The sequence below is a fragment of the Cricetulus griseus genome, assembly GCF_003668045.3.
Source record: "Cricetulus griseus strain 17A/GY chromosome 1 unlocalized genomic scaffold, alternate assembly CriGri-PICRH-1.0 chr1_1, whole genome shotgun sequence".
In the NCBI taxonomy this organism is placed as follows: Eukaryota; Metazoa; Chordata; class Mammalia; order Rodentia; family Cricetidae; genus Cricetulus; species Cricetulus griseus.
Window position 1 is genome coordinate 207,511,032 of NW_023276807.1, and position 122,929 is coordinate 207,633,960.

The following is a 122,929-nucleotide window of genomic DNA, read 5'->3' on the forward strand; positions in this document are numbered from 1 at the left end:
CTACCTACTCCCCACCCCATCCACCCTCCACTCCCCAGGCAGTGTAGGGCCCTCAACCAGGGCTCCACAAAGTCCACCACATCATCCTGGGCTGGGCCTAGGCCCTTCCCCATGTGTCCAGGGCAGGGGCACATCCTTTCACGTGGGATGGGCTCTCAAAGTCCCTTCTTACACCAGGGAAAAATACTAATCCACTACCAGTGGCCTCCTAGAGTGCAGAGGCCTCCTCATTGACATCCATGTTCAGAGGTCTGGATCAGTCCTGTACAGGCCTCCCAGCTGGGGTCGATGTGCTCCCCCTTGTTCAGGCCAGCTGTTTCTATGGGTTTCTCCAACCTGGTACCGACCCCTTTGATCTTCATTCCTCCCTCTCTTCAACTAAGTTCCAGAGTTCAGTTCAGTGTGTATCTGTGGATGTCTGTCTCTGCTTCCATCAGCCACTGGATGAGGGCTCTAGGATGGTATAGAAAGTAGTCATCAGTCTCATTATAGGGGAAGGGAGTTTAGGTTATCCTCTCCACCATTGCCTAGATTGTCAGTTGGTGTCATCCTTGTAGATCTCTGGAAGTCTCACTCGTGCCAGATCTCTCCTTGGACCTATAATGGCTCCCACTAATATGGTATCTCTCATCCTGCTCTCCTCTATTCTTACCCCAACTCAATATTTCTGCTCCTCCATTTCCCCCTCTCATCTCCTCTTCTCCTCCTGTCATTCTGGCAGCTCCCTGTCCCCTACCCTCATGCTCTCAATTAGCTAATGAGATCCTGCCCCTTCCCATTCTCTGGGGTCCATGCATTTTTCTCTTAGAGTCCTTCTTGTTTCCTAGTTTCTTTGGTGAAGAGGATTGTAGGCTGGTAATCCTTTGCTCTACATCTAAAACTCATATATGAGTGATTACATACCATGTTTGTCTTTTTGTGACTGGGTTACCTCACTCAGGATTGTTTCTTCTAGTTCCATCCATTTGCCTGCGAATTTCAAGATTCCATTGATTTTTTTCTGAGTAGTACTCCATTGTGTAAATGTACCACATTTTCTCAATCCATTCTTCAGTAGAGGGGCATTTAGGTTGCTTCCAGATTCTGGCTATTACAAACAATGCTGCTATGAACATGGTTGAACTTTTCCTTGTTCTTTTAAGATAGGGTTTTGTTAGGTATCCCAGGCTATCCTTGAGTGAAGGATGCTCCCGGGTCCCTCAAGATGTCTCTTTGTTTTTCACAGGCAATGCTCCTGTGCCAGTGTCATCAAAGACATGTGGGTTAAACCCAACGGAGTACTCAGCAGACAGTCTTCAGAAGGGACTCCTGAGTTTTAAAGGACTTCCCCAACTGTCCCCGAGACAGCTTGAAGATACTTCTCAAGAAAGGACATCCTGCCCTTGCTTCCATGGGTTTGCAGAGAGGATGAACCTCCACCCCACCCACTTAGGGTTTCCTTTCTGAAGCTGCTGGTGCTTAGAAACTAGGGACTCAGTGCCAGGCTGGCGGTGTCCTGCTTGAGATGATGTGGTGGTTTGTTCTCCAACTCTTCCTGGTGGTGGGAGGTAAGCACCAACTTAATAAGAACATGGCCCGGAGTTTTTGTAATAATCTTCCTTCAGCTAAATGATTGCAGCTTTTATAATGAAGAAAGAAGTCTTTGCTGATAGTTTCTTTTTGAGACAGGGTTTCTCTGTGTATCCTTGGCTGTCCTGGAGCTTGCTCTGTAGCTGGCCTTGAACTCTCAGAGATCCACCTGCCTCTGCCTTTTGAATGCAGGGATTAAAGGGGTAGGCCACCACCTGGCTTGCTGCTTTCTCTCTCTCTCTCTCTCTCTCTCTCTCTCTCTCTCTCTCTCTCTCTCTCTCTCTGGTACCCACTGGTCTTCTAATAAGCATTATTACAGTTCCATTGCTGCTGCTTTTCTGACACTCACTGTTTATCTTAATAACTTCCTGTCACTGAAAGTTTTCCCGGACCATTATGGAAATATTTTTTAAATTAAAATTGTTTTAGAATTCCAAGCATGAATAATCTATTTGCAGCATTTTCAACTCCCTTTCCCTTTCTATCCTCCCCCCACCCCGTGTCTCATAGGTGCTGCAGGACAAGGCACAGAGCAGCCTGCCAAGCTGATGTCTGTGGAGGGGACCTCTATTCAGGTCAACTGCACTTATAGCACGTCAGGATTCTACGGGCTATCTTGGTACAAGCAACACGATGGCCAAGCACCTGTATTTCTTTCTTATGATGTTTTGGACAGTTTGAAAGACAGTGAGCATTTTTCCATATTCCTGAGCCGCTGGGATGGGCACAGTTACCTTCTTCTGACAGAGCACAGAGCTTCTTCAGAGCTCCAGGTCAAAGACTCTGCCTCTTACCTCTGTGCAGTGAGGACACAGTGACTGTGATGTCTCTGCAGCTGCACAAAAATTCAAAGAGGGCCACAGCAGGGGTGGGGTTATGCTTCCTTAGTGTGTGCTGGCTGTGAATTCAAACTGGGCCCCTTGGAAACAGCCTGGATATGACTCTGCCACTTCCTAGCTGGGTGGTCTTAAGCCATTTTAATTTAAAATACTTTTTATACTTGTTAATTGATTTTTTAAAAAATTGTTAGTTGGGTTTTCTCATGTATTAAATGGGCCAGTCGAAGTGCTTGCCTCACAGGGCTGCTGGGAGCCTAGTCTCTACATTTGCATAGAGTGGGGCTGGCTCTTAGCAAGCTCTATGGAAGCTTATCATTTTACTTGCCTTCTGAGTTCTCACTTAGGGTCACTCGGCAGAAGTGCTGGGACTTGACCCAGGATTTCTCTATCCTTTGTGGGAAGTTAAATGCTGAAAATGCTTAAATCTTCTGCATCTACAGTTGCCAGATAGCATTTGCTCATGAGGCAGGTTTTTTTTTTTTTTTTTTTTTTTTTTTTTTTTTTCTATCTAGAGAAGCCCTGAGCTTTGGAAATCCAAATGCGAGTGTTTCAGAATAAGATGAGTAATTATATAGGGCTATTTCATTATGTATATTTCTTTTTCTTTTTTGGGTTTTTGAATTGTGGAAAATAGAGAGAAGCAAAGGCAACATGAGGAAACATGGTGAGAATGAAAAGCCATCAGGGATCCCTGGAATCAGGAATAGTAGCATTTACAGTTAATTTAAAGATTTGCCTTTCCTGATTTGAATTCCTTATGACACCTTTAAATCCTTTAATGAAATTTGTTGACAGCCTCCTTTCAGTTAGATTCAAAGAAACATGATTATTGTAGTCCGAGCTTGAACTAAAGCAGACCAAATCATGCAAGCTCAGATCGTAGGTTATGCTGGATGAGAAAAGTGAGGTATGCCTCAAGTTAGCACCAGGTGTAGTCAGTCATGTGACACTCACAGATGTTAACTAAGATGCAACCAAGTCTCTGGAAGAAGTAGGAATGCTTTTTCTTTTAAGTTGTATAAAGTGGTGGTTTTCAGGCCTGGCCTGGAGAGACTCCATTTTATAAGCAGCTTTTGACTCCATTGTGAAGGTGGAGGATGAACATGTCCCTGGGCAGAACAGCAAACACTACCATCATTTCAACACAACTCATGCAGAACAGACTGAAAAATGGCTCATACCTAGGAGTAGGAAGGGCACTGGCCTATGAATTTATTTGGTGAATTGTGGCTGTCAGGGCATATGAATAGATTAAGACTGTATCAGGATCAAGAACTTTCAGACATATCACTCCATGGGAAGGGTGTAACTCGTTCACCTGGACCCCACAAAGTGATGGATGTCTAGCACTGTGATGGCGATGGCCCCTCACTAGTATATAATCTGATACCTTGTGTGCTCACCAACAACCACAGGTAGAGAACTTTCTATTGTTCTTGGGCCTTCAACTTGGCTTTGTTCCCCATTTGACATGTCTGTCTATCCACCTGCTTGTCTGTGTAGATCTGAATCCATTGTTTCCTGTTTCGACCCAGTTGTCCCTTCTCATGTCTACTGCTGACTGGGTATTCACTCAGATCCGACTCTCCTGGGGCCTGATTGCTATACCAACAGCTTCCTTACAGCAGGCCTGGGGTCATTAATTGCTTCCATAAAACTGTACTTGCCTTTCAGTCCATTTCTGAAACCTATTGAATTCTTCTGTAGCCTCTTGGACTTGTATTCATCCTATAAACCACATATATGAACATATAGATATATTTACTATGTTCTGTGTGACATGAGAGTTAAAATTAGTGATTAAGATTAGAATAAAAGAACCTGCATTTTACTTGGCTAGATTACTATTGTAAGCAGGACCATCTGGCTAATCACTTCCACTGATATTCAATAAATTCTGACGTTGTATAGCTACACAAACACATTTGCCTGGCATAGGACACTTACAACTACAACAACAACAAACAATGAACAACAATGCTACCTCCACCAAATAAAATATTAGTAGAAAGAAAGCAGACAGTAAACTGAAATAGTAGGTGTTGGTCTGATTAATTTTTGCCTTCAGTAGGAGGATGTGATTCCTTCCACCATAGGATCATGGTTTGAATCAATTTCCAGAGGTGGCAGAGGGGTGCTACACAGATCAAATTAAGCCTGTGTGACCTTTCATTTGGAGTTTACTAGCCTGGGACGTCCTGACCCCTAGCCAGATATAAATCATGCCCTAGTATATAGGGGAATTAATACTTCCACAGGCAATACTTATTGTGGTACAGACTCTGAAGGAGTGTGGCAGACGTGCTCACCAGACAGTGCCGGCTTCCTCTATAGCTATGAGGGACGGGCAGTTGCTTTCTCAGGCTGGCAAATTCCTGTTCATGCTTTCCCTGAGATGCATCTAGGTGAAGTTCATTCAGGGAGTCAGTTGATGCAGTCTGTGGGCTGGGGTGATGAAGGCTGCACTGCCGCCCCACTCCACTGCAGCATAGCTGTGGCCCATCTGGGGTTTAATCCTTAGCCTTTATGCAGAATGTTTTATAAAGTTTTAGTTATTTATAAAGTTGAAGTTATCTAAAGACTTGAGTAGGCTTGAGACTAGGAAAGCAAGGGAGGTAGGGAGGAGGAGAAGAGGGACAATAGTCTTTATAAATGAGCTTCAGAAGTGTCATACCACCATTGCTGTTGTATTTTATAGGTCACAGAGCCTGACACACTGTATCGGGAGATTGCACAGGGTTGTTTGAGGTCATTGTAATCATCTTGTTGATTGACTACCATTTACCAGATGTGTGTGTGTGTGTGTGTGTGTGTGCGCGCGCGCGCACACACACACACACACACAGTCTTGTCTCAGACTCATAGGCCTAAGTGATCTTTTTGCCCTCTCAGCTCAGGCAGTTGGCACTACATCGAGCCCCTGAGCCTGGCTTCTGTTAGAAATGGGTCCCAAGAAAATGACCACATAGTCCAAAGTATTTCAGCAAGGCAAAAAGTCTTACATGTGCCGAGCGGTGTCTAGCCATGTGAAATCAAATGGGCAAGCACACCAAATGGGGGTTGCACTGGGTTTTTATTCTGAATGCAAAGGTGTCTTGTGCTTCATTTTGAGAGTCAGATGTTGGCTTCATGTTCTTACCAGGCTTGCCAATTCAGAACAGCACAGCTGACTGGCAAAGGGGGCAACTTTTAAAAGCAGGATGCAACCTGGAGCACATCTCTGATCTGGGAAGAATGCTGATTCAGGGGAGGGTTTTTTTTTCTAGGGCGTTTCTTTACAATTTTTTTTAAAGATGGAACTTCCTTTGTGTCATTTAACTCTTTAATGGAAAAAACCCAGCACATTTCATTAACACTTCCCACATGACTTACCAACTCATGCCAAGAATTTGTTGGCATTTGTTATCAGGCATATTGATTTTCTAGTGTTCAGGTTCACTGGCAGAGAGGTAAATGAAACTCTACTTGCCAAAATCCCTGTGAGACAAGGGCTGCAGGTGCTGAGCACTGGGGACAGCCAGACCTGTTTTACAGAAAAACTCTTGTTTCTAAAAACCAAAAACCAACCAACCAACCAACCAACCAACCAACCAACCAACCAACCAACACCTCCCCTCCCCCACTCCAAAAATGGAATCATGAAATTAATTTTTAGGTAAAGGATGTAGCTGACAACAGTCATTTTGTGTAAGGTAACTCAGGCCCACAAAGACAAACATCACAAATGTTCTTTCATTTGTGGATGATTTCTCTGAAGCTTTACATATGTGTGTTTCATTTGGAAAACCCACCGAAGCCAGGAAATTAGTAAGAGGCCATGGAGGGGGGCTTTTAAGAGAGGGAATATAGAATACAGTGTTATAAAGGGGGAAAGGGAATAATGGTATAGGAAGGATTAAATGGGGTGGGTAATGGAAGCGCAGGGGAGAGGAGGCAATATGGAGAGGAGTAACTAACACTAAAGACCTTCTGAAAAAGTCTTATGAAAAAGTAACCTCACAGAAGCATCCTAAAATGCCTATATAGAGAATTTGAATGGGGTTATCCAATATAAGGGCAACAGTGATCCTACTAGATAACTCAGGATAGCAAATATAAAGCCCAGTGCCAGGAATTGGTTATATCTAATGGAATTGCTGGATGGTGAGGTCACACAGAGCCCCAAAGAGTATAGACTAATGCCGTTGCTCTACATTACTCTCTGGAACTTGATGGCAAATCCTTATTGCAAAAAATACCACATACTTGAGTAATAATAGGACATGGCAAGTTGACACTGACTTGGAAGGCTCATATTGGCTGGCTTTCATTGGAAGATGCTATTCACACTATTGGGGGAGAAAAAGAACCACTAGTCTTGTGCAGCTGTGAACCTTGGTGAGCTATAATAGTGACCAGCCTGGCAAGATATACCCATCTACTTTCTGACTGGATCTAAGGTCCACTCTAAAAGATGGAATGTATATTTAGAACAGTTACTGGAGCTAAGAACCTGTGACTAGACAGATCATAGGGCTTAGGCAAGAGCCTACTTCAGTCAAGTTACTCTGCTAATGGTATATCGTATTAAACCAACTCCTAACAACTGGCAGTTATACCCATAGGCTTAGGCACCTTTTGGCCTTCATCACAGAAGCTTCTTTTTGCAGTAGATAACTATTAATGCAGAGATGCACAACTGGTCAAGCTGTGGAGAATAAGTAACTGTAGGATGTTCAGCCCTATTTGGGACATTGATGTCACACATCTTCCTTTTAAGGTTCAGGGATAATCGCAGAAGAGAAGCAGAAAGGTTTTCAGAGCCCAAAGTGGTGCATACAAGGAATCAGTGTTTTGCAGACACAGTAGGGAAGCTTCACGTATGAACTTACAGTGGTTATGACCACATGCATAACCTTGTACAAACTCATGCTGGTCCAAATCACAACATAAAGAAGAGAGCCAGGCATGAAATCACACTCCTAGATAATGAGTTAGATGCCAGAGAGGGAGTGTTAGTTTACTTTACAGGCGTGGCCCCTCAGAGGTCCAACACACATCACTGGATGGCCATATACTCCAAAATATATAGACAGTAATTATCACACTCAATGAGTTAAAAAAAAGAACCCAAAGTTGGGTGTTTATCAAATGGAGAGTGGATTGAGAGGAGATGTGGAAGTAGGGTGAATGTGGTCAAATGTATGAAAATTCTCAAAGAATTAATGAAAACAACTAAAAGTAGATCAGAGAAAAAAAAAACAAAAAAAAAAACCTGCCCAAGCTTTTAGTTGGATGATTCATATCATTCACAGGTTACTAACCTTACTGTTATAAATTGCAATGCAATGTTTTTTTTCTATATAATGGAGTCATAAAGTCAAACCTAAGTTTTGAACAGTTTCAACATCTCAAAAAGGAACACTTGCTGTCTAGCAGTCTACTTCATTTCTCTATCCTTCAGTCCCTGGAAACCGGTTATTCATCTACTTTCAACGTTTACAGATTTGCTTATTCTGGAGTATTTGTAGACATGGAATTCTACAAAATGTCTTCCAGTTAGAGGGCACTATTCCACTTGCACATGGCCTTCACATCCCTGGTGTGCAGTGCAGTGTTTCCATGTCCACACAAGCTGGTGTCATGGAAACGGCAAAAGCTTTGGAACTCTTCCTTACTTAGAGGCAAGTGGGTTTATTGTCCATTTATTAAATTGCTGAATGAGTGAGACTAATAACAGGAAATGTATTGAGTCCTGAAACTTTTAATAATGCCCCTGGGTATTCACTGATGGCAAGTTCAACTAGAGCCATTCAACAATCACTTCAAGATTGTGTGTTTAATGGATAAAAACCCCGAGTTTGCAAGCCTGAGATATACCCAGTGCAGGATTTTGTGCTCTGTGATTTCGTATCCTAGGTGTCTAAAGTGTAGAACAGAATCATTAGTGGAAGAATGGAATAGATGGTTTCTGTTGTGAGCTTGGAGGAATTTATTTTAAACAGGTAAGATGGGTAGATCTGCTTTTTAAAATGTATCTATTTTTATTTTATGTCCATTGGTGTTTCCCCATGGGTGTTGGGTCCCCTGGAACTGAAATTACAGACAGTTTTGAGCTACTATGTGGGTGCTAGTAATTGAACCAGGGTCCTCTGGAAGAGCAGTCAGTGCTCTTAACCACTGAGCCATCTCTTCGACCCAAGATGGGTAGATCTTATGTGTAAAGATGCATTAATTACTTACTGCTTTGTGTCTTACAGAGAATTTAACAGAGTCACTGGATTGATTGATTACACGTCTTTCTATCATTTTCCTATCTCATCTTTATAAAGAGTTTGTTGTTGTTTATTTAAAAGGGATGTTGATCAGAGCTGAAAGGAGATCATCTTCCAGGGACTGTTCTCTCTAGAGGTGAACAGAGTGGCAGTCTTCCTATTCTTCACTACATTACCGTCTTTAAGGCCATTACAAGCATTGCAAGAAAGTTCTCCAGAGAGGCAGAAACAGACAGACAGACAGACAGTCACACACTCATAGGGCGTGGGGGGGGGGCGCACAGAGACACAGAGAGACAGAGAATAAACTGGAGGTGGGATCTTTCCTTCTGCTGGGAAACTCAGTCTTGTAGGGCTTTCTAGTGAGTGGCTAAGGCCTGTCCACATTGTTAAGGATCATCTGCTTTTTCCAATATCTACCGATTTCAGTTTTAATCATGTATTATATTACCATCACAGCAGTTGCTACGACACTAGCCAGACATCTGGGTTCCACATCATAGCCAAATTGATGCATAATGCTAACTGTCACAGTAATGAAAGTGTTAATTTTACCTACTTTCTTCATGAGAATAAAGTGAGGTGACTTGCCCAAGTGTATTCTTTAAAAATATCAATTCACAAAAAGGTCTTCACTTGATGTTTATGAAGTCATGTGGGCAACAAAAGAACCTAAGATTAACTAGACTTGATTTGACATAGATCCATAACAGCTCACATTTTCCTAGAACACAAATTTAAACCTAATGTTAGTATCAGGTTATATCTCCTCAAGTATGCCATATATTTATGTTACGTGGGATAAATAAATTTCTTGTATTCAAAATGTACAGAATGAATGTCTTCCCTTTGAGTGACAAATCTGAGAAGGTATTAATATAAGTTCTAGTGGTGGTTATGCTTAGTGTCTGCTTGAAGTGATACCAGAAAAGTGAGGCTTAATTCTTCTTTTCTTGGCCAGAAAGGAGGAAAAACTGATTTGAAAGGATGTCAGAATTTTCAGAGAAAGGAAAATCTTTAGAAATAGCCCAAAGGAGCAATATTACAATGATATAATTATTCACACAGAAGACCAGTTGCCTAAATCAGATGAAAAAGGTGAATGAGAGAAAATATTACCACTGTAAGAATCAGACAGATCATCTCTGGACAGCTGGAGAACATTGAAAGGTGTCAGCACTCTCCATTGACACTCCTTCCTATCCTTTACTGGGTCTGCACCTGGCTACACTATGACACGGCACTGAACAAGATTCTTTTCCAGGTATTTATCTGATGAATTGTATTTGTGGTTTAGAAGCTTAACAGGAGTACTATTAACTTAGATTGATTTTTAATCCATCTTCTATACTCAGAATTGGTCATATTGATTTTAATCCGTCTTCTATATTCAGAATTGGTCATATTTTTTAATGTGCTTCTTTCTGTAAAGGTGCCAATCTACAAGTGAGCTTGCATGCATGTACCCCGCTAGCATACACATGCATGTACATATAGACACACACACACACACACACACACACACACACACACACACTTCCCCTATATACATGAATACATACACACACACACACACACACACTTCCCCTATATACATGAATACATACACACACACACACACACACACACTCACTCCTCACTTCCCCTATATACATGAATGCATTCACACACACACACACACACACACACACACACACACACACACACACACACACTACCACCACCACCACCACCACCACCATCCAAGACGCCTCAATATATTTGAAGCTATGATTTGTTGCCTTTTCTATTCCACTGTAGCATGTTTTTCTTTCTTTTTCTGATTACTGAAAGAATCACTAGACTGTGGGGTTTGGGGTAGGGAGGGATCAACACTCTCCCTTCCCTCTGCTTCCTCGTGTTTGAATCTCCAGTACAATTCCTAATGATTGCTGAGCTTGACAAAATCTTCCAAAGAAGAAAGCTCCTTACTGCCATGTGGTTACCTAGTCTTTGCTTGTTTGTCTGATCTCTAGAGGAAAATGATCCTCTGTGCTCTGAAAGCCAGATCAAAGACCAGCTTTGGGATGTTCCAGAGAAGATGTGAAGGACTAGCTGAGGCGTGGTGGCTTACTTAGGCTGCCTGGGCTTCCCTATTAGGGTTGTGCTCTGTCTGGGGCTCATCACGACTGCACCCGTGCATGTGGGATGTGAAACGGAGGCTTTTCTCTGTGTGCAGAGTGCAAGGCATTCCTGTGTTTCTTTGAGTGCACTTTTCTTCCTCAGAGGCTTTGTTTTCTGTGTTGTTTGGCCACCAGGCAGATGATCTCATTTATATGGTAAAGAGTTGAGTCTTAAAAACATCATGTATCCTATTTGAAAGACAAAACAAAAGGAAGAAAAGAAAAGAAAAAAGGAAAGAAACTAAGCACAATCTGGTAAAAGATCCAAGAATTAATTTAACTTAGTTGTCTGTAGCAAATCGCCAAACAGAGGAGACCTATTGTGGGTGATGGGATGGAGTTCTAATCCTGACATGATGAAACCAGGCCTAAAACCTATTGCACTTCATTTTTACTTGGAATGTGAAGTTGTCAAAAGTTTAAAGTGTCTCTGTGAGTACCTCTTTTTACTCCCCCCCTTCTATTGGTGTAGGACACTTTCTCATACTGGATTCATTCAAGCAAGGTCTTGGCAAGCCAGCATTTTATAGATACACCTGAAGCTAAAATGGTAGGCTACTGTGACGTGATGGACACTGATACTTCCCTTTGCCAAAGGAGCCCCTTTTAAGTGTGTCTTCACTGAGGTTTGGCCCTGCAGTGCTCAAATAGAGACCATGTAGAAACATACAGCAGAGGACAGACGAATACAGTTTGGGCATTTCTGATACGACGACATACAGCAGTAGGTTTAAACTGGGGAGTCTGGAAGCAAAAGGCTTTAATCTCTGGCAATGCAGTAACCTTACAGAGGAGTAATCAGCAAAAGGGCAAGTCACTACTGCCTGTGATGGGGAACTGCTGAGGAATTCTAAAACTCTAGGAAAAGCTAAATGAGAGAGCTGGCAGCTGGCTTTTATTGCCTTACTGTGCACACCTTGGCACATTTCTCGTGCCCAGTGGGGTTCTGGTTCTTTGGTTCTCCTGCCCCATTACAGAATATACATCTATTGCTACATAGGCTATCTTGTCTCTCCGAAGTTTGGTCTTTTCACTGTTTTTTATTTGTAGTATTACTTATTTTTTTTCAACTAAGACGTATTTAGTGAGTTCCTTTTTTTGTGGCAGGTGCTTTGTTACATGGATAGGAAAATAAAATGTTTCCCTTTCTTCCAGGGAACATGCTTGGGGCCTATTGTTCCTTAAAGGCCACTGCGTGTTTACTTGCTTCCTTTTCGTTTAGTGTGTTTTAAGCAGCATGGCACTGTGTTTTAGCATGCAGGCTTTGGGAAGTTTGATTCCTCTTCCTCAGCTTCCAAAGTGCTAAGATTATGGGTGTGTGCTTCACCCAGACAATAATTTTCTTTATTTTAAAAGGCTTATTACTAAGTCAATAAAACAGCAATTCTTTCCTTCCATCTTCCCTCTTCCTCCTTCTACTTTTTCCGCTGAGTATAACACATAGGGCCTTGTGTATGCTAAATGAAAACTTGACCACAGAGCTATGCTGCAGCCCCAAACAGGTTTTTTTTTTTTCCCCAAGAAATTATTTTTTTATTAGTTCAAATTAGAAACAAGCCTGCGTCACATGTCAATCCCTTCTTCCTCTCTCTCCCCTCCCCTCCCCCCAGACCCCCTACCTTATCCCTTATCTGCTCCCCAGGGAGGGAAAGACCCTCCACGGGGGCTCCCCAAAGTCTGTCATATCCTGGGCAGGTCCTAGGCCCTCCCCCATGTGTCCAGGCAGAGAGAGCATCCCCCCATGTGGATGGGCTCCCAAAGTCCCTTCTTACACCAGGGATAAATACTGATCCACTACCAGGAGCCCCATAGAGTGCTGAGGCCTCCTCATTGACATCCATGTTGAGGGGTCTGGATCAGTCCCGTGCTGGCCTCCCAGACATCAGTCTGGGGTCCATGCGCTTCCCCTTGTTCAGGTCAGCTGAAACAGGCTTTTAAAAAAACTTTCTTTTTATTTATTCTTTGTATCTTTCACATCATACATCTTGATGCCATTCATTCCCTTGTCCCTTTGTATCTGCCCTCTGCCATTGCAGCCTCCTCTCCCAAATAAAATAAATACAATTTAAGAGGAAAAAACTAAGAAAAATCAACCTTGTCATGAGAGCTATAGTGTCACACAGTGAGTCACACAGTAAACCTTTTTTTGTCCATGAATCTTTACTTGCAAGCGTTCATTCCAAAGAGCCATGGGTTTGGTTCAAGGCCTCTGGTTTCTGCCACACTATCAATGCTGGGCCCTCACTGGGACTTCTCTTGGTTATCCTGCTGTTGCCCTGTGTTATGGGGACCTGCAGCTTTGGGTCTGTAAGGACCGGTCCCTTCATGTGCTCCAGCAGATCACAGATGGGGTGGATGTTGGGGGTGGGCCAACTCATGACCCTGGTTCTGGGCCTAGGTAGTTGCAGGCTTGGTCAGTCTGCCAGTTCTCCCCTGTCTTCATCACCAGGGTGAGCTCTCCGGCATTGCCCTGGCTAGTTTACCCCTCGTAGCAATGAGAAAGGGATGAGGTTGGTTTTCCTGCTTTCACATCCTCAGGGACGGCACTCCCACGTCTGGACCATCAGGGATAGCTCTACTGCATTGCCCAGGCAAGTTGCAAATGCCTTCTCCTAAGTGCTGCAGCTGGTGAGGGGCAGCGACAACTAAGTTCTGATCTGTAGCCATGCTGAGAACCACTGCCTTAGGTTACTACACATAAATCCACTTCATTAATGGTTCCACAGTATTCCATATTGTGCCTGTACCAAAAATTATTTATTCATAAGGATCAGTAGTTACGAGCACTGGCTACTCTTCCAGAGGACCTGGGTTCAATTCCTAGTACCCACATGGTAGCTCATAATTGTAACTTCAGTTCCAGGAGATCTGACATTCTTTTCTAGTCACCACCAACACCAGGCACATACATGTTGCACAGACATACATTCAGGCAAAACATGTATATCCCTAAAATAATAAGATAAAACTTAAGAAACTTATTTCTGTATTGATAAGTACTGCTTGTTTCCAATACCCTGTTTTACTAAAAAGTATTCATTTTAACAAATTAATTTTACATCTTGGCCACAATTTCCCCTCCCCTCTCTCCTCTCATTCCCCACCACTCTGTTCCCACCCCCCAATTCACTCCTCCTCTGTTTCTATTCAGGAAAGGGCAGGTCTCCCATGGATATCAACAAAACATGGCATACCAAGCTGCAGTAAGACTAAACACCTCCCCATGTATTAAGGGTGGGCAAGGCAATCCAGTAGGAGGAATAGGGTCCCAAAAGCCAGTAAAAGAATCAGAGATGGTCCTTGTTCCTGATATTAGGAGTCCCACAAGAGGGCCAAGCTACACAACTGTAAAATATATGCAGAGTACTTAGGTCAATCCTTTGCAGGCTCCCTGGTTGTTGGTTCAGTCTCTGTGATCCCCTATGAGTCCAGGTTAGTTGATTCTGTGCGTTTTCTTGTGATGCCCTTGATTCCTCTGGCTCCTACAAAAAGTATTTCAGTTGAGTTCTATGAAATAAGGCCTCAAAAAAAAAAGAAATGAAATATTGAAAATGGTATTCCTTGGTCTAGATGTATAGACATTAAAATTCTCATTGGCACTGCCAATTTATCTCCCACAAAAAATTTTTAAGAATACTGACTTTCAGTAACACTATGCAGAGAATGATCAGTTTTCATGCATTTGTCAATGTGGCAAAAGAAATGTATTTGGTTTTAGTCTCTAATGTCCACTGAAGTTGAACAACTCTCACTTAGACATCTCATTTGTGATTCCTTTCCTGTGCTCTTTGTGTTTATATTCTTTGCTCATTTTCAATTTGAACATTTGTCTTTAACTATCAAATTTTAAGGGTTTTTTTTTGAATAAGAGAATATTCTCCTTTTCTGTCATATGTTCTGTCATCCCCTCCCCCGACTTCTCTTTGTCTTGATAACTTATATAGCACTATCATCTAACAAGATGTTGAGAATATACTATTAAATGTCACCCTTATGTGCTGTTTCCACAGTTGTCATGTTGGTAATCTTGTCACTATTATTCCTAATGGCTGGGTACAAGTCTAGTCACGTTTCACTACGTTCATTCAGAATTCCCCCACCCCAATCCCATGACTGTTAGGTTGCTTCAAATAGTGTTAGGTTTAATACCCCCCCCCCACCTTTAGCTTGTTCTGTAGTTTGGACACTGTAATTGATTACCTTACTGTAAGTGAAATAATTGGATCAAAGCTTTATTCTTTTGTGATTTGTACTGATTATCTTTTAGTTGCCTAACCAGCATGAACAATTAGGTGCAACGTGATAGTATTTGTACATCATATTTCCTGGCAGAAAAGTTGTATTGCAGAATTTAAAGAAACATAATTTGTGGCTTATTAGTTTTATTGTGAAGGAATGATTGGATTAACAATGTCTAAGAAGGTAATTTAGTATAAATAAAATGGTTTTGGAAACATACAATGTACAAGGCACCTGAAAAGTGTTGCAAGAGATAAATCATGTGGTTATTACTCTTTGAAAGATTAAAATTTTTGTACAATTAAAATCTAATTATGTTATTTCCCCCTTCCTTTTACTCCTTCCAATCCCTTCCACATATCTTCCCTTTCTCCCTCTCAAATTCATGGCCTCTTTTTCTTTAATTATTAATACACACATATATATAATATATATGTATATATAATATATACAAATATATACATGCATAAATATGTAAATGCAACCTGCCCAGTCCATTGAATGTTTTGTGTTACTTGTGTATATATCATTTCAGGGCTGATCACTTGGTACTGGATAACCAAATAGGGGTCTTAGCCCTGGGAAGACTATCACTTCCACTCTCAGTATTCCTGTAGTTCTTTGTTTAGGGCTTGGCCCCGTGAGAGTCCTCACTTCCATGTTAGTGTGTCTATTGGTATTGTACTTGTTCAGGTCTTTTTTAGACAGCCATATTGAAGGACCATGGGTGAAGCTTCCTTGTCATTTCTAGGAGACACTATCTCACAGCAGGTTTTCCAGGTCCTCTGGCTCTTACAATCTTTCTGTTACTTCTGTACTTTTAAAGAAAAGTTTAGTTAATGAGAATAAAAACTAAATTTCATGCTTTTTTATAGTTGAGTATAATAAAATAATTATAAAAGAGAAACTGGTTTTTATTGAATCAGGACAGCTTTCCTAAAGTCAGTGCTTTGGGATAATGAAAAATCAAGTAAAAGATACACAATATTTTAATGGCTGTAAAAGGACATTGGGTAAAAAAAAAAGACTGCCAATGTTTTGAAGGTCACTTACCTTAATAGCAAAAGTCAAATAATGAGTTGTTTTAGTTGGAGTTTTATGATTTTAGAATTCTAGTCTGGTTATTCTGAAATGTAAATACAGGGTAAGGATTTTGGATAATTTACATATTCATGCTAAGTCTCATAGGAAAACATTCATTTCAACCTCTTCATCCCTTTTATTACTCAGGATAATTTAAAATTTATGCCCCATACTCCCAGATCCTCTGGAACACTCATTAGATGGGAGCTCTAAACCAAACGAGAGTGACTGAGTTTGTCTTCCTGGGCCTCACTGACAACTGGGTGTTGGAGATTCTGTTTTTCATACCATTTACAGTCACCTATGTGCTAACTCTTTTGGGGAACATACTCATTGTTGTTACCATAGTCTTTAGTCCACGTCTCCACACTCCCATGTACTTCTTTCTGAGCAATCTGTCCTTCATTGATATATGCCACTCATCTGTCACGGTGCCCAAGATGCTGGAGGGTTTGCTTTTGGAGAGGAAGACCATCTCCTTTGACAACTGCATTGCACAGCTCTTCTTCCTTCATCTTTTTGCTTGTGCTGAGATCTTTCTGCTGACAATTATGGCTTATGACCGTTACGTAGCTATCTGCATTCCTTTGCACTACCCCAGTGTGATGAACATGAGGGTCTGTGTGCAGCTCGTCTTTGCACTATGGGTGGGGGGCACTGTTCATTCACTTGTGCAGACCTTCTTGACTATTCGTCTACCCTACTGTGGCCCAAACATTATTGACAGCTACTTCTGTGATGTACCTCCTGTCATCAAGCTGGCCTGCACAGATACTTACCTTACAGGGATTCTGATCGTGTCCAATAGTGGAACCATCTCCCTCACCTGTTTTCTAGCCTTGGTCACTTCCTACACAGTGATCCTGTTTTCTCTTCGAAAACAGTCAGCAGAAGGTCGTCGGAAAGCCCTGTCCACCTGCTCCTCCCACTTCATGGTGGTTGCCCTGTTCTTTGGGCCATGTATCTTCATCTACACTCGGCCAGACACCAGCTTCTCCATTGATAAGGTGGTCTCTGTCTTCTACACAGTGGTCACCCCTTTGTTAAATCCTCTCATTTACACCTTGAGGAATGAGGAGGTGAAAAATGCCATGAAGCAACTCAGGCAGAGACAAATTTGCTCATGAAGTCATGTTGTGATGACAACAACTGTTATGGCTGTATCCTTAAAGTGGAAATAACAAGTGACTCTTAGGCACCGAGCCATCTCTGGAGCCTTGAAAATTTCTCCTCCTCCTCCTCCTCCTCCTCCTCCTCCTCCTCCTCCTCCTCCTCCTCCTCCTCCTCCTCCTCCTCCCCTCCTCCTCCTCTTCGTCCTTCTTCTTCTTCAGACAGGGGCTCTCTGTAACAGCCTTAGCTGTCCGGAAACTAGCTCCGTAGACCAGACTGCCTCTAACTCACAGAGAGCTACCTGCCTCTGTCTCCCAAGTGCTGGGATTAAAGGTGTGTGCCACCACTGACCTGCTCTATTTTCTTAATAAAATATTCAGATAAAAAGAATTTTGACAAAATTGATTCTAACTTTTTATTTTTGTGGTTGACCCTTTCACACTGGAATCTTGTCTACCTCAAAGTCTCAAAGATTTTTGCCTGTTTTATTTGAACAAATTTTATAGTTTTATTTTTAAATTCTAGGGGTATGATCTCTTTGGGGTTTAGTTTTTAGATGGAATAAGTTTGAGATTCATTTTATTCACCCATTGCCTTGATTTGGCACAGTTTGAGATGACTGTTACTATTAAATTACTTCTACTGAAAATGACTTGATCTTTCAAGTGTGGATTTATTTGTAATTCCTTACTCTGCCACATTGACTTACATGTCTATACTTATATACGAGCACACTGTTTTGGATATTTCAGTTTTATAGGGGGCTTGAAGAGATGTTATGTGAGTCATCTCTCATTGGTCTTTCTCAAAATTGTTATGTATTTTCATGTGCATTTTGGGAAGTCTGTCTACAGAGGATAATGCTGGAATCTAGACTGGGATCACATCATCTCCAGAGGCAACTTGGGAGAGAGTGAAACTGAACAATACTCAATCTCAATCCATTAATTTGAATGAGCCTATTATTTACTTATATTTTATTTTATATATTATTTTATGTATTATTTGTGTCTTTCACATCATGCATCTCTATCTCATTCATTTCCCAGTCCCTTCATATCCAACCCCTGCCCTTGCAACCTGCCCCAATAAAATAAAATTTAAAAGCAAAAAGAGAGAACGAACAAATCAATTTGTTTTCTTTATTAATATTATCATTTAAATTTGTGATAAAACACAGTTCATTAAATTTATCTCCAAATATCTTGTTCCTTGAAAAATATACACAGTGGATTTTATTCAGTTATAAGGAAGAATGAAATTATAGCAGTTGCAGGAGCATGGATGGAGCTGGAGATGACTACATTAACTGACACAAGCCAGAATTGGGTATGGTGTTGTATGCCCGTAACCTCAGCATTTGGCATAGGGAGGCAGGAGTATCAGGAGTTCAAGGCCAGCCAAGGAAATACTGTGAGTTTGCAGTCAAATGCTCTACCACTGAGCTATACCGCCAATACTGTGAGTTTGAAGTCAGCTTGGATTTCATGAGGCTTTGTCTCAAAACAAAAACAAAACCCATCAACCAACAAAACAACAACAGCAACAAAAAACAAGACAGACTTGAAATAACAGTCATATATTTTTACTTATACATGACTCCTGTAGGTTAAAAAAACAGTACAAATAAGACATGACAACAGGATAAGGACCACATTGTAGGAAGCATCTAAAAGAATGGAGTGATGGGAACAAGCAAGACAATAAATAAGAAGAGACATCTCTATTTATCAGGAATGAGAAGGGGGAATAAGAAAGGGCAATTCTGGAAGTAAAATACAATGACACAAATTTATGAAAATCATTTTGCACAATAAAGTTATAAAAAATAAAATCAAATATTCTCTTAACTTGTCTACCATCACTTTATTTTATAGACAATTTTCAAGCCTTTAGGGGGCTATAGTTTCTTTAAAAGTAGTGTTTGCACACCAGACAGGCAGAGAACTAGGTAGGTTCAGTCCAGAAAGCTGATGCCTCAGCAGCACCAAGTCAGTGATGAAAAGCCAGGAACATCCCTGGAAAGTCAGTGGTACTGAGTTTGAGTTTTCCCTAGAGGGCCAAAGACAATGAAGTCTGATGTTGGCATCAGTAGATGCCCAGGCTCTGAGAAGCAGCAAAAGCAGACAGGAGCTAGTGTTTTGTTTTCCTCATTGCTATTGTTAATTTCATTTTAATATGCAGAAATAACATTGCATAGGTTATCTTTATGCCACCGACATTGCTGAATTCAATCACAAGTTCCTCTAGACAAATTCTCTTTCCCTCCTCTTCCCTGTCCACCTCCTTCTTCCTTTCCTTTCTCTGTACGTCTATTCCTCTTTTGACAGAGATTGAATGCAAGGCCTTACAGATGTTGGCAAGTGCTCCACCATTGAGCTGCTGCGCTTTAGACTTTCTGTAGAGCTTTCAGTTTTCTACCTTGGTAGCAGCAACATGATGAATGTTTTGCTTCTTTTTGGTCTGTGTCATGTTTGTTTTTTTTTCTGCCTTACTGTGCAGACGAGTTTCTATAAGACAGTATAGCACAGGGGTTTTGTAGTATAGGCAGATTTGCTTGCAACTGAGGAGGTTCAGTGGTTCCTAAAGTATAGAGTTGGGGCCAGAGAAATGGCAACTGTTTCCTTGCTATGCAGAGTGTTTAATTTCATGAGGATTTGTCATCAATTATTAGGATTATTTTCAGAGTGACTAGAGGAGTCCTATTCAGAAAAACACTTTTCTATCCCTACATTTCCTCTAACAGTTTTAGAGTTTCAGGTCTTACACTAAGTGGTTTGATCCATTTGTAATTGATTTTGTTTGTATTTGGGGAGATATAGTTATCTAATTTCATTCTTCTACATATGGATATGCAGTTATTAGTATCATTTATTGAAGAGACTATCTTCCCTTCAATGTATATTTCTGGATTCTTCATTAAAAAAATCAGGTGTCTATTGACCTGATTTCTATTTGGGTCCTCTGTTCTGCTCCATCCATCTGCATGTCTAGTTATTTGCTTATACCAATCTGCTTTTGTTATTCATGGCTCTGTAATAAACTTGAATGCAGATATATGACACTGCCAGTATTATTCCTTTTATTCATGCTTGCTTTGGCTTTTTGGTGTAGTTTTTACTTCCACATGAATTTTAAGATTATATTTTCTATTTCTTTTTTCCTTTTTAATTTAGTTTTTATTCATAGTCATAAACATGACTGTGCAGTCTAGCTAGACTTGGAGGGGAATTAGGAAAGTATGGAACCCAAAGAACTTCAATGAGAGCAGAGATTACAGGGTATTGTGAGCAGATGGGGTGGAGGTGCTCTCCTGAGCTACAGATGGAATGGTGCAATTATAATTAGAGTTGTCCATAGTTGGAAATGTTGATGTTGCTTGTTTTGCTATTCCTGGACCCTGAACGCCCCATGGCTTCCACAATGCTCATGCGTTCCTTCACCTTCCCAAAGACCACATGTTTGTCAGCCACTCAGTCTCAGCAGTGCAGATAAAAAACTGGGAACCATTTGTATTAGGTCCAGTATTTGCCATGGACAACATGCCAGGACCTGTATGCTTCAGGATGAAGTTCTCATACTCAAATTTCTTCCTGTTGATGGACTGGTTGCCAGTGCATTTATGGCCTGTGAAATCACCATCCTGGCACATGAATCCTGGAATAATTCTGGGAAAGGAAGAACCCTTATATCCAAATCCTTTCTTTCCAGTGCTCAGAGAATGAACGTTTTATGATGTCTTTGGAACTTTGTCTGCAAAGAGCTCAAAGGAGACATGACCCAAGAACTTAAATTGGCTGGGATATCAAAGAACATGGTGGGGTTGACCATGGCTGCAGCAAGTGGTGACAGGGGACAGTAGCATCTGTAAACCTATATTTTCTATAGGCATTGAGATTTTGTTAAGGAGTTTACTGAGTCTGTAGACTGCTTTTGGTAAAATAGCAATTTTACATTATTAATTTCTTCAGTCCATAAACATGAGAGTGGTCTCTTTACCTTCTAGCATGCTCTTCAATTTATTTCTTGTGTTTTAACATTTTCATTGTAGAAATGTTTCATTTCCTTGATTTAGGTTTATTCTAATGCAATTGTGTATGGATTATTTTTCTTTTCTTTCCAATCATATTTGTGATTGAGTTTACTGATTTTTGCATCTTAATTTTGTATCTTGTTACTTTTCTGGAAGTTTTAATCAGTTACAAAAATTTTCTGGTAATAAAGATAATTTGCCTTCTTTTTCTACTTGTGTCTCTTTTCTTTCTTTTTCTTGTCTTATTATTTTAATTAAGACTTAACTGAACACTATGTTGAAGAGAAGTAGAGAGGATAGGCAATCTTGTCTTGTTCCTGCTTTTTGTGTATTTGGTATAATGTTGGCTATAGGTTTATTGTGTAAAACATTTATTATGTTAAGGTATATCCTTTCTATTTCTGCCTCTTCAGGTATTTTTTTTTTTATCATGAAGGGGTTCTGGGTTTTGTCAGAAGCCTTTTCTGCACCTACTGGTCATTGTCTTAGTTAATGTTCTATTTCTGTGAAGAAACGCTATGACCATGGCAACTTTTACAAAGGAAAACATTTAATTGGAACTTGCTTACACTTTCAGAGGTTTAGTCCATTATCAACATGGTAGGAAGCATGGCAGCATTCAGACAGATGTAGTGCTGGAGAGGAGCTGAGAGCTCTACATCAGGATTGGCAGGCAGCGGAAGAGAGAGCCACTGGGCCTGGCTTGAGCATCTGAAATCTCAAAGTCCATCCCCTAGTGACACACTATCTTCAACAAGGCCAGACCTACTCCATCAAGGTCACACCTCTTAATCACTCCATGATGACTTATTATTCAAACATAAGAGCCTATGGGGGCCATTCTTATTCAAACCACCACATTCCATTCCATGGTCCCTAAAGGCTTGTAGCCATATCATAATGCAAAAATGCATTCAGCCCAACTTCAAAAGTCCCCACAGTCTATAACACTATAAGAGTCTTAATCCTGCTTGAAAGTCCAAAGTTCAAAGTCTCTAATATTCATGGCAATCTCTTAACTGTAACCTCCTTTAAAATCAAAATTATAAAGCTCATCATGTGCTTCTAACATACAATAACACACAACATACATTACTGTTCCAAAGGGAGGAAAGGGAAATGCTGGACCAAAGCAAGGCTTACAACTAATAGGGCAAATTCTAAATTCTGCATCTCCATGTCTGATGTCAAAGTGCTCTTCAGATCTCTAATTCAGCTTTGTTGACTGCAGCATACTTCTCTCTCTTGGGCTGGTTCCATACTTGGTCTGCAGCTTTCTTTGGCCATATACCACAGCTTTGCCATTTCCAACATCTTGGGGGAATCCAATACAATCCAGGCTTCACTTTCACAGATTCACACAATAGCCTTTCTTGGCCTCCATGAAGGGACACCCCTGACAAATTCATGGTCCCAGGAGCTCTCTTTAGCTTGGGGAGTGGTGGGATTTCACAACCTCTTTCTTGTATCCTTGACTCTAAAGACAGAAGCACATGGCCGAAGGTGCCAAGTTTTGCTGCTTGCTGGGGCTGGTACGTGGCCCTCTCATTCAAATACATTTTTAGCATCTATCTGTTCTCAATTATTTCCTCCACTGCTTAAGCTTTTCTTTAATTCCTTTTCACAAGTTGGAAGCTTATCTGAGTGGGGTCTTGTCCTGAGGCCATTACTCCTTTTATTCTATTAAGCTTCAGGTTTAAACTTTTTGTCACCTTGAGCCCTGGACTTAGCTTCATTACACTTCCTGGTGTTTCTTTCTCTTCAAACTGTAGTTTTTGTGTTTTTCCTTGCTCAGTTTTCTCCTTGTTATTATAGATCTGTGTAAGAGTGGCCACTAATAACCAAGTAACATAGTCAATACTAGATTGTCTTGAAATCTCTTCTGCCAATGTTATTAATCCAAAACTCTTCAATTTAGCCTCAGAAAGATTGTTTTCCTAGACAAGGGCAGAAAGCATCCACATTCTTCATCAAAATTTCACAAGCATGGTATCTAGACCACTTATTAATATTCTTCTCCTCTGAAACCTCTTGAGCTGGACTGTCATAATATATATTGTTCTCAGCACCACTGTCTTCCATGCTCCTACTAGTATGGCCCATTAAGCCCCACCTAAATCATCCAACTTCTTTCCTAATCCAAAGTCCCAAAGTCTATATTCCACCAAGATGCATGGTCAGGCCTGTCGTAGCAATAACTCACTCCTTGGTACTTCTGGTACAAACTTCTGTCTTAGTCAATCTTCTATAGCTGGATCCACAGGCATCAGGAAGAAAGAAAGCTACTGGGCCTGGAATGGCTTTTGAAACCTCAAAGCCCACCCCTAGTAACACACTTCCTCTAAGACCACACCTACTCCAACAAGGCCACACCTCCTAATCCTTTCCAAGTAGTGACACTCCCTGATGACTAAGCATTCAAACATATGAGCTTATGGGGGGCATTCATATTCAAACCATCAAATGTTTAAAAGCTTTTCTATACCCAGTGTTCTATTCATTTCTCTTTTAACCTATAATCTAATATTCTCCTCCCTTAATGTGTCTTCTTCTTCAAATGTCAACTTGTACTTCAAACACACAAAAGATTTGAAACTAAAGAGTCACATATGAAAGAGAATATGAGACATTTGTCTTATGAGGCTTGAGTGACTCACTTGGTATAGTTGTGCCCCACCCATTTACAAAGAAAATTCATTATTATTTCACTTTTTTTACAGTTGAGTAATATTACGCTATCCATTTATCTATCACCTATCTATCTATCTACCTATCTATATCTAGTTTTCTTATCAACTCAGTTGTTGAACATCTATTTTGATTCCATTTTCTAGCTATTTTGAGTTGAGCCTTGATAAGCTGGATACACAAGTGTATCTTTAGTACACTATGAAGTCCTTTGGGTATATGCCCAAGAGTTGTACAGAAGAGTCATATGTAAATCCCATTTCTAGTTATTTTAGAAAGATTTATTTATTTTTACACAATATGAATGTATATATGCCACAAGTGCCTGGTGCTTGTGGAGACCAGAATAGGTTGTTGGGTCCTTTTGAACTGGAGTTACAGATAGTTGTGAGCCACAATGTAGGGGGTGGTAACTGAATCCAGGTCTTCCACAAGAGTAATAAGTGCTCTTGACTGGGAGAAGAAAGAAGAAGACCTCAGATGGTGATGCAACCAGGTAAGATACCAGGAGGATCAACACTGTCTGCTATGAAGATGAAAAGATCACCAACCTGGGGTGAAAATTGAATCTAGAAAGGAAAAGGAACCTGAGCTTTTAGAAAACATGCTGTCCTGTTAACATCTGGGGTGGTATGCATTGAATGTTTGGACCACAGAACTGCAAAGCAATGCTTAAGGTGTTTAAAGCACTAGGTTGTAGTCATTGATTATAGTACCAGTACAAATTCTAGTGCTGGTACTTAACATAAGAACACAAACAGTATTTTGGGTAACTTTCCAGTAACATTTTAAAATTTGTTTGGGAAAAGTCAATCAATAAAAGTAGTTAAGAGGGGAGCTTAGATTTGCACAAGACTGAACTAGACTCCTTAATATGGATGACAATAATGTGACTGGGACAATTAATGAGGCCACTGGCAGTGGGTCCAAGATCTAACTCTAATGTGCAAACTGTCTTAGTGGAGCCCGTTTTATGTGGAGAGATAGCTTGCTCAGCCTAGACACAGGGGTGTGTGTGTGGGTGCCTTGGTCCTGCCTCAACCAGATGATGGGACACACTTAATAGACTTCCTAGGTGAGGTCTTACCCTCTCCAAAGAGCAGATGGAAGGAAGGAGGGAGTGGGGGGGAATGGAAGGAAAGAAAGGAGGGGGAACTGGGATTGGAATGTAAAAAAAATACAATAAAATTGTAACACAAAAAAGGAATTTTGAAGAGTAATCTAATTATATCTTACATTGTACACATTTACATGCACTGATATTCAGTCCCATTGTTGTCTATTATGTAGAAAAAGTCTCTAATTTGTAACCATGGTGGTTGTTACTTCTTGGAACAAGCTATCTCTCCCATCAGAGAGATCTTTGTACCTTCCATTTCCTCTGCCTGGAGTGTTTTCTGCTTCTCTTTAACTTGTGGTTGACTCCTTTTTACGTTTCACCCCTCAGCTAAAATGTGACTTCCTCAAAGAGGTTCCTCTGGAATTCTTGGTGTAGGGCCCACCCCCCACTGCATGTTCATGGTGCTCTATTCTTTGACAGCATTTTCTGCATCAATAATTACATTTAGTTGTTCAGATTTTTGCTTTTTCTTTGTAGTAGACTGTATACTCCATGTAGGAGTGTCTATATATTAGTTCCACTTTCAACTACAAATCCAGTTCAGATTTGGTGCCTAGGAAGTATTTTTAAAATGAGAAACAATAAAATATTCCCATTTCATTACTTGGATGGCAGATTTGAATGAACTCTCAAGAGGATTAGTAATCTCAGTTGTTCAAAGTTACCAGTCATACTCAAATGTCCTTTGTTTCATTTACCTGAATTGGTAAGTCATTTAGACAAACACCAGAATGAATAACACATATGAGGGCAGTCCAGAAGTCTGTTGTTGTTTATATTGCTGGTCAACTGAAAAGCAAGTGCAGCAGAATGAGATAATGAATTCAAGTTGGTATTTTCTTCCAGTTCTTAGAGCAATAGTGGGTTGATGAATTCCGATTTGAAATTCAATCTTGTGACTCTTTTTTTGTGAAGTAGGGAATTGAACCCAGGAGTTCCTGTATGCCCAGTACATATTCTGTACTAAGCTAAATTTAGGCCCTCTGAGTCTTGTCTTTATGATTTTGTAGAAGGGTGTCTTTCAGCATGATATTCACTCAGTGTGAGCTTTCATTCCATTGTAGTTAGATGAGCATGTAGTCCATTGCTGTTGAGAGAGTTAAGTAAGTACTCAGTGCCTATGACAATTTCTAGAATGTGGAAGATGCTACCAATCGCAGCTGCTACTATGATTGTTAGATATAGGGCTAGAAGGAAATGTTGTAAGTAACATCATATGGTAAATACAATATATAGTTGCTTCTTTGATTCGGATCACCAAGAATCTTAAGGGCTTAGTATTTTCACTTTTCTTTTATTTCTTTCCTTCTGATTAATTTGTTCAAGGCATTCTTCATGTCCTCATTTCTAAGGGTATAGATTATAGGGTTCAGCAGAGGGGTAACAGCAGTGAAAAACACAGACACAACCTTGTCTTCTGGAAGACTGGTCGATGGGCGTGAGTAGATGAAGATACAGTGTCCCAGGAACAGTGTGACTACAGTGAGGTGAGCTGCACAGGTGGACAGGGCTTTCCTCTTCCCTTCAGAGATCTGTTGCCTCAGACTCACCAGAATGACTGCATAGGACACTACAAGAACCACAAAACATACCACAGAGATCAGCCCACTGTTGGAGACAATGAGAATCTCAATGATTCGGGTATCAGTGCAAGCCAGTTTGATCACCTGAGGTACATCACAGAAGAAGTTGTCAATCTCATCAGGACCACAATAGGGCAGATTGATGGTGAGTGAGGTGAGAGAGATAGAGTGGATGGTCCCCCCTGTCCATAGGGCCCCTGCTAGTAGCATACACACCTTCCAGTTCATCACGGTCATATACTGCAAGGGTTTACAAATGGCCACATATCTATCATAGGCCATGACAGTAAGCAGGAAGATCTCTGTGCAGGCAAAGAGGTGCAGGAAGAACATCTGGACCACACAGGCATCAAAGGGGATGAGCTTTTCTTCTGACAAAGTGTCTCTCAGCATCTTTGGGACAGTGACTGTGGAATGGCAGACATCAATGAAAGACAGATTGCTGAGGAAGAAGTACATGGGTGTATGCAGCCGGCGGTCATATATGATAGTTATGACAATGAGGATATTACCAATTAGTGTCAGGACATAGAAAATGAGAAACATGAAAAATACAGCCATCTGTATCTTTGGATTTACAGATAAACCTCTAAGTCGAAAAGACATCACTGAAGTTTGGTTGGCAAGGACAGCCTTGTCCATTCTTTCAGTGCTCTGTAAAAATTAAAGAAAAAAACATGAAAGAAACCTAACACAACATTTGCATCAACCTTTTGGTCACTTACTTTCTTGGTCATTTGTGACTTCATCTAGAACTTGTGGGTCAAATATTTTGGGTTTATTTTCTGTTCCCTCCCTCTGTCCCTCCTCCCTTGGTTCCGGGGATTTGATGGCAGCTCATACATATAAAGTGCTTTCTTTGACTCTGAGCTACAACCTATGTCTTGTGTTTCTTAAAAACAAATTGTCTTTCAGCATTTTCACTAGATGCTAAACTCACAACATGGGAATAATGTAACAGTGAACTTTGATTTGCTAGGAAATTAAAGATCACCTTGAAGAAGGGGGTGGAAAGCCCAAACAAGGTATTTCTCCCTTACTGTAGCAGTGTATCAGTGTTTAGATTTACAATATTGGGGAAAGAATCTCAAACAGCCCAGTCCTGCTTTGCAGCCGAGGATGTCCTTGAACTCCTGGTCCTTCTGCCTCCACTTCCCAAGTGCTGAGTTTTTTGGTGTGTGCCACTACATACAGGTAGGTTATGGATTAAAGTTCTCCATACTCTAAATAGTTGCTTTGTGTAAGGGCCATAAACTTGGCCTTTGAATACAGTTTCCTTTGTTGTCCCATAGTTTGTACTTTTCACTTGCTCAAATCACTTCCTTTGTGGTGGCTTTTCCCAGGTGCTGAGGACTTAATTTCCATGCTGTCGGTTTCAGAAGGCCACAGCAATTCACCATTCTGCTGGACAGTTGGTAATGTGGCTGTGAGGTTTGGAGAACACTTCTTTAGAGAAGGCTACACAATCCCTAGAACCTGCCCTTAACCTTGAGGTCAAGGTCCAGGCTTAGCCACATCTGTGTGGACTGTATCATCTCCAGCTCTTCAGATGCTCATTCTATTGCTTGATTTACTTGTCTACAAGTAAATCCAAATAAACTGCTTTGCTTTCTTTTACATTAGCTTTCCTCTGATCCATGTATTACTGCTATTTTAAAAGATTGTATGTATGTACATATCTATCATATATGTATGTATGTATATGTATGTATCTATCTGTCATCCATCTACTGTATGTATCTCTTGGTGTATCTATCTATCTATCTATCTATCTATCTATCTATCTATCTATCTATCTATCTATGTATCTATCTACCTACCTACTGTGTATGTATGTATCTATTATACATGCATTGGTGTTTTGCTTACACATATTTATGTGCACTCTGTGCATGGCTGGTGTCTGTGGAAGTCACAAGTGGGCTTTAGATTCTGTGGAATTGGAATTACAGATGGTTGTGAGCTTTCATATGGGTTCTAGGAACAGAACTTGAGTCCTCTGCAAGAGCAGCCAGTGCTCTTAACTGCTGAGACCTCTCTTCACCCCTACTATTGTTTTTGTTTTTAAATAACAATTGTATGTTTTATATAATAGTCATAGGATTTTAGTTCTTGAAGGGAGCTGAGAGTTTGGATTGTTTTCATTTTACAAATGGCAAAAAGGCATGCAGAGGTAAAGCAGTAGGCTCAAGGTTGTACAGAATTGGAGTCACTGCTGAGTCTAGAGTTCTGGTCTCCTGCCCCAGGTTTCACTCAATTTACCATCACTGAATATCTGTGGTGGAGAAGTTAAGCAGAGGTGTTTTTTTAATGACATTTTTCTTCCTTTAGGTTTCCTGAGTCAGCTTGGGGTAGGATCTTCAGGGAACCCCATTTCTCAGGCTTGCCCCCTTATGCCATCTTTGCACACAGCTTTCTAGTGGTGTCAAACCCTGGGAACCTGTCTGTCATCCTGTTCTGTCTGCCTCATAATGTTCCTTAGAATTACGCTCTGTGGACAAATGAGTCTTCCCCATACTGCTTACGGGAAACTTCCCTTCTGCTCTCAGCAATTTCCAATATTCCCTGTCACTTACCATGTCAGCCTTATGCAAATAATGGTCACTTCTACTGTCCCTGTCAAAATAAAGGTTAACAGTACTGCCAAATTGAGGCACTAACAAAACAGAGCTGTGGCGAGCAAGACACTTTTTGGACAGAAGTCTTTCTAGTAACACCTTAAATAAAACAAAACAAAACAAAAACAACTCAAACAGACCAGTGTTTTGTTAGTATTTACAGGATCATCTTTACATAACTATGGATTAATTTTACAGTTTGTCATTTTTCTTAGAACATGCATTTCTTGCTACAGAAAACTATTTTAATTGTTTAGTTAATGACTTACAGCTATTTTCCTTCTTTTAAAATGGAAACTTGAAGGGCCAGGGGTTGATTTTAAATGAATCAAATGCAAGTTGTTCTGAGGACTTTGCTTCCTCCTTATAGGACGGGCATACACACCTTTACCTAACCCTTTCTTCGTGTCAGTATTTTCCTTCGACTTCTGTGAACTCACAGGAAAAAAATACTTTGGAAAATATAGTGTCCAATGACATTGAATAACTGATGTCAAAAATATGGGCTGCAGAAATTGTTCAGCAGTTAAGAGCATCTGTTGTTCTTGTAAGAGGCCCTGGGCTTGGGCCCCAGTACCTGTAACTCCAGTTCCAGGGAATCTAATACCTTCTTCTGGCCTCTAAGGTCACCAGAGGCATTCACAACCTACATGCATATGTGCAGACAAAACACTCACACACATAAGATAAACTACATAATCTAAAAATACATGGTCACAGAAGTACACATTTCAGGAAAATGTAGTAAAAGATGAATAAGGGCAAAATAAGAATAAAATGAAAATATCTATAAACTCACCGGAGTGCTTTCTGATGCTGTTAGTCCCTTCAGAAATACTTGGCTCTTCTGTCCTGTAGTTTGAGTATAATGTCCTCCCAGCAGAAGGGAGGACTTGTTTGAAGTTGGGTAGTCAGAAAAGCGAGTGTGCATTGACTTTTTTCTATGAAGACTACGAGAATCCCTGAAATTCCCTGGAGAGCCTTTTCACAGTTGGTCATAAATCAAGGCAGAAAGGTACTATATCTGGATCTTTGCAACATCACACTTTTGTATCTATACTATTGTCCTGTTTTTCACTGTGCAAATAATTCTGCAGTAAGATTTCCTAGGACAGTGTCCAGTTGACTAAAGAGCAGTATGTCTTGTGTTTCTTCAGACCCAATGATGAATAGGTATTGAGAGTGAGGAGCAATCAGCTTCACGGTTCTGCCAGTTTATCAGGGCAATTTAAAAACCAAACATCACCAATTTAATCAGTACAACAATGTGACCCCAATCATCTTGTTTGCTTTATCTTGCACACTTTAGGTGCAAGTTTTATCATTAGTTCCAGATGGGATATTCTTCTTTTTAGCTCTGAAGCCGAATCATAAAGGAAGCAAACAGCTGTGGCTGGCAGCTGTTGCATTGTGTTGTTCTACCTGAATATCCAGGCTTTATTTCCAAGGAAACATCCCAACAATGACATCAGCTTGCCAAGTGACTAGTTAGGAAAAGTTAATTCTGTGACTGCTGATGTAATAATCTTGGCATCTGTTGCTAAGAGAGTTTAATGAAAAATAGTACTCAAACACCTAATTCTTTGGGGCAAATTTTGTTTTTAAATTTAAATTAGAAACAAGCTTGTTTTACATGTCAATCCCAGTTATATCTCCCTCTCCTTCTCCTCTGCCCCCTCAATCCCCCATCTCATCCCCTTTCTGCTCCAGAGAGTGTGAGGTCTTCCATGGGGGGGGAAATCTTCAATGTCATATCATTTGGAACAGGGCCTAGGCCTCCCCATGTGTCTAGGCTGAGAGAGTATCTTTCTGTGTGGAATGGGCTACCAAAGTCCATTCATATACTAGGGATAAATACTGATCCACTGCTAGAGACCCCATAGATATCCCAGGCCTCCTAACTGACACCATGTTTGGGGGTCTGGGTTGGTCCTATGCTGGTTTCCCAGCTATCAGTCTGGGGTTCATGAGCCCCACTTTGTTCAGGTCAGCTGTTTCTGTGGGTTTCTCCAGCCTGGTCTTGACCCCTTTGCTCATCACTCCTCCCTCTCTGCAACTGGATTCCAGGAGTTCAGTTCAGTGTTTAGCGGTAGGTGTCTGCTTCTGCTTCCATCAGCTACTGGATGAAGGAATATAAGGTAGTCATCAATCTCATTATCAGGGAAGGGCATTTAAGGTAGCCTCTCCACTATAGATTAGATTGTTAGCTGGTGTCATCTTTGTAGATCTCTGAACATTTCCCTAGTGCCAGATTTCCCTTTAAACCTATAGTGGCTCCCTCTATTATGGTATCTCTTTTCTTGCTCTCCTCCATCCTTCCCTTGACTCAATCTTCCTGCTCCCTCATGTCTTCCTCTCCCCTCCTCTTCTCCCCTTCTCTTTCTCCTATATCCCACTCCCCTCCCTGGTGGGGGAAGTACTTCTGTGCATGTTTATCTTATTGATTGTTAAATAAAATACTGTTTGGCCAATGAGACAGCAAGTTAGACAGGAATAGGAGTCAAAGACGATTCTGGGAAATGTAGTAGAGAAGTGCTGATCCAGGCAGGAAGTGACATAGCAAGGAGACTCATATTTAAGCGAAGGAGAAACAGGAAGGGCCCTCTTTTCCCCTTGCTCCTCCAGCAGCACGATGTGATCCACCGACAAGGAGGGACGCCAATAAGGCACCCAATAAGATAAGTCTTATAAAATATATAGATTTATGATAATTGAGACTGAGCTAACAGATGAGAATCCTAGTCATTGGCCAAGCAGCTTTGAACCTAATACAAGTTTCTGTGTATTCATTTGGGCCTAACTCCAGCGGGTGGCTGGTGTAAAGCTCAAACGTGGCAGTGGGGCTCAGGCGGCTTTTGGCGGAAAGATCTATCTTAACACCTCCCCCCATTTGCTCAGGAGATCTTGTCCCTTTACCCTTCTCCAGGGGAACATGCGTGTCTCTCTTAGGGTCTTCCTTGTTTCCTAGCTTCTCTGGCGGTGGAATTGTAGGCTGGTATTCCTTTGCTCTATGTCTAAAATCCATATATGAGTGAGTACATATCATGTTTGTCTTTTTGTGATTGCGTTACCTCGCTCAGAATGGTTTCTTCGAGTTCCATCCATTTTTCTGCAAATTTCAAGATTCCATTGTTTTTTTTTTTCTGCTGAGTAGTATTCCATTGTGTAAATGTAACACATTTTCTCTATCCATTCTTCAGTGGAGGGGCATCTAGGTTGCTTCCAGGTTCTGGCTATTACAAATAATGCTGCTATGAACATAGTTGAACAGATGTCCTTGTTGTAGGAATATGCATCTTTTGGGTATATGCCTAAGAGTGGAACTGCTGGATCTTGTGGTAGACTGATTCCCTGATTTTTCTGAGGAACCACCATGTAGGGATCACCCTGACCACACCTCCTGGGGCTGGCTACAGGTATACCTGGCCACGCCCCCTAGGGCATAGACAGGATAAGAGTCGGGGCCACATGTGGGAAAGCTCTCTTCTCCCTCTGCTTCCACTGGCTCTGCTTTTCTGCCGGTTGACTAGGTGCACTGTAAGTAAGGCATATTTCCCCAATAAATATACCTGTACCCTATCTGCTTATGTATTGGTGAATCACCGCTTTTACCACCATACTGATTTCCACAGTGGCTGTATGAGTTGGCACTTCCACTAGCATTGGAGAAGTGTTCCCCTTTCTCCACATCCTCTCCAGCATAAACTGTCATTGGTGTTTTTGATTTTAGCCATTCTGACAGGAGTAAGATGGTATCTCAGAGTTGTTTTGATTTGCATTTCCCTGATGGCTAAGGATGTTGAGCACTTTCTTATGTGTCTAACAGCCATTTTAACTCCTCTATTGAAAATTCACTATTTAGTTCTGTACCCCACTTTTAAATTGGATTATTTGGTGTTTTGTTGACTAGCTTCTTGAGTTCTTTGTATATTTTGGAGATCAGCCCACTGTCAGATGTGAGATTGGTGGATATCTTTTCCCATTCTGTGGGCTGCTGTTTCGTCTTGTTGACTGTATCCTTTACCTTACAGAAGCTTCACAGTTTCAGGAGGTCCCATTTACTAATTTTGGATCTCAGTGTCTGTGCTACTGGTGTTAGGTTCAGGAAGTGGTCTCCTGTACCAATTCGTTCAAGGGTACTTCCCACTTTCTCTTCTAAGAAGCCCAGTGTGGCTGGGTTTATGTTGAGGTCCTTGATCCACTTGGACTTAAGTATTGTACATGATGATAGACATGGATCTATCTGCAGTCTTCTACATGCCAGCATCCAGTTATGCCAGCACCATTTGTTGAAGATGCTTTCTTTTTTCCGTTGTATAATTTTAGCTTCTTTGTCAAAAATCAGGTGTTCATAGGTGTGTGGGTTAATTCAGAGTTTTCAATTCAATTCCATTGGTCTACCTGTCTATTTTTGTGCCAATATCAAGCTGTTTTCAGGACTATAGCTCTGTAATAGAGCTTGAAGTCAGGGATGGTAATGCATCTGGAAATTTCTTTATTATACGGGGTTGTTTTGGCTATCCTGGGTCTTTTGTTTTTCCACATAAAGTTGATTATTGTTCTTTCAAGGTCTGTGAAGAATTGTGTAGCTATTTTGATGGGGATTGCATTAAATCTGTGTATTGCATTTGGCAAGATTGCCATTTTTACTATGTTGATCCTAACTATCCAAGAGCATGGGAGATCTTTCCATTTTCTTGTATCTTCTTTAATTTCTTTCTTTAAGGACTAAAAGTTCTTGCTATTCAGGTCTTTCAGTTATTTGGCTAGCATTACCCCAAGATATTTTATGTTCTTTGTGGCTATTGTATTGTTTCTCTGATTTCTTTCTCAGCCCATGAATTGTCTGTATATAGTAGGGCTACTTATTTTTTTGAGTTAACCTTGTATCCTGCCACTTTGCTGAAGGTGTTTATCAGCTGTAGGAGTTTCCTGGTAGAGTTTTTCGGGTCACTTAGGTAAACTATCATATCTGCAAATAGTGAAAGTTTGACTTCTTCCTTTTTAATTTGTATCCCTTGATCTCCTTTTGTTGTCTTATTGCTCTAGCTAGAACTTCAAGTACAATATTGAAGAGATATGCAGATATGTTGTCTTGATCCTGATTTTAGAGGAATTGCTTTGAGCTTCTCTCCATTTAGTTTGATGTTGGCTGTTGGTTTACTATATATTGCTTTTATTTTGTTCAGGTATGTTCCTGTTATGCCTGATCTCTCCAGGACCTATATCATGAAGGGGTGTTGGAGTTGTCAAAGGGTTTTTCAGCATCTAGTGAGATGATCATGTGGTTTTTCTTTTGCAGTTTGTGTATATGGTGGATTACATTGATAGATTTTCATATGTTGAACCATCCTTGTATCCCTGGGATGAAGCCAACTAGATCATGGTGGATGATTTCTCTGCTGTGTTCTTGGATTTGATTTGGCAGCATTTTGTTGAGTATTTTTGCATAAATGTTCATGAGGGATATTGGTCTGTAGTTGTCTTTCTTAGTTGTGTCTTTGTGTGGTTTGGGTACCAAGGCAATTTTAGCCTTGTAAAAAGAGTTTGGCAATGAATCTTCTGCTTCTAGTGTGTGGAACAATTTGAGGAGTATTGGTATTCTTCTTTGAATTTCTGGTAGTATTCTGCATTGAAGCCATCTGGCCCTGGGCTTTTTTTGGTTGGGAGACTTTTGATGACTCCTTCTATTTCATCCGCATTTATAAGTCTGTTTAAATTGCTTATCTGTTCCTGATTTAATTTTGGTAAGTGATGTTTATCCAGAAAATTGTCAATTTCCTTTAAATTTTCAAATTTTGTGCAGTACAGGTTTTCAAAGTATGACCTGAACATTCTCTGTATTTTCTCAGCGTCTGTTGTTATGTCCCCCTTTTCATTTCTGATTTTTGTTAAATTTTATGTTCTCTTTCTGCCTTTTGGTTAGTTTGGATAAAGGTTTGTCTATCTTGTTGATTTTCTGGAAGAAACAACTCTTTGTTACTTTTATTCTTTTTATTTTTTCTTTGTTTCTACTTTATTGATCTCAGTCCTCAGTTTATTTCCTTGCATCCATGCCTCTGGTGTGAGTTTGCTTCTTTTTGTTCTAGAGTTTTCAGATTTGTTCTTAATACTCTAGTGTCAATATTCTCCAATTTCTTCATGTTGGCACTTAGTGCTATGAACTTTCCTCTTAGTACTGCTTTCAAAGTTCCCCATAAGTTTGGGTATGTTGTGTCTTTAGTTTCATTGAATTCTAGGAAATCTTTAATTTCTTTATTTCTTCCTTGACCCAGGAATGGTGCAATTGCGTGTTGTTCCATTTTCCATGAGTAGGATTTCTGCAATTTGTGTTGTTGTTGAATTCTAACTTTAAAGCATGGTTGTTACGATAAATCTTTTTGCCAAAAGCCGCCTGAGCCCCACCGTCACATGCGAGCTTTACACCAGCCGCCCGCCTGAGTTGGGCCCAAATGAATACACAGAGAGACTTGTATTAGTTACAAAGCTGCTTGGCCAATGACTAGGATTCTCATTTGTTAGCTCAGTCTCAATTACCATACATCTATATATTTTATGGGACTTATCTTATCGGACACCTTATTGGCGTCCCTCCTTGCTGGTGAATCACATCGTGCCACTGGAGCAGGAGTTGAGGGGAAAATAGAGCGACACTTCCTTTTTCCTCTTCTTAAATATGAGTCTCCTTGCTATGTCACTTCCTGTCTGGAACACCACTTCTCTACTACATTTCCCAGAATCCTCTTTGACTCCTAGTCCAGCCTAACCTGCTGTCTCATTGGCCAAGCAAGTACTTTATTTATAAACATATACAGAAGTATTTCCCCCATCACATGGTGGTCTGATAAGATACAGGGCATTATTCCAATTTTTTTTTTGTACCTGTTGAAGTTTGCTATGTTGCCGAGTATGTGGTTGATTTTAGAGAAGTTTCCATGTGGTGCTGAGAAGAAGGTATATTCTTTTGTGTTCGAATGGAATGTTCTATGGATGTCTGTTAAACCCGATTGGGTAATAACTTCTGTTATTTCCTTTGTCTCTTTGCAAAGTTTCTGTCTGGTGTTCCTGTCTAGTGGTGAGAGTGGGGAGTTGAAATCTCCCACTATAAGTGTGTGAGGTATTATGTGTGATTTAAGTAATGTATCTTTTATGAAGGTGGGTGCCTTAGTATTTGGGTCATATGTGTTCAGAATTGGGACATCTCCCTGATGGATATTTCCTGTGATGAATATGGAATGACCTCCTTATCTCTTTTGATTGATTTTAGTTTAAAGTCTAATTTGTTAGATATTAGGATAGCTACACCAGCTTGGTTCTTGGGCCCATTTGATTGGAAAATCTTATCCCAACCCTTTACTATGAGGTAAAGTCTGTCTTTGAAGTTGAGGTTTTTTTTTTTTTTTTTGTGTGTGTGCAGCAGAAGGATGTATTGTTTCTTAGTATACATTTTGTTAGCCTGTGTCTTTTTATGAGCAAGTTAAGACCATTAATATTGAGGGATATTAAGGACCATTGAATGTTAATTGTTGTTTGTTTTGGATTTGTTGTTGTTGTTGGCATTGTTTGTAGATTTACCCTGTTTTTTTCTTTTGGCTTATGGTAAACTGGGATTATCTATTGCCTATGGTTTTGTGAGTGTCGTTAACTTCCTTAGGTGGAGTTTTCCTTCTAGTACTTTCTGTAGGGCTGAAGTTCAGGCCATGTATATTTTTAATCTGGTTTTGTGGTGAAATATCTTGTTATCTCCATCTATAGTCATTGAAAGCTTTGCCGGGTGTAGTAATCTGGGCTGGCATCTGTGGTCTCTTAGTGTTTGTAGAATGTCTATCCAGGACTCCTGGCTTTTAGAGTTTCCATGGAGAAATCATGTGTTGTTCTGATAGGTTTGCTTTTATAAGTTACTTGGCCTTTTCCTTTGCTGCTCTTAATATTCTTTCTTTATTCTGTATGTTTGGGATTTTGATTATTATGTGTCGAGGAGACCTTTTTTTGTGGTCCACTCTATTTGGTGTTCTATACTCTGCTTGTACTTTCATTGTCATGTCTTTCTTTAAGTTGAGGAAGTTTTCTTCTGTGATTTTGATGAATATGTTTTCTGCACCTTTGAGTTGGGTTTCTTCACCTTCTTCTATACCTTTGGCCTTTTCACAGTGTCCCATATTTCTTGGATATTTTTTGTTAGGGATTTGTTGGACTTAAGATTTTCTTTGGTCGATGAATCTATTTCTGCTAGTGTATCTTCAATGCCTGATATTCTCTTTTCTATCACTTGTATTCTGTTGGTTATGCTTGCATCTGTACTTCCTGATCGTTTACCTATCTTCTAATTCCAGCATTTCTTCAGACTGTGTTTTTTTTTAATTGTCTCTTTTTCAGCTTTCAAACCTTGAATTTTTTTCTTGAAATTTTTGGTTTGCCTTTTCTTTCATTTATTTAAAGGGTTTTCTCATTTCTTCTTTTAGGGTCTGTATCACCTTCATGAACTTATTTTTAAGGTCGTTCTCTTCTGCTTCATCTGTGTTGGGATGATCAGGTCTTTCTGGTGTAGAGTTCTTAGAGTCTGTTGGCATCATATTGGTTTTTTCTTTTTTTTGAGAGTGAAAAAGACAACTGTATTGGATTTACAATCAAGATTTACAAAAAGGGGTGGATGGTCCTGGTGGAGATGCTGCTCCAGCAACCCCATATCCAGGCAGGGCCTCCAGGACAGCCTGTTTGACAGCTGAGACCAGGACCTCAGTTTTCTGGGTCCCTCTGGCCACCTGGGCCCCAACATCTGACGTCCAGCTTGACCTTAGAGGTGGAGCCAGTGATGGCCCTCAAAGTCCTCCTGGAATGCCTGCGCCCCATGGGGAGGCTCAGTGAGGTCAGGAAGGCATTGTGCCGCTTTTCTCCTCCTGGCAGGCAGATACAGTCCAGGAACTGGCCATGGGAGCTAGAGACCAAACCCAGAGTATCTGAGGAGGCTAGGCTGCTAGTGCATGGGAAGGGGAGGCCAAGGCTCCACAGCCCCCAGTGGCCCAGTGTGGCTTTGTAAGGCACATTTGTGAATTACTCAGGAGACAACACAGAGAGCACCCGATGCTGATGCCATTGGAAGGAGCTGGTGCTGACTCGGGCGCCCTGGGCAGTATTGCTCAGGAGAAAGATGCTACAAGTCTACAGGAGGTGGGCCCACTATACCTACTCCAGACGCCTTGGGTGCATCCTCTACTGGAGAAAGAGAAGAACTCAGATACAGCCAGTGCAATCTCATGCCAAGAGGCTGCCCAATGCCATGGTACCACACACCTGCATCCTGAGGCAGTCCTGATTGTCAGAGGTCTGTAACCTTGTTCTCAAGCGCAGCGGCAATCTGCAGTAGGCGGAAGGCCAATTGCATCTTTTGGGCTGCAGGGTCCTCCTCCAAAGCATTGATGATCTCATCATAGTACCTTTGTGAGTACTGGTAGAGCTTGTGCAGTGCCACAAGTGTGTTCAAGGAGTCTGTGTGTGCCCGGGAAATCTCTGCCAAGTGTGTGTTCATGTCTTGGTCGCTGACCTGCACCATCTGCTGGATGCCCTTATAGTAGTCCTCCACCATCTTCTTGTAGGTAGAGATCTCCTTTGCATACAGCAGCTTGTTGCTGGGAGAGTCATGGCTCAGCTTGTCCTCTGTACGAGTACAGGCATCCATGAATGCCTGTGCAATAACTGACAGGGAGGCATCCACCATTTCGTGGACATGGACATCAAAGATGAAATGAGGGTTCTTCAGGATGTTCACCCAGAACCGAAGTGGTAAACTATTGGTTTCCCAGATATGGATGGTATCCTCATCCCGGATATCATGCTTCTCTGCCTGCTCATCCAAGAAATCAAAGAAATACTTGACTGCAGGTAGTACTGCATTCCCGGGTGTCAGCACACTTTGGAAAAAGTTGTCCACAAACTGCTGCAGTGTGCCCTTGACCGAGAGCAGCCGTGTCAGGTAGATTTCTGTGATCGCCTTGGTTCGCTCTTTCTCCTTCATGCTGCTGTGCTTGGACTTGCCTTCATCTACCTCATCTGTTGGCCTCACCAAGTGCCATACATGGTTTTCCTCTTCCAGAAGGGCATGGTGCTCCCCAGGAAGGTTCTGTTGGCTGTCCTCTGGTTGCTGGGAGACTCCCACCTTAGACGAGATGAGGGTGGCTCCATCCCGGACGTTGTAGTGCATGAGGGTGTTGATTCATTTCCACCGGCCTTCCTGCTGAGAGGTAAGGTCCAAGTCAGACAGAATCTGGGCTGTGGACCCAGGACGACATTCAAGGACCACATAGGCTTGCGCCAGCAAGAGCAGGGCTGTGTGTGGTACACCTGTTCAATGATCTTCTCTTTGACCTGAGATATGGTGTCGCAGTTGAGGACCTTGACTGGGATGGCCTCAACTCCTTCATCCTGAATGATCACGCTCACTGTCAGAGGTGAATACTCGACATCATCCCCAAGCAGCCCTGTGTCATTTAGGGTGTACTTGGCCGCCTTCTGCACAGCGTCCACTGGCCCCCTTTCCACCTGGTGTTTGATGGCCTTGAAGAGCTTGTACAGGGGCTCACCTGCGCTATCCTTGAGGTCCTGGTACAGACAGATGGACATCCAGTTGGACAGCATCCTCTTCCCCACTGTCTCAGACCTGCGAAGCATCAGCTTTGGGTTCTTGGCCACTACATACTGCTCCATGAGTTTCAGGAAGAGTATACCCATGATGTCCGTGTAGTACTCCAGCTTCCCATGCAGGCCACCATCAGCAGTGATGTGAAGTATACCTTGGCACGGGCTGAGAACTCACGTTGATTCTCTAGGGTGTGGATGAAATTGATAAGGAAGGACTTGCTATCAAGCAGGTTAGCGAACTGGTAGAGGGCCTGCTCCACAATGGGCCGCAGTGACTCAGGAATGTCTAGCTTGCCAGTGATCATGACATCCTTGTCACCATCCTTGGAGGGCAGGACGAAGATGCGGTTGGTGTAGGTCTTATAGTCCAGCGTGGGGTTGCCCGCCTCATGCATATCATTTGATATGCATATCAGGATGAGACTGAGCGGCACGTCAATCACACGTGTGTCATACTCCACCCAGCCTAGCACACACTCTCGAGAGCCAAACTTCACAATGAACTCAGGCAAGTTGTGTGTTGTGTCTTGCTTCTGCCGCCGCTTGGGTGGGGGCTGCACCTCTGAGGGTTCACAGTATAGGTCAGTCTCAGTCAGCATCTTCATAATGCAATGCTCAGCACCCACAAATGCCTCAGCCTCCTCCAGCGTCATGGCCTTGTTCAGATTGGTTCCCTGGGCATGGATGAGCTTGTTGACCTGCTTCTTGTCGCCACCTGTGAAGTTCTCAAAGGTGGGATCCGCCACATACTCAAAGGCACCAGCTTCGGTCCTGAGCAGGGCACGATGACCATCCATCTGTATCAATGCAGTGAGGTCGTAAGCCTCAGGTTCTTCAGGGACAGCAGGCGACAAGAAGACAACCTTGGTGTCATTGTAGAACACGTACTCAGTGCCTGTGACCATCATGGGTTCCAGGGATTCAGCCTCCCGCCACCTCTGCCAGGACCTCAAGGGCTCAGCAATGACAACCATGGTGAACTTCTGGATGAGGCTGAAGCCCTGGACTGTAACATTGATGCTCCGGCCACCACTGACAAAGCTTCTCAGTGGTTCAAAGGCTCGTAACACTGGGTTCTCACAGTAGGTGAAGGAGACACCAGAGCTGGGCACTTGGGAGCCCCCATACGAGATTTCTAGTACCATCTGGCCTGGAGCCAACTGTGGACCCATGACACACAGCAGCTGTTCTCCAAACTTTGTCACTTCACAAGGGACATCATTGAGTGTCACCTGAACATCCTCCTTGGAGCCTGGGTCCAGGTGATTGCCATTGATGGTCAATGTGGTACCACCTGCCTGTGGCCCCTGTCGTGGCTCCACACTGAGAGGCTGGGGTTGTTGGTAAGTGAACTGGACGTGTGGTGGTGAATGGCCACGCTTTCCATTTACATCCACCTCAATACCTCCCATGAAAGGCATCTCTGCAGCCTCAATTGCACACACAACCTGGGTAGATACGGAGTACCATTTTGGTTCAAAGGCACAGTTTTGGCCAGCCACAGTGATCTTCTTGACATCATCTGCTGTGACACCCAAATTGGACCCATGGATAGTGACTCGGATGCCCCCACCCAGTGGGCCTGTCTCAGGCTGGATCCTGGTAATGACTGGTGGTGAGCATTCTGAAGTAACATTGATGCACAGGGCCTCATACACATACCTGTTCTGCCCACGACACCACACACACCTGTAGGCAGGATCAGCAGCCAGACACAGGCTACAGTCACTGCGGCCAAAGGAGCTGTTGTAGAGTCACTTGTAGCTTGCTGTCAATTTTCTTGTCAAAGGACTTAACATACAGGTGAAGAGGCAGTGTCTCATTAGTGTCATGGATAGCTTTGGGGTCTTAAAAGAGAAGGCTCCTGACTCCTGCATAGTCACAGTTGCCTCGAACTTCAATAGGTCACTGCCCACATAGAGGGAAGAGACCTTCCCAGTGTCCAAGTTCTTGCCCTGGAAGGTCACTTCTGTCTCATGGTTCATGGGGATGACCGAAGGGCTAGGGTCCAGGAACTGGGGGCAGTTGACCTCCATGTGGGCACGTATGATTCCATCCTCCGGGTTGGGTGAGGCCTCTCGACACTCATGATACAGCAGGTCCCACTGGCACATCCAACAGTTGCTAGTGCAAGAGATGCACGGCAGGTTCTTCACCAAGCTCATAGCCTCTCTGCAGTCATAGAAAGGATACTGGTGGGAGGTGAGGAAGACACTGCCATGTTTGAAGAGGAGCTGGCTGCTCACAGCCACATGGTCTTGGCCTGGTGGTGTGCTAGGGATGCTGCTTGGGGGGTCACAGATGATGGCATCCCCCTCGACCTGGGCAGAGCGTGGTGGTGGTTCACCAAAGAGGCACAGCAACTCATCCTCCTGAGTCAGGGTGGGTAGGGGGCTGACAGACAGCCGTACCTGTCTTGGAGCCCACTGGCTCATATTCTGTGGATTAGCATCAGTAATGGCCACACAGGATTTGCTCCAGCTCCACAGCCAGTGGCGAGTTTCCTCAGCCCGTGAGCACTTGGCCCTCCTGGTGCATCGTCCCTCGACGACACACCAGCCACAGTAGGGATCTTGGGAGTCACGACACTGAGCACAGGTTAGGTAGCTCAGACATTCTTGCACTGGGAGCCGGAACACCTTATCATGGGTCATAGCATACAGACTGGACAGGTTTCCAGACAGTGCCAGGTCCTGCTTGATTTTCTTGTTGATGTCTACCAGGATAGAGCCATACTCTGCAGAAGTACCATCTGGGGCAAGGTACACCTTAAGGATCCGGCCATCTGAGGTGCCCAGGAAGGCGACAATATGGCCATTCTCTGCAGTTATTGTCACTGCTGTCAGATTCAGGGCCCCATGGTACAGAAGGGCTGTGGTGATGAGTCCATCACGACTGTCCAGTGGATAGAGCAGATGCTCCAAGCCACATAGGAAGTCTCGCTGCCACCTAGCGCATGGCCACCACACTGGATGTCTCCGTGGAGGGGCTTGTAGAAAGTCTGTCTCTCGGGTACCTGTGTAGCAGGTATTACGGTTGGCTTCCATCTTGGCATTGACTTCATCTAGTAGGAAAACACAGAGGCCTGCACCAGGCCCCCCACTGCTCCAGTCATCTCTGTTGAAGACAGCATAGAGTGCCCTGCCAGCACCTGGTGTGGCTACAGATGCCGCTAGGCAGGTACCAAAGAACGAGCCTTGGGGGTCACTGGGATCCTGACACTGCAGGTCCATCTCTACATAGGAGTAGTGGGAGGGATCATCTTTGCACATGCGTGCCAGCAGTGTGCGGTTCCTAGCAGGAACCTAGCATCTTCAACCTTGCTGGTTGAAGATGAAAAAAACATAGAGGCCATCCTCAAAGGCTGCAATGAACTGCTGAGTGTTAGTGGACAGGTAGCCAGCCTTGAAGGTGGTATGGTCTGAGTAGGCCTCAAAGGCCTCCAGGCCCTCAGCCCTGTCCAGCAGGCCGGTGCTCACGATGATGCCGTTGTCATGTGGCCCATTGCCTTTGCCCACAAACAGCACGTGCTCACCATCGGGTCTCGTGGAGCTCACCAGCCCTACTGTGGCCACTCTCTCGTCATTGCTGGCTACAAAGGACTTCTCTCCACTGCCATCCTCATAGAAGAGGCGCACCGATATATTGCTCAGGGCACGCAGAGCACAGATGCCCTTGAAAAGGCTGCCACACTCACCAGGTGTTTCCCAGGTGGGTTGAGCAACAGCTGGTTGACGTTTGTCAGTGAGCACCGCTTCATGGCACTGGCTAGCCTCAATGGGTGGTGTGCACTTCTTGTTATCCATGGCGTGTCCTGTGACCACATGCTGCTGGAGATGCAGGTCAGCACTCATCTGGTAGAGCGTGTTCACTGACCCAACATATACCACACCCGAGGCCTCATCCACAACCAGGTAGTTTAGCTCTGTGTCACTGCGGAAACTCTCCGGCTTGCGGACCGGACCGTAGGCTCAACCCTAGGCCCGCCAGACCTAGGAAGGTCAGGGCCCAGAGTGAGAGAGCCATTGCCCCCAGAACTCAAGGCTCCAGTGGTCTCAGTCTCTGTTTTAGGCTGGCATCAGGACTTAGCTTAGGGTGACCTTGGGCAAGTTAACTTCTCTGTGCCTCATTTCCCCATCTGCTCCTCCGCAGCCGTCGCTCGATGGCCCATATTGGTTTTTCTGTTGTTGAATGTTTTCTTATATTGTTATCTTCCCATCTTCTCTTCCAGTGGGTGCAGGTGGTGTCTTGTCCTCTCCTGGTGGGTATGGGTTCAAGGTTCTATTCTGGTGGGTGCAAGCAGGTCCAATACTCTCATGGGTCTCATGATGGGTGTAGGCGGGTCTGAAACACTCCCTCTCTCTATGGGTGGAAGCAGGAGTAACACAGTGATGTCAGCTGACTCGAAGTTGCTTGGTCCAGGGTGTCGGGGGTGGCAGGGGCACGAGTTGACCTGCCTGAAGTCCCCAGGCCAGGAGATCCCAGAGTGGGTTAGTGGAAGTCAGGCTTGAGACAGGGGCCCAAGCTCACCTCTCCCCCTGAGTGGGGGCAGGACTGGCAGACTCATGGTTGCTTGGTTCGCTGGGGGTGAGTTGACCTGCCTGCAGTCCCCAGGCCAGGAGATCCCCTTATTTTTTTAAAAAATTAGTTTTCATTTTATGTACTAACTCCAGTTGGCTCTCCATCCTTTGTATTGCTTGAAGAGACACCATGACCACAGCAACTCTTATAAAGGATAACATTTAATTGGGTGGTTTATAGTTCAAAGGTTTAGTCATTATCATCATGGTGGGACATTATGGTATGCAGGCAGACATGATGCTGAAGAATTCTACATCTTGATCCAAAGGCAACAGGAAGTGAACTGTGACACTGGGTGGTTCTTGAGCATATATAAGACTTCAAAGCTTGCCTCCACACTGACACAAATTTCTAACAAGACCATACCTACTCCAATAAGACCACATCTCCTAATAGTGCAACTCCCTTTGGGGGCCATTTTCTTTCAAACCACCATAAAAATGTTTCTTTTACTCAACATCTTTGCCAATGCTTCCTTCCTTCTTTCCTTCTTTTCTTCTTTCCTTCCTTCCTTCCTTCCTTCCTTCCTTCCTTCCTTCCTTCCTTTCCTCCTTTCTTTCTGTGTGTATTTGACACTGGAGAGAAAACTTATTACCTTCTATAGTAATAACAATACCTTTTATTTGCATTTAGAAATAACCTTAAAAACTAAAGAAAAGAAAATTTTTTGAGATACAATTTCATAGTTTTTGTTTTTTTACTTACTTGTATTTTATTTTATATTTTTATTTTTTGGTTTTTAGAGACAGGATTTCTCTGTGCAGTCCTGGCTGTTCTGGAACTTGCTTTGTAGAATAGGCTGAACTCAAACTCAGAGATCTTCCTGCCTCTTCCTCCTGAGTGCTGGGATTAAAGGCTACCATCTGGCTTATTTTTATTTTTCACAATGTTTTTATTTATTCTTTGAGAATTTCATGAGGAAAGGGATGGGAGGGCAGGGTAGAGAAGGGAATACAGGAAGGGATTACTAACACTAAAGATATTTTGAAATACTCATTTGCAAACTGATTACCATAGAAGCTTCCTAACACACACACAAACACACATATAAAATATTTAAATAGATTTGGCCTTTAATGGGTGCAACAATGTCCCTGCTACTCATGACAGAATAACAAATAAAATACAAAACAGGTGGAAAAACAAAACCAGCTCCAGGAATTAAGTCTTTTGAAGTTGTTGGGAGGGTCCATAGACCCTCAAACATTATAGGCTATTGGCAATGTTCTTGGTTACTGTCCACAATTTGACAGTAATACCCAAATTATTTTGGTGTCAGAAGTGGGATATGAACCCACACCTCCAGGGGAGACTGCAACCTGAACCAATATGGAGTCAGGTAAAAATACAAGGGAATTTATTAGGGAAAAGCCTTACTTACAGAGCAACCTAGCCAGCCAGCAGGGGAGCAGTAAGTATGGCAAGTCGAAGATGAAACAGAAGAAGAAGGGAAGCCCACATGCATGCCCCTCACTCTTAAACCTTCCCTACATCACCCTGACCATACCCTCGAAGGTGTGGTCAGGCACACCTGTAGCCAGCCTCTAGCAGGTGTGGTTAAGGTGTCCCCTACACTAGAGCAATGAGGCAATAAAAGGAGATCAAGGGGATAAAAATTGTAAAAGAAGAATTTAAACTATCACTATTTGCAGATGATATGGTAGTATATAAAAGTCACCCCCAAAAATCTACCTGGGAACTCCTGCAGCTGATAAACACCTTCAGTAATGTTGCAGGACACAGGGTTAACTAAAAAAATTCAGTATCCCTTCTGTATACAAATGACAAATGGGCTGGGAAAGAAATTAGAGAAACATCACCCTTTATGATAGCCACAAAGAACATAAAATATCTTGGGGTAACTCTAACTAAACAAGCAAAAGATCTATATGACAAGAACTTTAAGTCCCTGAAGAAAGAAATTGAAGATGATATCAGAAAATGGAAAGATCTTCCATGCTTTTGGATAGGTAGGATCAACACAATAAAACGGCAATCCTACTAAAAGCAATCTACAGATTCAATGCAATCCCCATCAAAATCCTATCACAATTCTTCACAGACCTAGAAAGAACAATACTCAACTTCATATGGAAAAACAAAAAACCCAGAATAGCCAAAACAATTCTGAACAATAAAGGAAGTTTCAGAGGCATCACCATTCCTGACTTCAAACTCTACTGTAGAGAAATAGTAATAAAAACAGATTGATATTGGCATAAAAACAGACAGGTTGATCAATGAAATCAAATCAAAAACCTTGACATTAATCCACACACCTATGAACACCTGATTTTTGACAAAGAAGTCAAAATGGTACAATGGATAAAAGAAAATCTCTTTAACAAATGGTGCTGGCATAACTGGATGTCAACCTGCAGAGATCGCAAATAGATCCGTATCTATCATCAAGCACAAACCTCAAATCCAAAGGGATCAAGTACTTTAATACAAATTTAGCTATATTGAACCTGGTTGAAGAGAAAGTGGGAAGTACCCTTGAACACATTTGCCCAGGAGACCATTTTCTAAATATAACACCAGTAGCACAGACACTGAAAGCAACAAATAATAAATGGGTTATCCTGAAACTGAAAAGCTTCTGTATGGCGAAGGACACAGTCAATAAGACAAAATGATAGTCTACAGAATGGGAACCAACCCCACATCTGGCAGAGGGCTGATCTCCAAAATATATACAGAACTCAAGAAACTAGACATCAAAATACAAAATAATCCAATTGAAAAATGGTGTACAGAGTTAAACAGAGAATTCTCACCAGAAGAATCTCAAATGGCCAAAAGACATTTAGGGAAGTGCTCAACATCCTTAATTATCAGGGAAATGCAAATAAAGATGACTCTGAGGTAACTGACATCTTATACCTGTCAGATTGGCCAAGATAAAAAATACTGAAGACAGCTTATGCTGGAGAGGATATCTCCACTGCTTGTAATGTAAACTTGTACAGCCATTTTGGAAATCAGTATGGAGGGTTTCTAAGAAAATTGTGAATCAATCTACCTCAAGACCCAGTGATCCCACTCTTGGGCATATACCCAAAGGATGCTCAATCATACCACAAGGACACTTGCTCAACAATGTTCATAGCAGAATTATTCATAAAAGCCAAAACCTGGAAACAATCTAGGTTCCCTTCAACCAGAGACTGTATAAAGAAAATATGGTACATTTACCCAATGGAGTACTACTCAGCTGTAACAAATGATGGACTCATGAAATTTCAGGCAAATGGATGGAACTGGAAAAAACCATCCTGAGTGAGGTAACTCAGACTCAGAAAGACAAACACCATATGTATTCAATCTTAAGTGGATATTATATGCAAAGCAAAGGATATCCAGACTATAAGTCACAGGTCCTCAGAAACTAGGTAGAAAGAAGGACTCTAAGAGGCATGCATGGATCATCCTGAGAAGAAAAATTAGATTAAATCTACAGGGTGAATTCGAGGTGGGGTAGGTGGTAAGGGTAAGGGTAGGGTAGGGAAGATAAGAACAGGAGGGAATGAGTTGGCCAACACAGAGAGGGATGCAGTGGAAGAGGAATGAAAAAGGTATCTTAATAGAGAGAGCCACTATGGGCTTAGGGAGAAACCTGGTGCTAGGGTAACTCCCAAGAATCCACAAAGAGGACTCCAGCTAAAACTCTTAGGAATAGTGGAGAGGATGCCTGACATGGCTTACCCCAGTAATCAGATTGGTGAATACCCCAATTATCATCATAGAATGTTCATCCAGTAATTTATGGAATAGATCTATAGATCTATAACCAAGTACCAGGCTGGGCTCTGGGAATCCAATTGAAGAGAGGGAGGAGGGACTATATAAGCAAGGGAGATCAAGATCATGATGGAGAAATTTACAGAGACACTGAACCAAGCTTGTATAAACTCATGAACTCTAGACCTACAATTGTGGAGACTCGAGGGGACTGAACTAGGCCCACCATATATGGTAGACAGTTGTGAAGATTGGACTATCTGAGGGATCCCCGGTAGTAGGACCATGATACAAACCTGGTACATGAGCCAGCTTGTTGGAGCCCACTCCCCTTGGTGGGATACCATGCTCAGCCTTAATGCATGAAAGAGGGGCCTGGCCCTGCCCCAACCTATTGTGCCAGACTATGTTGACTCCTCATGGGAGCCCTCACCTGTGAGAAGAAGTAGACTGGGGATAGACTGGGGTGAAGGTAAGGGGGGTAGGAGGATGCGAGGTGGGCGGGAGGAGGTGTGGGAGGGAGGACTATGGTTGGAATGTAAAATGAAATTAAAAAATAAAAAAATGGCAAAAAAGAAAAGAAAAAATTAAATGACAGTTAAGTTTCTTCTCTCCTCCTCTCTAGGAGTCATTTGGGGTGAATCTCACTTTTTGATGCTAGTGGCTGCCACAGCTGCCAAAGTGCCTGAAAATGTCCTTGGTTCATTATTCACAAGTCTACCCTTGGAGGAGAAAAACAATCAAAGTGTGGATGAGTGTAAGAAATTCTAACGTACTTTGATTTGGACATTAAAAAACATCCTCTGTTCTGTGTTTTCCTGGTTCCCAACCTAGGACTTGTAATGCTCTCCTCCTCCCTCCCTCCCTCCCTCCCTCCCTCCTCCCTCCCTCCCTCCCTCCCTCCCTCCCCCTCCCTCCCCCTCCCTCCCTCCCTTCCTCCTTCCCTCCCTCTCTTTCTCTCTCTCTTTCTCCCTCTCCCTCTCTCCCTTTTCCCTGTCTCTTTTGCATGATAACCAAAAACCAACTGAGGTTTTTTTTTTATGGTACTTTGGGTTTACTTTCCCAAATGTGCCCTCCTTACCGATGGCTGACCTCTATGCTGATACTTAAATGTCATGGCTTTTTCCTAATCTGTGTTCTCCTCCACCAGGAAGCTACTGAGAGTTACACAGCATGACTGTTTGTTTTTTTTTGCTTTTAATCACAAATAAAATTGTTCTTGATCTTGAGAGAGAGAGAGAGAGAGAGAGAGAGAGAGAGAGAGAGAGAGAGAGAGAGAGAGAGAGAGAGAGAGAGAGAGTTGTAGATTTGATTCTGCAGTTAAGAGCACTGACTACACTTTCAGAGGGCCTGGATTTATTTCCATTCACCTACATGATGGCTAGATGCAATACACTCTTCTGGTCTTTGTGGACATTGTGTGCATGTGGTACACAGACAAACATTTAGTCAAAGCATCCATACCCATAAAATAAAACAAAATAAATTGGGGGAGGGGAGTGCCTGTGGGAAAGCACCTCAAAATTGAAATTAAAAATTTTAAACTGGGAATTCCAAGTAATTAGCTTTACATCAGTCTTTTCTGTGTTTCCAGAATGAGTATATTTGATGAGGATTTGTGAGTATTTAGCCAAGAAAGGGATGGCGAGAATAAAACTTTGTGGGAAGAAAGATGGGTTCAGGATTCATGCTGGAGCTTTGTTAGTCACAACTTTCTCAACAGAAGTGCAGAGCAGTGGCTCTCAAACTATATATAGAATGCATTGGATTCACTTGAAAGACTTAACGAAACACAGATATCTAGCAAGTCCTCTGTTAAGAGCTCACCTAGGTCAGGGAGCTCATGAGAACAAAGTAGGATTGACCAACAGAGTGAGACATTGTGACAAGCTAAAAACTAAGAAGACTGAAGATGTGGTTCTGTTCTTCAGGTTGTTGTAAACCTCTGTTTCAATGGGCACAGCTTCCCAGAACCTGGACTCCCTGCAGGCAGGATCATGAACTCTTGCATGGGGAGCACATTGCCAGCAGTTGATCACATTGAAAGGTGGTACCCATGGGATGACTTCAGGATTGCCAGCCCAGCCAGCGATGTGAGGGTGCAGGGACCCCATTTTCCAAGGCACCAGCTTTTAAGTCTAGCAGGGACACTTCCAGTATGGCATTTGCACCAAAGTTAGATTTATTTTCACTGCCATCCATCTCAATGATCCATTTGTCCATCTTCTCTTGTTCCACAACATCCAGTTTCTTTCTAGCCAGAGCAGGTGCAATAGTCTTATTGATGTGCTCAACAACCTTTGAGACCCCTTCCCCAGGAGCACATGTTATCATTGTCATGGACTTCTAGGGCCTTATGTGTGTCAGTGGGAGGCACTGTTAGTCACAGCAGCTTGGAAGAGAACTTTTGAGGTGCAGAGATCAACCTCAACAGTGGGATTCCCTGAGAGTCAAAGATCTCTCTGACAGGAATCTTGAGAATAGACACGGTGGTGAATTTCTGGCCTTTGGATTGCCACAGAGGAAAGAAACAGGTTTCTGCAGGCATGGAAGAGAACAGTCAGTAGACTTTAATAATAATAATAATAATAATAATAATAATAATAATAATAATAATAATAATGAATTACTAAAGGGAGTCCATACTGAAAATGAAAAATTTAGGAAGTCAACCAAAACCTGGTAGCTAACCTTTTGAGAACACTGAACATTTCTCCTGCTTCCTCCATTAACCCCAGGAATTCCTTAGAGATTGCAATATTGTGGACCAGTGTGAGTAATCACCAGCTCTGTGCATGGAGTTTCTAAGGTTACATAAGAGTAATTATTTAGCCCGTCCCTGTAGGTCATCAGCTTGTTCTCTGTAATCCAGGACTATATAGCCCTGTTTGCTCTTCCCACAGTGTTCTGCATCAGGAAGCTCTTGCTATTATACTCACTTCAGGATTCAAGAGTGAGCTTGTGTCTTCACCAACCAAGTAAGGGAAGTTGGTCAGTCATATCCAAGGCCTTCTTCATGGCCGCATGGAGCCACAGTTTATTCATGTAAGTTCTGAGGAAATTGATGATGTGGAAGAGGTTACAGGAATTATTGCTTCTTCCTAATCATATGAACTATGATAGTTTGGGTAGTGTGATGGTATAAGAACAGCAATAAAAAAGTGAGTCCCTCTACTGGGATTTTATGTTCTTAATTTCGATGGCAGTCCTCTAATTCTCATGGAACTGTTTCCAGTGTCTCTTCCGCATAGTCCTAAGACCAAAGAGAGCAGAAAATATGTTCAAATAAATTGTTTTATAGGCAATCTAAAGTACAGTGAAAATGTTGGTGAGGGTGGCTCAGTAACTCTACTTTTGAAGAAAGCCACTGTGTGTGTGTGTGTGTGTGTGTGTGTGTGTGTGTGTGTGTGTGACTATTAAGGTCTTCCTTAGTTGGAGGATCTGAGCTCTATATTTTATGGGTCTTACTTCATCTGAACAGTTCTTCCAGGTTTCAAAATTATAAACTTCTGCATGATTATTATTTTATAGAAGATGAAAGACAAAGACAGCATTGCTGTGTAATATGTTCTAGGTGGTCAAGTGGAAGTGAGTAAAGTGTGAATTATTTTGCTTGATTACAACACAGAATGATCTTTTCAGTAAACAAACATTGCTTCATTCAAAAAACGTTCCATCTTTTCTTTCCCTTGTGGTTTCCAGATCTTTATAATGGAAAGGTCACTTCTATTGTGGGCTGTATATTCAAGGTGCATTCGGAACAGTCTCAAAAACATTGAAACAATAATTCAACTCAGCATTTTCTATTTCCTTTGGTCCATATTTGGCTTCAGCCTCTGAGTGCTGTGTTTACTGATATATAAAGGCTGCATACTATTTTTTTTCTGAACATCTTTGCTGCTGTTATCATCCTCCCATCATTCCAAGGATCAGTCACTAAGTTTCCAATGAGGGAATGAGGTCAGGTCCTTATATCATCTGTAATTTGAAAACATGAGAGCTTAAAAAGATATGTGCTGTTAAGACTTCTTGATATCTTCTTAAAACTATATGATTAGTAGTCCATGAAAATATACATATAAGTATGAAATAATGAATGAACATAGAAGCTATGAATGTAAAGTAGAGTGGGGTCAGTTTTATACATTGTTTTGAAGAGGTGAAATGGAAGAAATGTTACTATACTGTAATTTGAAATATAAAAGTAATTTGAAATATAAAAGTAATCAAGTAAAATGCAAAACAAGCCAAAACACTTCAGAATTAAAGAATGACATATTTATCTTGAATTTTTTGTCTCTGCTATTTATTCATGTGAATTAGGACACATTATTAGTAATTGTGAAACACCTTAACTATTATATGACCTAGTTTTAGTATTTTTCTATGAACGTTCCTCCTTATATGAGTATTTTTTTGTATATTGATATACCTATGACCTCTATTTTTCATGTTTTGATTTTATATAGCCTAAATTATCATTGTCACAGATGTGGAATGAACATATTTTAAACATTAAGTGGACCCTTTCTCCTCTCAAAACACCAACTTCCACATGTTTGTTTTCCTTTGCATTTTCATTCCATTTAGGAATGTGACCTAGAAATTGATGTAAGATTTATTTTTTTGGTGTTTGATTCTGTGTCATGGACTTTTTGGGTTATCTAGGAGTATTTAATGCTACTCTATTAGGTTATCCAAATATTGTTGTATGTATTCTCACCTGATGATAAAAGAATGTACAGGCATAAAAAGTAATGTAAAGTCAATTTTGTGTATTGTGTGAAAACCAACTTTAGAGCATCACATACTTCTCTAGTCTAGTGCCCTTTGAAAATACTCCCTACTAAACTCGTATTTTTTGTATTCATAGGATTTAAATTTGGACAAATAAATACAATACAACCTTTATCATTTTCCAAATGGAGATGGGTTGTTATCCTGTGTGTTGTATGAGCATGTGGTATGGAGAAAGTCATAAATGTTCTCTCAATTCACTGATTCCCAAAAAGGTCACTGTCTTCACCATCGGAGACAAATAGAAATGTATTCAACATGTGAGTGCATTCTATATGCATCATCTTGGAAGAAGTATAGCTTGGTAGACTTCACCAGTTTTACTGGCACACATTAGAAGGATGTCTTTCATGGGAAAAGTAGGAAAGTCATCATGCAAAGTGGATGATATTTATATGCGATAATATCATAATCCAATAGTTTATAAAGTGATATCAAAAAGGGATAATAGGACCCAGGTGACTGTTTTTATTGGAACAATTAACTGATGAATATTAAAAGACACAGACATCTATTGTTGCAAGTCTGGCAATTATCATATTTTTATGAGGTAACTAAATAGCTACTGGTATCAATAGAGGAAGACTGATGAGCTTTTGGTGATCTAAGTAATTTTGTGTCAGAATTAACAATCTGCTGTGGTAGAGATCACTCTACTACTTAGAGATTAACAAGGGAAAATTCTTTTAGTAATAGTGCACGCCCGGTACTGGCTCATGGACAAAAGAAAGACCGAGTTAGAAAACCCTGTTTGTTTTTATAGTTTCATAGCCCCAAGTTACATTTTGAGTAAGTAACCTTGTTTTAAGTAGATGGAACTTCCTAATTTGGTTGTTTGAACAAATGGGGAGATTTTCAATAAATACTATTGTTATAGTTCTCTGGAAACAGACCAGGACTGCTTTGATCAGGCAGCTGTCAATCAAGATTATCCTGTCTTCCTGGAGAATTGTGTTCTTCCTGATAAGACAACTGGGGGCATTCTTTCAGCTAATTCTACTTTATGTGGTTTAATATTTCCTAAGCAACTTATAGGTAATTTTAATGTCAATTTATTATTCTAAGTTTTCAGGTTTTCCTACATAAATATGGTACCTAAAAACTAATGTATGCCTGTCCACAAGGTAGTGATTCGGCTAATACCTGTGCAATAGATATGGGAAATTCCCAGACAGACTTAGAACCACACTTCAATGTAAGCAAATCCATTTTAGGGACAGCATGTGCCATGTTGCATAGTACTGAATGAGCATCAAATATGTATTAGGTTAATTTAAAAATGGCTCTTTATATGTACTTCAATAGGTATTTATATAGAAATATCACTGGAAAAATTTGTCCCCTGAATTTCTACCAGCCACTGAGATAGATGAATTAGACAATGAAACCATGCAGAATCACTAACAAGTCAAAGTTCATCATCATTAAAATTTCTGTGAAGTAACACATCTGATATACATGAGTTTCTGTTAAAAAGTATTATTACTTTGATGGTATTAATTGAATACATTCTAGATGTTAGGAAGAATTGTAAGGCAGTGGTTTCTACTCCAGGTTGAAGTAAGCATACTCTAGTATTCTCCATGTACATATTCTAATTAAATTGGTTTATGAAGTCCAGGATCTTGTGATACTTTAAATAGGCATGGGAAATTATACTGATGTTTCAGAGACCCATGAGTTTACATAATTTAAATGATTTTTGGTGACATTGTGTCCTGTTACAGCCCTAGTAGAGAAGTAAGTGGTATCTACTTTAGCCATTAGGGCATTGCCCAAGTGTTTGCATCAGTAATATTTTCCGTATTTTAAATCTGTTTTATTTTGAGCAATTCAGTGTGCTCTGACCTAAAAATGAACTTGAAATTTCTTCTGTAACTTAAGTAAGAACATGGATATCTATGCACTAGGCCTGACTTTACTGTCTGAGGAGATGGAGACTGAAACTAGGGCTCTGGGTCATGAAGGGTGCACTTCAGAAAATCAGTGGCATTCTGTAGACACAGGGTAACCGTGGTTTTACAGTAGATATTTTACTGAGATTTGAGAATATGATCACTTCAAATTAGCTTTGCAGAACAAAATATCAACTGTATTTACTGACAGTTTATTAATTTTCATGTTTGGTGATAATGTAGATTTAACATATTTACAAAAATTTGATATAGATGTAGAGAAATAAGGAATATATATATGTCTAAAAATATAAGTAAGTTTTAAAAATACTTAAAGTCCCCAAACAAAAAAATGGAGATTTTTTTTTAAGTCAAAGAAAAAAGAAACCTATAGATGATACTGGAAGCAGAAAATATTTTTATGGTAGGGATCAAAAATTGTTATTGAGAGACTCAGACTTCACACTGTCAAATATATTCTAAGAAAAATAAACTTGCTCCATGCTATTGTAATAAAAGACATATGTTTAAGTGCTTCAAGTTTTCATTTTATTTGATTGACAGTTTTCCTAAAGTGAGGCTTCTATAAATTACCCATTTTGTCTTAAAGTGTTTGCTGTATTTTACTGTGACTATAGGCCAGATGTTTACAGTAACTCTAACCTCATCATCTAGATTACTTAATTCAATATGGCTCTCATGAGAGGTAACACATGAGCTAGGAAAAAAATGCGATTAGAGTATGGCATTTGCCACAACTGAGTAATTATTAATGACTTCAAAGTAGGCTTGAGAAAATAATCAGTATTTGTACTTACTTGACTCACATTGTAAAGATGGTCTACATGCATGCTGGTCCCATTGTTAACAACTTTTTTGGTTTCCTCCAAAAGATGTTCAAGAAATAAAAACATGCAGAACACAACATCTGTACCAGAATTCCACTTCATTCAACTCTCCCAAGATCCAGGCCTACAGCCTGTTCTCTTTGGCCTATTCTTGTCCATGTACATCTTGGCCCTGTTTGGAAACCTGCTCATCATCCTGACAGTAAGCTCTGACTCCCATCTCCACACACCCATGTACTTCTTCCTCTCCAACCTGTCCATGGTTGATATTGGTTTCATCTCCACCACTGTTCCAAAGGTGATTGTGGACATCCAAACTCATTGCCAAGTCATCTCCTATGTGGGCTGCCTGACACAGATGTCACTGATAATAATTTTTGCATGTATGGATAACATGCTTCTGGCAGTGATGGCATATGACAGGTTTGTGGCCATCTGTCACCCTCTGTATTACCAGGTAATTATGAATCCCAGTCGCTGTGGTGTCTTACTTCTAGGGTCTTTTCTCCTTAGCCTTGTGGAATTACTGTTGCACTTTGTGGCAATATTAAATTTTTCCAACTGTGAGGATTTTACTGAAATTTCCAACTACTTCTGTGGCCCTTCTGAAGTCCTTAAACTTGCCCATTTTGATACTTTCACCAATAACATGGTCAGATATTGTATGGGCACTCTCTTTGGGCTACTTCCTATTTCAGGAATCGTTTTCTCTTACTATAAAATAGTTTCCTCCATCATGCGATCACCATCATCAAGTGGGAAGCACAAAACCTTCTCTACCTGTGGGTCTCATTTGTCCATTGTTTGCCTGTTTTATGGAACAGGACTAGGGGTGTACTTCAGCTCCTCTCTGTCACATTCTCCAAGAAGTAATGCAGTGGCCTCAGTGATGTACACTGTGGTCACACCCATGTTGAATCCCTTCATCTACAGCCTAAGGAACAAGGACATTAAAAGTGCCTTAAGGAAGATTCTTAGCAGAGCATTCTAATCATTGAATTCTTTATAAGTTCACCATATATATATAAACTGTATGTGTAAATCCCAGTTAATGTCTTACATTATTACTAACTGATACTTCCCAATATTGCATGATGAAGTGGTGCTCACTGAAGTTGCCCATATGGTAGATAGTGTGTTGGTTTCAAAGGAGTGTCATATTAGGAGGTTTGTCCTTGTTTGAGGAAGTGTGTTACTGTGGGGGTGGCCTTTGAGGTCTCTTTTGCTCAAGCCTCCCTCAGTGTGACAGCCAGTCTGCTTCCTGTTGCCTGCAAGATGTAGTACTCTCAGTTCCAGCACCACATCTACCCAAACACCACCATGTTCCCCATCATGATGATAATGGACTCCATCTCTGAAACTGTAAGCAAGTCATCCCAATTAAATGTTTTCTTTATAAGTGTTGCCATACAATATGTGAAATAGCCACATCTTGGAAACAACCTAGATGTCCCTCAACTGATAAAGAAAATGTGGTATATTTACCCAATGGAGTACTACTCAGTGGTAAGAAATAATGACATCCTAAAATTCACAGGCAAATGGACAGAACTAGAAAATACCATCCTGAATGAGATAACCAAAATCAAGAAAGACAAATATAGTATGTACTCACTCAAAAGTGGATACCAGACATCAATCAAATGATACCCAGTGTACAATCCATAACCCCAGGGAGGCTAGAACCCTCTTCCAGAAACAGATGGAAGCAGATGCAGAAATCCACAATTAACCATTAGGCCAATCTTCTGGAGTACAATCGAAGTGAGGGAGGGGTGATAATATGAACAACGTCAAGACCATGATGGGGAAACCCACAGAATCAGCTGACCCGAGCTAGTGAGAGGTCACTGACTCAGGTCTGACAAATGGGGAACCTGCATGAGAGTGAACTAGACTCCCTTAATATAAGTGACAATGGTGCGACTGTGACAATATATGAGGCCACTGGCAGTGGGTCCAAAATCTAACACTAATGCACAGACTGACTTAGTGGAGCCCATTCTATATGGAGAGATGCCTTGGCCAGCCTAGACACAGGGGTGTGGGGGTGGAGAGGTGCCTTGGTCCTGCCTCAACTAGATGATGGGACAGACTTAGTAGACATCCTAGGGGAGGCCTTACACTCTTTGTGGAGCAGATGGGAGAAGGGGAGAGTGGGGGGGGAGTAGGAGGAGAAGAGGGAGAGGGAACTGGGAAGGTGGAAAAAAAGAAAGAAAAAAATATGTGTTGTCATGGTCATGGTATCTCTTCATAGCAATAGAAAACCCTAACGAAGACAGAAATTGGTACCACGAACTGGGTCTTGCTGTGATATGCCATGCCATTTGTTTGTTTGGAGGATTTTAGACTTTGGTTCTTTGGGTTATGAAAGCAGTAATGCTTTAAGCATTGCTTAATGGGCCATACTAGTAGCAGCATGGAAGACAGAGATCCTTAGTGTTATTTGAAGTGTTGGGGCCCATTCAAGAGGTTTCAGAGAAGAACTTAGTATGCTGCCTAGAGATCATTCTTGTGATACTTTGGTGAAGTTGCTGTCCTTTGCCCTTGTCTCAAAAGTCTGCCTAAGCCTAAAGTGAAGAATCTTGGATTAATTTCGTTGGCAGAAGAAATTGCAAAAACAGCCTAGTAATACTCTGTTGTGTGGATATTAGTGGTAACTCTAATGAAGATATATGATGAAAAGTAGCAAGCTGAGCATGGTAATTTGCAAAAAGTAAATTTTGAGGAGAATAGAGCACCAGGAAGTTGAATAGAGCTAAATCCTATGTTCAGGGAGATAAATAGATTAAGAAATGGAATAAGCCTACAGCCATGGCCGCTGCAGTCACTGCAGCGGGTGCTGGGGAGCCTCTGTCCCCTGATGAATTGCACCCGAAAGCCTAGGCGGAGAAGGCCGAAGAGGAGCTGGAAGAGGACGACCTAGACGAGACCCTGCTGCAGAGACTGTGGGGTCTCATGGAGATGTTTCCTGAGAGCGTCCAGTCGGGGCAAGAGCCATCTTTGATCTCTTCCTCTTCGTGGCTCAGAAGATGTGCAGATTTTCCAGGGCAGCTTTGTGGATTGGGAACACTTCCTTTATGATCCTGGTTCTTACAGTTGTCTTTGAGACGGGAAATTTTCAAAGGGAGCAACAACAGCAACTGCAGCAGCGTCAGGTGAGCACTTGCTCCAGGCTTTGCGCCAGCGGTGGAGGCCCAAGGACTAGATTGGCACTAAACCCCGAGTGGCAGTAGGTCCCTGTACTTTTAGGTGCCTGACTTCTCAGCGGCGTGGAATTTGTCTACCTTGTATGTGTGATAGACTTAACACTTTTCCTTTTCCTTTTCTAGACACTCTTGGGGCCTAACACAGGGCTGTCAGGAGGAATGCCAGGGGCTCTACCTTCACTTACTGGAAAGATCTAGATTGTTTCTTTGGTATTTGTCCTGGTGGGAGAACTTTGAAATTCAGTTGAACTGCTAATTGTTTGGACTTTTTATTCTTTCTATTTTAAACTTTGGCACATCCATCTATTTAAATCTGGTGGGAACTTTCTCCATTTCTCATGGAGAGACTCCAGTTACACCTGTGCCCTCCATAATGTTCTGACTTATTTCCTGTTCTCAATCTGATGCTAGAGTACAGCCATGTGGAAGGCTATACCATGCTATCCCTTTAGTAAATTGTTCCTATCGAAGTTCTCACACGCCTCTTGTAGGGAAGAAGTAAGCATCCCCTGACCATTAAAGATTTTTATTTTTAAAGATTGAAAATGTCTGGAACATGTAAACAGTGTGGAACTGATAATACATTACAGCTTCGGTTACAGGAATCCTTGTATGTTGGAGAGAAGGGAGGCTGCCTATAGCTTTAGCCAGATGGGGACTGTGAACAGAGCAGGCGCTCATTTCTTCTGCATATCTGGCTGTTAGACCTGTATGTTGTGTAAAGAAGTTAGTGCTCACTTTTGTATTTAAATATTAAAAGAACTCCAACTGAAAAATAAAAGTGGAATAAAAGGAGTAGTGACCTCAGGGCAAGATCCCACCCAACTAAGTATCTACCTTGTAAAAAGTAATTGAGAAAAGCTTGGGCTTGGTGTGATGGTGCTCATCTTTATTGCCAGCACTCAGAAGGCAGAGGTTGGTGGTCTCTGAGTTTGAGGCCAGCCTGGTCTACATATGCAGTTTCAGACAGGCAAGCTTAGGCAGTAAAAGATGGAAAGCTGGTAGAGATTCAATTGAGCAAGGGGCCATGTTCCAGCCCCAGTAAGCAGCAGAACACGTCAGCTTTTGTCATATCATTCTGGCTTCATAGTTAAGGAGAGAAGAAACGGGCTTTGGAATTTGCCTCTGTACCTAAAGAAAGCTGCTGAGGCCTGGCATATGACAAGGGTGCCCCTGAATGGAGTCCTAGTAGAGAGGGTGTTGAGTGAAGCTGTGAAGTTGAAGCCTGGATTGCCTGGGAGAACCCAAGATGTTAGAGATGCCAGATTTGTGGGATACCCGCCTAGAAGAGAGAGAAGCTAATAGGGAGTGGAATGAGCCCACGAGCAAGAAGTGTGTTGTGGTCAAACTGGAATGGAGTTGGAGATCTGAAGAGCATTTTGACATCAGAAATGGAGATGAAATATTTGGAGTTTGCCCAGATAGCTTTTGGTGATGCTTTGGTCCAGTATTTCCTCACTATGCTCCCTTCTCTATGTTTTGGTATGGTAATGTATATAGTGTGTCTTGATATGTTGAAAGCACGTGATCTGCTGTTTGATAATGATTTTGACAAGGGGATTACAGTTAAGAGAGTGCCATGCCATTCATACAACAAGGGCATATGTTCAACTATGTTCATAGCAGCGTTGTTTGTAATAGCCAGAACCTGGAAGCAACCTAGATGCCCCTCAACTGAAGAATGGATAGAGAAAATGTGGGACATTTATACAATGGAGTACTACTCAGCGGCAGGGGGAGAACAATGGAATCTTGAAATTCGCAGGCAAATGGATGGAACTAGAAGAAACCATCCTGAGTGAGGTAGCCCAGTCACAAAAAGACAAACATGGTATGTACTCACTCAAATATGAATTTTAGAATAGAGCAAAGGATTCCCAGCCTACAATCCTCTTCACCAAAGAAACTAGGAAACAAGAAGGACTCTAAGGGAAAAATGCATAGACCCCGGGGAATGGGAAGGGCCAGGATCTCCTGAGCTAATTGGGAGCATGAGGGTAGGGGAGAGGGAGCTAGCAGAATGAGAGGAGAAGAAGAGGGGAGAGGAGGAAATGGAGGAGCAGAAATGATGAGTTGGGGGAAGACTAGAGGAGAGAAGGATAAGAGATACCATAACAGAGGGAGCCATTATAGTTCTGAGGAGAGATCTGGCACTAGGGAGATTTCCAGAGATCTACAAGGATGACACCAACTGACAATCTAGGCAATTGTGGAGAGGATAGCCTAAATGCCCTTCCCCTATAATGAGACTGATGACTACTTTATATGCCATCCTAGAGCCCTCATCCAGTGGCTGATGGAAGCAGAGGCAGACACCCACAGATATACACTGAACTGAACTCTGAAACCCAGTTGCAGAGAGGGAGGAATGAAGATCAAAGCAGTCAGGACCAGGCTGGTGAAACCCACAGAAACAGCTGGCCTGAACAAGGGGGAGTGCATGGACCCCAGACTGCTGTTTGGGAGGCCAGCATGGAACTGATCCAGATCCCTGAACATGGATGTCAATGAGGATGCCTCGGCACTCTATGGGACCCTTGGTAGTGGATCAGTATTTTTCCCTGGTGTAAGAAGGGACTTTGAGAGCCCATCCCAAGTAAAGGGATGCTCTCTCTGCCTGGATACATGGGGGAGGGCCTAGGCCTGGCCCAGGATGATGTGGTAGACTTTGGGGAGTCTCTGTCGAGGGCCCTACCCTCCCTGGGGAGTGGAGGGGCTATGGGGTGAGGGGCAGGTAGGAGCTAGCGGGGAGGGTTGGGGCAGAGGAGAGGGAGAAGGGATTGACATGTGAAGCAAGCTTTTTCCTAATTTGAACTAATAAAAAAAAGAGAGAGTGCAATGCATCTCAGAAGAGTCTTTGGAATTTTTGAGCTGGAGTTTAGAATTTTTGCATCATGATAGGGGTATAAGCCATTGGGAGCCAGGGAGTGGTAGTTTGAAAGAAAATGGCCCCCAAAGGAAATGACACTATTAGGAGATTTGGCTACTGGGTTTACTTACGATATGCATTATGCATGTAACTTGTTTATTTTTTCAAATTAAGTCCCAATTTGAGCTGTCATTATAGTGAGCCTGTTATTTGAAGTGAGAGAATTAAAGTTCATGGATAAGGATTGACATGAATAAAATCTACTAATGAAGCATGAAATGGTTGGGACTTAAAATGCTCTTGGCTTTCTCAGTTCTCAAGTCCCCCACAGGTTTAAAGGTTGTTTTCACAGAGGCCATGAAACACATCAACAAGTCACTGTATAATGTAGAGCAAAGGGAGAAGAATATAAGATTGATTCTATGTGACTCATTTGAGGGGGGATTGATGGAGCTATACACATGAACTTTACAAATTCAAGGTTATTTCTTAATAATTCAATATTTTATGTTTTCTCAAAGGTGAATTGTTCAATAATGGCACATTTGTGTTTAATGGTTCCATTTACTATGTAAATTTAATAAATGTTTTTAGTAAAAAGCACATTTATCATATCTACTACCAAGTTTGAATTGGGTACTAAAAGAAGATTTAGTAAGATGAACAAATTTAATTTAACATTGGTTTAAGATAATACTTGTTAAGAAAACAAAGATGGCACTATAAAAAAGCATGACTTTCCAATAACAGGAAAACTGCTTGGGAAATAGAACACAATGCCTTTGTCATCATGAACTATTAATTTTAATTTGGCATTCAGACAATACAGTCCCTGGATTTTTTCACGTGGCTTTATTTCATTTAAACAGGGAAACTGTATTATAGTTTCATAACATATTAGGGTAAACTTAAATGCTTCCTACTTTTTTTTTTGACTAAAAAGAGTTTTTGTTAAATGGGGAAGAAATTATTTGAGGTTTTTGTTCAATTAACTTTTAAAATTAATTTTTATTTAAATTAAAAACAATCTTATATTACATACCAATCTCAGTTCCCCGTCCCTCCTGTCCCCCCATTACCCCCACCATCTCCCATCCCCCACCCATCAACTCCTCAGGGAGAATGAGGTCTCCCATGGGGGACCATCAAAGTCTGTCACATCATTTGGGGCAGGATCTAGATCCTCCCCCGTGTATCTAGGCTGAGAGAGTACCCCTCCAAAGGGAATGGCCTCCCAAACCCCATTCGTGCACTAGGGATAATTACTGGTTCCACCTCCAGAAGCCCCATAGACTGCCTAGGCCCCCCAACTGACACCCACGTTCAGGGGATCTGATTCAGTCTTGTGCTGGTTCCCCAGCTGTCAGACTGGGGTCTGTGAGCTCCCACTTGCTCAGGTCAGCTGTTTCTCTGGGTTTCTCCAGCATGGTCTTGACTTCTTGCTAATCACTCCTCCTTCTCTACAACTGGATTCCAGGAGTTTGGTTCAGTGCTTTAGCTCTGAATCTCTGCTTCTGCTTCCATCAGCTACTGGGTGAAGGCTCTCTGATGGCATTTAAGGTAGTCATCAATCTCGTTATTGGGGAAGGGCATTTAAGGTAGCCTCTTCACTATTTCTTAGATTGTTAGCTGGGGGTCATCCTTGTGGATACCTGGACATTTCCCTAGTGCCAAGTTTCTCATTAAGCCCATAATGGCGCCCTCTATTAAGGTATCTCTTTTCTTGCTCTGCTTCTCTGTTCTTCCCCAATTTGACTCTCCTGATCCCTCACGTTCTCCTCCCCCTCTCCTTTTCTTCTCCTTTTCTACTCCCTCCCCTCACCCTGTGCTCCCAATTTGCTCAGATCTTGTCCCTTTCCCCTTCTCTGGGGGAGGTGTCCATGTGTATCTCTCTTAGGGTTCTCCTTATTTCCTAGCTTCTCTGGGGTTCTGGACTGTAGGCTGGTTATCCTTTGTTCTGTGTGGTGAGAGTGGGGTGTTGAAGTCTCCCACTATTTAGTAATGTTTCTTTTACAAATGTGAGTGCCTTTGTATTTGGGGTATAGATGTTCAGAATGGAGACTTCATTTTGATGGATTTTCCCTGTGATGAATATGAAATTCCTTCTTCATCTCTTTTGATTAATTTTAGTTTGAAGTCTAGTTTGTTAGATATTAGAATAGTTACACAAGCTTGCTTCTTAGGTCCATTGGGTTGGAAAATCTTTTCCCAACTCTTTACTCTGATGTAACATCTGTCTCTGAAGTTGAGGTGTGTTTCCTGTATGCAGAAGAAGGGTGGATTGTATCTTTGTATCCATTCTGTTAGCCTGTGTCTTTTCATAGGTGAATTAAGACCATTGATATTTATATAAAAAGAGTTTATCTGTTCTTGATTCAATTTCAATTTTATGTGTAACCTAGAAATGATGAACTTATGGGAACGGAGAGCAGAATTGTGGCTTCAATTAAGGCTTCAATGTGGGTCTTTTAACAATGGGGAAACGATTGGTTTAAGGATATAAAACTGCAGTTGGACAAGAGGCAAGGACTCTGTGAAGTCTTGAGGTCTACTGAGAGCATGATAAATATGTTTGATAACAATATGCTATATTTTAAAAGTTGTGAGATAGTATACTTTAAGTGTTCTCAAAACAAAAATGATGAATATGTGTGATATAACATGTTAATTGGTTTAATTTAACCATGCCATTGTGAACATACTGTATTGTGTATCATAATTGTGCATGACTTTATTATAAATGAATGGAAAAAAGACCATTGATATTAAGGGATATTAATGACCATTGATTATTGATTCTAGTTAGTTTTGGATTTGTTGGTGTTTGTGGTATTGTGTGTGTTTCCCCCTTTTTTGGCTTTGGTAATGTGGGGTTATCTATTGCCTATGTTTTTATGAATGTAGGTAAATCCTTGGGTTGGGGTTTTCCTTCTAGTACTTCCTGGAGATCTGTATTTGTGGATATGTACTGTTTTGAATTATGGTTTTGTCATGGAATATCTTGTTTTCTCCATCTATAGTTATTGAAAGCTTTGCTGGCTATAGTAGTGTGGGATGTCATCTGTTAATGTTTGTAGAACATTTATCCTGGTGACCTTCTGGCTTTCAGAGTTTCCATGGAGAAGTCAGGTGTAATCCTGATAGGCCTGTCTTTTTATGCTACTTGATCTTTTTCCTTTGTAGCTCTTAATATTCTTTCTTTATTCTGTATGTTTGGTGTTTTGATTATTATGTGGGGAAGGGACTTTTTTTTGGTCAAGTCTATTTGGTGTTCTGTAAGCTTATTATACTTTCATAGGCATGTCCTTCATGTCCTTCTTTAGGTGGGATAGTTTTCTCCTATGATTTTATTGAATATGTTCTCGGCATCTTTGAGCTGGGCTTCTTTGTCTTCTTCTATACCTATTTGCTTCTTACCTATACCTATTAGGTTTGGTCTTTTCATAGTGTTTCATATTTCCTGGATATTTTGTGTTGAGGATTTTTTGGACGAAATAGGTTCTTTGGCTGGATGAGTCTATTTCCTCTAGTATATCTTCAACACCTGAGATTCTTCCATCTCTTGTATTCTGTTGGCTATGCTTGAGTCTGTAGTTACTGATTGTTTTCCAAGATTTTCTATTTCCATCATTCCCTCAGTTTGCACTTTCTCTCTCTCTCTCTCTCTCTCTCCCTCCCTCCCTCCCTCCCTCCTTCCCTCCCTCCCTCCTTCCCTCCCTCTCTCCCTCCCTCCTCCCTCCTTCCCTCCCTCTCTCTTTCTTTCTTTCTTTCTTTCTTTCTTTCTTTCTTTCTTTCTTTCTTTCATTCTTTCTTTCTTTCTTTCTTAGGCTGTTCCTGTCTAGACATTTTTTCAGCTTTAATTTTTAAATTTAAATTAGAAACAATCTTATTTTACATATCAATCTCAGTTCCCTCACCCTCCCATCCTCCCATGCCCCCCCTCCTCCATCCCACTCCCCACCTACTCTCCAGGGAGGGGGAATCATAAAAGTCTATCACATTATTTGGGCCAGGGCCTAGGCCCTCACCCATGTATTTAGGCTGAGAGAATATCCTTCTATGGGGAATGGGCTCCCAAAGTCCATTTGTGCACTATGGATAAATACTGTTCTACTACCATTGGCCCTACAGACTGCCTAGGCCTCCTAACTTACACCCATACCCAGGGGGCCTGGTTCTGTCCTATGCTAGTTTCCGAGCTGTCAGTCTGTGGATATACCTATTATTCTTAGGGCTGATGTTTTCATGGTGTCCCATGTTTCCTGGATATTTTGTGTTAAGGATTTGTTGGACTTAAGTTTTTCTTTGGTTGATGAATCTATTTTCTTTAGTTTATCTTCAGTACCTGAGATTCTCTCTTCTCTTGTATTCTGTTGATTATGCTTGCATCTGTAGTTCCTGTTTGTTTATCCAGATTTTCTATTTTCAGCATTACCTCAGTTTGTGTTTTCTTTATTGTCTCTATTTCAGTTTTCAGGTCTTGAACTATTTGAATTGTTTCTTTTATGTATTTGGTTAATTTTTCTTGGCGTTCCTTAAGAGATTATTGATTTCTTGCATTTTTTGGTTCATCTTTTCCTCCATTTCTTAGATTTTTTTGTTTGTTTTTTTCCATTTCTTTAAGTGGTTTTTCTCATTTCCTTTTTTTAGGACCTCTATCATCATCATAAAGTTGTTTTTAAGGTCATTTTGTTCTGCCTCATCTATGATGGGATGTTCAGATCTTGCTGGGGTAGAAGCCATAGACTCTGGTGGTGTTATAATAATCTTCATGTTGTTGAATGTTTTCTTATAACTGCCATCCTCCCATTTCTTCTTCCATTGGGTGCATGTGGGGCCTCTCCCAGTGGTTTCAGGGCCTTGACTCCTGATAGGTGGGAGGCAAGGTTCTAATGGCGGCAGATGCTGCATGGTTTGGTCTGCTTCCAGTTCAATGGGTGGGAAGGGGACTATGTGCCCTGTTCAAGGCTTCCAATGAGAGGGGTGGGAGGGGGCAGGAGAGGCCCAGCACCTCTCCCAGTGGGTGTGGTGCCAAGGCTCCACACTTTTTTAATAAAGTGACTGTACTCCTTGGCTTCTTTTATATAATATGATTTTCTTTCAAATACTGTGACATTGAATGCCAGTAATTAGCTTTGCATAGAAACATGAGAAATTAAACAGCAAAGAGACTCTCTGCTCCTACTTCCAGTGGACAGGTAGATAGAACTCTTATAGCCTTCCTCCAGACCATATCCCTTTGTCTCAGACTCAAGTTCCAAAAACATTTACTGGCAATCCACCAATCACACAGTCTAGGGAATCAGGTGGGCATCTTCGCTCTTCCCCCGTCTTCAATTCGAATCTACAATTCTATACTCCATCCCTGTACTAGACTACCTATTGTGGCCTCTATTCCCTGTCAGCCTATATTCCCAAGGGTAAAGGCAGATCTTTTTTTTTTTTTTTTGACACACCTTGCTTTCATCCTAATTGTGGACCCCTGCAAACTCCCCCTTCTGGCCCACATGTAATCCTAATTGTGAGTTCTCAATAACTAAAAGTACATCTACCTGGAACTCCCAGTGACCCCACATGGTCGTATCTCAGAAGCATTTCCTACCAGACAACCCACAGCCACCACATTCTACTAAGAACCAGCGAAGGAAACTGAAACCAAGGAAGAAAACACTCACCCAACAAAGACAAGATCAGATATCAGCATCTAAAATGACAATCATCTCAAGCCAAGATACCTATTCTCCAGTGTAAAAACATAATCAGTAACAGACAGAACAATATGTAGTCTCTAGTACACAGCAGAGCAATACAATTGACCCTGAGTAATGCAATAGAGCTGAAGCATAGGACACGGATTTCAAAATAGCATTTATGTACATATGAGGTGCTTGAAGAGGATACAATTTAATCCATTCATGAAGAGTACAAAAATAAGCAGTGGAATAACATGAAGAAAACAGTTTAATAAATGACAATGGAAATAGTATTGATGAAGAAAACCTAAACTGAGGTGAGATGAGAAATGAAAAATGTGGAACTAGAAAAAGAACTACAGGGACAAGCTTCACCAAGAGAATACAAGAGATGGAAAGAAAATCGTAGACATTGAAGACAAGACAGGAAAAAAGGGATACCCAGGCAAAGAAAGTGCTAAGTATAAAAAAGCCCGAAACAAAACACACAGGAAATCTGGGACACTGTGGAAATACCCAATCTAGGAATAACAGGAATAGGGGAAAAAGAAGAAACCCAGGTCAAGGGCACAGAAAATATTTTCAACAAAACCATAAGAGAAAATTTCCAAAATGTAAATAAGGAGGTTCCTATCAAATTACAAGGAGCATGTCAGAAAACCAAATAGACATAACCAGAAATGAGGTTCGGCATACCTAATAATTAAAACACTAAACATACAGAAAAAGTATATTAAAGCTGCAAGGAAACAGGCCAAATAACATGAAGGCAGCGGACCTATTAGAATAACACCTGGATTTTCAATGAGGACTCTGAAATGCAGAAGGGACTGGAAGAATGTTCTACAAACTCTAAGAAACCACAGATGCCATCCAGACTACTACATTCAGTAAAAATTTTAAATAAGAGATGGAGAAAGACTCCATGATGAAACCAAATTTAAGAAATAGAAATGTCCTTCTCCTTTTCCAGTCCCAGCAAGGCAGCTGGACCCTGCAAACTACTGTGGTGGAATCCCATTGCTCTGGTACAGACCCCAACAGCAGGCCAGCAGCTAAGAGACCTGTGTGCAGGCTGTACCTCTGCCACTCACTGGACTCTGTTGCCAGAAGACCCACCCTGCCACCCACTCACACCTACTACATCATCCTCCCTTTGGTCAAACATGCCCAGCCACACCAGCAGCCCCTATGGGCATAAGCACCACATATATCAGCTGGAAGAACAGGTGAGTGACTTTTGTTTATATGGGAGACCAGTCACTCATATGAACAAAAGACCAAAATAATTATTTCTCTGGGATGCACAGCCTTGGGGACACTGACTCTAGGTGTAGACCAGGCTTAGCTTTCCTGCCAATTCTCTCAGCCTTCCATTTCAGTCCATTTGCCTTCCGTTGTGTCAGCTTTGATTCCCACAAACACTTTGTACCAGTGATCACACAGGGCTGGGACTCAGGTAGACAATTTTCACCCTCTTTCCTGTCTGCCATTACCATTTTTCTAGTCTCACACTCATGTAGCAGAATGCTTTCAGGAGCGGCTCCTCTCACCCTACCTCCTGAGGACTCTGCTACTTGCTGCAGACCCAGCTAGGTCTTTTCTGCTGACCCTCTCAGCCTCCCCTTTACTCCATCTTCTTTCCTTTTTGTGAGCCATCAGTTCCTACAAACACATTCTAACAAGCGTCCCCAGTGGCTGCACTGGTCTGGGACTCAGGTGGGTAGTTCTCAGGGTTCTTCCTGTCCTTCATTGTGCTTTCTTCAGACTTTACTCCTACTCGTGTTGCAGCCTTTTTGCAGGAGCCCCTCCTCCCAATTAAATCCATTCACCTGCAACTCCACATTATGTTATAGAACCAGGCTTCCCTGGTTCTATAGGGCTTCTTGCCCTTTCACCCCTGTCTCTCCAGACTTATTTATATTACTGCAGCCTCTTTGCAAGAGCCCCCTCCTTCTGCCACACCTATGCCCCCGGGGATTCTATCTCTTGGTGTGGGCCCACACTCATCTCAGACTTTCCTCCTAGCCCATCTCCATTCCTTTCCACCAATGGCCTACCCACAGAAGTAGTCTCTGCCACAGACTCTGGAACCACCACACTTGCCTAGGATCTAGAGAGGGTAACAGAAACCAAAGCATGCAGATATCAACACCAAGAAATACTTCAAACTTCATAGCTCCAGATGGTTAGACCCCAGTGCAAAGACACAGACATGAACAGCCAAGACAATAAGCCTTCACCAGAAGCTGGTAACCCTCTTTTTGTAGGCCTTGAGAAATACAATATAGCTGAAGCACAAGAGTAGGACTTCAAAAATAGTAATTATAAATATGTTCAAGGATCTTGCAAATGATACTAATAAAGAAGATACTGAAAACGAAGTCTGTGAAAACAAAAACATTAGAATGAAATAATGAAAAATTCAAGATATGAAAGTAAAATTTATTCATTAACTTATTAATTTATTTTGGGGTCACTGAGGCTTTTATTTTGCATGTAGAGTCATTGAGATGGGGTCTTGCCTATGGCCACTCTAGAGATTACACTGGAGTTATGAGGGCTCCAGGCACTAGCTGGGAAGTGAAGTGACAAAAACAATGATTTGGACCAATCACATCATTACAAAGCTGTGGTTTTCAGCAGGGCTCCTGGTGGCATCCTTGAGCCATCTCCCTGACATCAGGGACAGGGTCTAATCAACTGGTGGCTCCAGGGATCTCCAGCCCATGCCTACTTTCTCAGGGGATTCCTACAGAATCTGCCAGCAAGCTTCACGCTGCTGCCTATCTCTTCCTCAATTCTAAGGACCTGAGTGTACTTGACTGGGCACTCTGATCAGCAATGGATACCAGTCTTGATATACCCAGTGAAGAACCCTGCCAAGAGGTCAGCTATGAAAGTATCCTCAGTGTCCCCAGAGCAATGGGACTTTGTGATGCACCAACCATTGGACTGGGCTAGCTTACACTCCCGTAGAGATTCAGTCCCAGTGCTGATCTGGTTCACTTGGAGCAGGAGGCACTTGTAGGACTTCTCTGTCACAGCCTTGGAAATCCATTTATGCTTGATAACCATGAGATCATCCCCAAACACCTGGATGCCTGCAATAGCTATGCACTTCCTCTGAGCTTGCTATTTGTCCTGCTCAAAGGGGTTTCCAATGAACAACACTGGATACTCCTGGATGAAGGACTTACACAGGTCAGCCAACTATTCGTGCCTGATGTACCTGTTGGAGTCATAGGAGACTTCAAGTCCAGGTCACATTTGCTAGATCTGAATAACTCAGACGCAGATGACACCCCGGTCAGTGTAGCTGGCCTTTGTAGTTTCGACCTTCAGCATCTCCAAGGCTTCTTTGTTCTCTAGGATGTTAGGCACAAACCTGTTCTCATCACTCATATTGGTGGCTTCCTTCCCTTATTTCTTCTTGATGACATTCTTAAGGTTGTGGTAAGGCTCTGCTCTAGGGCACATGGCTTCCCTGAAACTGGACGCCCCAGGTGTCAGGATCATGAACTCTTGCCTGGCTAACTGTTGCCAGCATGAAAACCACTGTTGATGACATTGAAAGCAGAAACCTATAGGATGACTTTAGAGTTGCCAGTGAAGTCGGCAATGTGAGGGTACAGGGACACCACCTTTTCCATGGCACCAGCTTTTGAAACATCCAGGGACACTTGCTTTATGGCATTTGCACCAAATTTAGATTTATTTTCAGTGCCATTCATCTTGATGATCAGTTTGTCAATCTTCTCTTGTTCTACAACATTTGATTTCTTTCTACCTAGAGTACGTGCAATAGTCTTATTGATGTGCTCAGCCGCCTTGATGCCTTCCTCAGTAGCACATGTTATCATTGCCACAGAGTTCCAGGGCCTTATGTGTGTCAGTGGAGGCACTGCTGGGCACAGCTGGGAAGACAGCTTTTGAGGTGCAGAGATTAGCCTCAACAATGGGATTCCCTGAGAGTCAAAGATCTCTCTGGCATGAATCTTGAGAACAGACATGGTGACTCTCTGGCCTTTGGACTGCCACAGAGGAAAGAAGCAGGTTTCTGCAGACATGAAAGAGAGCATTCAGTATAATTTAGTAGTAATAATAATAATGATGATAACAATAAAGAATTACTAAAGGGATTCCAAACTGAAATAAAACAGGAAATGAAAAATTCAGGATCTCAAAAAAACCTTATAGCTAATCTCTTGAGAACATCCAGCATCTCTCCTGCTTCCTCCATTAACCTCAGGAATTCCTTAGAGATTGCAATATTGTGGGACCAGTGTGAGTAATCACCACCTCTGTGCATTGAGTTTCTAAGGTTATGTAAGAATCATTAGTTAGCCCATCCCTGTAGGTCCCCAGCTTGTTCTCTGTAATCCAGGACTATATAGCCATGTTTGGTCTTCCTACAGTATTCTGCATCAGGAAGCTCTTCATTGTATTCACTTCAGGATTCAACAGAACTTGAAACTTCAACAGTCAACAAGTGGGGAGTGGCAGGGGGGTGTTGGTCATATCTACAGAGATTCAACATGGCCACACAGGCCCACAGTTTATTCATGTAAGTTCTGAGGGAATTGAGGATGAAGAAGAGACTCTTATTTCTTCCTAATCATATGAACTATGAAAATTTGGGCAGCATGATGGTCTAATAACTGTAATAAAAACTTGAGCCTCTCTGCTGGGATTTTATATTCTCAGTTGCAATGGCAGTCCTCAAATTCTCATTGGCCTATCTCTAGTGTCTTTTCTCCATATTCCTACGACCAAAGAAAGCAGAAAATATGCTCAACTATGTTATTTCATAATCAACGTAAAGTACTGTACTATGCTTGTGAGAGCAATTCAGTAACTATACTTTTGAAGAAAGCTAAGATGTGTGTGTGTGTGTGTGTGTGTGTGTGTGTGTGTGTGTGTGGTGTGTGTGTGTATGTGTGTGTGTGAGACTAATGTACTCCACGGTTGGAAGTTTTGAGCTCTTTACTTTATGTATCTTACTTCATCTGAATAGTTCTTCCAATCCCCAAATTATAAGCTTCTGCATGATTATTACTTTATAAAAGGTGAAAGACAAAAACAGTGGTCAGGAAGAAAGGAGTCTTGTGCGAATTACTTTGCTTGATCAAAACACAAAATGATTTGTTCAGCAAACAGACATTGTATAATGCTTTATTCTAAAAGAAAACATTGGTCCAATCTCTTTTTTCCCTTATGGGTTCTGGATGCTTTGTAATGGAGTTCACCTCTGCTGTATGAACTGCGGTTATTATATCTGAGGTGTATTTGGAATAGTCTGAGAACACTGAAACAATAATTCACGTCAGGCTTTTCTGGTTCCCTTGGCCCATATCATCTTCTTTGTACTTTGAAATACGGTCTCATTATGTTCCCTGCAGGATTTCAGGGAGCCTGTACTCATTTGGCCTCACCCTCTGAATCCTGGGTTTACTGATTTATAAAGGCTGGTTCTATTTTTCTGGATATCTTTGCTGTTGTCAGTATCCTCCATCATTCTGAGGCTCAGCCACTAATTTGTTAATGAGGAAATGAGGCCAGGTCCCTATATCATCTGTAGTTTGAAAACATGAGAGCTTAAAAAGACACATGCTGTAAAGACCTCTGGATATCTTCTTAAAACTCTATGATCAGTAGTCTGTGAAAATATACATATAGGCATGAAGTAATGATTGAACACAGAAGCTATGAATGTGAAATAGAGTGGGGTGAGTTCTATAGGTTGTTTTGAGGAGGTGAAATGGAAGGAAGAGAGTTTGTTACTATTATTTGAAGTATAAAAATAACCAAGTAAAAGCAAAAAGTAACCAAACCAAACCACTCCAGAATGAAAGAATGACACATTTGTTATGAATTATTCTGTCTGTGTTATTTATGTGAACTAGGACACATTAACAGGAATTCTGAGACAACTTGATTGTCTTATGAACAAGTTTTAGCAAGTAGTTTTCTATGAACATTCATCCTTATTTAAGTAAGTTTTGTATATTGATATAACTTACTATCTCTATCTTTTATTTTTTGGTTTCGTAGGACCTAAAGAGTCATTGCCACAGATGTGAAATGAACAATACATGTTTTAAACATTAAGTAGACCCTTTCTCCTCTCAAAATACTGACTTCCATGTATTTGGTTTTGTTTATATTTCTATTCCATTCAGGAATGTGACCTAGAAATTAATGAAAGATCAATTTTTTGTTGTTTAATTCTGTATCATGGACTTTTGGGTCATCTAATGGTATTAAATAGCTACATTATTGGGTTATCAAAAAATTGTTGTATGTATCCTCATCTGGATAGAAAAGAATGTAAAGTCATGAAAAGAAAAATGGAAAGTTAATCTTGTGCATTGTGTGAAGACACACTTTAGAGTTTTGCGTAATTCTATGGTCCAGTGCTCTTTGGAAATACTCCCCAATAAGGTCATATTTTCTGTATTCTTAGGAATTTTCATTGGGATAAATACATACAATGCAAATGTTATCATTTTGCAAAAGGAGATGGGTTGTTATCCTGTGATTTGTATGAGCAAGTGGCTATGATGAAACTCATAAATGTTCTCTCAGTTCCTTGATTCCCAACCAAGGCCACTATCTTCACTGGAGACAATAGAAATACATTCAACATGTGAGTGCATCCCATATCGCATTATCTTGGAAGAAGTGTAACTAGGTAGATTCTGCTATTTTTAATGGCACATATTAGGAGGATGTCTTTCATGGGTAAAGTGGGAAAATCATTATGCAAAGTGGATGATATTTAGATGTGATAATATCATAATTCCAATATTTTATAGTGTAAAACAGAAAAGGGGTATTAGAATCCATTAGAGTATTGTCAATATTCTTGCATCACTAATATTTTCTGTATTTTAAACCTTTTATATTTTAAGCAATTCAGTGTGCTCTGACCCAAAAGTGAACCTGAAATTTCCTCTGTAGCTGAAGTAAGAACATGGACAACTATGCACCAGGCCTGAATCATATGGGAATTACTTTACTCTCTGAGGAGGTGGGGACAGAAACTAGGGCTCTGGCTGCACTTCAGAAAACCAGTGGCATTGCATAGGTACAGGAAAACCATGTTTTTATACCTGATATTTTACTTAGATTTTGTGGAGATGATCTCCCCAAATTGCTTTGCAGCATAAATTTCAACTGAATTTATTGATATTTTATTATTTTTCACATCACTGAACATCTCAGTAGTTGTGAAGAGAAATGTTCTGTGATAATTTGGATTTAACCAAGATATATTTACAAAAATTTGAAATAGACTGAGAGAAATAAGGGACAAATATATTAATTGGTTTAAAAAATCCAAATAAGTTTTTACCAAAGATTTAATCTACCCCCAGCCCTACAATGGAGATTTTTTTTAAGTGAAAAAAAAAATAAGAGAAACCTATAGAAGACACTAGAACCAGAAAATATGTCTCTGGATAGGAATCAGAAATTTTATTTAGAGATTAGGACTTCACACTGCTAGATATATTCTAAGAAAAATAAACTTGCCCCATGTTATTGTAATAAAAGACCTATGTTAAAGTGCTTCAGGTTGTCATTTTATTTGATTGACAGTTTTCCAATTAAGGCATCTACAAAATGCCCATTTTGTCTTAAAAGTGTTTGCTTTATTTTACTGTGACTACAGGCCAGCTATTTACAGTAACTAGGACCTCATCTTTTAGTGTTGCTGTACTCAATATGGCTCTCATAAGAGGTAACACAAGAGCTAAGAACAAAACACTATTTAGAATATGGCATTTGACATAACTTAGTAATTATTAATGATGTCACAATAAGCTTGAGCAAATAACCAATATTTGTACTTACTTTACGCAAATTGTGAAGAAGGTCTACATGCATGTTGGTACCATTAACAATGTTTTTTGTTTCCTCCAAAAGATGTTCAAGAAATAAAAGAATACGGAATGCAACATCTCTACCAGAATTCTACTTCATTCAACTCTCAGAGGATCCAGACCTACAGCCTGTTCTCTTTGGCCTATTCTTGTCCATGTATATCTTGGCCCTGTTGGGAAACCTGCTCATCATCCTGACAGTAAGCTCTGACTCCCATCTCCACACACCCATGTACTTCTTCCTCTCCAACCTGTCCATGGTTGACATTGGTTTCATCTCTACCACTGTTCCAAGGGTGATTGTGGACATCCAAACTCACTGTTCAGTCATCTCCTATGTGGGCTGCCTGACACAAATGTCACTGTTTACAATTCTTGCATGTATGGATAGCATGCTTCTGTCTGTGATGGCATATGACAGGTTTGTTGCCATCTGCCACCCTCTGTCTTACCAGGTCATTATGAATCCCAGTCGCTGTGGTGTCTTACTTCTAGGGTCTTTTCTCCTTAGCCTTGTAGACTTACTGATGCACTATGTGGCAATATTAAATATTTCTAACAGAGAACATTTTTTTGAAATTTCGAACTTCTTCTGTGACCCTTCTGAATTACTTAAACTTGCCAATTTTGATAATTTCACCAATAACATAGTCAGATACTGTGTAGGCACTCTCTTTGGGTTACTTCCTATATCAGGAATCGTTTTCTCTTACTTTAAAATAGTTTCCTCCATCATGAGATCATCATCATCAAGTGGGAAGCACAAAACCTTCTCCACCTGTGGGTCTCATTTGTCCATTGTTTGCCTGTTTTATGGAACAGGACTAGGAGTGTACTTCAGCTCCTCTCTGTCACATTCTCCAAGAAGTAATGCAGTGGCCTCAGTGATGTACACTGTGGTCACACCCATGTTGAATCCCTTCATTTACAGCCTGAGGAACAAGAACCTTAAAACTGCTTTAAGGAAGATTGTGAACAGAGCATTCTAATTATTGACATTTTTTATAAATTCACCATATGTATATTACATGTAAATCCCAGTTAGCATCTCACACATTGTTTCTAATGGATACTTTACAGTACTGCAGGATAAATGGTGGTCACTGATGTTGGACACATATTGGATGTGTAGTTTTCAAAGTACCCAAAAATTTGAACTTGTAGAGATGAAACTTTTCTAGGGATGATTGGTGCACATAGTTGATGTTGGGGCCCCAAAATTATCGATTATAAAGTTTTGGGGTCCAAACCTCAGCTCTATTTCTAGGAGCTCAATCTCACCTTGTCTTTTATATGTCTGGCTAATTACTGCTGCATGGCTTGGCCTCTGTGGAGAATGTCTCCTAGTCTGCATAACAACAGACCTTGGCCCTGGGTGTGTCCCCACCTGTTCTGAGCATTTGTTTACGTGCCTAGGGACTGTTTAGGTGTGCTGCTAGGGTTCAAAGAAGTTTTTGATATCAGCTTTATACATGATAGTAGATGTCTTCTGCGGTCACCCCCACTGTTGGAAAGCTATTTAAGAGGATGCATGAATAAACCGGAGACTCCAGTTTCCAGCGTGGACTGAGAGCCCTCCTGAGATGACAAGATGTGCCTGTGTCTTGTCCTTAAAGCCGGGAGGAGGGGGAGGAGGATAGGGGGAAGAGGGAGGGCTCTCTAGTTCCATGAACCCCACTCTGGGATGGACCCAAGGCTGTTACAGCCACAAAGACAACATTCCAGAACAGATGACCTCTGTAGCACAGGACTGATACAAGCTAGACCCCAGAAAGTTGAACAACCTTTTACAATATGCCTGTAATCAACACCTAAAAGCTATGCACAGGAGCCAATTTAAAGGTGTTTTAGAAATTACAGAGAACCAGGATTGTCAACCAGGCTGCATGAACAGGAGTTGAACAAGGAAGATGTAAATAGACATGGTTTTGTGGAATAGGAAGGTCAGTGGGCCTCATCCTTAGACAAAGAAATAATTTTGACAGCAGGAGACATATCAGCAGTTAAAGAAAAAAGGAATGAATTTGAAAGAGAGCAAGGGTGGGTATATGGGAAGTAGGGAGGTGAGAGCCGTTGGATTTATATTATAATCTAATTTTTAGAATATTTAAACAAGTCAAGTAAATTAATAACAATGCCCACAGAAGAATGACACTTATCACTCCCAAATGACACATGGGGTACCTGTTACTGGGTTTACTTATGATATACATTATATATGTTACTTGATTATTTTTCCCAATTAAGTTCCAGTGTGAGCTGTAGGTATGGTGAGCCTGTTATTTGAAGTGAGAGAATTAAAGTTCATGGATAAAGACTGGCATGAGTTGAAACCAATGAACCATGAGATGGCTGGATCTCAAAATGTTCTTGTCCCTTCCAGTTTCTGAAGTCCTCCCCAATTTTCAAGGTTGTTGTGTTCACAATGTCCATGAAGCTGCAACAAAAAGTCACTGTAGAATGCAGAATAAAGGGAGAAGTATGTAAGATTGATTCCATGTGAACTTGTTTGATGGGGAATTGATGGAGTTGTAGATATAAATATGAAGTTTACAAGTTCAAAAATATTCCTTAATAATTCAATATTTTATGTTTCTGGAAGGTACATCATTCAATAATGGCACACTTGTGTCTACTGGTTCCATTTACTATGTAAATCTTAATAAATATTCCAATAAAAAGCACATTTACTATATCACCTACCAATTTTGAATTGTATAATTAAAGGAATCTTTAATAACATATGCACAATTTAAGATATTGGTTAAAAAATGGTATTATCAAATGCATGACTTTACAATAACACAAAACTGCTTGGTATAATGGAACACAATGACTTTGTCATCATGGATTATTAATTTTAATTCAATATTTTGACAATGATGTCACTGGATATCTTATGGGAATTTTGTTATTCTAAACAGAGGGAACCTATATCATTTTCACACAACATGTGGGGTAAACTCCAGTGCTTCCTACTTTTCTTTGACTAAAAAGACTTTTTAGTCAAACGTAAATGGGGAAGAATATTTTTGAGTGTTTCTTTTTAAGTGAATGTATTTCACCATGATTGTGGACTTCTTTTATACAATATGATTTTCTATCTAATATTGTACCATTGAATGCCTGGAATTAGTTTGCATAGAAACATGAAAAATTAAAAAGCAAAGAGTCTCTCTGCTCCTACCTTCAATGGGACAGGCAGATTTCTTATATCATCCCACAAGACCACATCTCTTTATCTCAGCTCCCAAAGAAATCTTTATTTCAGCTCCAAAAGAATTCTTTGGAAATCTACCAGCAACATGGGCCAAGGAGTAAAGTGGGTATTTCCACTCTTCTCCCTGTCTTTCAGTTGTAATCTACCATCCTATTTCCCACTCCTGGACAACACTACCTGATGTGGCCTCTACTCCCTGTCTGCCTACAATCCCAAGGGTGTAGCCAGATCCTTTTGGCACACTCTGCTTTTCTTCTACCTTTGGACCCCTGGAAACTCCCCCTTTGTGGCCCACACCTATTCCTTATTGTCAGTTCCTAATACCTAAAAGCACATTTTACCCAGAACCCCCAGTGACCTCACATGGAAGTATCCTAGATGCCTTTCCTGCCAGGTAACCCATAACCATCAAGTCTACTAAGAACCAGAGAAGGAAACTGAAACCAAGGAACAAAATACTCACCCAACAAAGATAAGACCAGATATCAGCATCTAAAATGACAATCATCTCAAGTCAAGATGCCTATACACCAGTGCAAATACATAATCAATGACAGCCAGAACAATATGTACTCTCTAGTACATAGCAAAGCAATACAATAGGACCTGAGTAAAGCAATAGAGCTGAAGCACAGGACAAGGACTTAAAATAGCATTTATGTACAGTTGAGTTGTTTAAAGAAGATACAAATTAATGCATTCATGGAATATAAGAAATAAACAGTGAAATAAAATGAAGAAAACAGTTCAAGAATTGAAAAATGGAAATAGCGTCAATAACAAAAAACCTAAACTGAAGTAAACAATAAAATGAAAAATTTCGGAACTAGAACAAGAACTATAGAGACAAGTATCTCCAGGAGAACAGAAGACATGGAAGAGAGAACCTAAGACCTTGAAGACAAGACAGGAAAAAAAAGGATACCCCAATCAAAGAAAATGCACAACATAAAAAGCCAGACACCAAACACAAGAAAATCTGGGACACTGTGAAAATACCTAATCTGGGAATAATAGGAAAAGAGGAAAAGTAGGAAACCCAGGTGAAGGGCAAAGAAAATATTTTCAACAAAACTGTAAGACAAATTTTCCAAAATGTAAAGTGGAGGTTCATACTAACATACAAGAAGCATATCAGAATGTCAAATAGACTGAATGAGAAATGAAATTCCCCATAACACCTAACAATCAAAACACTGAACATACAGAACATACATTAAAGCTGCAAGGAAAAAGGCCAAATAACATGAAGGCAGCAGACCTATTAGAATAACACCTGGCTTCTCAATGCAGACTCTGAAATACAGAAGGGACAGGTAGAAAGTTCTACAAACTCTGATAGACCCAGGCCACTACATCCAGTAAAATTTTTTAATAAGAGATGGAGAAAGACGTTCCTGAGGACCGTACAATAGGTGCATCTTTAGTGCTCCACAGGAATACATTTATTGAGCAGGAACACACCTTCATATTTTAGTATGTAGATCTGATGATAAAGTTAGGAATGCTGTACTTAGTTGGTATGTTGCTTTGTGTTTCTTTGTAGGCTGAGCATTGAGCTGAATTTTAATTTTAACTTTGCCAGTATATCTATCTAGAAGCCTGCTGCTGTTTTTGTCTCCTATGAAATTTTTGTTGCCAAGAAAGACAGGATTACAGTTTTTTTTTTTCTGACAGATTGAGATGACATGGTGTATTCTTGGTTATCAAATACTCATGTAGCATGGAGTTTTTAGTTCGTGAATATTCACAATGAGGGGGAAAGTTTGATACATATTGTATGATCTCAATTCCCTAAATGTATGTATATTTGCAGCGTCTAGAAGGACATATCAAGTTGAGCCTGCTTGGAGACTGTTCTTGGTTACTTGTGTTTTGTTTACTGTAATGCAATACTACAAAATAAATAAAAGTTTCTTTTAAAAACTTAAAAAAACCAGAAAGACAAATATGATGCCACTAGAGTCTAGGGACTCTACACCAGCAAGACCTGAACATCCCAACGCAGATGAAACAGAAGAGAACGACCTTAAAAACAACTTTATGAAGATAATGGAAACCCTAAAATAGGAAATGAGAAAATCCCTTAAAAATTGAAAAAACAAACCAAACAAAAATAAAAGAAATAGAGGAAAAGACAACCCAAAATATGCAAGAGATAACAATTCTCTTACAAGAAAGCAAGGAAAGCTAATAAAAACAACCAAAAAAGTGAAGGAAACATTCAAACAGTTCAAAGCTTGAAAGCAGAAATAGAAACAATACAGAAAATACAGGATGAGGGAATGCTGGAAATAGAAATGCTGGGTAAATGATCAGGAACTGCAGACGTAAGCAGAACCAAAAGAATACAAGAGATGAAAGAGAATCTCAGGTGTTGAAGATTAACTAGAGGAAATAGATTCATCCACCAAAGAAAATGTTAAGTCCAAAAAAATCCTCTAACTCAAAATATCCAGGTAATATGGGACACCATGAAAAGATCAAGCCTAAGAATAATAGGTATAGAAGAGGGTGAATAATTCAGCTCAAAGGTACAGAAAACATATTCAACAAAATCATAGAAGAAAACTTTCCCAGCCTAAAGAAAGACATGCCTATGAAAGTACCAGAAGCTTATAGAACACCAGAGTGAACAAAAAAAAAATCCCCTCACCACATAATAATCAAAACACCAAAATACATAATTAAGAAAGAATATTAAGATAAGCAAAGGAAAAGGCCAAGTAACATATAAAGGCAGACCTATCAGAATTACACCTGATTTCTCAATGGAAACTCTGAAAGCCAGAAGGTTCTGGATAGATGTTCTACAAACACTAAGAGACCATGGATGCCCATCCTGACTACTACCTAGCAAAGCTTTCAATCACTATAGATGGAGAAAACAAGATATTCCACGACAAACCCAGATTTAAACAATACAAATCCACAAATCGAACCCTCCAGAAAGAATTGGAGGAAAACTCCAACCTAATAAGGTTAACCACACTCACAAAAATATCAGAAATAGATAATCCCTCTTTAGCAAAAACCAAAAAAAGGGGGAGGATTGACATACAATATCACCACCACCAAAAAATTAAAAAACAAACAAGAATTAACAATCAATGTTCATTAATATTCCTCAATATCAATGGTCTTAATTTGGCTATAAAAAGACACAGGCTAACAGAATGGATAAAAAGACAGAAGCCATCCTTCTGCTGCATACAAGAAACACACTTCAAGTTCAATGACAGACCTTACCTCAGAGTAAAGGGTTGGGAAAAGATTTTCCAATCAAATGGACCTAATAAACAAGCTGGTTTAGCTATCCTAATATCTAATAAATTAGACTTCAATCTAAAATTAATAAAAAGAGATGACGAAGGGCATTTCATGTCATCACAAGAAAAGTGCATCAAGATTAAGTCTCAGTTGTGAACATCTATGCACCAAATACAAAGGCACCCATGTTCTTAAAGAAACATGACTAAAACTCAAATCACACATAAAACCCCACACAGTGGGAGACTTCAACACCCCACTCTCACCACTAGATAGGACCACCAGACAGAAACTTAAAAAAGAAACAAAGGAACTGACAGAAGTTATGACCCAATTGGGATTAACAGGCTTCTATAGAACACTCAATCCAAACACAAAAAAATATACGTTCCTCTCAGGGCCACATGGAACCGTCTCTAAAATAAACCACATACTCAGCAAAAAACAAACCTCAACAGATACAAAAAAAGTTGGAATACCCCCTTGAATCTTATCAGATCACCATGGCTTAATGTTAGAATTTAACAACAACACAAATTGCAGAAACACTACAAACTCATGGAAATCGAACAATGTGCAATTGCACCATTCCTCGGTCAAGGAAGAAATAAAAAAAGAAATTAAAGACTTCCTGGAATTCAATGAGAATGAAGACACAACATACCCAAACTTATGGGGTACTTTGAAAGCAGTGCTAAGAGGAAAGTTCATAGCACTAAGTGCCGACATGAAGAAACTGGAGAATAGTCACTTTGGAGACTTAATAAATAGCACAACTGAAAGCTCTAGGACAAAAAAGAAAACTCACAGAAGAGAAGTAGATGCCATAAATAATCAAATTGAGGGATGAAATCAATAAATGAGAAACAAAATCAATACAAAGAATCAATGTAACAAATAGTTGGTTTTTGTTTTCTAGAAAATCAACAAGCTAGACAAACCTTTATCCAAACTAACCAAAAGGGAGAGAGAGAACATGCAAATTAACAAAATCAAAAATGAAAAGGGGACGTAAGAATGGATAATGAGGAAATCCAGAGAATCATCCAGTAATACCTTGAGAACCTGTACTCTACAAAATTTAAAAATGTATTTGAATGCACAATTTTCTGGATAGATATCACTTATCAAAATGAAATGAAAAGCCGACAAACAATATAAATATACCTATAACCCCTGATGAATTAGAAGCAGTCATCAAAAGTCTCCCAACCAAGAAAAGCCCAGGGCCAGATGGTTTCAGTACAGAATTCTATCAGAAATTCAAAGAAGAGATAATACCAATACTCCTCAAATTGTTTCACACAGTAGAAGCAGAAGGGTTATTGCTAAACTCTTTTTATGATGCTACAATTACCTTGGTACCCAAACCACACAAAAATCACAACTAAGAAAGGGAACTACAGACCAATCTCCCCCATGAATATTGATGCAAAAATGCTCAATAAATACTGGCAAGGCTGGGCTATTCCAGCCCCCACAGAGTGCAGAGAGTACAGAGGTGAGCTGCTTCGGCCCAACTTCTGCATGCCCACTCTGACAAATCCCATCCCTGGATCTGCAGGCAGACTGAATCGGTCCCTGAGGACCCTGGGAACCTGACTCTGCTGAGATTGCTGGGCTATTCCAGCCCCCACAGAGTGCAGAGAATGCAGAGGGGAGCTGCTTCACCCCCTGCCTTGTGCCCAACTTCTGCCTGTCCACTCTGGGAACTTCTGCCCTAGGGTCTGTGACAGGACAACTTGACCCCTGAGGACCAAGCAACCCAGAGTTGTTGACATCTCTGCATCAGTGCTGTTCTCACGTACCTGGAGAACCAGTGCCTCAGACTTGCCTGCACCCAACTTGAGACCCATCAGAATATCGGAGCCAATTGCACACACCTGAAGAGAACACCAGACCCATACACATCAGGAAAGGAAGTGACACCCCCTGTACCCATTGGAAGAAGAGATGGGAAGAAGACAATATAAGAACACATCCAACAACAGGTAAACAAATATGACACCACCAGAGTCTAGGGACTCTACACCAGCAAGACATGAACATCCCAACACAGAAGAAGCAGAAGAGAGAAACCTTAAAAACAACTTCATGCAGATGATAGAGAACCTAAGATAGGAAATCAGAAAATCCTTCAGAGAAATGGAAGAAAAGATGAACCAAAAGATGCAAGAAATCAAGGAAAGCCAAAAAAGCCAAGAAAATACAATTAAACAGCTGAAGGAAACAGTTCAGGACCTGAAAACTGAATTAGAGACAATAAAGAAAACACAAACTGAGGGAATGCTGGAAGTGGAAAAGCTGAGTAAAAAAATCAGGAACCACAGATGCAAGCATAACCAACAGAATACAAGAGATGGAAGACAGAATCTCAGATGCTGAAGACAAACTAGAGGAATTAAACTCATCAAGCAAAGAAAATTTGAAGTCTAACAAATCCATAATACAAAATATCCAGGAATATGGGACACTGTGAAAAGACCAAACCTAAGGATAATAGGTATAGAAGAAGGTGAAGAAACCAAACTCAAAGGTACAGAAAACATATTCAACAAAATCATAGAAGGAAACTTTCCCAACCTAAAAAAAAACATGCCAATGAAAGTACAAGAAGCCTACAGAACACCAAATAGAGTGGACCACAAAAGAAAGTTCCCTCATCACATAATAATTAAAACACCAAATGTACAGAATAATGAAAAATATTAAGAGCAATAAGGGAAAAAGGCCAAGTAACATATAAAGGCAAACCTGCCAGAATTACACCAGACTTCTTCATGGAAACTCTGAAAGCTAGAAGGACCTGGATAGATATTCTACCAACTCTGAGAGAACACTGATGCCAGACCAGAACTACTATACCCAGCAAAGCTTTCAATCACTATAAATGGAGAAAACAAGATATTCCATGACAACCAGATTTAAACAATATATAACCACTAATCCAGCCCTACAGAAAGTACTGAAAGGAAAACTCCAACCTAAGGAGATTAACTACACTCACATGAACATTGGCAATAGATAATCTCACTCTACAAAAACACAAAATAAAAGGCAGGGTAAATCCACATACAATACCAGTACCAACAACAAATCAAAAACAAACAAGAATAAACACTCAATGGACCTTAATTTCCCTCAATATTAATGGTCTTAACTCAGCTATAAAAAGACACAGGCTAACAGATGGGATGCGAAGACAGAATCCATCCTTCTGCTGCATACAAGAAACACACCTCGAATTCAAAGACAGACGTTACCTCAGAGTAAAGGGTTGGGATAAGATACTCCAATCAGATGGACCCAAGAAACGAGCTGGGGGAGCTATCCTAGTATCTAACAAGTTAGACTTCAAACTAAAATCAATCAAAAGAGATGAAGAAGGTCATTTCATATTCATCACAGGAAAAATCCATCAAGAAGAAGTCTCAATTCTAATCATCTATGCCCCAAATACAAAGGCACCAAAATTTGTAAAAGAAACATTATTATAACTCAAACCATAAATAAGGCCTCACACAGTTATAGTGGGAGACTTCAACACCCCTCTCTCACCACTGGACAGGACAACCAGACAGAAACTTAACAAAGAGATAAAGGAACTAACAGAAGTTATGACCCAAATGGGATTAACAAACATCTATAGAACTTTCTATCCAAACACAAGAATATACCTTCTTTTCAGCATCACATGGAACCTTCTCAAAAATCGACCACATACTCGGCAACATAGCAAACCTCAACAGGTACAAAAAATTGGAATAACACCCTGTGTCTTATCAGATCACCATGCTTTAAAGTTAGAATTCAACAACAACACAAATTGCAGAAACCCTACCAACTCATGGAAATTGAACAACACACAATTGCACCATTCCTAGGTCAAGGAATAAATAAATAAAGAAATTAAAGACTTCCTAGAATTTAATGAAAATGTGGACACAACATACTCAAACTTGTGGGATACTTTGAAAGCAGTACTAAGAGGAAAGTTCATGGCTCTAAGTGCTCACATGAAGAAACTAGACAATAGCCATAGCAGAGATTTGCCATCATAGCTGAAAGATCTAGAAAAAAATGGAAGCAAATTAACCCCAGAGGAGCAGATGCCAGGAAATAATCAAACTGAGGGCAGAAATCAATAAAGTTGAAACAGAGAAAACAATTCAAAGAATCAATATAACAAGGAGTTGGTTCTTCGAGAAAATCAACAAGATAGACAAACATTATCCAAACTAACCAAAAGGCAAAGAGTGATCATGCAAATTAACAAAATCAGAAATGAAAAGGGGGACATAACAACGGACACTGAGGAAATCCAGAGAATCTTCAGATCATACTTTGAAAACCTGTACTACACAAAATTTGAAAATTTAAAGGAAATGGACAATTTTCTGGACAGTCATCACTTACCAAAATTGAATCAAGAACAGATAAGCAACTTAAACAGACCTATAACCTCTACGGAAATAGAAACAGTCATCAAAAGTTTCTCAAACAAAAAAAGCCCAGGGCCAGATGGATTCACTGTAGAATTCTACCAGAAATTCAAAGAAGTGCTAATACCAATACTCCTCAAATTGTTCCACACAATAGAAGCAGAAGGGGCATTACCAAACTCTTTTTACGAGGCTACAATAACCTTGATACCCAAGTCACACAAAGACACAACTAAGAAAGAGAACTAAAGACCAATATCCCTTTTGAACATTGATGCCAAAATTCTGAATAAAATACTGGCAAATAGAATACAAGAACACACCAGAGAAATCATCCAACATGATTTAGGCTTTATCCCAGGGATGCAAGGAAGGTTCAACATACAAAAATCCATCAATGTAATCCACCATATAAACAGACTGAGGGGAAAAAAAAAACCACATGATCGTCTCACTAGATGCCGAAAAAGCCTTTGACAAAGTCCAACACCCCTTCATGATAAAGGTCTTGGAGAAATCAGGGATAACAGGAACATACCTCAACATAGTAAAAGCAATATATAGCAAGCCAACAGCCAACATCAAATTAAATGGAGAGAAACTCTATCCAATTCCTCTAAAATCAGGGACAAGACAAGGCTGTCCACTCTCTCCATACCTCTTCAATATTGTCCTTGAAGTTCTAGCTAGAGCAATAAGACAATAAAGGAGATCAAGGGAATACAAATTGGAAAGGAAGAAGCCAAACTCTCACAATTTGTGGATGATATGGTAGTCTACATAAGTGACCTGAAAAGCTCTATCAGGGAACTCCTACAGCTGATAAACACCTTCAGCAAAGTGGCAGGATACAAGATTAACTCAAAAAATCTGTAGCCCTACTATATACCGATGACACATTGGTGGAAAAAGAAATCAGAGAAGCATCACCCTTTAAAATTGCCACAAACAACATAAAATACCTTGGGGTAACACTAACAAAAAATGTGAAAGACCTGTACCATAAGAATTTTGAGTCTCTAAAGAAAGAAAATAAAGAAGATACCAGAAAATGGAAAGATCTCCCATGCTCTTGGATAGGTAGGATCAACATAGTAAAAATGCAATCTTGCCAAAAGCAATCTACAGATTCAATGCAATCCCCATCAAAATCCCAACACAATTCTTCACAGACCTTGAAAGAACAATTCTCAACTTTATATGGAGAAACAAAAAAATGCAGGATAGCCAAAACATCCCTGTACAATAAAGGAACTTCTGGAGGCATCACCATCCCTGACTTCAACCTCTATTACAGACCTATAGTCCTGAAAATAGCTTGGTATTGGCACAAAAATAGACAGGTAGACCAATGGAATAGAGTTGAAAACCCTGATATTAACCCACACACCTATGAACACCTGATTTTTGATAAACAATCCAAATTTATACGATGGAACAAAGAGAACATCTTCAACAAATGTTGCTGGGACAATTGGTTGCAGACATGTAGAAGACTGCAGTTAGACCCGAGCCTATTGCCTTGCACAAAACTTAAGTCAAAATGGATCAAAGATCTCAACATAAATCCAGCTACACTGAACCTATTGGAAGGCAAAGTGGGAAATACACTTGAATTAATTGGTACAGGAGACTGCTTCCTGAACATTACACCTGTAGCACAGACACTGAGGTCAACAGTGAGGACCTCCTGAAACTGAGAGGCTTCTGTAAGGCAAAGGAGTCAGTCAGCAAGACAAAACAGCAGCCCACAGACTGGGAAAAGATATTCACCAACCCCACATCTGACAGAGGGCTGATGTCCAAAATATACAAAGAACTCAAGAAGCTAGTCTCCAAAACACCAAACAATCCAATTAAAAAGTGGGGTACAGAACTAAATAGACAATTCTCAATAGAGGAATCTAAAATGGCTGAAAGACACATAAGAAAGTGTTCAACATCCTTAGCCATCAGGGAAATGCAAATCAAAACAACTCTGAGATACCATCTTACTCCTGTCAGAATGGCCAAATCAAAAACACCAATGACGGTTTATGCTGGAGAGGATGTGGAGAAAGAGGAACACATCTCCACTGCTGGTGGGAGTGCCAACTTGTACAGCCACTTTGGAAATCAGTATGGCGACTCCTCAAGAAAATGGGAATCAGTCTTCCACAAGATCCAGCAATTCCACTCTTAGGCATATACCCAAAAGAAGCACATTCATGCAACAAGGACATCTGTTTAACTGTGTTCATAGCGGTACTATTTGTAATAGCCAGAAACTGCAAGCGGCCTAGATGCCCCTCAACTGAAGAATGGATAGAGAAAACGTGGTATATTTACACAATGGAGTGCTACTTAGTGGAAAAAAAAACAATGAAATCTTGAAATTTGCAGGAAAATGGATGGATCTAGAAGAAACCATTCCGAACAAGGTAACCCAATCGCAAAAAGACAAACATGGTATGTACTCACTTATATGCGGAATTTAGACATAGAGTAAGATTACCAGCCTACAATCCACACTGCCAACGAAGCTAATAAACAAGGAGGACCCTAAGAGTGACATACATGGTCCCCTGGAGAAGGGGAGAGTGTCAATATCTGCTGAGGAAATTGGGAGCACGGGAAGAGGGGGGAGGGAGCTAGGAGAATGAGAAGGGGAGATGAAGAGGAATGCAGCGGACATGAGGGAGCATAAAGTTTGAGTCAGGGGAAGAATAGATGATAACAAGAATGGAGATATCATAATAGAGAGAGACATTTTGGGTTTATAGAGAAATCAGGCACTAGGGAAATGTCTCGATATCTACAAAGATGACACCAGCTAACAATCTAAGCAACGGAGGAGAGGCTACCTTAAATGCCCTCCCCTGATTATGAGATTGATGAATAATTCATATGCCATCCTATAGCCTTCATCCAGCAGCTGGTGGAAGTAGAAGCAGACAAGTCTTTTAGATAACATCTTACATTCATCAGAATGGCTAAATCAAAACCACCAATGACAGTTTATGTTGGAGAGGATGTGGAGAAAGGGGACCAATCCTCCACTGCTGGTGTGAGTACAACTTATTTAGCCACTTTTGAGCCACTCTTAGCAAGGAAAGAGGATAGGATCTTGAGAAAAGCTGGTTCCCCACATCTTACCCCTGGATGTGACTTGTAAGACATCCTGGCAAGCCTAAGTCTTAGGGAAGACATGACTTGCAAATCATGACTTGCAAGGTGACTTCTCAGAGTATAATCAAAGGGAAAAACTCAGGCTATGTAGTGTGATATACAGAGGCTGCAGCTCTTCCCGCTGATGCTCCATGAGAAGGAATTCATTCTGGAGCCTCCATAGTCACAGCTTTCTCAACAGAAGTCCAGAGTAGTGGCTCTCAAACTATAGAATGAATTGGAATCAGTTGAAAGACTTAATTGAACACAAACATCTATAAAGTCCTCTGTTGAGAGCTCACGTAAGGCAGGAGGCTCTCGAGATCAAGACTGGACTGGGCAACAGAGTGAAACTTTGTCAATCTAAAAACTAGGAAGAAGGCTGGAGATGTGGTTCTGTTCTTCAGGTTGTGGTAAACCTCTGCTCCAACAACCATGTCCTCCCAGAACCTAGACTCCCTGCAGGCAGGATCATGAACTTTTCCATGGCCAACTTGTTCCCAGTATGAGAACCACTGTTGATCACCTTGACATGTGGGACTCATGGGATGGATTTAGAGTTGCCTGCCACGTCAGTGATGTGAGAATACAGGGACACCCCCTTTTCCACAGAACCAGCTTTTGAGACAGCCAGGGAAACTTCCAGTGTGGCATTTGCACAAAATTTAGATTTATTTTCACTGCAGTCCATCTCAATGATTAGTCTGTCCATCTTCTATTGTACAACATTCAGTTTCTTTCTACCCAGAGTAGGTGCAATAGTCTTATTGATGTGCTCAAGAGCCTAGAAGATCCCCTTTCCCTGTAGCAGGTATAATCATTGTCATGGAGTTCTAGGGCCTTCTGTGTGTCAGTGGAGGCATTACTGGGCACAGCAGCTTGGAATAGACCTTTTGAGGTACAGAAATCAACCTCATGAGTGGGATATCCCGAGATCAAAGATCTCTTTGGCATGAATCTTTAGAATATATAGGGTGTATTTCTGGCCTTTGGATTGCAACACAAGAAAGAAACTGGTTTCTGTAGACACAGAAGAAAGCACTTAATAGAAATTAATAATAATAAAAATAGATTTACTAATGGGAATACAAACAGAAATACAACTGGAAATGAAAAATTTAGTATGTCAACAAGTACCTCATAGCAAACCTCATGAGAACATTCAAGGTTCTCTTCTGTGTCCTCCATTGACACCAGGAATTCCTTAGAGATTGCAATATTGTCGACCAGTATAAATAATCACCAGCTTTGTGCATTGAGTTTCTAAGGTTACTTAGTAGTAATTAGTCAGCAGGTCCATCTAGGTCATTAGCTTGATCTCTGTAATCCAGGACTATATAACCCTATTTGCTCTTCCTACAGTGTTCTGCATCAGGAAGCTCTTGCTATTATATTCACTACAGGATTTCAAGAATGAGTTTGAGTCATCACCAGTAACAAGCAGGGGAGGTTTATCATATCCACAAACCTTCATCATGGTCACAGAGACCCACAGTTTATTCATGTAAGTTCTCAGGGAAGTGAAGATGAAGATGAGACTACAAGAATGACCATTTCTTCCTAATCATATGAACTATGATAATTTAAGTAGCATGATGGTATAACTCCAATAAAAATTTGAGTCTCTGTACTGGGATTTTATATTCTTAGTTGTGATGGCAGTCCTGAAATTCTCATTGACTTATTCCCAGTGTCTCGTTCCCATACTTCTATGACTAATAAGAGCAGAAAACATGTCCAACTATGTTATTTTATAATCAATGTGAAGTACTTTGGCTATGCTGGTGAGGGTGATTCAGTAACTATAATTTTGAAGGAAGATATGACGTGTGTGTGTGACTATTAAGATCTTCCCTGGTGGAAGATCTGAGCTCTGTATTTTATGGATCTTACTTCATCTGAATAGTTCTTCCAAATTCCAAAATTATAATCTTCTTCATAGGGTCAAGTCGAAACAAGTGAAGTTGGCTGAATTACTTTGCCTGACCAAAACACAAAATTATCTGTTCAGTAAATAGACATTTCATACTGCTTTATTCTAAAGAAATAAAATAGACACATGTCTTCTTTCCTTCCTCATTTTATAATGGAATGTTCACCCCTGCTGTGTGAACTGAGGGTTGTATATTTGAGGTGCATTCGAAACAGTCTCAAAACATTGAAACAATTCAATTCAGACTTTTCTAGTCAATTTCTTGGTCAATATTTGTCCTCAGCCACGGAAGTGCCTGATTTACAGATCTACAAAGACTGTGTTTCTATTTTTTAGATATTTTTGCTATTGTCAGCATCCCCCATCATTCTGAGGCTCAGTCACTAAGTTTTTAGTGAGAAAATGACATCAGGTCCCTGTATCATCTGTAGTTTGAAAAAAGAGAGCTTAAAAACATATGTGCTGTTAAGACCTCTGTGTGTCACTTTAAAACTATATGATTAGTAATCCTTGAATATATAAATATGTCAATGAAAAAACAAAGAACAGACACAAAATTTATGAATGTGGAGTGAGTGGGGTGAGTTATATAGGGGGTTAGAAGAGGTGAAATGGATAGAGGAAATGTTACTATAGTATAATTTGAAATATAAAAATAATAAAATATAAAGTAAAACTAAACCAATCCAAATCACTTCAGAATCAAAGAATGACATATTTATTTTGCATTATTTTTTCTGTGCTGTTTGTTTATGTGAATTAGGACACATTATTAGTAATTGTGAGACACCTTAACTGTCGTATGACCAAGTTTTAGTAAGTATATTTTTGTATGTACTTTCCTCCTTATAATAGTATTTTTTGTATATTGATATAACCTATTAACTCTAACTTTCATCTTTTGGTTTCAAAGGGTCTAAAGAGTCATTGCCACAAATGTGAAATGAACAATATGTATTTTAAACATTAAGTAGTCTCCTTTCCCTCTCAAAACACTGACTTCCACCTATTTGTTTTCCTTCATTTTCATTCAATTCAGGAATGTGAAGTAGAAATTGATCCAAGATAATCTTTTTGGTGTTTGATTTCATGTCATGGATTTTTGAATCATCAGATGGTATTTAAGAGCTGCATTGGATTATCCAAAAATTGTTGTATATATTCTCACCAGAAGATAAAAGAATGTAGAGTCATAAAAAGAAATGGAAGATCAGTTTTGTGTATTGTGTGAAAACACTTTAGATTTCACATAATATTATGGTTCAGTGCCCTTTGGAAATACTACCCCATAAACTCATATTTTCTATATTCATAGGATTTTAAATTTTGACAAATAAATCCAATGCAAATTTTATCATTTTGCAAATGGAGATGGGTTGCTATCCTTGGTTTGTGTAAGCACATGGTATGGAGAAAGTCATAAATGTTCTCTCAATTCGCTGATTGCCAACTAGGCCACTGTTTTCACTACTAGAGAAAAACAGAAATATATTGAACAAGTGAGTGCATCCTATATTTTATTACCTTGGTAGATTTCACCATTTTTCAATGGAACATATTAGGAGCATGTGTTACATGGGAAAAGTTAGAAAATCATCATGCAAAAGCAGATGATATTTATATGTGATAATATAAAAAATAGAATAGTTTATAGTGTAAAACAGAAAAGTGATTAGAGTACCCAAGTGAATTTTTTATTGGAACAATTAACTGATGAATATTAAAAGACACAGACATCTATTGTTGCAAGTCTGGCTGTTATATTTTTATAAGGTAACTAAATAGCTACTGGTATGCATTGAGAAAGATAGATGAGCTTTTGGATAATCTAAGTAATTTTGTGACAGAATTAACAATCTGCTGAGGTAAAAATCACTCACTACTTAAAGATTAACAAGGGTAAATTATTTTGATTATAGTGCATGCCTGGTCCTGGCTCATGGACAAAAGTAATTCAGATAGAGTTAGCCATCCCTGTTTGCTTTTACAGTTTTAAGTCCCAAGTTACATTTTGAGTAAAAACCAGTTTTTACAGAGACATAAATTCCAAATTTGGTTGTTTGAAATAATGGGGAGACTTTAAATGTATACTATTGTCATAGTTCTCTGTAGAAAGATCAGGACTGCTTTGAACAGGCAGCTGTCAATCAAGATTGTCCTGTCTTCATGGAGAATTGTGTTCTTCCTCATAAGATAAGTAGGGGCACTCCTTCGGCTAATTCTACTTTATGTGGTTTAATATTTCCTAAGCAACTTATAGGTCCTTTTAAATGTCAGTTTATTATTCTCATTTTTTTGTTTTGTATAAATATGGTACATAAAAACTAATGTCTGTCTGTCCATGAGGTAGTGATTCAGCTAATACCTATGCAATAGATATGGGAAGTTCCCAGATAGACTTAGAACCACACTTCAATGTAAGCGAATCCATTTTAGGGATAGCATGTGCTGTGTTGCATAGTACTGAATGAGCATCAAGTATGTATTAGGTTAATTTAAAATGGCTCTTTTTTTTTAAATTTATTTATTAGTTCCAGTTAGGGACAAGCTTGCTTCACATGTAAGTCCCTTCTCCCTCTCCCTCCCCTCACCCCCATCCCTCCCCCCCCCAGCCACCCCCACTCCATCCACCCACCACTCCCCAGGCAGGGTAGGGCCCTCAATGGGGGCTCTGCAAAGTCCACCAAATCTTCCTGTGCTGGTCCTGGGCTCTTCCCCATGTGTCCAGGGCCAGAGTGTAACCCTTCACGTGGGATGGGCTCTTAAAGTCCCTTCTTGCACCAGGGAAAAATACTAATCCACCACCAGAGGCTCCCTGGAGTGCAGAGGCCTCCTTATTGACATCCATGTTCAGGGGTCTGGATCAGTCTTGTACTGGCCTCCCCGACAGCATCTGGGGTCGATGTGCTCTCCCTTGTTCAGGCCAACTGTTCCTGTGGGTTTCTCCAACCTGGTACAGACCCCTTGGCTCTTCATTCCTCCCTCTCTTCAACTAAATTCTCGATTTCAGCTCAGTGTATATCTGTGGATGTCTGTCTCTGCTTCCATCAGCCATTGGATGAGGGCTCTAGGATGGCATAAAGAGAAGTCATCAATCTCATTTTAGGGGAAGGGCTTTTAGGTTATCCTCTCCACCATTGCCTGGATTGTCAGATCGTGTCATCCTTGTAGGTCTCTGGAGATCTCCCTGGTTCCAGATCTCTTCTCGGACCTATAGTGGCTCCCTCTGATATGGTATCTCTCATCCTGCTCTCTTTCCTCTATTCTTCCCCCAGCTCAATATTTCTTCTCCTCCATTTCCTCTCCTTTACTCCTCTTCTCTTGCTCTTATTGTAGTAGCTCCCTCCCCTCTACCCTCATGCTCCCAATTAGTTCAGGAGTTCATGCCATTTCCATTCCTGGGGACCATTTATCCCTTAGAGTCCTTCATGTTTCCTAGTTTCTTTGGTGAAGAGGATTATAGGCTGGTAATCCTTTGCTCTATGTCTAAAATTCATATATGAGTGACTAATACCATGTTTGTCTTTTTGTGACTGGGTTACCTCACTCAGGGTGTTTTCTTCTAGTTCCACCCATTTGCCTGCGAATTTCAAGATTCCATTGCTTTTTTTCTGCTGAGTAGTACTCCATTGTATAAATGTACCACATTTTCTCTATCCATTCTTCAGCAGAGGGGCATCTAGATTGCTTCCAGGTTCTGGCTATTACAAACAATGCTGTTATGAACATGTTCTTGAACATATGTCCTTGTTGTATGAACATGCACTATTTGGGTATATACCCAAGAGAGGAATGGCTGGATCTTGAGGTAGACTGATTCCCACTCTTCTGAGCAACCACCATACTGATTTCCAGAGTGGTCTTACAAAGTCCCACCAGCAATGGAGGAGTGTTCCTTTTTCTCCACATCCTAAAATGGCTCTTTATATGTACTTCAATAGGTATTTATATAGAAATAGCACTAGAAAAATCTGTCCTGTGTATTCATGTCAGCTATTGAGACAGATGAAGTAGACAATAAAATCATGCAGAACCACTAAGAAGTCAAGGTTCATTCATCATAATTCAAATTTCTGTAAAGTATCACATGTGACATGCATAATATAAAATGGTTATGATTTAGACAGGGTGGGTTTCTGTTGAAAGTATTATTAATTTGATGTATTAATTGAATACTTTCTAAATGCCAGAGAGTATTCTAAGTCAGTGGTTTCTGACTGTGGTTGAATTAAATATAATCTAGTACTTCCTATGTACATTTTATTCTATTTCATTTGGCTTATGAAGTCCAAGATCTTTTCTCTTTGACTTAAAAAAATAATCTCCATTTGCCTATGTTTTTGTTTCACTAATATTTTCTGTATTTTAAACATCTGTTATATTTTAAGCAATTCAGTGTACTCTGACCTAAAAGTGAACCTGAGATTTCCTCTGTAGTAAGAACATGGACATCTATGCACCAGGCCTGACTCTCATCGAAATCACTTTACTGTCTGTGGAGGTGGGGACTGAAACTAGGGTCAAGCTGGATGTACATCAGAAAATCAGTGGCATTGTTTAGACACAGGAAAATCATATTTTTATACCAGATATTTTACTGAGATTATTTCGAGATGATCTCCATAAATTAGATTTGTAGTATAAATTTCAACTGTATTATTGACATTCCATTTTTTTCCCACCACTGGAGAACTCAGCAGTTGTGGACAGAGATGTTCTGTGAGAATGTGGATTTAACTAAGACATATTTACAAAATTTGAAATATACTAAGGTAAATAAGGGATACATAGACAAATGGTTTTAAAAATCTATATAAATCCCAAGTAGAGAATATTTTTTTAAATCAAGGAAAAAAGTAAACTCTAGAAGATGCTGGAGTGTGAAAATATTTTCCTAGGTAGGAGTCATAGATTGTTATTTAGAGACTTGGACTTCACACTGTCAGATATATTTCGAGAAAAATAAATTTGCCCTATGTTACTGCAATAAGAAGAAGAATATTTAAATGCATCAAGTTTTCATTTTATTAGACTGACAATTTCCTAGAGTGAGGCTTCTGAAAAATACCCATTTTGTCTTAAAAGTGTTTGCTTTATTTTACTGTGACTACAGGCTAGCTGTTTACAGCAACTCAGACCTGATCTTTTAGGTTACTGTATTTAATATGGCTCTCATGAGAGTTAACACATGAGTTAAGAACAAAACACTATTTAGAGTATGACATTTGCCACAACTGAGCAATTATTAATGATGTTACAATAAGCATGAGGAAATAACCGATATTTGTACTTACTTGACTCAAATTGTTAATAGGGTCTAAATGCATGCTGATACCATTGTTAACAACATTTTTGTTTTCTTCCAAAAGATGTTCAAGAAATAAAAGCATGTGGAATGCAACATCTGTGCCAGAATTCCACTTCATTCAACTCTCTGAGGATCCAGACCTACAGCCTGTTCTCTTTGGCATATTCTTGTCCATGTATATCTTGGCCCTGTTTGGAAACCTGCTCATCATCCTGACAGTAAGCTCTGACTCCCATCTCCACACACCCATGTACTTCTTCCTCTCCAGCCTGTCCATGGTTGACATTGGTTTCATCTCCACTACTGTTCCCAGGGTAATTGTGGACATCCAAACCCACTGCCCAGTCATCTCCTATGTGGGCTGCCTGACACAGATGTCACTGCTTATAATTTTTGCATGTATGGATGACATGCTTTTGGCTGTGATGGCATATGACAGGTTTGTGGCCATCTGCCACCCTCTGTATTATCAGGTCATTATGAATCCCAGTCGCTGTGGTGTCTTACTTCTAGGGTGTTTTCTCCTTAGCCTTCTGGAATTACTGTTGCACTATTTGGCAGTATTAAATTTTTCCAACTGTGAGAATTATATTGAAATTTCCAACTTCTTCTGTGGCCCTTCTGAGCTACTGAAACTTTCCTGTTTTGATACTGTCACCAGTAACATAGTCAGATACTGTGTAGGTGCTCTCTTTGGGTTACTTCCTATTTCAGGAATCATTTTCTCTTACTTAAAAATAGTTTCCTCCATCATGCGATCGTCAACATCAAGTGGAAAACAGAAAACCTTCTCCACCTGTGGGTCTCATTTGTCCATTGTTTGCCTGTTTTATGGAACAGGACTAGGGGTGTTCTTCAGTTCCTCTTTGTCCCTTTCCCCAAGAAATAATGCAGTGGCCTCAGTGATGTATTCTGCCATCACACCTATGTTGAATCCCTTCATCTACAGCCTTAGGAACAAGGACATTAAAACTGCCTTAAAGAAGATTTTGAGCATAGCATTTTAATCATTGACATTCTTTATACATTTGTGTTTATGTATCTATATATTAACTGTAATGTAAATCCCAGTTACTTTCTCACATATTATCAGTAACTGAGACTTCACAATGTTGCATGAAGTAGTGGTGTTCACTGGGGTTGACTATATGGTGAATGGGTACTGTGGTGGTTTGAAAGAAAATGGCCCCCAAAGGGAATGGCACTATTAGGAGGTGTGGTCTTGTTGGAGGAAGTGTGTCACTGTATGGGGAGACATTTGAGGTCACTTTTGCTCAAGCTTCCTCAATGTGACAGCCAGTTGACTTCTTGTTGCCTGCAAGATGTAGCACTCTCAGCTTCAGCACCACATCTGCCTGCACACAGTCATGTGCCCAGTCATGATGATAGTGAACTGAACCTCTGACACTGGAAGTGTGACAGCCCAGTTAAATGTTTTCTTTATAAGTGTTGCCATGGTCATAGTATCACGTCATAGGTATAGGAAACCCTAATGAAGACAGAAGTTGGTACCAGGGACTGGGGTATTGCTGAGATATGCTGGACCATGTGTTTGTTTGGAGGAATTTTAAGAGTATTTTGATATCAGATGTGGAGATGCAAAGTTTGGAGTTTGCCCAGCTGGTTTTTGGTCTCCTTTGGTCCAGTATTTCCTCACTATGCTCCTTTCTTATATTTTGGAATGGTAATGTATATCCTGTGCCATGACATGTTTGAATTATGTGATCTGCTTTTTGTTTTTGGTTTTTACAAGGGTATTGCAGTTAAGGGATTGCCATGAATCTCAGAAGAGACTTCAGACTTTGGGACAAGTTTGAAGTTGTTATAGACAAGATGGACTTTTGAATTTGGACTGAAAGCATATTTTGCATTATGATATGGTTATACACCTTTGAGAGCCAGGGAGAGCAATGTGCCAGTTTGAAAGAAATGGTCCCCAAAGGAAATGGCACTACTAGTAGGTGTGGTCTTGTTGGAGGAAGTATGTTACTGTGAGGGCAGCTTTTGAAGTCTCATTTGTTCGAGCTTCCCTCAGTGTGACAGCCATTTGATTTCCTGTTCTCTGCATTATAATATGGACTGACCTTCTGAAACTCTAAGTGAGTCATCCCAATTAAATGTTTTCTTTATAAGAGTTCCCATGGTTGTGGTATCTCTTCATAGAAATAGAAAACCCCAACCAAGACCTATAGTTTTAAAAGTGCATACAATTTGAATTTGGAGAGATGAATCTGTTCCAGAGATGAATTGCTCACATTGTTAAACCACCCCTTGTTGTGGAATATTCCTTTACACAGTGTGACTATGTGTCACTACTATTGGTTTATTAAAGAACTGAATGGCCATTAGCTAGGCAGGAAGAGGTTAGGTCGGATTTCTAGGTACAGAGAACTCTGGGAAGAAGAGGAGTCCCCAGTCAGACACAGAGGAGACAGGACCCATAAAAAGCAGATGAGATAATGAGCTTGTGAAAGAATGTAGATTTAAAAAATGGATTAATTTAAGTCATGAGTTAGTGAAAAACAAGTCTAACCTAAGGCCAAGTTTTCTTGGGCCTCCATCTCATTATTGGGAAGCTATGGTCCTGACAAAAATTCCCCTAACACCCCTTACAATATGAATATAATCAACCCCTAAAAGGTTGCTATGCACAGGAGCCAAGTGAAAGATGTCATTCTGATGATACTGAGTTTTAGAAATGACAGAGAACCAGGCCTGTCAACCCTGCTGTCTGAACTGAACAGGACCTGAACAAGAAGACAGGAATAGACATGCTATTGTGGAAGAGGAAATGTTAGTAGGCCTCATCCTTAGGCAAAGAGCTACAGGCAAAGAAGGAATTTGGAGAACAGGAGAAATACCTACCCATAAACCCAGACCTACATAAAGAACTAGGAGGAGATCGCCAACCCAAGGAAGTTAGCTGCATCTTTGAAAATACAGGCAAATCCCAAGGAGGTACACACACACACACACACACACACACACACACACACACACACACACACACCATCACCACCACCACCCAAATAAAAAAATAACAGGAATTAACAATTACTAGTAATTAATATTCCTTAGTATCAATGGACTCAACTGACCTATAAAAATACACAGGATAACAGAATGGATAAGAAGACAGGATCCATCCTTCTCCTGCTTACAAGAATCACACCTCAACTTCAAAGACAGGCATTACCTAAGAGTAAAGGGGTGAGAAAAGTTTTCAAATCAAATGGACCTAAAAAGCAAGTGGGTGTAGCTATCCAAATATTTAACTAAATAGACTTCAAACTAAAATTAATCAAAAGAGATGATGAAGGACATTTAATATTCGTCACAGAAAAAAAATCCATCAAGATGAAGTCTCAATTCTGAAGATTTATGCCCCTAATACAAGGGCATCTACATTTGTATAAAAACATTAGTAAAGATCATTTCACACACCAAACCACACACATGAATAGTGGGAGACTTCAACACCCCACTCTCACCAATGGAAACATCTACCAGACAGAAACTTAATAGTGAAATAAGAGAACTAAGAGATGTCAGCACTCAAATGCACTTAACAGACATCTACAGAACATTTCACCCAAACACAAAACAATATTCCTTCTTCTTAGCACCTCATGGAACCTTCTTTAAAACTGACCACATACTTGGTCACAAAGCAAATCTCAATAGATGAAAAAAATTGGAATAACCCCTGTATCTTATCACAATGGGTTAACGTTAGAATTCAACAACAACACAAACTACAGAAAGCCTACAAACTCATGGAAAATGAACAACACTCACCTGAATTACCACTGGGTTATGGAAAAAAATAAAATTAAAGACTTCCTAGAATTCAATGATAATGAATGTATAGCATATCCAACCTTATGGTATGCAATGAAAGCAGTGCTAAGAGGAAAGTTCATAGCACTAAGTGCTTACTTAATGAATTTGGAGAAACTCACTTGAGTGACTTAACAGTACAACTAAAAGGTCTAGAATAAAAAGAAGCCAACTCACCCAGTAGGAGTAGATGTCAGGAAATAATGAAACTCAGGACTGAAAACAACAAAATGGAAACAAAGAGAATAATACAAAGAATCAATGACACAAAGAGCTGGTTTTGGGAGAAAATCAACAGGATAGACAAATTCTTATCCAAACTAACCAAAGAGCAGAGCAGAGAGAGAGAGAGAGAGAGAGAGAGAGAGAGAGAGAGAGAGAGAGAGAGAGAGAGAGAGGGAGAGAGAGAGACAGACAGAGACACACACAGAGAGAATACCCAAATTAACAAAATCAGGAATGAATCAGAAATGAAATGGAAATCCAGAAAATCACTAGGTCATACTTCAAAAACCTGTACTCAACAAAATTGCAAAATTTAAAGGAAATAGATAATTTTCTTGATAGGTACTACATACGAAAATTAAATCAAGACCAGATCAACAATTTATTTTGACCTATATCCCCTAAGGATATAGAAACAGTCATTAAAATTCTCCCCACCAAAAAAGGCTTGAAATCATTTTTTCAGTGCAGAATTCTATCAAAATTTTTAAAAAGAGCTAACACCAATATTCCTCAAATTATTCCACTCACATAATCATAAAGAATATTGCCAAATTATAATTTTTATTCATCTATAGTTACCCTGATACCCAAACCATACAAAGATGGAACAAAGAAAGAGAATACAGACCAGTCTCACTCAGAAATATTGATGCAAAAATACTCAAAAAATACTGGCAAACTAAATTCAAGAACACATAAAAAGAGACATATACCATGATCAACTATGCTTTATCCCAGACATTCAGGGATGCTTAAACACATGAAAATCTGTCAATGTAATCCACCATTGAAATAAAGTGAAAGAAAAATACATGTAGTTCTCTCATTAGATTTTGCCTTTGGCAAAATCCAACACCCCTTTATGATAAAGATCTTGGTAAAATCAGGGAAATAAGTAATATACTTAAACTTAAAAATATATAACAAGCTAACAGCCAGAATGAAATTAAACAGAGAGAATGTCAAAGTGATTCCACTAAAATTAGGAACAAGACAAGGCTGTCCACTCTTTCCATAAGTATTCAATTCCATTTTTGGTCTTTTTGAAATTCCAGCTAGAACAATAAAACAACAGGAGATAAGGGAATACAAATTAGAAAGGAAGAAGTCAAACTTTTGCTATTTGCAGAGATTATATGATAGTATAAATAAGTGATCCCCAAAACTCTGCCAGGGAATGCCTACAGTTGATAAACACCTTCAGTAATGTGGCAGGATACAAGATTAAAGAAAAAAATCAGTTGTCTTCCTATATGCAAATGATATAAAGGCCAGGAAAAAATCAGAGAAACTATACCCTTTACAATATCCACAAATAACATAAACTATCTTGGGGTAACTCTAACCTAACAAGTGAAAGACCTGTATAATCAGAACTTTAAATCTTTGAAGAAAGAAATTGAAAAAGATCAAAAATGGAAAGATCTCCCATGTTCATGGATATGTAGGTTTAACACAGTAAATACTGCTCACATACTGAAAGAAATCTACAGATTCAATGCAATACCCATCAAAATCCCAACACGAATTTTCACAGACCTTGAAGGAACAACAATTAACTTCATGTAGAAAATAAAAAAAAATGGAGTATAGCTAGAGCAATACTGTACAATAAAGGAACTTCTGGAGGTATCAGAATCCCTGACTTTAAGCTCTACTCTAGAGCTATAGTAATGAAAACAGCTTGGCATTGGCATCAAAACAGATGTGTGGATCAATGGAATTGAATTAAAGATCTTGATACTAATTCACATGCCTACAAACACCTGATTTTTGACAAATAAGCCAAAATTATACAATGAAATATAGAAAGCATCTTTAATAAATATTGCTGACATACCTGGAGGTTGGGATGTAGAAGAATGCAAATAGATCCATATCTATCACTCTGTACACTGCTCAAGTCCAAGTGAATCAAAGACCTCAACATAAATCCAGTTACACTTGTAGTGGGTATTTGCCCCACCCAAGACCCTGGGCTCCCTCGCCCATTAGAAGTGGATATTTCATCTGGGAATGTAACTCCTTTAAAAGAAAGATGCAGCAGTCTTTAGATCTCTTGTGGTGGTTTGAGACAGGATCACTACTTCCATTCACCCTTGGGCAGAAGGGAAGACCTTGGTGACTCTCTACCTTGATATTTGTGAGTGCTCTCCAATAAATCTTTGATATATTTCTATTTGGGCTCTTGGGGAGTCACATATATTTACTGAATACACTGAACCTAATAGAAAAGAAAGTGGGAAGTAGCCTTGAACACATTGAGACTGCTTCCTGAACATAACACCAATAGCACAGACATTGACAAGTAATAAATGGGATCTCCTGAAACTGAAAAGCTTCTGTAAGGCCAAGGATACTGTCAATAAAGACAAAACAGCAGCCTACAGAATGGGAAACGTATCTTCACCAATCCCACTGATCTCTGAAATATATAAAGAACTCAAGAAACTAGACATCAAAATTCTAAATAATCCATTTAAAAATGGGGTATAGATCTAAACAGAGAATTTTCAGCAGAAGAATCTAAATTTGTGAAACACACTTAAAAATTTGTTCAATATCCTTAGTCATCAGGGAAATGCAAATCAAAATGACTCTGAGATACCATCTTACACCTGTCATAATGGCTAAGAGGAAAAACACTGATGGCAGCTTATGTTGGAGAGGATGTGCAGTCAGGGAACACTCGTCTTCTGGTGGTGAGAGTGCAAAATAGTACAGCCACTTTGGAAATCACTATGTTCGTTTCTCAGAAAAACAGAGTCAGTCTATCTCAAGACCCAGCTATACCAATTTTGGGCATATACTGAAAGGATGCTCAATCATACATACCACAAGGATACCTGCTCAACTAAGTTTATAGCAGCATTATTCATAATAGCCAGGACCTGGAAACAACCTAAATACCCTTTAATCAAATGATGAAAAAAGGAATTTTGCTGTACATTTGCTGGGTGGTGGTGGAGCACACCTTTAATTCCAACAATGGGAAGGCAGAAGCAGATGGATTTCTGTGATTTCAAGACCAACCTTGTCTGCAAGAGCTCCAGGATAGGTAGGGCTACACAGAAAAAACCCTGTTAAAAAACAAAACAAAAAATGTGGTACATTTACACCAGTGAATACTATTCAGCTATAAAAAATAATGATCTGAAATTTTCAGGTAAATGGATGGATCTAGAACCATTCTGAGTGAGGTAACCCAGACCAGATAATCAAAAATTTTGTGTACCCACTTAAACGTGTAAATATAGGAGTAAAGTATAGGATAACCAGACTACAGTCCACAGCCCCAGAGAGTCTAGATAACAAAGACTACCCAAATAGGGGTGCATGGATTTCCCTGGGAAGGGGAAGTAGAAAAAACTCCTGGGTAAATACGGGTGGGGGATGATGGGAGAAGAGGGATGGGAACTTGAGGGAGCTGGTTGGGTAAGCATGAGGCAGGAGGCTGTTTGAGGATGGGTTGAGGGATAAGGAGAAACCTGCTGCCAGTGAAATTCATAGGAATCCGTAAGGAAGATCCCACTTAGACCCTTAGAAATATTCGAGTGGGTGCCTAACCTGGCTGTCTAATGTAATCAGAATGGTAACTACTCTAATTGTCATCACAGAGCCTTTATCCAGTAATTGATGGAAGCAGATGCAGAGCTCCACAGCCAAACACTGGAATGAGCTCTGGGAGTCCTCCTGAAGAAAGGGAGGAGGGGTTGTATGAGCCAGGGGAGTCAAGATCATGATGGAGGAACCCACAGAGAAATCACACCTGAGCTTGTGGGAGCTCACGGACTGTGGACCATCAGTTAAGGAGCATGCATGGGAATGACCTTGGCCCTCTGCATGTGTGTGACAGTTGTGTAGCTTGGTCTGCTTTTAAGGCTTCTGGCAGTGAGATCAGACCCTGTCCCTGGCACTTAGATGGCTTTTGGGAACCTGTTCTCCATGCTGGATCACCTTGCCCAGCCTTGATGTAGAAGCAAGAACTTGTTCCTTCCTCAACTTGATGTGCCATTGTATGTTTAAGTCCATGGGAGCTCTGCCCATTTCTGAATAGAGGCAGAGGAGGAGTGGGTGGATAAGGAAGGGGTAGATGGGAGTTAGGGGAAGGAAACAGGAGGAGAGATGGGAGGGAAACTACATCAGAAGGTAAAATAAATGAGAAAATGTTAATTAACAAAAGGTAAACTATATCCATCCTCATGGAGTGAGATGCTGTCTTATCATACTTTGAGTTCCAACAAGGAACAGATTTGCTGGCTGTTATAGTAGTTTCAGTTGATCTCCTTCCTCCCCTCCTCTTTTCTATTTCCCTTGTCACTAGTATTTTGTAATTCACCCCACTATTGTTTCCCAAATCTTCTATCTTGGCAATAGTCCCATTTAGCCTCCTTGGTTTCTTTTTTCTTCAAAAAGATTTTATTTTATTATGTATATAACATTCTGCTTCCATGCATATCTGCACATAAGAAGAGGGCACCAGGTCTCGTAAAGGATGGTTGTGAGCCACCATGTGGTTGCTGGGAATTGAACTCAGGACTTCAGGAAGAGTAGTCAGTGCTCTCAACTTCTGGGCCATCTCTCCAGCCCCTCTCCTTGGTTTCTGAAGTTATTCCAGGCTATGTACTCATATCAGAAGGTTTAGAGTTAGGAGCCTCCAATGAGAGAGAACATGCAACATTTGTCTTCCTGGGTCTGGATTATCTCCCTCAAGATGATCTTTTCTATTTCCATCCTTTTACTTTCAATGTTCAAGTCTTCATTTTTATTTACAGCTGAATAGTATTCCATAGTGTATATGTATCACATTTTCATCAGTTGTAAGTCATTTAGCCTTTTCCCCTTTCCTAGCTACTGTGAACATGTCTGAGCAAATATCTGGGCACTTATATGTCCAGTCCTAGGAAATATGCCCAAGATTGGTATAGCTGAGTTATATGGTCGATGATTTTTAGCTTTTTGAGTATTCACTACACTGATTTCCCTAGAGGCTGTACTGGTTTGCAGTCCCACCAACAGTGAATGAAAGTTCCTTTTTTCTCAGCATCCCTTCCAGCATTTGTTATTGATTGTTATTGTTGATGCTTGCTCTTCTGACTCGGGTAAATGTGCATTCCCTTATTACTAGAGAGGATGAATATATATCTCTTAGGCATTTTTATCTGCCTCCTTTTGAAAAATCTCTATTCAGGTTCCAGGTCAATTTTTTTGGGGAGAAAAATATTTATTTCAGCTTACACATCACAGTCCATCACTGAGGAAATCAGGACAGGAACTCAAATAGGACAGGAACCTGGAAGCAGGAGCAGAATGAAAGGCCATGGAGAGGTGCTGCTAACTGGCTTGCTCCTCATGGCTTACTCAGCCTGGTTTCTTCCAGGACCACCAGGTCAGGGGTGGCATTACCAATAATGAGCGCTACATCAATCATCAATCAAGAAAATGTACCACAGACTTGCCCACAGGCTAGTCTCCTGGGAGTATTGAGGTTTCCTCTTCCATAATGACTCCAGCTTGTGTCAGGTTGACATAACACTAGTCAGAACTTGATTTATGATTTGTTCTCTGGCTTCTTGTCTGATTATATTTTTTCCTTCTACATACCTATTGAGGTGAAACTATCTGCCTTGATGTCCTTACCAGAATAATGCTGATGCTTTGAACCTACTGGATTGTGAACAAAAATAAACTTGTTTTCTTTGTGTAGCTACCCAACCTCGGGTATTGTGTAAATGTAAAACTGCCTTGCACTTGACATATCAGGGAAGGTGTCCTAGAAGAGACTTGTCTCAGTTGAAAACAGAAGATTCATCTGGAGTTAGTGTGGAAAAAAGAAAGTGGTAACATGGGTGCCAGCTCAAGTTTTTAAATCAGTCTTCTTTTTTGACTCTTTTTTTTTCTTTGTATACTCTAGATATTACTACTCTGCCAGTTGTATAGCTGGCAAAGATTTTTCTCCTATTGTGTGAACTTCCTCATCACCCAGTTATTTCTTTGGCTTTAATGCATCTTTTTAGCTTAATGAAGTGAAACTTGTCAATTGCTGTCCTTAATTCTTGGTCAATAACGTTTGATTGAGTAAGTTTTTCCTTCACCTCTGTTACATAGGTTACAGTATAAGTTTTCTTCTAGAAGTTTCAGTGCTTCAAGTGTCAGGTTAAGTACTTGATCTATTTTCAGCTAGTTTTTGTGCAAGTGATAGTTACTGGCATGATTTCATTCTTCTCCATGTGGGCATTCAGTTTTCCTAGCACTATGGTTGAAGATGCTTTCTTTTCTCAACCATGTTTTTGATATCTTTGCCAAATATTAAATGGCTGAAAGTTTGTGTACTATCGGGGCTTCAGAGAGGAGGTTTACAGCATGCTGGTTAGTATAGCTCCTTTTTTTTTTTTTTTTTTTTTTTTAAGAATGGAGGCTTTTTTCTTCAAAAAAATTCTTCCAAAAAGTTCTCTCTCAAAATCCCTCTTTAATATTTTTCTCTAAAATATCTCTTCTCAAAAGTTCTTTCTCTAAAAGCTCCTTTAAAGTTCTCTTTAGATCTAAAAGTTCCTTATAAAAATTTTTCCAACAGTTCCTTCTAAAAAGTCTCTAAAAATTCCTTCTAAAAATTCTTTAAAAGTGCCTGTTAGGAATAAAGAATAATGTTTTCGGTCCGAAGGTGGCAGGTCCCCAATCCTGTACTGGGATCTTGAGGATGGTGGTCCTGGGGCAGGTGATCGTTTGTGGGTAGTTGTGGAAACAGAGACTCATATTTAAAGTTTTATTGAGGGGTTAAGAAAATAAGGTAAAACTTGAAGGGATGCGCTCTGTCTCTGGACACATGGGGAGGGGCCTAAGCCCAGCACAGAAAGATTTGGTGGACTTGGTGGAGGCCGGGTTGGGGGCCCTACCCTGCCTGGGGAGTGGTGGGTGGATGGGGTGGGGGGTAGGTTGGAGGTGGGGGAGAAGGAATGGGGGTGAGGGGAGGGAGAGGGAGAGGGGAATTACATGTGAAACAAGCCTGTTCCCTAACTTGAATTAATAATAATAATAATAATAATAATAATAATAATAATAATAATAATAGAAAAAAAAGAAAATAAGGTAAAGAGACATAGAGACAGAGGACAGAAGAGAAGAGGGAGACAAGAAAAGTCCCATGTGCCTCAGGGGAACAGTGAGAAAGAGAGCTTAAGTGGGTGGGTATCTTTCTTTTAAAGAGGTCTTTTGCATCTGCATGCAGACTATGTAGCCATGGAACCCTGGGCTGACCATGGTACTGCCTGAGTGCATTCTGCTGGGTGACAGGGGCAGGTCAGCATAATGCCTGAATCCTTATAGTGACTCTAAAAGTTCTCTGTAAGTTCCTTCTAAAATTATCTCTACGTCCTTCTTAAAAGTGTCAAAAAGGTGGGTGTTAGTGAGGAGTCCTTGGAAATCTATGGGGCCTCTTGTAGTAGATCAATACTTATCCATAGCATAAGAATGGACTTTGGGAGCTCATTTCACATAGAGGGATATTCCCTCAGCCTAGACACATGGAGGAGGGCCTAGGCCCTATCCCAAAATATATGGCAGACGCCGAAGATCCCACCCCAATGGAAGGCCTCATTCTCCCTTGGGACCAGAAATGGTATGGGATAGGTAGGGTGTTAGTGGGGAGCAGGGAAGGACAGGAGGGAGAGGGAACTGAGATTGACATGTGAAACAATCTTGTTTCTAATTTAAATAAAAAATGGAGAAAAAAAGTGGCAAAAAGGAGACCTTGCTCATTCTTCCCAGCAGCCCCCCCCACGGCTCCTTTTCTCCCTTCTTCTCCCTCTCCCTTCTCCCTTTCTCTCCCTCCCTTTCCTTTACTCTTTCTCCCTCTCAGCTCCCTAACAGTAAAAAAAATGCTGCTATCCGAGTCCAAGAAACAGTACCCCTAATAGTAGTAGTGGCAACAATGGCTATGACTAGCTGAGCAGAACCAGCCCATATATTCCAGGACTGCAGCCAGGCACTGCCGACCAGGACCTTGTCAAGCTCTGTCAGCCATATGACAAGATTGTCTCCACCAAGGCCATCCTGGAGAAGACTACAAACAAGTGCAAAGGCTAGGACTTTGTGAACTTCGACAGCCCTTCAGCGTCACAGAAGACTGTAACTGCACTGAAAGCCAGGGGTGTGCAGGCACAAATGGCAAAGAAACAGCAGCAAGACCCTACAAATTTATAAATCTCAACAACCCCCCCACCCCCTTCCCCCGCTGTTGATGGATGAGCAAGAGCTGGAGGGGATGCTGAAGCCATTTGGTCAGGTTATCTCCACCCGGATCCTTCAAGACTCTAGTGGGACCAGCAGAGGAGTTGGCTTTGCAAGGATGGAGTCCACAGAGAAGTGTGAATCCATCATCACCCACTTTAATGGAAAGTATATTAAGACGCCCCCTGGAGTAGCAGCACCATCTGACCCCTTGCTTTGTAAATTGCTGATGGTGGGCCAAAGAAACGTCAGAATCAAGGAAAATTTGTAAAAGACAGATGCGCCTGGCCCAGGAATGGAGACATGAGGTGGTGACGGGAGCCGAGTACAATTCCATTACAGGATTTCTCAGGGGTCCAAACCTCTGGAGCTCCCAGGGTATTGCAGATGCTAGCTGATTTGCTGTTGAATGGTATAGCCTCAGTGGAGAATGTCCCCTAGTTTTGCATCTCTACAGAACTAAGCATTTAGAATAGGCCTGCACCGGCGCTGAGGGCTAGGTCTACATGATGAGTGAGAACTGATGGTTAGGAGGTATCTGCAGAGAGGTCTACAGGAGGAGGAATGGTTGAGAGAGATCTGCTGATAGGGTCTAGGAAGATGGGAGAGAAATGGTCTCGGGGTCAGGGAAAAAGAGTTAGATTACAGCCAGGAAGATGCTGAATAAAGGAGAGACTCCAGTTTTGCAGCATGGAACTGAGAGCCCTCTAAAGATGACAAGATGCCTGTGTCTAGTCTTTATTGCCGTTGGGCTGCCAGGAATTTCCAAGTCCACACCTGGATGCATGATATGATTGTGAATTTGTGAATGTGGATGAAAGAAATTGCCTAAACTGCCTTGGATATGATTAGAGAGATACTTACATTGCCTCAGATATGGTTAAAAAACTACCAAAATTGCTTTAAATATAGTCAAGAAGAGCATCCAGTCAGTCAGTCAATGTCTTAACAGGAAAAATTAATGATTAGAGCCCTAGGAGATAGTCAATGAAAAAGATAGCAGAAGCCTATAGTGTTAACTTAGAGGCATGGGGAAATCTGTTGATGATTCTGCAAAATTTGGCAGCGGGGAGGATACAGATCTTCCTAAATTTTTATGATTAAAAAAGGAAAATCTAGACAGTAAAAGTCGATATGTGATTTTAAAAAAGGGGTTTTTGAAAAGAAAAGCCTTAAAGCAGCTGTGCTGGTCAGACCTCCCACCAGGAATGGTATCAGCAAAAATGCAAATTAAGCCGTGTCAGCTAAGATGCAAATGAGGCCTTGTCAGCTTCGAAGGTTAGATTAGAAAGGACTGCTCAAAATCTTTTAAGTAAATCTCAAAAAATTGTTTGGGACATATGTTGTATTCTAGGGAAATTAAGGCTTAATAGATAGCAATTAGAAAGGATAGTTTGCAATCTTTGGGTGATTTTCTTTTTAGAAGTTGTTAAAAATATTCAATGGTTGAGTCACTTTTTGGGGGCATCTAATGATGATTTAAAACCTTTAAATAAGATTCTATAAGGAGGTAGTGGTCCCAGTTTACCCAGACAGCTAACTAAGAAGGTAGACAAATTCTTCCACAATTAGAGGAGGCAATTCAGCATCAACAGATATTTTATATTGACTATGCAAAACAATTGCAGGCTTATGTGCTCCTCACAAAGCATAGTTCGACTTTTGTTCTATGGAAGGAGGCACCATTACCATGGCTACACCTACCTGTTTCACCAGCCAAAGTACTAAACCCTTATTTTAAAGCAGTAGCCTGCATGGTGCAGAAATGCCATGTGGATTCTAGGAGGTATTTTAGAAGAGAACCAAGTATGATACATGTCCCTTATTATAAGCAACAGGTTGACTCTTTCCAAACATAGGACAATTGCCTATGCTCAGTTTTCACAAAAAACTGATAATTAGTTTGCAGCTTATAGGCTGTTACAATTTACTCTGATATATCCTTATATTCCCCCCAAATAGTAAAAAGCAGTCCTATAAAAAATGCTATGTTAGGTTTTACTGATGGCTCTAATGGGAGAGCCGCTTGCTTATGTTATTGGTGGAAAGGAATAGGTGGAGCAGACAGCTCCGACTTCAGCGAGCTATTGAAATGGTCTTTCAACTCCTAGTAAATGATTCATTTAATTTGTATACTGATAGTCACTATGTTTTTAAGGCTCTTCAGGTAATAGAGACAGTTCCATGCATAGGATCCAGTAATAGCCAGGTTAGAATATTTTTTGAGCAAATTCAAAATGCAATTCACCTGAGAAAATTGCCATGTTTTGTGGGTCATATAGGAGCCCACTAAAACCTTCCCAGGCCACTAGCTGAAGGGAGGAGATCCCGCAGATAAATTAAGAAATCTGATTGCTCTGTCCCAGGTAGAGAGAGCAAGGCAGCCTCATAACATTCATCATCAGAATAGCAGGAGTTTAAGAAAACAATTCGGCTTAACCAGAGAGACTGCTTGTCAAATCATCAAACAATGTGGAGTGTGTCCACAGTATCTACCTGTGGCTAATTTAGGGGTGAATCCTCGAGGCCTACTCCCTAATCATCTATGGCAAATGGATGTTACTCATATTATGAAGTTTGGCAAGTTAAAATACATACACGTGGCAATTGACACATATTCAGGTTTCTTGATGTTATAAGACACTGTTTAGGATGTTTTTGCTTACATGGGAGTCCCAGAAATTATAAAGACAGGCAACAGATATGAATATTATAATAAGGCATTTCAGTTATTTTGTACTCATTGGGAAAATGATCAAAAGACAGATATTCCTTGTGATCCTCCAGGACAAGGAATTATAGAACATAGCTCATAGCTCCTTAAAAACACAGCTTCTAAGAAAAAAAGTGGGGAGCTATGCCCCCAGTCTCCACATGATGTGTTAAACCATGCACTGTTTATTTTAAACTTTTAAATATAGATGCCAGTGAGCAATCTGCAGACAGATTCTGGCATGACCGAACTCAAGCGAATTTCCGTCAGGTCAAATGGAGAGATCCATACACCAGACAATGGTGGGGACTAGACCCCGTAACTATCTGGGGTCGAGGGAATGTTTGTGTTTTCTCTCAGGTGGAGAATGAGGTGCACTGGCTACCTAAACAGTTGGTGAGATGCGTGGAACAGAGAAAAAACAGACCTGGGTCCTTAGGAGACTATCTGAACCAGCTGGAGTGAAATACTGAACCTGTGTTCCTGAATCTTGTGGACATCCGACCTACAGCCAGAGGAAGAAAGGAGATAGACACCCAGTTCCAGTTTTGCAGTGCATTCCAAAGCCCCAGCTTCCCTACAGATGGACTACATTCATTCACCTCTCTGAATTGGTGAGTGTTCATCCCGGAGCTGACTAAGGACCGGACAACAAACAGCTTGCCTTCTTGCCACATCTAGACACACAAAACTGTTTTGCCAGTTTTCCCATTGGGAAAAAGGACTGATTTAGGACAGCTGGATACTGGTATAAACCAGAGTGAGTGGCAGAAGCCCCTTCACAATCCTTAAATGAGACACGGACAAAAGATTTTTCAGTTAACATTCAAAGACTATTACAAACCTGATTTCAGAGCTTTATAGACAACAGAACTTTGGACTTTAAGCAAGAAATAGAAAGTTTCAAAGGGTATTGAGCTCTAGGCAGGGAATAAAAGAAAAAGGTTTAGAATTGTGAAATTGTTCACACCCCACAGATCGTGAAAACATTGTCCTTTGATTGTATTGTAACTCACCCTAATGTATACTCATGATGAAACTGTTAATGGCTGTAACCTTGCTATATGTGATATGCAAATGTATTAGAAACTAGAAGTCAGACTTCATTCTAACAGGAATGTAACGTGTAATTACAAGCCTTAGGATAGAAGTATGTATAAGAGAGCAAACTTAAGTCGTGTCTGTACCAGAGGCACTGTAGACATTCCCATGCAGGTTTTAAAAGCCATTTTAACCTTTGTACCTCTCCTTCCCACAGGAGAATGTTTGAAGCCTTGAGAGCTCAGGTGCTGCTTCCAGGTGGAATTTTTCTGATTCAGGAATAATTGGAGCTGGACCATGACCCATTCCCCATTAACCTTATTTGTTACAGAGACTGATTCCAGCTAGAGATGGGTACGTTTTTTCTTGCCTCCAAGGATTCCTAAGACAGAACACGAATGACAGAATGCATGGTTCCATGATGGGCCCCCCTGGTAGGTTGAAGAGAGCCACATAAAACAGGCATAGTTGTCTGTCCTGTTGCAGAAGCACAGGTTTCTTTTTATTAATTTAAGAGAGGGGAATTATCGGGAGCTGAGTACAATTCCATTAGAGAATTTCTCAGGGGTTCAAACCTCTAGAGCTGTGGTCTGCATTGTATTGCAGATGCTAGCTGATTTGCTGTTGAATGGTATAGCCTCAGTGGAGAATGTCCCCTAGTTTTGCCTCTCTACAGAACTAAGCATTTTGAATAGGCCTGCACCAGGGCTGAGGGCTAGGTCTACATGATGAGTGAGGACTGATGGTTAGGAGGTATCTGAAGAGACGTCTACAGGAGAAGGAATGGTTGAGAGAGATCTGCTGATAGGGTTTAGGAAGATGGGAGAGAAATTGTCTCGGAGTCAGGGAAGAAGAGTTAGATTACAGCCAGGAAGATGCTGAATAAAGGAGAGACTCCAGTTTTGCAGCATGGAACTGAGAGCTCTCTAAAGATGACAAGATGCCTATGCCTGGTCTTTATTGCCATTAGGTTGCAATGAATTTCCAAGTCCATGCTCCCCCACTCCGGCTGAATCTTGTGGCTTCTGTGGTTTGGAATTGAGACATGCCGGGCCATGACAGGGTGGTATGGCCCTGACCTATGACCTAACCACAGCTCTTCAGAATGGGTTCTACCCAACCCCTTACAACATCACCCACAGCAGGGTGCTTGCCCAGTCTGCCCTCTCCCCGTATCTCCCGTCTCCTGTGTCTTCCTATCAGAGAGTGACTCAGCCGTCTCTACAAGAACCTAATCCTTCCTGGATGCAACGCCAGTCGTACCTCATGTAGTCTTCAGGCTCTGTTCTTACACCAGGGATGGACCATCCTCTTTCTCTCCAGCCTGCCACCATGATTGGGCCTCTTACCCAGCAATTGGGTCACCTGTCACTCAACATCCTGGGCACATTCATGCCAACAGCTAGCTGCTATGCAAGGAGCTTACATCCCCCAGTACCCTCCCGGGCCTTCTTCCAGTGTTTCTGTTGAGGAGAGCAGTGGTCAGCAGAATAAATTGGCAGTGGAGATACCCTCAGACCATGGGGTCTGTCCTTTCCAGTTCAGCAAGTAGTGAGGCCTGGCTTGAGAAGAAAAGCCTGCACCTGCCTGCCTTTTCTCATTGATGGAGCATGGGGAATCATGTTGCATTTTGTATGTGCTACATTCAAGATAAAAAAAAAAAAACAAAACAAAACTTACACTGGTTGAGCTGCCTCTTCTTTTCACAAAAACATTTGGATATGTTGGAAGTACTTAGAAAAAATGTTCTGGAAAACCCAGACCTGCTTGCCAAGTTGTTATAGACTATTTTTGATATGTTTTAAATATGCGGACTTAAAATTTCTTGTTTTGCAAAGCTCTCAGTTCACCATGTCATTGAACCCTGAACTCCACCATCTTTTAAGGTGGGGTCTCAGTGTAGTCCTGGCTATGCAGAAACTCACTTTGTCGACCAGACCTTGAGCTCACAAGGATCCTACCCATTCCATCTCCTGAGTGCACCTCTACACTTGGCTGGTTTTTCTTTCACTTCTTGTCTAGATTGTTCTTTTTCTCTTTTCCATTCAGCTGGGCCTTCCCTACTTTGCCTTTTCTGCTTTTAAACTTTATGAATTTGATGTAAATTTCATATGGCACTGGGGGAAGGGAGAGCAGTGCTAGCAATGGAGGTGGCTTTCTCTGCCCTCTGAGAAGAGACTCCGGGAAGCAGATATCTGTGTGACATCCGTGCAGCCTTTGGAAGTCACTCTTCAACCAAATCTGGTGGCAAGTTCAAGAAGGGTGAACTTACTGACATCTGACTGGCTCTTAGCACTGCCAAGTGTCACCCAGCTTCAGCATTTGGGACACCTGTTCTGCCTCCTGAAGGGTCTTCACTCTACCCCAGGTCTCACAGCCCCCACCCCTGATGCTTGTGGCCTTGCCCAGTCTATGTTAAGACTTTTCTCCTGCTGCACAAGTTCTGCCCTTCACTTTAACTGGGGGTAATTTTGTCCCTAAGAGGCTGTTGCCATGTCTGTCATCTTTGACTGTCATGCTTGGAGAGTGGTCATGTGTGCTTGGTACTAATTGTTGCAGACTGAGCATCTGACAGCACAGAACTCCACCTCACCAACTCTGTTCTGGCAAAGAGTTACCTAGTTCAGTTAAAGTATAGGGTGGAAATCTACACACAGTAACACCAGCAACAACAAATCCAAAGCAAACAAGAATGAACAATCAATGGTCATTAATATCTCTCAATATTAATGGTCTTAACTCGCCTATAAAGACACAGGCTAACAGAATGTGTAAGAAGACAGAATCCATCCTTCTGCTGCTTACAAGAAGCACACCTCAACCTCAAAGACAGGCGGGACCTCAGAGTTAAGAGTTGGGAAAAGATTTTCCAATCAAACGGACCCAAGAAACAAAGAATGTAGGAATCCTAAATCTAACAAATCAGACTTTAAAATCAATCAAAAGAGATGAAGGTGGTCATTTCATATTCATCACAGGAGAAATCTATCATGACGAAGTCTTGATTGTGAACATCTATGTCCCAAATACAAAGGCATCCACATTTGTAAGAGAAATATTACTAAAACTCAAATCACACAAAACCCCACACACTTGTAGTGGAAAACTCCACTCTCACTACTAGACAGGACCACCAGACAGAAACTTAATAAAGAATCAAAGGAACTAATAGAAGTTATGACCCAATTGGATTTAACAGACATCTATAGAACATTCCATCCAAACACAAAAGAATATACCTTCTTCTAGCACCACATGGAACCTTCTCTAAAATAAACCATAAACTCAGCAATATATCAAACCTCAATAGTTACAAAAAGTGGAGTAACCCCCTGTATCTTATCAGACCACCATGGTTTAAACTCTACAAACCCTACAAACTCATGGGAATTGAATAATGCACAATTTCGCTATTCCTGGGTCAAGGAAGAAATAAAGAAAGAAATTAAAGACTTCCTAGAATTCAATGAGAATGAAGACACAGCATACCCAAACTTATGGGACACTTTGAAAGCAATGCTAAGAGGAAAGTTCATAGCACTAAGTGCCCACATGAAGAAACTGGAGAATAGTCACACTAGAACGTTAACAGCACAACTGAAAGCTCTAGAACAAAAAGAAGCAAACTCACCCAAGAGGAGTAGATGCCAGGAAATAATCAAATTGAGGGCTCATATCAATAAAGTAGAAACTAGGAAAACTATACAAGAATCAGTGTAACCAAGAGTTGGTTCTTTGAGAAAATCAACAAGATAGACAAACCTTTATCCAAACTTACCAAAAGGCAGAGAGTGAACATGCAAATTAACAAAATCAAAAATGAAAAGATGGACATAACAATAGACAATGAGGAAATTCAAGAATCATCAGGTCGTACTTTGAAAATCTGTACTGCACAAAATTTGAAAAATCTAAAGGAAATGGAGAATTTTTTTTGGTAGATATCAGTTACCAAAACTAAATCAAGAACAGATAAGCAATTTAAATAGACCTATAACCCCTAAGGAAATAGAAGCAATCATCAAAAATCTCACAACCAAAAAATCTCAGGGTCACATGCTTTCAGTTCAGGATTCTACCAGAAATTCAAAGAACAGTTAATACCAATTCACCTCAAGATATTCCACAAATAGAAGTAGAAGGGTCATTGCCAAACTTTTTAAATGAGCTTCAATTATTGGATAATTATTGGATAATTATCAATTATCCAAGCCACACAAAGACATAAGTAAGAAAGAGAAATACAGACCTATGTCCCTCATGAACATTGATGCAAAAATATTCAATAAAATACTGGCAATGTTCCTGCTATTCATGACAGTTTAACAAATAGAAAACAAGACAAAACAAGCAAGGAAGCAAGCAAATGCACAAACAAAAAACACAATGCCAGGAATGGGTTAAGCCTTTTGGAGCTGTTGGTAAGGGAGGGTCCATAGACACTCAAACATTATAGGCCATTGACAATGCTCTTGGTTTACTGCCCAGAATTTGATGGAAATCCCCAGTGGCTGAAGACATCATGTACTAGAGTTATAGAACATACCTATTTGCTAGTTTTCATATCAATGCTATGCACACTGCCAGAGGAGAAAAATATAATCATCAGTGTGGTATTTTGAAGGAGAATGCCCCCCATAGGCTTATATTTTGTATACTTAATAGCAAAGAATTGAACTGTTTGGTAAGGATTAGGAGGTGTAGACTTGTTGTACACTTCTCCCTCTTCCCCTTCCTCTCTCCTTTCTTCCCTCCCTTCATCTTCCTCTTTCTCCCTCCCTTTCTCTCTCCCTCTCCTCCTTCTTCTTGTCTCTCTTGCATAATAACCCAAACCCAACTTTTTATGGTACTTCGGGTTTCCTTTCTTAAAAGTCCCCTCCTGCCGGTTGGTTGTGGCACAAGCCTTTAATCCCAGCACTTGGGAGGCAGAGGCAGATCTCTGTGACCAGCCTAGTCTACAAAGCTACACAGAGAAACCCTGTCTCAAAAAAACAAAAAACAAAACAAAACAAAACAAAACCCAAAAAGAAGTGCCCTCCCTACCAATGGCTGACCTCCATGCTGATACTTAAATGTCATGGCTTTTTCCTAATCTACTGTGTTCTCCACCAGGAAGCTACTGATATTTATAGCATACCTGTTCTGGATTTTTTCCATTTAAACACAAATAAAATTGTCCTTGATCTAGAGAGAGAGAGAGAGAGAGAGAGAGAGAGAGAGAGAGAGAGAGAGAGAGAGAGAGGTGTTGCAGATATGACCCTCTCTGCTGCTCTTTTGGAGGGCCTGGATTTATTTCCATTCACCTACATGATGCCTAGATGCAATTCCCTCTTCTGGTCTCTGTGGACATTGTGTGCATGTGGCACACAGACAAACATTTAGTCAAAGCTTCCATACACATAAAATAAAACAAAATAAATTGGGAGAAGGGAGAGCCTGTGTGAAACCACCTTGAAACTGGAATTAAAAATTTTAAACTGCAAATTGCAAGTAGTTAGCTTTACATCAGCCTTTTCTTGGTTTCCATAATGAGTATATTTGATGAGGATTTGTGAGTATTGAGCCAAGAAAGGAATGGAGAATAAAAGATTGTGGAAAGGAAGATGCATTCAGGATTCATTCTGGAGCCACATTAGTCACAGTGTTTTCAAAAGAAGTCCAGAGTAGTGACTCTCAAACTTTAGAATGTGTTGGAATCACTTGAAAGACTTGATGAAACACAAACACTTAACAAGTCCTCTGTTGAGAGCTCACCTAAGGCAGGGGGCTCTTGAGATCAAGACTGGATTGTGCAACAGAGTGAGACATGTGTCAAGCTAAAAAGTAAGAAGAAGGTTGGAGATATGGTTCTCTTCTTCAGGTTGTGGTAAACCTCTGCTCCAATTAGCATGGCTTCCCAGAAGGGGGATGCCCTGCAGGCAGGATCATGCACTCTTGCTTGTCCAGCTCATTGCCAGCATTAGAACCACTGTTGATCACATTGAAATGTGGGACCCATGGGATGACTTCAGGTTTGCCAGCCAAGTCAGCGATGTGAGTGTACAGGAACCCTCCCTTTTCCACAGCACCAGCTTTTCAGACAGCCAGGGACACTTCCAGTATGGCCTTTACACCAAATTTGGATTTATTTTCAGTGCCATTCATCTTGATGATCTGTTTCTCCACCTTCACTTGTTCCACAACATTCCCACTCTTTCTACCTGGAGCAGGTGTAATAGTCTTATTGATGTGTTCAAGAGACTAGGAGAACCCATTCCCCAGTAACAAGAGTAATCATTGTCATGGAGTTCTAGGGCCTTGTGCGTGTCAGTGGAGGCACTACTGGGCACAGCAGCTTGGAAGAGATCTTTTGAGAAGCAGAGATTAGTCTCAAGAGGGGGTACCCCGAGATCAAAGATCTCTTTGGCACGAATCTTGATAATAGACATGATGAATTTCTGGCCTTTGGATTGCTACACAAGAAAGAAACAGGTTTCGCAGGCACAGAAGAAAGCATTACATAGATTAATAATAAAAATAAAATAGAATTACTAATGAGAGTCCAAACAGAAATACACCTGGAAATGAAAAATTTAGTATGACAATAAGAACCTCAAAGCTAATCTCTTGAGAACGAACATTCAACGTTCTCTTCTGCTTCCTCCATTATCCTCAGGAATTCCATAGAGATTGCAATATTGTGGACCAGTATGAATAATCACCAGCTCTGTGAATTGAGTTTCTAAGGTTACTAATAGTAATTAGCCAGGATGTCCCTCTAGGTTGTCAGCTTGATCTCTGTAATCTAGTACTGTATAACCCTGTTTGCTCTTCCTATAGTGTTAAACATCAGGAAGTTCTTGTTATTATGTTCACTTTAGGATTCACCAGTCAACAAGCAGGGGAGGTTCATCATATCCACCACCCTTCATCATGACCACACAGGCCCACAGTTTATTCATGTAAGTTCTGAGGGGATTGAGGATAAAGACAAGACTACAAGAATGATCATTTCTTCCTAATCATGTTAACTAGGATAATTTGCACGGAATGATTGTATAATAAATGCAGCAAAAAATTGAGCCTCTGTACTGGGGTGTTATGTTCTTAGTTGTGATGGTAGTGCACAATTCACATTGACTTATCCCTAGTGTCTCTTCCCCAAACTCCTATGATCAATTGGAGCATAAATTATTTCCAACTATGTTATTTCAGAGTCAACATAAAGTACTATGGCTATGCTGGTGAGGGTGATTCAGTAACTGTACTTTTGAAGAAAGATTGTGTGTGTGTGTGTGTGTGTGTGTGTGTGTGTGTGTGTGTGTGTGTGACCTTGGTGGAAGATCTGAGCTCTACATTTTATGAATCTTACTTCATCTGAATAGGTCTTCCAAATTCCAAAATTACAAACTTCTCTATCGTTTTTATTTATAGAATGTATAGAATCTGCTATATGAACTGTGGATTATATAGTCAATATGCATCTGGAACAGTCTCAAAACATTGAAGCAACAATTTAACTCAGGCTTTTCCAGTTTCCGTGATCCATATTTGGCTTCACCCTCTGAAGTGCCTGAATTACAGATCTACAAAGACTGTGTTCTAGTTTTTGGATATTTTTGTTTTTGTCAGCATCCTCCATTACTCTGATGCTCACCCACTTATTTTTCAGTGAGAAAATGAGGTCAGGTCCCTATATAATCTGCAGTTTGAAAACATGAGAGCTTAAAAAGATATGTGCTGTTAAGACCTTTGTATCTCACCTTAAAACTATCTGATTAGTAATCCATGAAAATATACAGATGTCAATGAAACAACAATGAATGGACACAGAAGCTATGAATGTGAAGTAGTGTGGAGTGAGTTATATAGGGGATTAGAAGAGGTGAAGTGGACAGAAGAAAAGTTACTATATTATAATTTAAAATATAAAAATGAACAAATATAAATAAAACATAAACCAAACCACTTCAGAAACAAAGAGTGACACAGTTGTTTTGAATTATTTTTTCTCTGCTATTTATTTATGTGAATTAGGATGTGTTATTAGTAATTGTAATTGTGAAACACATAAACTGTCATATGACCAAGTTTTACTACTTAGTTTTCTTTTAGTTTACCCCTTATATGAATTTGTATATTGATATCACCTATAACCTGTAAATTTCAGTTTTTGGTCTCATAATGTCTAAAGTATCATTGTCACAGATGTGAAATGAACAATACACATTTTAAAGATTAAGTAGCTCATTTGTCCTCTGAAAACACTGACTTCCATGTATTTGGTTGCCTGTATATTTTCATTTTATTCAGGAATTTGACCTAGAAATTGATCCAGATAATTTTTTTTGGTATTTAATTTCATGTCATTGACTTTTTGGATCATCTGTTGGTATTTAAGAGCTGCATTATCAGAATATCCAAAAATAATTGTATACATTCTCACCTGAATATAAAAGAATATAGAGGTATAAAAAGAAATGGAAGTCAGTTTTGTGCTTTGTGTGAAGACTCACTTTAGAGTTTCACATAATTCTATGGTCCAGAGCCCTTTGGAAATACTACCCAATAAACTCATTTTCTATAGTTATAGGATTTAAAATTTGGACAAATTAATGCAATGCAAATTGTTTTTACTTTGCAAATAGAGATGGGTTGTTATCCTTGGTTTGTATGAGCATATGGCAATGGAAAAAAAAACATAAATGTTCTCTCGATTCTCTGATTCCCAGCCACAGCCACTATCTTCACCACTGAATACAAATAGAAATATATTATACATGCTAGTGACTCTCATAATGCAGCATATTGGAAGAAGTATATCTAGGAAGATTTCATCATTTTTGATGGCACATATTAGGAGGATGTCTTTCATGGGAAAAGTGTGGAAATTTTCATGCAAATTGGATGATATTTATATGTGATAATATCATGAATATAATAGTTTACAGTGTAAAACAAAAAGTGGTTAGAGTACCCAGGTGACTTTTTTATTGGAATAATTAACAGATGAATATTAAAAGACACAGACATCTATTGCTGCAAGTCTGGCTATTAACATATTTTTATAAGGTAACTAAAGATACTGGTATGAATTGAGGAAGACAGATGAGCTTTTGGATAATCTAAGTAATTTTGTGACAGAATTAACAATACATTACTCTACTATTTCAAGATTAACAAGGGAAATTATTTTGCTAACAGTGCATGCCTATTTTGGCTCATGAGCAAAAGGAAGTCAGACAGGGTAGAAAACCATGTTTCCTTTTTTATTTTCATAGCTCCAAGTTACGTTTTGAGTAATTAACCTTGTTTTAAGGAGATGGAACATGCAAATTTGGTATACTATTGTCATAGTTCTCTGGAGACAGACCAGGACTGTTTTGAGCAGGCTGCTGTCAATCAAGATTAGCCTGTCTTCCTGGAGAATTGTGTTCTTCCTGACAAGACAACTGGGGGCATTCCTTCAGCTAATTCTTCTTTATGTGGTTTAATATTTCCTAAGCAACTTGTAGGTCCTTTTAATGTCAATTTATTATTTTCAGTTTTCAGTTTTTCCTATGTAAATATGGAACTTAAAAAATAATGCATGTCTGTCCAAGAGGTAGTTCTTCAGGTAATCCCTGTGCAATTTAAATGGGAAGTTTACAGAAGGACTTAGAACCACACTTCAATGTAAGCAAATCCATTTTAGGGACAGCATGTGCCATGGTGCATACTAGTGAATGCTTCTTTATAGGTACTCCTATAGGTTTTTATATAAATATATCCCTGGAAATCTGACACCTGAATTCCTCAAATCAGTCGTTGAGATAGATGAAGTAGACAATAAAATCATGCAGAACCACTAAGAAGTCAAAGTTCATCATCACAATTCAAATTTCTGCAAAGTATCACATCTGACGTACATAATATAAAATGCTTATGATTTAGTCATGGTGAGTTTCTTCTGAAAGTATTATTACTGAGATGGTATTAATTGAATACTTTCTAAATGCCAGAAAGTATCATAAGGCATTAGTTTCTACCCCAGGTTGAATTAAGTATAATCTATCATTTCCCGTGTACATATTCTAATATAATTGGCTCATGAAGTCCAAGATCTTTTTTCTTTTTTTCCATTGTAC

The 122,929-nt window shown here is 40.4% G+C and overlaps 6 protein-coding genes and 4 pseudogenes across 6 annotated transcripts; 6 read left to right on the top strand and 4 right to left on the bottom strand.

Moving 5' to 3' along the window:
- Positions 1-16,346: 16,346 nt before the first annotated feature.
- On the top strand, positions 16,347-17,273 carry LOC100773156 (olfactory receptor 1509). Its single transcript, XM_027386503.1, has one exon. The coding sequence runs from the start codon at positions 16,347-16,349 to the stop codon at positions 17,271-17,273; it is 927 nt and encodes a 308-aa protein (XP_027242304.1).
- A 9,107-nt stretch (positions 17,274-26,380) lies between these two features.
- On the bottom strand, positions 26,381-27,322 carry LOC100756949 (olfactory receptor 4E1). The gene has a single exon (XM_027386504.1). The coding sequence runs from the start codon at positions 27,320-27,322 to the stop codon at positions 26,381-26,383; it is 942 nt and encodes a 313-aa protein (XP_027242305.1).
- An 11,258-nt stretch (positions 27,323-38,580) lies between these two features.
- Positions 38,581-44,094, bottom strand: LOC100772866 (plexin-B2-like). The gene is given in 8 exon segments (XM_027386673.2): positions 38,581-39,597; positions 39,600-40,058; positions 40,061-41,685; positions 41,687-41,768; positions 41,771-42,871; positions 42,874-42,935; positions 42,937-43,889; positions 43,891-44,094. Coding segments are annotated over 8 exon segments (5,334 nt in total). The 5' UTR covers positions 43,960-44,094; the 3' UTR covers positions 38,581-38,614.
- Positions 44,095-50,185: 6,091 nt separating this feature from the next.
- LOC103160234 lies at positions 50,186-50,806 on the bottom strand (annotated as a pseudogene).
- Positions 50,807-55,862: 5,056 nt separating this feature from the next.
- On the top strand, positions 55,863-56,789 carry LOC100756661 (olfactory receptor 7E24). The gene has a single exon (XM_027386522.1). The coding sequence runs from the start codon at positions 55,863-55,865 to the stop codon at positions 56,787-56,789; it is 927 nt and encodes a 308-aa protein (XP_027242323.1).
- Positions 56,790-58,612: 1,823 nt separating this feature from the next.
- Positions 58,613-59,205, top strand: LOC100772572 (annotated as a pseudogene).
- Positions 59,206-70,302: 11,097 nt separating this feature from the next.
- LOC100756361 lies at positions 70,303-119,251 on the bottom strand (annotated as a pseudogene).
- Positions 75,476-76,444, top strand: LOC103160230 (olfactory receptor 7E24). Its single transcript, XM_027386468.1, has one exon. The coding sequence runs from the start codon at positions 75,476-75,478 to the stop codon at positions 76,442-76,444; it is 969 nt and encodes a 322-aa protein (XP_027242269.1).
- LOC103160231 (olfactory receptor 7E24-like) lies at positions 96,856-97,782 on the top strand. Its single transcript, XM_027386511.1, has one exon. It carries the CDS (start codon positions 96,856-96,858, stop codon positions 97,780-97,782), a length of 927 nt encoding a protein of 308 aa, XP_027242312.1.
- Positions 97,885-114,378, top strand: LOC103160232 (annotated as a pseudogene).
- Positions 119,252-122,929: the final 3,678 nt, after the last annotated feature.

Coding starts and splice junctions, on each gene's coding strand:
- LOC103160230 (XM_027386468.1), top strand. CDS start 75,476: ATGTTTTTTGTTTCCTCCAAAAGATGTTCAAGAAATAAAAGAATACGG.
- LOC100756661 (XM_027386522.1), top strand. CDS start 55,863: ATGCAGAACACAACATCTGTACCAGAATTCCACTTCATTCAACTCTCC.
- LOC100756949 (XM_027386504.1), bottom strand. CDS start 27,322: ATGGACAAGGCTGTCCTTGCCAACCAAACTTCAGTGATGTCTTTTCGA.
- LOC100773156 (XM_027386503.1), top strand. CDS start 16,347: ATGGGAGCTCTAAACCAAACGAGAGTGACTGAGTTTGTCTTCCTGGGC.
- LOC103160231 (XM_027386511.1), top strand. CDS start 96,856: ATGTGGAATGCAACATCTGTGCCAGAATTCCACTTCATTCAACTCTCT.